Raw genomic sequence first — 144,179 nt, 5'->3', positions numbered from 1 at the left:
CCTTCATTTTGTCATTTTATATGAAGGACACCATTTTACTACACCATTATACTCATCCCTCCACATTTGCTGCTTTGACTTTTGTAGATTTGATTATTCATGGATTTTATTAATATAATAATAATTATTATTATTATTATTATTATTATTATTTTATTTATAGACCGCTATTCCGCAATGATCATAGCGGTGTACAGTAAAATTGCAACACAATACAAAAAACTGCAAGGCCTCTTGAGGGGGACCTCAAGATGGTGGTTGGAGGAGGGCTCTTTTTCTTCCAGGCCAGGCCTCTCTCCCCCTCAAGATGGTGGTTGGAGGAGGGCTCTTTGTCTTCCAGGCCAGGCCTCTCTCCCCTTCAAGATGGTGGATGGAGGAGGGCTCTTTGTCTTCCAGGCCAGGCCTCTCTCCCCCTCAAGATGGTGGTTGGAGGAGGGCTCTTTGTCTTCCAGGCCTGGCCTCTCTCCCCCTCAAGATGGTGGTTGGAGGAGGGCTTTATGGTCAACTTTAACCAAAGGTCACACTGAAGGACCTAGAAATTTCTAGAGAGAACACTCCACTAGGCATTTCTAGCTGCTCCAGTGCAATTCTGTGGTCAATGTCTGATAGATGTTGACCACAGAGTTGCACTGGAGGACCTAAAGATTCCTAGGGAAGTGTTTTCTCAGGAAAAACATAGTGTTTTTGTTATTTGCGTTTTTTTCCACATTCATGGTGGTCCTGGGTCCCTAACGCCAGTGAATGTGGAGGGAGGAATGTATATTTAATGGTACTTGAGCATCTTCAGATTTTGATATCCACAGGAGATCCTGGAACCAAACCACAGTGGATACCAAAGGCCTACTGTAATGATGACTTCTATTGTCTGGCAATGTTCTGATGAAAATAATTGGATTGTTGGATTAAAATACAACTATATTTTTTGTGAAGACTTGGAATTCCCTTGACAGGAACCTATAAATTCACTGCTCCTTGTAGTTGCCCATTACAGAAGCTGGAAGCTAATTTAGTGTGGAGAACCTATTTTAGCCTGAGGCCTTGCTGTAAACAAGAATGTCAAGACACTTATACCAGCTGTAGATGAAGCCACAGCCCAAAGTGGGCAAGGCCACCCCACTTCCGGCATGCAGCTCTCCATTTACATTTTCATCACACATATAAAGATAGAGATACACACAACACATATCTGCTCCCAACTAATCCTACTAACTAGAGCAAAAAGACTGTTGCTTTTTGTCAAATCCTTTGGGGTCAAAGGATGCAAATTTCTATTGGCACATGGTTTTAGAGAGCCAGCATGGTGTAATGGTTTGAATGTTGGGCTATGACTCTGGAGACCAGGATTCAAATTGCCACTTGACCATGGAAAATGAAACCCACTGGGTGACCTTGAGCAAGTGATACTTTCTCAGCCTCAGAGGAAAGAAAAGGCAAAATCCCCTGTGAATAAATCTTACCAACAAAACCCCATGATAGATTTGCATTTGGATCATCATAAATCAGAAATCACATGAAGAAATGCAGCAACAACAGGGTTTTAAACTATTCTAAATTGTTTTAAATTGTTTGGGGTGTTTTAAAACTGTTTTAAATTGTTTAAATTGCTCTTTACTTTTTAATATTATTCTAAAGTGATTGTACTGCACACATCTCTGTAATCTTATGATGCAGAGTAAGATGTTGATATTTAAATAAATAACCTTTCTGAGACGGCGGGCTAATCTGGATGATGGAGGAAGAGTCCCAGTCTTTTCATTGGTCACTAAATCCCACCTCATGTGACATCACAAGGGGTCATCCTAGGACTTAGGTTTTTACCCTGAAATTTCAGCACCTAGGACAATCCTGACCTGGAAGTCCTACTCCCAAGTGAGAAACCAAATATATCTATCACATTCCCTTTTTGCCATATTGGGCAGGGAACATGTGCTATCACACAGCTCCATGCCCAGATTGTTACCATCCCATCCTTGATTGGAATGCCTCCCATTGATGGAAAAGAAGCATTTTTAGCCAGGGGTGGGAGAAAGACAGGATGATAACGATCTGGGCATGGAGTTGTGCAATAAGACATGGTACCGGCCCGGTCTCAGCCTGTGCCCAGGATGGGAAAAGCCAGTAGATTGATAGTCTACTAAATCTGGAGTGGTTAGAGCATTGGACTATGATTCTGGAAACCAGGGCTTGAATCTTGGCTCAGCCATGTAACCCCACTGGGTGACTCTAGACAAGTAACACTCTCTAAGCCACAGAGGATGACAATGACAAAGACAAAATCCCTCAGAAGGAACATGCCAAGAAAATCCCATCATAGAGTTAATTTAGGGTTGCCATGGGTCAGAAATGATTTGAAGGCACACAACAACAAGCATAGTGGAGAGGAAATAAAGGGGAATAGAGAACAGGGCAGGGCAAAAGAGCAAGGGAGGGAGGGAGGGGAAAAAAAGCTTTCACACTACACAATTATAGCAGCTTAATTCCATTTTAACTGCTATAGCAATCTCCTATGGAACCCTGATATTTGCAGTTTAGGGAGGGCTATTCAGAATTTTCAGCCAAAGAGCTCTATTGTCTCTGGAAACTACAAACCAGCAATCCATAGGATGGCAGTTAAAATGTAATAATATAACTATAACTGTGAAACATGAAAGAGTCCAGGGGAGCAGGGATAGGGATGACCTGCTCAGGTTCTTGACAGCTCATAAGAAACATAGAGAAAGATTAGTGGAATACCTTTCCTGTCTCTGTAACTGCTCACCTTTATATAGCTAAAAATACTTAGAGAGAGAGATATGTGGTGGCTCAAGTGATTAAGACACTGATTCTGTTGATTGCAAGATCAGTTCAAGGCCCAGGCGCTGCATGATGGGTTGAGCGCCCATCACTAGTTCCAGTTTCTGCCAACCTAGCAGTTCAAAAGCATGCATATGCAAGTAGATAAATAGGTATCACTGTGGTGGGAAGATAAACAGCATTCTGTGCAATCATGCTGGTCACATGATCACAGAGTAGTCTCTGACAATGCTGGCTCTTTGGCTTAGTGATGGAGATGAGCGCCACCCTCTTTGGTCAGGCACGACTTGACAACCTTGTCAACAGAGAATACCTTTACGTTTACCTTAAAAAAGAAATCCAAGTCTTGTACTCTATTATGAGCAAAGGATGGGACAAAAATGCAGACAGAATTTGTAAAAAATGCAAATAAATGGTAACTGAGAGTTTCTTTGCATCTGTTTCTCATATCTCAGTGGACTGGAGAAGTATTCAGTGCCCTATTCGAAACTATATGAAAGAGCTTTCAGAAGCATAAGATGAGATTTACTATAATATTTTATTACAAGTCCCACTTGATGCGTTATAATATTGATTGCTCAGGGAATTAATAAACAGATGTTGCAAATGCACTCTCCAGTAGCTTGTAAATGGTAACAGCAACCATGTCCAGCAGATTGATGGAACGTGACTGTGATTCATACCTTCAGGATCAGCTATTGGGATTACTACAGGAACAAATATGTTTGAAACAGTTAGTCTGTGCCCAGGAGCTATTTTGTGGCATCAATTGTGTTTTGATAGGACTCGTCCTCATTAAATTACTAAATGAATGCAAAGCATCATAATCCATTATTACCAAATGAATGTATCACCAATTTGTTTTAATTAGCTCACCAAGGGTTTAGAATATTTTAGTTACAGTGTAATTATTAGAGCTGTGAATTTAGAGAGTGTTGTCGAGAGTTGGAGAACATTTGTGGAGGAGACCCAAAAGGAAATCTTTAAAGGTTTGAGCCCTTTCCTCTAATAGTTCAGGACAAGACAAAATGCTGTTAACTAAATACCCAGTTTTATCTCCCCCCTCCCCCAATTCTGGGCAACTAACCTTCATGAAGACAGATAGGAAGTTTAGAGGTCCAACAGAGAATGCCATACTAGTCAGAGTCAAAAACTTTAACTTTTCAGTTACTGATCCCTTCAGCTTTTACAATCACTGAAAAAGGTCATAAAAATGTAGAAAGAAGTGTGTCTTTTATATTGACCATTTGACAAGTGAAACTTGACAGTTGTGAGTTAAAACATTCTAGTGAGGAAGATCTTTGTGCGGTAATTTAAGTTTCCCAAAAGCTTCACCACTGCAACTTTCTTTGTGGTAACTACACCACACTGGCTCCAGTAGAGATACAGATTGAAAAACTGAGAGCATGTGTACAGAAGAAGCTATTAATATTACGAGATTTGAGACAGGGTAAATATCTATACTGATTAGGTTTGTCCTGTGTTTACAACCTCATTGTTTGATACCGCCCAGACCACTTAAGAGCCATTATCGGAACCTGAAGGGCACGTTCACCTCTGCCCTTTGCAAGTACACATGGGTGTTCTTTGTGTGTGTGTTTTTAAATAACATTAATGTCATGTTTTGCCCCACCCAGAGGTATTTCCTTCACTCTTAGGAAGACTTTAAATACTGAAACAGAGAGAGTCTTTCTCTTAGACCTGCTTCTCTCTCTATCTGAGGCCTGCTTCCCTGCTCTGGTCTCCAGTCATCTTTTTTGTGTCAGAGAGGGATAAAATCTATATATGTGTTTTACCCTGTAGTTCCTGAAGCTTTTAGTTAGAGCCGTTTTTATTTGGAGTCATTTTGGTTAATTATCCATTTTTAAAGTCTTCAGCTTGTAGGCTCCTGTAGAGAATTAGTACACTGAAGAGCTTTTGACCCAATACCAGCGAAGCCATTGTACTGCTCTTAACAGAGGGTCTCCCAGTTGTCATACACAACTTCATATAAGTGGTAGTAGGATGTTAATCTATTTCTAGAAGAATTTGCTGCTGAAAAGGGAATTCTAACATCAGCCCTAATGTAATGTGTCACACTCTCAAAAATGTACATTTTTTACTGAATAATTAAATATGGATAGCAAGAATTCTTTAGCTAGCAGAGTTACAGCGCCATTTCATTTTGCAACTTCATGAGCATTTGCACTAATAAGAAATTAGAATTCTGTAAACAGGCAGTTGGGTACTGCCAACAACTGCTTTTAATGGTGATGTATTTCACTGTATATCAGTTACTTCTGGAATCCATATACTTTTCCAATTTCCTCATACTATTACATTACATTTTTATATATGCATACCCTCTGTTCCTCTGACAAGAGGACTAATAGTTATAATAATCAACTTCTAATGAAATTGCAAAGCAGATTTTCATACAGAGACATTTGAATAACTTTTATAGCCATCTGTTCAGGAGTTATTTGACTTCACCAAGGCTTTATTTCACCATGCTGTTGCTTAAGGCGGCTCTACTGTAAATAATAGCTAACAATTACTGAAAGAAATGCTATATTGTATGCTCCCAGGGATAGTCAGGATGCTGGAGTGGTTTAAGCATTGGACTATGACACTGGAGTTCAGGATTCAGTACCCCACTCTTACTATTTACTATAGATACTGGCATGAGGAACATTCCCGGCCTCCCCAGGCCTGGGGACAGGGCCACAACACGTATTAACATACATATACCTGCCAAAGTCATGCAAAGAGCAAGAATAGTGCTGATTCTTAGGAGATAGGAGGAAAGTAACTACATTTCAATAAGATTTTGTAGAGTTTACTTCAATTTAAATTAGAAATCGCCATCCACATTGCCACTTGATCTTTACATATATCCATGACATGATCACAATTCCTGCTGAAATTCAGCAGCAACCACAACAATTTTTTCTGGCACTGGATAGTGCCAGAGAACCTTAATGCATCAGAGATGCCTGCAACTCTGCAGGACAGAGCATATCCTTCACTTCCACAATGTCATGGCCAGCCAAGAGCAGGACGAGGAGGATGAGGAGGAGGTTGTGGCTCCTCAAATGCAAGAGGAGATGGAGGCGATACCAGGTCCTAATCCTGCCCTGCCAGACCCCAGCCCTGATCTCCCAGCCCCAGGAGGTGAAGCTCAGCCAGGTCCTAGCACTGTTTCCTTGAACCCTTGAAGGCACACAACAGCTTTCTCCACCAGATGTTGTCATGACAGATAAAACAGAATCATCATTCTATAATAGTGTAGTCTGAAAGGGCTCCTGGTGGCAGAGCCAGCAAAAAAAGCACTTTGTGTTCTTCATATGAACTATGGCCTGCATAACTCACCACCACCCACAGTTAACATTATGGTTCCAAGATTGGTACTGTACCAAGTGGTGTCATCATGGTTGGTGTCATCCAGTGCAGGGGCCAAACTTCCCTGTCCTCCTCTCCTCCAGCTGCCCAGACCATTCCTGAGGGGGGGGGCTCTGCGGCCTCCAGAGCACCCCAGTTCAGGTGCTGCTCTCTCAGCAGCCACACTGGACACTGGGAAGGCAGCGTTGCCCCACCCCAGGGCCTTAACATTTTGGTGTAGCTGCTGGGAGAACAGCCATTCCCGACCCTGAAGCCACTCCACCCCCGCCACTCCATGAAAGCTATGCTGAACTCTGAAGGCACCACCCTTCAGAGAAGGGAAACCAAGGGGAAATCAGAAGCCAAAGTTAATCACAAACAAAGTTAATGTCAGTTGTGACTTCTCAATTTGGCACTTATGAACAATCTTTACAGGGATCTATCGCTCCTGGAGACCTTTTGGGGTGGATGGGTTTTTGTTTCATGGTTTTTTGTTTGCTTGCTTGTTTATTTTTGCAAAGAAGGGTTAGGGGTGTTCGTGGCACAAGGGACACTATTTCTTGATTCCTAGTTTAGACCAATTTTGTGCTTCCTGTCTAATCCTAGCCAAAAAATTGCATATATTTTTTTGCTTCTTTTTAATAATAATATTGTTATTCCAACGTTATAGTTTTACTAGCATTTGAAATTGGCACTGAAATGCCAACCTTTCTGAATTCACAAATCTCACTTGAGCATTTATTTGCTTGGACAAACACATTATTACTTTAGCTTAATTTCCTCAAGTAATATTACGCGAGAAAAATTGCACAGTTCAGAGATTCTAATAGTGGCTGAACTAATATATATGATATGATATGATATGATAAATGCTGGTGGTAGTGACCAATCCCTGTCAAATATTTCAAAGTTTGGAACCCTAAATAAGAGCACTACTTGAACTCCTGCATTTTATCATAACTCAGAAAAGTTGTTTAGAAGTAGAATTAGACGTGCTTCAAATAATCACAGTTTATTATGTGTGGCATGATAAAGGTTTGATCCTTGAAAAGTGTGTACTGTTTCAAGCCTGCAATGGCAAATCAATTTGTTTCTTTGCTTTTCACAACAGCAGATATAAAGAATTTATTTCCTGCTCTGCTCATAGAAAAATAATGGATGTTCAGATGGAGCAAACAGAGGGAACAGATTATTAACTCCTCAGCAGGTAAGACATTGTTATAATGAAAAGACTTCCAGGTTTCTTTCCTTTTCTGTTTCTTCCTAAGACATATGGCTTGCTTCCATTCTCTGTACCTCTTTGCCTATCTCCTTGATACAGTGAGGGCTGTTTGGTTTGGTTTAGCAATCCAAGAGCCTGTTCCCACTTGCGATTTACAACGCTTTAAAATACACCGCTATCAGTTAAATCGATTCAAAATAACCCTGGTCTTATCCCGCGTTCCGAATCGCTTTTTTTCTTCGTTCTCATTTACCAATTGATTCGCTTTAAGTGATCCGCTTTCATTCCTATTCAAATAAAACGGTGTATATATAAATCAGTTTTAGCCTTATTTTGTTCCCACTCACCATTTTGGGGCTGTCAATCAAAGCAACGTCATCATAACGTCACTTTTAAATTTCGCGGTTTGTTATAAAAGAACCAATGAGGAGGCGCTTAAAGTGCCTATGAGTCCTGCAATTATTCGTGGGGAAGGATGGTTGAGGGAGAGAAAACTGCCCAAAGCACTTTTGCTGCCTTGGAAGAAAGACCCCAGGCTGGGGGAGGCTTCTGGGAAAGCGAATTTGGGGAGCCCAAGCTGTTTCCAGAGAAACTATGGGGATGGGTTTTGCAGGACAGCATCCCCTCTTCATGTCTCCCAAGACAGCCAGGGAGAATCCCTTCAGAGAGCCCAGAGATCAATGAAGGAGGCTGATGGAAAAGCAGGGAGGGAGCACTCTTCCCAAAGATTCTCTTTCCAGGGTTGGAGGAGAAGGCAGATTCCGTTTGAAAACGAGAGGGAGAAAGGCTCTATTCCCCCCCCCCCATTGATCAGAGCCCTTCCCTGCCTGGGCGAGATCAGATGCCTCCTCACGAGGAGGCTTCCCTTCCCTGCCTGGGCGAGATCAGATGCCTCCTCGCGAGGAGGCTTCCCTTCCCTGCCTGGGCGAGATCAGTGCCCAAGCGGGCAGGGAATGCCTCTTCGAGAGGAGGCTTCCCTTCCTGCCTCTCCTCCATTAGAAATGGGCTCTCCCCACACAGAGGAGAGGTTGCAATCCACCGGGGGAAGCCTTGTAGTCCTTTGGCAGATGCAGGCACTTGAGCAGCCGGGACTTCAGGCGCTTAAAGCGCTGAAGAGATTAAGCGTCTGTAAACCATTAAAATAAAAAATTTTTAAAAATCCTTATCTCTTATTGAAAGACCACAGCGGACAAAGGGGTGAGGGAAGGAAAAATGGCGACAGCCACGACAGATGGGGACAGAAAGGGCAACTCCCCCAAGGCCAGCCCCATCGCACTCCGCTCCTCCCATCCAACTAACCTGATTTCAAAGGCTGTCGTTCCTATTTAAATGCTCCGATTCCTATCCCAATTCAAGGGGGAAATGTAGGTTCGACCCTTCTATTTTTTTAACCCGCGTTAAATGACGAAAACACGAATCAAATTTATAAACCGCTGTATGATTCGATTTCTAGTGGGGGCGATTGCGGGTTGCTCTAGAACTGTTCTAGATTTAATTCAGTTTCTAATAGGAACGATGTACCTTGGATTCGATTTGTAACACGGAGTATAAGCAAGTGAGAACACCCCCCAAAGGTATTAAGATTGTCTACTGAATATCCAAAAATACAGATGTTTATGTAAAAATATCAGATACACATTAAACAGATTTCCTTATATTTTATCCAGACCTCACCAGCTCTGGGAGGTGCATCTAATGGTATTCCAGTGTAGAAGCAAAAAGGGAAAGTTCCTCTTTTTTTACTACAAAACTCAGAATTCCCCAGACAGTATGGTTGGGGGACGTGTAGTTCAAAAGACTATCTTTTCCACGAACTGGGAATTTCACTGTTGAAAGCAAGATGCTTGATTAGGTGGACGGTTCTTACATGTTCAGATTTTATTTGCCAGAACAACAGCTGCTCCAAATTGATGCCTGAGTTGATAACAGGAGTTTATCACATGGATATTTAAATCAGTTTATCTCAGTCTGGTTTAATCCTTATTTCAGGTGGCATCCTGATATTATTGCAAGGTTGTTGGCTCCAATTTTGCTGCCCAAATACATCCTGGGCCCATCCCCACTTCCAGGAGGACTCCAGCAGCCATTTTTTCAAACTACTGGATCCCAAAAGAACCTCGAGGAGCAGCTCTGGAAGTGGGGTGCTCCCAAACTTTGGAATTCCCTCCTTAGAGGCCAGGATGGTCCCATCCCTGCTCTCCTTTCAGCAGCTGGTAAAAACATTTTTATGTCATCAAACTTTCTCAGACTGAAGGGTTGGGATTTTAAATGCTGTGCAATTCAGATTGTAATGTTTGTTTATGGTTTTTAAATACATTTTACTATTTTAATGTTTAATGTTTTTAACATTGTTTTTAAATGTCATATTTATATAATTTTAAATGTTATATTTAATGTTTTTTGTATTATTTGTAATTTGCATTGTTTTGAATTTGCTGTTAGCCACCTTGAGTCACTATATTGGAGAAAAGGTGGGATATAAATTAAATTAAATATACATATTCTCTACCAGAGTTCTTTGAACTGCTAAACAATGCTGTTCTTTTGACCACATGACTCAGGACCTTATCACACCATGACTCTATGGCATCATAGTGATGGATCAGTGCTGCTAGTGCCTCTGCCTCCCCACATGACATCATTGATGTCTTGTTATTGTCCTATCTGATACTACCTTGAAAGCATTTTTATTTGCTCCGAAATATTTGTTTATTACCACTTTTCACACAACTATCCTGTTTTTATTGCAGCGTGAAAATTAATTTCACTTCAATGACAATTTGGGAGGTATTGGATGCGTTGTGTGGGAGGAAATGTGGTTAGGGTGGAAGAGAAAAAGGCGGGTGGACAGTTCAGTTTGATTTCCTTTGTAATAGAAAGAAATTCTTTGCCAAATGTCACTTGTTAGAAGCTGAAACTTTACTCACTATGCCCCATGCCTCCTTCTCCAGTTCCATTTTGTTGCTAGAATGCTGGAATGCTATGGCACCCTCATCTCTGTCGCACATACACACAAACACACTATAAGCAAAAGTCAAAACAATCTTACAGTTTAATAAAAGAATTTATTTTCCTTTCTTCTCTTTGGCTGTCTCAGACATTTTACTTTGTCTCTGGCTGTTTCAGACATATTAATTGCTGCATGGGGATAGGTCAGATAGGTAGATCAGTAGCTGCTGACCTTCATCTACTATTGATTAATGAGATGTGATCTTCTGTTTGCGGGGGGAGGACACACACACAGAGAGAGAAGTGAGGAAGACCTTTTAAGGTAAGACTGCTTATGATTTATATTTCATGGGGCATATGTCAGTGGAATCAATAGGGTTGGTGTCACCCAGTGCTGTAACACATGGTGTCAACCCCACATTGACCTTCTGTCTACCACACCATACAGAATTCTTAGTAATGTTTTTTGTACTCATGTTATTCATAAAATCGTAGTTCCCATATATCACTGAATGCTGTGACATAAATAACTAGCAAGATTAAATAAATACTTTTAAATTACAATAGCATACACACAGAATAAATATATTTACATATACATAGTTTCATGTGCTTAAAGGGAAAAATTGATAAAATGTGATTTTTTTAAAAAAATATTTTTTAAAATATTTTTTCAAAAAGATAAAAAATATTTTTTGAAATTTGAAATTTTAATTATTAAAAAAAACCCTAAGGCCTCTCCTTTCTCCTCCCACTGAGCCTCACCCCATTCACACAATCTCTTCAGCATTTTAATGGGGCACAGGTGAATGCCACAGCCTGTTTCTGCCAAAAGGCTAATGTTTCAGGAGCAGTGGGTGTCACCTGGTGCCATCCACACACACCATATACCCTAGTGGTATATGAAAAGAAAAGAAAAGAAAAGAGCGGGATATAAATAAAATAAAATAAAACAGTGGTGCCACTGGGATCTATGTGTAAAGGGGCAGTACCTGGTGGACAGTACCAAATGCTGTGTGGAATTTTTTAGTATGAATGAAAACTAAAAAGCTGGGAGGATTCTGAATGTGTGATAGGGAAGAAGTAGCAGTCCCACTTGATATCAAAACAGTGCTATTTACCAGGAGAGGACCCCAGTGTGATAAAAGCATATGCAATAAACAAAAAAAAATGGTTCTGAAGAGAAGATGTCACATGAATGGCATATAATCATAGGCCCAGACACCATAGACCCATTAGCACACATATAGAAATTGGTGCATGTAGGGGATATTAATGTGCTGGATTAGTAGAGGAGGACCAGGACTGATTGAAGACATTTTACTGCCTAAGGAACAACAGCAAATGGTGGCACCCACACACCTCAGTCAAGGTACATTGCCCATAGCCAGGCAAAAAACTTTACAAGAACTTAACCTCACCCTGACAGTTAAAAAAAAAAATCAGCAGTTTGCTGTGCTTTCATTGCATCCTGTGTCTGCTGCCTGGAGCACCTCCCTCACTCTGACCAGTGTCAGAACTAGCCCTGAAGAGGACCTGTGATAAATATCAATGAACACACACCAGGTGATATTGTGGCATCAGAGCTCTGGGCCAAACAAATATCGCTTTATCAGCAACCCTCAGAAAAGCAAGAAGTACAATTGAGTTAAACTTATTTTAATGACCTTATCTTATTTATTTTTCAAGTGAGATGTGCATGCAAATATGTTTAGCAGAACACCTTCACTTCTTTCTTTCTTTCTCTGGCCTGTTACAGACTGCCAAAATAAAGCTGCTTCGGGTCTCTTTGGAGGTATGCTGATTAAATGATGCATGGGTCCTAAGAACCCAGAAGCTGCACCAAAGCTGCACTCCAGTGCTTAGGAATGGAGTGTGGCTTTGGCGCGACCTCCGGACTCTTAGGACCCATGCATCATTTAAATAGCATACCTCCAAAGAGACCTGAAGCAGCTTTATTTTGGCAGTCTGTAACAGGCCTCTCTTTCTTTCTTTCTTTCTCTCTTTCTTTGTGAAAAGCTAATCTAGGAAGAGCAGAAATTGTAAGGGAACCCCCCCCCCCTCCAGCAGTTCCTCTCTACCTCCGAGGCCTGGACCAAGGCAGATGGATTGGAGGGAGGGCTTGGCTTCATAATGGATGGTTAATCTTATTCCAGGGAAAATACATACTCTCAAGTAGGATAATACATATACAGTACATAGCAATACAGGAAATGGTTTGATAAACAGGCACCAAAAGAACATCAAATAATAAGCGACAATTATGCAATGCCTGGGAAGGCTTCTCTGAACAGGATGGTTTTCAACTCCATTTTGAAGCTGGTTAAAGAAGTGATGGCTCTTGCTTGTGGGGGAAGAAGGTTCCAGGAGTAAGGGGCAGCTAGTGAAAAGGGGCGAATCCGGGATGGGGCAGAGGAAATCCTGGGCTGAGACAGCAGACCTTGACTACCAAAACGGAGGGCCCTGGTGGGAAGGTGAGGAGAAAGAAGGTCTGATAAGTAAGGAGGGCCCAGTCCATGGAGGGCTTTAAACATGGACAGCAGGAGCTTATACTGAATGCGGAAAGGGAGGGGGAGCCAGTGAAGGGATGCCGACACAGGAGAGATGTGGTCAGAGCAGTGGGTGGAAGTGATAATGCGTGCAGCTGAATGCTGGACAGAGATTAAAAGACAGAGGTGAGAAAGAGGAAGCCCAGCCAGGAGGACGTTACAGTAATCAAGTCGTGAGATCATTAGGGCATGGACCAGGATTTTGGCAGCAGAGGCGGAGAGATATGAAGGAATACTAAGTATAGTACAGGTTGAGTCACTCTTACCTGAAATTCTTGGGAACAGAAGTGTTTCAGATTTTGGATTTGTTGAGATTTTGGAATATTTGCATAAACACAATGAGATATCTTCGAGATGGAATCCAAGTCTAAACATGAAATTCATTTATGTTTCATATACACCTTATACACATAGCCTGAAGGTAATTTTACACATATTATTTTTTAAATAATTTTGTGCATGAAACAAAAGTTGTGTACACTAAACCATCAGAAGGTTTTTGTGTGGAAAATTTTTGATTTTGGAGGATTTCAGAATTCAGAATTATAGGTAAAGGAGACTCAATCTGTAGTGTGGGTTCCATTGAAATTTTACCCCATATTGGAGTGTAGAAGTTAATTGTATGTTATACACTGTATTGCTGATCAAAAATCAGTTCAATATATCTACATTTGCACTATATATCCATCTATATCATAAATGTCTTCTGATGTAGCTGCAGTTTCTGGGAGCTGAAATCCAGACCAAAGGCTAAAATGTTCTACAATGACCGGGAGCAGCTTTCCACAAGCTAAAACAATTTCTTCATATCTGAAGATAGCAGGGACTGAATTCAGATACATTTTACATACATAGCATGTGTTATAATACTGACTTATGGCCCTTCCCCAGACTGGTAGATATTATAATTGCAAATCTATGTATCTGAAGTACCAGCCAAAACAATCTATGGCTTTGAGGAATGCATGCTGGTGGTCAGCCAAGGGAGGTTGATTGCTTACATTGAAATGGGTTTACCATTATTCTCCAGCTGCTAAAATGCACTTAAGAGGTCAGCTAAAATTACACTGGCTTCAGAATCATTATGACTATTCAATATCCTCCACTGATCTAATTATTTTGTGAGCACTGCCATTTCCCCTACCCCTGCTCTCTTTTAACTTTCAGAAAATATCTGTCATTTCAGGAATTTCTTGAAATCTTACCAATAGGAAATTTAGACAACAATGCTATACACATTTTTCTGAAAGTAAGTCAAATTGAGCTCAGTGAGAAGTATTTTTGAGTAGGCATGTGCAGAATTGCATATACTTTTTAATAGGTTGGACACAAGTGACGATAGCTGGTGAGATAGATACCTGTTCCAAGATGTGCCATTGCACTCCAAGTGGCATCCTGCTAGCCAGCTATAAAGTTTCAAGATAGACTTACACCTTTGTAACTATATCCTAGCCACATTTACAGTCATGGTACCATTCCATCTTAAAGGCCAATTGGCAATGTTCCTAGGAACATACACAGAGGCCTCTGTGGGAACCTGTTGCAGCTCTTCATTGCACTTAGTCACTGGTGGGTTTGTCTCATCACCCTTCAGCCTCCCACTTGTCACCTCTATCACTATTGTAGCTGTGCACCACTGCAGGATTTCAGCCTCCAGTTCATGCACTTTCATTTCTTTCCAACCTACACTACAAATGTGATCTCGCCTTGTGTTCCTGCATCCACTTGCCCAGAAAGTAAAAGCTTGAGGAAGCAGCCTAAATGGTATTGTGTGTGGTGAGAAATGGGAATTACTCAAGGCTATCAGATTCATCTATTTTCAATAACTTGCCTTCATGTATAGCCCCATTAAAAAGGAGCTACAGGACCTCCCACCCTTTTTTTCTGATATAGTTTATAGGAGTGCTGAAAACAGTAATTTTGTCACACAAGTGCTCCTCCTATGTGCAAGGCAAAGGGAGGGGAATTAAACTATAAGTGTAAAGTATGCATTCAGTGTGGTGTCGCATACTGAATAGTAAGTCAACTGCAGCTTTTTCTCTGTTCATGTGCCTTCACACCACTTCATTCTGACACATTATGCTGATATAGAAGTACTATCAGTGATTAGTGATCAATGATTTACACAATACAATGATTTACATTCAGATCACAGAGTGACAAACATGCATGGGTAAGCAACAAATTCAGGAGAAGGGGCTTATAATTTTTGCAGAAGGAAGCATTTTCTCCCCTGAAAGCCATGGGTCTGTGATGACATGACATGTTGTAGTATTTGGGCAGTGATAACTCAGCACAATACTCATATATTAAAGATACTTAAGAGCTTTCCTATAGTGCCTTTGAGACAGAAAAAGAAATTTCCTGCATAAGGTTTTAGGCATTCTAGACCAGCTCATCAGATGTGAACAGGAGTCCATGACAGCTTATCCTAGAAATGTGTTTTTCTGTCTCAAAGGTGCTACAAGATGCCTTTGTATTTTTTTTATGCTGAAAGAGAATAAAACACCCATAACTTAAAATACCACTAGAAATTTGGATGAAAGTAATACTCCAGGATGCCAAAAGCTGCAGAAATGATGCAATATGATTTGGGAAATACATTGCAATAGCATACAATGTTATAGCAGGCACTCATGAATAATATATAATTTGCATCAGAGCTGTAACATTTCAAGACATGGTCCTAGTGCTTAGCATGCTGCTGACCTGAATCAAATGCTAGACAGTAATTGTAGGGCCTATAGAAATATTAGAATGATTTATTGGTTGAGAAAGAAAAACAGTACTAGCAATTATTTATATATGACAACATTGTATCAATTTCAGGAATTGCTCGATGGTGCAAAACACACAGCTCATGCTGTTTCTGTTGCTGCTAGATGAGAGATTAGTGTTGTCTGTGGGGAGTGGCAATGCCCTCTGGTCCATCAAACTTTTAAAATTAATATTGTGCTAACATGCCTTTACAATGTGGAAGTTCACAAGGTGTGGTAGAGTGAGTAGTACACAGCAGCTGAAAATAAACCACAGGAAAACAAAGACATGTGACTGCATAATTTGCAAAAAAATGAGGATTGAATAAATTATAGCTTCTGAAAAATAGGGTCAGGCCTCCATGGAACAGAGAAGCATTTCCAGTAAAACAACAGCTTGTGGGTCTTGTGTCATTCCAGCCTCTGAATGAACAGTACAAAATAAAACCAAATTGTAATCCCTTTTTAAACTTTATACATAGCTTGTTGAGTGCCTTCAATTCATTTCTGATTTATGGTAACCCTAAGGTGAATTTATCGTGGAGGTTTCTTGGAAAGGTTTGTTCAGAGGAGGTTTACCATTGCTTTCCCCTGAGGCTGACTGTGACTTGCCCAAGGTCACCCAGTGGGTTTCATGGTTGAGTGGGGAATTGAGCCCTGGTCTCAAGCATTCTAGTCCAATACTGAAACTGCTATCCCACACTGGTTCAGCAGTGTAGTGGTACACCTAGCAGTAGGTGGTAATTCTGAACTGTGTGTGCTCATTATGACAGCCCCCTTAACCATACCTGTAAGCTGAATCTAAAAGTGCAGACATCTCTGTTGACCAATATCTACAAACCAGATCTAGCCATGTTCATCTTCACCAGGAGAACAGCTGTTTTTGTAAAGCTGATAGTCATAATTGCCAATTCAAGGCCAAGCACCCACCCTAAATACTTTTCAACGTGAAAGGAGTTGCTCCTAACAACATAATTTTGCTGCATGAATTCACTTCACCTACACACAACTAATGTGAGGATTGTGGCTCAGTTCAGTGAAAAACAGGGAAGCTGGTGTGTTTGTGTGTATATAAAATGGTGTAGTAATTTCTGCTAATCAGAAAGTCACATGTCTCTAATCCAATGAATCTTGGCACAACTACACTGCTCCTTAAGCCAGTGTGCTTGCTTTAAATCTGTTTTTAGAAATAAGATTCAAAAAGTATAGGGTCCAAGTAGCAAATATTAAAATATGGGGAATCTCAAAAGTAAAGGGAAAAGGTATGACACCTTCCACACACACTTCTTCCTCACTATACATCCTGCTCTCTGATGCCTGCATAATACATTTATTTAATAATAATAATAATAATAATTTGTTTTATTTATATACCGCTATTCCAAAGATCATAGCGGTGAACAGCAAGTAAGCTAATTAGCAAGTAAACTAATTTGCCCCCAACAGTCTGGGTACTAATTTTAGCGACCTCGGAAGGATGCAAGCCTGAGTCGAGCTTGGGCCCTTTTGCTGGTCTTGAGCTCGCAACCTTGTGGTTTCGAGTGAATGGCTACAGTACAGGCATTTAACCACTGCACCACTAGGGCTCCTGTTTGTTTCCTTTGATTTTCTACTTGAAACACACTATAGAAACTGGACAATAGGAAGTATATCCTGAGCTCCTAAAGAAATTAGCTTCCTTTAGGCATTCTTTCTGGCTTGACTACATTTCAAATTTATGGAGGTACACATCCTCCAGGGAGCAATTCAGAAAATCATATTTGTAAGAACAGGATTGTCTTGCAAAACTAGTGAGTGAGAAAACACAATTTGCATGCTCACAACAAACCAGTTGTTATCCAGTTTTATTTGAAGAACCTTCTACAACCTATCAGTCCTTTCTCCAGCATAACAGCTATGTATTTTTAATGAAGTGTTTAAAAATGTATTTATTTTTCCTACCTCTTGTCTAGTGTGACTAGAAAGCAAAACACAAATGCATCAGCAAAAGTTGTTGGAAAACATTTAAAAGTTAGAATCCCTTAAAGAATATAAATGTCATGTTATTTGGGTCTAGAACATTGCCTGTAATTTTACTGGGCTTTATTATTTTCACCACTGGAAAAGGCTTCCCATGTAAACATTCATATCTGATTATGGCTGTCATATACAGTTAAAGTAATGTGCATGTGATAAGCATTTCCATTGTGACCCATTATTAAGAATAACATTTAGAACTCATTGTAATACTGTAGCTCTAATCATAATAAACCTGCTTAGTATTCATGGGGCTGGAAAGCAAAGTTTGTTCCATTATAATTTAGCAACAGTTAATGGGCACATTTTTCCTTTCTGGATCTTTTTAAAAATGCAGTTTACAACAGTTTCACATCTGCCATGGAATGCTTGTTGAGAGAGCTTTGTGGAATACTTTTTAAATGACTTATTGGGTATGCTACTCTTTTACAGAAGTTCATGGGAGTCCACAATCCATGGTGATCACTTCCTGAAAGTTACTATTCTGAAAGTATCTGGTCCTGGTGACTGGGCCCACTAAAAGAAAGGTGCATAAATGAGTGACTAGCAAAATGTGTGTCTGAGGTCCCATCTTCATGGGTGATTTACCCCGAGTTCCCTCTTATACGATTACACAATTATATCACTATATTCTACTTTAACTGCCATGGCAACATCCTATGCGTGTGAAAGGGCCCCTCATGACAGCTGTATTCTGCTAACGGAGGTATTGAACTCTATTGTTTATGTAAAGGATGCAAATATTTTTAACAGTGATTTATGGTCAGAGCAGGGAAGCCATGTCCCTCCTTTCCCCTGCATTATAAGGTGACGTGCCCCCCTTGAGGTGAAGGATTCATTCCCTCAAGAGAAAGCACTACCCCAGAGGTAGTTGGCTGGGAGTAGTTGTGCCTGGTGGTTTTCATGTCAGTGGGTCAGTGAATCTGCACTTGATTTTAGACTGAAATGTTAAGTCATATTTCAAGTGTTCCTGTTGTTATTGTTGTTGTTATTATGTGTCTTCAAGTCTTTTTCAACTTATGGCAATCCTAAGGTGAACCTATCATGGGGTTTTCATGAGAAGATTTTTTTTTTCAGTGGGTTAACTGTTGAAGACAGAGTTATGTAGTGGTTTTGAGTGCTGGACTATAGCTCTGAAGACCAGGGTTTGAATCCCTACTCAGCCATGAAAGATAGTGAATAGAAAACCCTGTCCAATCTTGGCAATACTGGGACTTTGGATAGCTCCTTCAAAGTTCACTACCCTATTGACATGGAAGCCACCAGCCATTAATAGTCATCTATAAGGGAGCCAGAGCAGTCTGGAAACAGCAAAAGCCATAAATGGGCATAAATTATCTACCCTCCTCCTTTGTCCCTTTCTGCCTCACTGTACCATACAATTCCATTCCAAATCATGCCGCTGCACACCTCACCGTTCTCTCTCACATCTTTCCACCTACACAAATCTCTTTCTCATCCAGTCATTCATGTAAAAGACTGTCAAGACAGATCTCTTCCAACAGGCCTTCCCAGATTAACCAAGTTTGCCCATGATGTCCAGCTTCTGTTATGATGGTTTTAATGTTAATGATTTTAACTGTACTTATAGTTTTATTATAATTAACTGGTTTATTTTATGAATTGGGGTAATGGGATGTATTTTATTATGCTGTATGTCTGTTATTGTATGCCACCTCAACCCTTGGAAGAGGGGGACAAAAATAAAATATTATTATTATTATTATTATTATTATTATTATTATTATTATTCAGTGCAGGACAGCTGAGCACTAGGGAAAGGGAGGTGTGGAAGTGAAGTTCTGATGCAAAGAAGACCCCTCTTCTTTCCTCTTCGACTTTTCCTTCTGAATCAGCTGAGCAGCAGAGGGAAATTGGGGGAGAGGGCAATCTCATTGCCTGCAGTTTCCCTCCCTTGATTCAATGGCTCAGTGGGAAACAGTTGAATGGCAGGCAATAAATAATGTTTGTTATTTTTCCCCTCAAGTTCTTGAGTTGAAATCTGACTTTCAGAATGGGGTCACTTGTTGGCAATTGTGTTACTTCTCTGTATTTTTTTCCTGAACCATAAAAACTAGAGTGTACTTATGTCATGTTAAGTAACATCCCTGGAGCAAGTTTCAATTTGTACACTGCTCATGTTTAGATGGGACTTGGCAACTGGAACTAAAGAGAAGCCAGATGAATCGGCAAGTCTCCAAGGACAACAAGAAAATACTGCAGGGACCACCCACATCTCCAGGATCACAGATGGCAACTACTGGTCTATAACTAAGCAGATGGAGCACAGTACTGTCATGGATTTGCAGTGACTAGATGGAATACTTGTAGTGCAGATAGACATGAGCAACTACTTAGACATTTCAAAAAGTCAGTGACCTTGGGAAATCTGATTTGGATTACAAAAGTCCCCTTCTGGTAATAATTAATGCAGAACAGAAAAGGCACAAGATATAAATTATCCTCCTGATTCTTGTGTTATCTGGTAGATTGAGCCATGTGGATGCTGAGTCTCATGTTGCATAAACGTATTTCCCAGGAGTCAGGACACAATTGGCTGAATGTGAATGAGCGGTAAATGGAATTACAATTGCTTTGAATAATTGTAATACAAGGTTCCACACTACGGCCTGTCAACTCGGCAAATTAACAGTTTAGTTTGGGAATTCTTGTTAGATTATTTCCTCTTGGTGTATGAATTGATGCTTTTGCCAAGCGTTCATCTGCTCAGTCTGACACTGCAGCTGCTGGGATGGCTTTGTTTGTATAAGGGCATGATTACACAACTGCTTCCCAGTTTACTGGCTAAGTGTTAAAGTGTTAGATTTAAGGCAGGAATCAGGTATTAAAATAAAATGTTGGATTTGATTTTATTCTAGAGACCAAGGTTTGAATTCTTATTTGGCATTGGAAATCCACTAGTTGATCTGGACAAATTACATTCTCTCAGCCTCAGAGAAAGGCAAAACCAAACTCTCTCTGAACAAATCTTATGAAGAAAACCCCATGATAGGATCACCTTGGGGTCACCATAAACTGAAAATGACTTGAAGGCACACAACCATAATTAATACAGAGTACTAAATATCCTAATGGCACCAGATCCCATCTGATTTTGAAAACTAAACAGGGTCAAAATTAGAAATGAATACGAGATGCCCTAAGAAGTTATATTTTAGAGGAAGGAACTACAAAGCCACCTCTGGATGTTACTTGCCTAAGAAAATCCTATGAAATTCATGAGGTGACCATATGCTGACAGGCAGTTTGAAGGCGCATACATACACATATCATAAGGCCTGTACATACCATAATGGTCTTACAGTATTACCTATGTGCAATGGAAATGAGCATGACTAGTGTTAGAAAAATCACCTTTCTGCCTACTTCCTCCAAGAAAAGTGGACCTCTAATAAGTGCCATTCATTTCATTTTTCCTTCTCTTTCCCTTGTAGACTTATTCAAATATAAGAAGAGAAAAAGCAATGGCATAGAAATATTTTGTTTGTTTTCTTCCAAAATTTCCTTTCTTCTTCTGTTCAGCACTCAATCTTTTATTATGTAAGAATATCTTGTATTTATGCCAGCAAAGTGTAATATGCTAGCCAATATAACCTCATAGTAAAGACAGAAACAATTATAAACATATGTTTAATGTCTCAAAAAGGACTCACTAAATCTGGCTCCCATGCAAGGGGATGGGGTAGTACCCATAACTGGGGAATAAACTGAAGAGGAAGATCATAAGTTGGCCATGAGGCCAAAATGTGGTAGAAACATGCTAAAGCAGAAAGTACATTGAATCAAGGAAAGATTTTGAAGCTGCAGAAAAATTAAGCTCTTAGGAATCTCAAGGAGAAGCAGACTAAGCATTACCAAAACATTCTGACCCTACAATTGACTAACCTGCACTTTCTATTAAAAATAATCACTATCTGAAATGTTTTACTTGGTGTTTGTTTGGTAATTTTCCATTATGGCTTAATCTAGTTTCTGGATTGGCTAACATTTCTCCATATCATCCTATGATTTGTTATATGTTGTTCTATGCTGTTGTTGGACAGATTTCCAAAGCTGATATAAATTGTAAGGCACATATTGATTTCAGTGCCAAATTGTCCAGCTTGAATGTTGATACCTTGACTGCAACTGTATCAATAAGTAAACTGCTGTCTTCAATTCACTATGAAGCTTATTGTACAGCCCTTTGGGACACACCTGTTGTGGAACGAAAGGGGGCAGGATGGGAACAGAATGAGAGCTATCACCCATTTTATCACATGCTGAAATGCCACCAATGCCACCAGAAGTTCTCATTCCATTCCTGATCCGTCCCAGAGGAGGCAATTTTCAGGAACTGTTCAGAAGCATTCCTGAAAATTGCCTCTTCTGGGATGGATCAGGAATGGAATGGGAACCTCTGGTGGCATCGACAGTGTTCCGGCATGCGATAAAATGGGTGATAGCTCTCATTCTGTTCCCATCCCGCCCCCTTTCGTTTAGCACCGGGAGCATCCCAAGTGGCTATGTAATAAGCTTAAAAGTCTCCATTCTTAAACCAAAAACTGGACACACTTCCCCTTCAGGAGCCCACAAGCCCCACCACCACCTGCCCCTCCTCCTGAGACAAAGAGGATGTACCATCCTTAAAGGAACAAATGACCGAGACAGTAGCAAAAGGCCTAGGTACATAAATCTAAGAAAATATAAACCTCAGTGATATATTTGTTGCCTTTTTATTTCCACAATTTATGCTGTTGTCATTCCTGTCTCTCCTATACTAATAACAGTGAATTCCCATTATATTTGTAAACCATCAAATTGCACAAGGGGAATATTACATACAATAGGGAGATATAAATAAACTCAGGGGAAATCACAGTTTGCAGATGTACAAAGAGTATTGTGGGGGGGGGGTAACTGTGCCAGATAGGGTTGTGGTTGTTCTCTGTCTTCAAGACATTTCTGACTTATGGCAACCCCAAGGCTAACCTATAGTGGGGTTTTCTTGGAAAGATTTGTTCAGAGGAAGTTTGCCACTGCCTTCCTGTAAGATTGAATGTGACTCACTCAAGGTCACCTGGTGGGTATCATGGCCAAGCTGTAAATCTTACCAGGTCTCCGGAGTTATAGTCCAACACCAAACTACAGTTGAGCCTCGCCTTACATGGGGAATTCATTCCAGAACCCCCCACCCCCCCATGTAAGGCAAATTTCGCCTATGCTTGAGCCCCATTCAAATGAGTGGGGCTTGTGTGTGCAGCGGCCCAGCAGCACACGCGCACCATGGGCGCGTGCCCCATTCCTTCGAATGGGATGTGCCACTCCTTGCACCCCATGCGCTCCCTGCAGCTTACGCTCATATGCTCAAAGCCGCGTATAACGCAGGCACACTATACTACACCACACTAGCTACACACTGCCAGATAGACAGAACCTTAACAAGCTCCTCTCCCAAAAAATTATTGGGCTAACTTTACTGTGCTATGTAATTCAACCCTCTCTTTAATAGATAAACTACCCTTCCAGAGTAAGTGCCAGTATGTAATAGGCATAACATCCATTAAACACATTATATTATACAATATGAAAACCACAAAATAAGGGCATACAAATTGCAAATGCTATCATTTTTAGCAAGTACATTTCAGAATTCTGTCAAAACAATGCATTCATTTTTCACTAAAGTATCATCAGGAATGCCTTCTGGAACTGAGAAAGGAGGCCAGCCAAAATATAGTCATTTTCCTGGTCTGTGAGTTATAATAAAGTCATCAGGCTGCAATAAAGGCATAAATGAGTAATACAAACATTTGACTCTTTGTTTGTTGCATTAATTTAAATGTTTTATGAGCTTTTTAAAATGGCAACACATATACCATATATACTTGACTATAGGTCGACCTCATTTATATGTCGAGGGCAGGTTTGGGGGCCAAAATTATGGATTTTTCCATGAGCCATGGATAAATTGAGGGTAAAACTTGGAGGCTCCTTCAGTGTGTGTATGTGTGCATACAGCAAGAGAGACTCTAACTGAGGCTGTTTGTTTCAATTGTGGTTTCAGCCAACCAGTGCAGACTGGAGAGTAGGGATGTAAAGAATATTCTCCAAAATTCAAAAATTAGTAGAAATATGTCTAATTCGAAAATTTTGAAAGCATTTTATAGAGAAGAAATTCTGATCACTTCTCGATCATGAATAAGAATTTTGATTTTTAATCATTTCCAAATGAAGTGAAGAGACGAAACTTCCAACTGACAATTGGATGGTCAGGATTTGGGTATTTTGCGTAAGAAAAGCTACCATTCATCCTGGGTTTTACCAGAGGCTATTTCCTTTGTTAGGGTGATTCCCCCCCTAACTTTGCTCACTCACAGCTTTGCTTTGAAAAACAAAAGAGAACAAAAGGGGAGGCCTTCTGCCTTTATGCCATGCTCTGCCATTCAAATTCTCACAGAAGAGAAGAAGGGTGAAATCTTAGCATTGGATCATCTCATCCAACCCCATTTTTGGATACATCACATTCTCTTATTCATGGATATTTTGAACTCTCCTTGCCATATATATATATATATATATGAAAAATAAAAGTAGGTTTGCCTTAGCATCACCTTGGGAGAGCTGGAGATAGAGGTTTGTCATGCCCTGCCTCTGAGGGTGAGAGAATGTGCACTCTCCTTGCCAGTTATTATTATTATTATTGCATGACCTTAGCATCACCATGGGAGAGGTGCAGAGAGAGAGGGCAGGGAAATGTCTAACAATTTGTAATCTGCTCTGATAGGCTTTTGGCTGAAGAGCTGGGCAATTATTATTATTATTATTATTATTATTATTATTATTATTATTATTATTATTATAGTGCTAATCCCAGCTCAGCCACGGAAATCCCTGGGTAAGTCATATTGTCTCAGCCTCAGGGATATTCTTAACCATCCTTGCCCAAAAGCAAACCAATCATAGAATGAATAAATAAATAAATAAATAAATAAATTGTAACTTTATTATTTAAAGAGGCTTTCTTGAAATGAAACAAAACCAAAGGGCAGAACCATAAGCATTTACATGGCTGAGCTGGGATCAGGACTCTAGCCTCCCAGTTCACCATAGAAATTCACTGGCTGACCTTGGACAAGTCACATGCTCTCAGCTTCAACTCCAACTCCTAGGTATTCCTTCATGGTAGAAGAGGGGTGGTGGTTGGATGACCTCTTGGAATCCCTTCGAATGCTAGGTTTTATCCATCATGGCAGAATTACTGCCATTGCACCCCACCCTGCCCCTTCTTCTCTTTTGTGAGGGTCACACTCTCTCAGCCTCAGAGGCAGGGCATGACCAACTCTCTTTCTCTCTCTGCACCTCTCCCATGGTGATGCTAAGGTCATGCAATAATAATAATAATAATAATAATAATAATAATAATAATAATAATTGGCAAGGAAAGTGCAGAATATCCATGAATGAGAGAGTGTGACTTACCCAATGTCATCCTGTGGAGTTAGATGGCTTAGTTGGGATTACACTCTAGCTGCCCAGTTCACCATAGAAATTCACTGGCTGACCTTGGTCAAGTCACAGGCTCTCAGCTTCAACTCCAACTCCTAGGTATTCCTTCATGGTGGAAGGGGGGTTGGATGACCCCTGGAAATCCCTTTGAATGCTAGGTTTTATTCATGGCAGAATTCCTGCCATTGCACTCCACTCCGCTCCTTTTTGAGGATTCTTGCTTGGCAGAAGAGCATTGCCATTTGACACACCACCCTCCCCTTCTCATCTGTGAGGGTCACACTGTCTCAGCATCAGGGGCAGCCCATGGCACAACTCCTCTTTATGCCAAGAAAACCCTTGATTTGTCCCATCTTCCAGTGCCATCCTGATGTTGAACAGGGGTCAGACTACATGTCCTCTAAGATCCCATGTATTCCTATGTATTACTTCATAGCAGAAGGGGGTTGGACTGGATGGTCCTTGAGGGTCCCCTCAACTCTAGCATTTCTTGTTGGGGCTTCAATCACAGTTTATTTGTTGAGACTGGGCTTTTTTCCCCCTTTTGTGTGTGTGCCTTCAGGTTTTATTAAGCATAGGAATGTTCTTTAAACATCTGCCAAACTTCCTTTTGACATGGTAATTGAGTTTGAAATGCAAAGTAATTAGCGTAATTATTCGACTTGTCTTTTATTGTCATTCGAGAAATCTGTGAAAAATATTTCGCTAGCTTCTGAAAGGGAGAGAAGAAATCACCTTTTGAAAGGGGGACTCATGGAACGAATATTTTTTTAAAAAATTCTCCTCAAGTTCTCAATGAATGAGAAGAAAAACATGGGTTTCTCCAATCACTACTGGAGAGGGTCTCTGTTTATTTAAAAGCAGTTAATCATTTAGGACTCTTTCTGTTTGGTGCAAGAGAAAAACAATCTTGGCTCTCTGTTTGTTTGTCTAACAGCAATTAATCACTCAAGACTCTTTCTGCTTGGCTCAAGAGAAAAAGAAACTATCTTCCATCACATGGGGAAATCTGAAAGAGCTGCTATCACATTATCATACTGACCTGTAAATAAGTCTACCTGGGATTTTGGGTCAATTTTGGGGCATAAATTTTTAAACTTACAGATGAATATATATGGTAGCATTTTAAATTTTCTGTATCTGACTTGATAGTAAGAGAACAGCCCTTTTCAGATCCAAGGTCAGCTTTTCCATATGTAAAATGAGTACAGTCAGCCTCCATATCCATGGATTTTGCTTCCACAGATTCAATCATCCACAGTTTGATTTTTTTAAAAAAATACAAAAAAGCAAACCTTGATTTTGCCATTTTATATAAGGTTCACCATTTTACTATGCCATTGTACATAATGGGACTTCAGCATCCATAGATTTTGGTATCCACATGGGGTCCTAGAACCAAACCTTACCAGATACCAAGGGCCACTGTACAGCTGTGATAGAAAACAGCAGACTCCACCACCCCCCTTCCCTTGAGCTTCCATCCTCCATGCATTTAAAATCATGTCTGTCTTGTACCTCTTACATGTATATGTACAACCCTTCACATCAAGACCAGAATCAGCCAGTATGAATATCAGAATCCTATCTGGTATTTCTATGGATTGGACATCCTGCCTGCCTGCTCTCTTCAGCCCAATTTGTTACTATTCACTTATTTCAATTGCCACCTTGGTCCAAAGCAATGCTACATTGTCCTGACATTATGGAAAACATTAAATGGCATATAGTTTGTAGCTGCTACTCACTATGGTGCGTTACAGATGGGCCCATGAGGTACCGTCATTGCACCGTCATTACGCGCAAGGGGCGGTGCTTCCTGACGCGCCTTGCCCCTCATGCGTAATGACTACGTCAAAATGGCGGTGCTGCATACAGATGTTGATGTAGCGGGCACTCTGCATCCGCACGTCGCATGACGGAAGTGACGCCGTGAGTGAGTGACTAGCGCCTCAAGGCATCTCTTCCGGGGCCCAAGAAGGAGCGCGATTTTCACGCTCCTTCTTTGCTGCGTCCAGGAACTGCACAGTTTGGATGCTGCGGTTCCCGGATGCAGCAACCAGCAGTGGCGCAAGACTGCCCCTTCTGGGCTGTCTGTAACATGCCTATATTAACCACTGGTGAGAAGCCTGCATGGAAAGAGGTAGTAGGGGCAAGGGCGGAACCAGAAGGCACCACAGGGAACCTAATAGACAGCACTGAAGCAGTAGTCCTTGACTGATAGCATGGACCCTGTTCTGTGTCACTGGAAACCATGTCACAGAACTGTCTTCCATAAATGCATACTCAAGGCACATGTCAGGTATACAATTAAACACATTTGCACCTAGAACTTTGAGAAAACTACAATTCCCAGAATGCCCAAGCCATCCCCCATTGGTCATGCTGGCTGGGGGATTCTGGTAGTTGTATTCCTCCAAAAGTAACATTTCAAGCTCAACAAAACAATGGGAGGACTGGAGCCTGCCAAACTCTGCCATGCATGTTTGACTTTTTTAAATTGAGGACCCATTCTATTGTGTGAAAGGGCTATTTCCATCAATCACAGCATGTTTTGTGTAACCATGGAAAGGCTTTCCTGGCAAAGAACATGTGATTCTTCCCATTAAGTTATTGTAACCAACTGTCCCTCAACACATTACAGATGTGAAGTGAATCCTTTAGTAAATCAGGACAAAGTAAGATCAGGTTTTGACACAAAATATCAATATTCTCATCATTTTTAAAGAATTCTGGGAGAGATTAAGTTACTGTTGAAAAATCCAGTATAAAACTTTATCATTCTATACAGAGAGAGAAATCAAAAGGGGCAGTTCAATGTTTGGGGCATATTTAGATGGCCTTCTTAATCATCTCAAACTGGGCTTTTGTTAAACTCACTCCCAAACATATTCCAGGAGCCCTTTCAAACTACACAGTTATAATACTATGATTCTCCAGTTGCAGAAATGAAGTAGCAATATTCTATGGGATCCTGACATTTGAAGATAATGGAGGCACTAGATCTCTCCGGATAACTATTCTAAATGCCCCTCCCTAAACTGGAAATGTTGCTCCATATGCATTGGTTTAGGGACATGCTTTCAGCCAGGATGTCCAACAAGGATCTGTCATCCAACAGGGATGACAGATCTGAAAGTGTACCTGTGCCTCAGGCTCTCCTTTACTGAATGGATCAGTAAAAACATTATTATTTGGCCCAGTGTATGTTACTTGTGTAGTGCACTATATACTACTTTATAATCTAGGCAAGCTGTTAAAAAACCCTAACAGTTCTTCTTCACTAAGCCCATTAACCTTTGAAAAATTGCTAGACTGATATAAAGCCCAAACCGTAAACGGACAAAGACCAGATGGTGTCTGAAATACTGCATATTTGGATTCTGGTTTTAGAGGCGCATGCCAATACTCTTTGGTAAGGTCAAGCACAGCAACAGAAACAGTGTTACCAGCCTTTCAGTTAACATCCAAATAAGATGTAGAATACAGTAGTATGTTTCCTAACACCCAAGCATTTATGGATGCATTTAACATGTCTGGAATTTTTAAAAGCTAGAGTGGGGATCAACACAAAGCAAATGCAATGCTGGGGAGAGGGGGATAACATTTTCCCCCATGCCATGGTTCCAACAAAATCCCTATTTCCCATTTACACCAACAGTAGGTTCAAGAAGGAAGAGAAAGAGAAGAAAAATGTAATTCTCATCCCCATGTGCTGTGGGCATGATCCAGTATCTCAATGTCTGCTGAATTCATCCTTTTTTGAAATTGTCTTTGGTATTATTGCCATCTTCACTGTAATTATTAGTCATATGCAGAATAAACCACATGTCATAATGCATAATATATATGCATATATATTTAGCATCACAATAAAAAGCAGTATTTGAAATAAAATTCCATTTTTGTGCACATCTATATTGTCATATTGAATTTACATATCCACATTTTATATTCCAAATTTTGATATTCCAAATTTTAATAAGGAAGAAATTCACATTAGAAATATTGTAAATATCTATGCCTAATTTCCCTGAACTGTCCATCCTTCTGGTTGGATAAAAAACCAAGATCTGAACCAGTTCAGGGAAATTAGGCAGATACCTGATACCTGATATAGATACCTACATAGAAATCTAATTCAAATCAAAAGGAAAAATATTCCTCCTTGCCTGCCTATCAACCTGGTTTTAGAAGTTCTTCCGTGTTCTGACTGTATCATTCCTGTAGTCAACCAGATTGACTGTAATCCAGGACATACTAAAACAACAGAGCAATCTGCTTCTTAGTTTGTGTAAGGCTGCTTTTGTACTTTTCCTCCTGGATATCAGGCTTTGGAATTTGAAAGAAGAGCTAGAATTATCTCTGCTGCCAACTCACAAATGACTCACTTCATCTCATTTCAGTAATGTAATTGCCATTTTTTTTTTTGTATAGGTGAGTACATGCTGTGCTACAGCAGATCATAAGAATATGAAGTTTTCTCACTTGCCAAGAGTTAGACTCTCTCAAACTCCATTGAACCTGAAGAAATAATTGGTCCTTACATAGGTGTTGAAAAGGACCATCTGACCTTCAGTTGCCAGTGGCAAAGTTTCTTTTGCTTTCTTGCGGATTCACAGCCAGTATATCTAAGCTGATGAACACAATAAAATTTACCACACAATTATTAAGTAATCTATTTTAACTCTTCCAGTGCTCATTTCAGTGACAATTTGGGATTTTTCTGTTATCATTTATTTTCATGTTCTATTACCTGAGTGTCACCCTGAGAATATTAATCCCCTGGTATTTTCTTATGTGTATGAAAGAATTTTATATAAAGAGTATTTGGTGGTAAGTTCATCCTTACGATACAGCCTGTCTTCATCTTGTTATAAGTGCCAGGACAAGAAGTGTCAGAATGTCATATGGTGCAGTGACTAATGATGTTCATCATAGCAAAATATAACCTATAAGTTAAAAAATAAACCAGCCTCCTTGTCCGGGAAAGCAGCCAAGAATGCTGATAGCTGCACTAAACAAGAGAAACTGCTCATGGAGACTGGTGCAGTTTTAAGGCAAAGCAAAGTCCATTTCAAACAAAATAGGATTAAAGCAAAGTTCCATAGTATAAACTGAGAGTCCAGCCACAGAATAGTCAAGCAGTCCAAGGTTTAGGATTCCAAAGAGGCAGATTAACAAAGCAGTCCAAAGGCCAAGGGTTCCAGATAGTCAAGATGAGTAAGCAATCTGAGTGTCAAGGGTTCAGGCCAAAGAGACAAAGAGACAAAGAAAGAGTCAGAGGACTTTTTCACATGAGGAAAATTGGAAGCTTCGAGTGGCCCCAATGCAGGGTTATCCAGAGTATTAGGCACAATTTCACAGCTGCTTATCATATGATGCTGCATGCAAGCTGGACAGAATCCAGGCAGAATGTGAGGTGAGTCAAGAAATGAGCCAATTCGCAAAACTACCAGATTTACATGTCCATTTTGCTTGTGAATTCACTCCCTTCACATAATGCCAGCCATCTGAAAATGCAAGTCTCCAGATATCTTCATTTCCCAGGGTGCCTTGCTGTGCCAAAGAGGGAGAATGCTCTCTTCTTAAAGGGATACACACACACACTCCCCTCTTTACAAACAAGCTTCATTTATATACCGCTTCATACCGCCTAAGCAGTGTCTAAGCAGTTTACAACTGTAAGCTAATTTGCCCCCAATGATCTGGGTACTCATTTTAGCAACCTCAGAAGGATGCAAGCCTGAGTCAAGCTTGAGCCCTTTTGCTGGTCTTGAATTCGCAACCTTGTGGTTTTGAGTGAATGGCTGCAGTACAAGCATTTAACCACTGTGCCACCAGGGCTCCTTTAGCCTCACCTGGCTGCTTTTCCTCCTCTTTGCAGGCTCTAATCAGCTGTTGGGAGAAGACAGAAAGAGGACATTTTGGAAGTCCTCCTGGACAGGAAAGAAAAATGGAGGACATGCCCTGGAAAAGGAGGGAATCAGGGAGTATCAGCCCTCTGTGGAATCAGGCAGGCTTATAGACCCAGCCCCCTTTTTTCCTCTCTCTCTTTTATGTGTATATGTGTGTGTGTTTGTGTTTTTATGGAGTTTTCAAAGGGAAGCCTCATTCTGCCTGCCTCTGACACAGTTTCTGGGGCTTTGGGGGCAAAGAGGTTCCCCCGTCCCCAGTTTCCCCTCCCTCCTTAGGGCAGTGCTTCTCAATTATTTTCTGTCATGCCCCCCTAGGAAGAAGAAAACATTTCGCGCCCCCCGCGTGACTGTTGATAGGCATCGATCTAAGAAATGATAAGCATTGATCTACACCTTTTTAATATATCTAAATGATAATCTCTGACCTGCAATTTGATATCAAAAGTGCATCTTGACCTGAGTAGCCAAATGGCCCTAGCATGTGATCTCCCAGTGAAACAAGGGAAGCCATGAGTTTTTGATATGTAAACGAATTTCCTTTCCCAGCTTGGATGAGATTATGCAAGGAGCTGCTAAGTGCTATCAGGAAAGATGCTATCAAATGTCTTAAGGAAGTGTCTCTCTTTGTGATTGAGGGGGAACCATTTGAATCAAAGGAATGGCATTTGTAGCCATTCAGGTCCCTACTCTGGCAGAAACATTTGGGTTAGATCAAAACATTTGGTTAGGATGTGAAATACACTTCAAACAGTTTCCTTTGATTACCCTTTGTCTAGAGACCCTGTTAAACCCTTAAAAAGGTCTCCTAAATTTAGAGAGGTGCTGCGGCCAGCCACTAGCTGCTGCTACCAGCCACTCTGGGCTGCTACCAGTCACTCTCAGCTGCGGTCAGCCATCTACTGCAGCCAGTCATTCATTGCTGGTAGCCAACAGCTAAGTCAGTTTTAAAGTCAGTCTCTCTCTGACTGGCCTGCTTAACCAGAATTGCAGACCCACACACAAATTGGAAGACAGAACTTCTACATAAGGTGAGCATTTCCGTTAGAAAAGCCTAATATCTATTCCACATTTACCACGTTATTTCCTGAGTCTTGTATGAATGTGTGAGCGTATGTGCCTGTATGTTTGAATCCTTGTTTCCAATAAAAGAGACATGATTGTACTTAGAGCCTCTGCCTCATTTCTGGATTTCTAGTTCCTGGTATACAGATCGAAGGGGCGATCCCTGAGGTGTGGTAACAGGCCTCCTCTCGTGACCTTGAGCTAATTAAATTCCCCATTGATAATTTGGTCACTGTTCACTGTTACACTGTAAATAGTATCATTTGTCTATAAAATTGTTATAAGTACACCTCTGCATAACAGAGCTTCGTGCCCCCCTTTACGGAGCCTCTCGCCCCCCCTGGGGGGCCCGCCCCACTATTTGAGAAACACTGCCTTAGGGTATGTGGTAGGGCACTTGTGGAAATGACAATTTGGAGCATGTGCAGAAAAAATATTTCTAAGAGAGCAATGGGGGGTTTCTTCACCCATTTGATAGCCAAGTTCAATCTGATCCTAAGTAATGTGCCTTTAACTCCTTGTTGTGCTCTTGTGTATGATAACCATTAGCAAATGAGCTTGCTATTCTGGGATGCCACCACTTTAACCATTTTGGGGATGGACGCACATAGGTCCCCATGTGGAAAAGTCCAGAGACAACCATCCTTCTACCAGATAATCTCTGACAACTGACCTGGCGTCCTGTACCTGTTTATTTTACCAGCTTGCATGAGCTCAGCTGTTGTTGATGGCTCAGCGTTTTTCATAAAGCCTCCTCGAATGCTGGAAGCATACCCTTTCAGCTAATTGCTGGTTAAAGGTAGGTACGTACTCTTCATCCTGTTCCATGCCTGAAAGCTCTGCTGCTGGGAGGCTTGGTTTCTGAGCCTCCTGGGAAACCAAGACTGCTTGAGCCTCCTTGGAGGCCATAGACCCTGCTTAAGCTGGCAGGGCAGAGCTAGAGCCCGGCTCAGCTTGAGGCTCTATCTCAAACTGGGACTATAGCTCAGCCCGTCATCCTCTGAGTCCTCAGCCGCACTGGGCATGGTACACTCCTGTACCATGTCATCATGAGTATATTCAACATCATTCTCAGGCAGCATTTAAGTGGAGCACCAGATCAATTGTGAAATTGACTGAGGCCTATTCCAACTAGAGCTGATCCATTGAACCAATAGAATGGGGTTGGTTCATCATTCAACAATAGGTTAACTCTAACTGAGTTATTCAAGATCTGAGTCCTTTAGAAGAATGAGATTTGATGGCTGAAATTAGAGAACAACCTCTCCATCAACAGAAACCTGGTACTGTAGCTCAATACCTTCATAAGATCCACTGGTTCATTGGACCAGCCTTTGTCTTTTTTCTCCCATTCTCTTTCAAAAATTGAAATCGGGAAAGTTATCCCTAGGCCTTGTGCTATCAGTAATGCAATAATTTAGCTTTCCATGCTATATTTCAACTGAACATACAGTGCGCCTGTGCCATATGTGTGTGCACTATATGCGGCTTCCTGCTTAGGCAGAAGCCATGCAACAATATAAACAATGGTGCATGTGCCTGTGGCATGCGTGCCGCACCACCGCCACATGCACATGCTCGATTGTTTCCTATGGGGCGTGAGCATACATGGATTTTCCCTTACGCAGGGGGTCCAGAACAGATCCCCCGCATAAGGGGAGGGCCCACTGTACTTTCTTCTATTATATTATAAACCACAGCTGCCATCCAGTTTGGTATTTATCCTAAGGACTGGAGCGTGGCTTTGGTGCAGCTTCTGGTGTCTTAGGATGCATGCATCATTGAAACAGCATACCTCCAAAGTAACCTGAAGCAGCTTTATTTTGGCCTGTCTGTACGGGCCCTTAATTTCTTTTCTGAAAACATGTTGTCTGATAGATATCACTTAGTCTGCAATGTGATCCACTCCCAGTAGGAGTTGCACCTATACAGACTGGCTACAAATGGAAGCAGTGAGCAAAATCCAAGATGGCACTAGCATAACATTGGGACTTCCTTCTCCATTGCTGCGACCCTTCACAGTGCTTCTAACCTAGTTTGTGGGAGCTGTTCCATCCCCCTTCCTTTGACAGACACAGATTTAGCTAGTAGAAACACTTCACTGCATAGTGCCATGTCTACAAATACTCTGGGGCCCCAAATTTTGGGGGAGCAATCAAAATTGTTTTTTTTAAAAAAAGAAATGATGGGGGAGACTGCCAGGGCCTTTGGGGATCCCAAGGGCTGCATTGGTTCCCCTCAGGCTATATCTGGCCCATGGGCTGCACAATTCCAAAACCAGATAATATGGGTAAAGACTCAGTACTGCTTGCCAACAGTGCTTCACTGTGCCAACAGTGAAAAGTGCTTCTAGTGATGGATAACACTGATTGATTGACAGATATGCATCTATTTCGTAAATATGAATTTTAAATGACAAATATAATTTAATTCTTTTGTATGAATAATTATTCATTAGTATAGCATATCTCAAGTCAACACAGACCTTTCCATAAAGACCAGATTTTTTATTAGTTTTGTATGATTGTTAATTTGAGGATTTCCAAATGATAGTATTCGCTATTCAGTTTTCATCACTACCGATGCTATTTTTTTAAATTTCAGTTTGGCTTATTTATATTATTTATTTATTTCTTCCATTAATCAATCTGCTCCTTCATTTTTTATGTATGGTGCTGTAAAATCTTTGATCTGAATCAAGGAACTGGAAGAAATGGAGCAATAGTGTTAGATATAGCTGTAGCCAACAGATCATGAAATTCACTTTGGGTAGTACTGTACAGGTAATTATTCCAGCTGGCATTGTAATTCTTTTGCTAATGCTTATCAACAGAACTTCAAATTGTGGTCATTTCCCCGCAACCACACTCTTATCCTTAATTTTCTGCTAATCCTCTGGCTCCTGCATTATACAAAATAATCCATTTCATAGATCACATGGGTTTTAATCCTGTTTCTTTTCAAAATTACAGCTTTTAGTTTGTTTGTATATTCTCCACCATTCATTTTTAAAGGTTAAGTCTGTTCAGGTTTGAAATAATTAACATGTACCTGTGCTAACTATATTCTAACCATTAAAACTGAAATGTTGTTATACAATTTTACTGTCATGTCATTATTATTTGAAAACAGGATTTTATCCAGCTCCATGTTCTTAGCTTCTATGCCTTCCAGTTTTAGAGCCAACTTTGTTCTGTCATATAACTGTTGATGAGTAAATTACTGACAGCTAATTCTTTCCTTCAAAAATTCTTCCCTTCAACCTCTGTGTATTATTTTTTTCAAGTAAGATGTTTCTGTATAATGGCCATTTCTCTTGGCCCATCATATCACTCTTAATATATGCTTCATGGGGTGAAATCCATCCTGGAACTTTCCAGTAAACTTTCCAGTAAAATTTGTAAGTGTGCCAACCAAATCTCATATCTACACCTTCAAGTTGTAAGTCTTTTATTTTCTAATTTAATCCATTCTCTCACCCGTGTAATACAGCAAGCATATGTAAATGGATTACATCCCATTTGGACTACTGTAATGCATTCCATGTGGGGCTGCCCATGAAAATTGTTTGGAAACTTCAGCAGATCCAAAATGCTGTGGCCAAGCTATTGCCTGGGGCTGGCTCGAAGAATCGTGTGATTCTCCTGCTGAAACAGCTGCACTGGCTACCAGCTCATTTCTGGGCAGAATTCAAGGTGTTGGTTTTGACCTTTAAAACTCTAAACAGCTTGGATCCAGACTATATGAAGGACTGTATGTCCCTATACAAAACCACCTGAGTGCTAAGATTGGCAAGGGAGGGCTATGTCTCAGTCCCACCACCTTTGAAGGCACAGCCATTGAGGACTCAGGAGAGGGCCTACTCCTTGGCTGATCCCAAACTCCCTTCCAGGTCAGCCCCTCCTTCCTCTCTTTTCACCAGACATTTTTATTTAGGCAGGATTTTAGTGGGTGAATTTTATTTATGTAGTGTGGTTTGCTGTCTTAAGGTTTCAATAAATAATAAATTTTATTTAAATAATAAATAAAAATAAATAAATAAAACTGGTTTAACTGTGCTGTTTTTAATTCATGCTTTAATATTAGTATTATTTAATTATTTTTTAACTTTTATAATTAATGTTTTAATTCTATCTTTTAAAATTATTGTAAGCCACCTTGAATCCTTTTGGTATAATGGTAGATATAAGCCTGTTAAATAAATAAATAAATGCAGTGGGCCCTTGTTATCCACTGGGGCTTGGTTCCCTCCATGAATAACAAAATACATGGATGTTCAAGTCTCATTAATACAATGGCATATCAAAATGGTGTCCCTTATATAAAATGGGAAAATCAAGATTTGATACTTGGAATTTATACTTTTTTGGGATATTTTCAAATTGTGGAAGCTTGAATCCGTGTATAAACAATCTGTGGATAAGGAGAGCCACCTGTTGAGCAGTGGGATGGTTTGGACACCAACAGGATCCCCATTCTGTCCTGGTCACCAGTCTTTAAGTAGACACACTCATATCCAGCAGACTGTGGGACAGGGCATCTAGGGAGATGAGCCCTCAATAGACCACTGCAACTCCAAATCCCTACTCCCCCAGGTGGACAAAGCTGGGAAAGAGTACCCCCCCCCCCCCAGCTTCATATGAGCCAGGTCAGCATGCTCATAGAATCATAGAATCATAGAGTTGGAGGAGACCACAAGGGCCATCCAGTCCAACCCCCTGCCATGCAGGAAATGCAAATCAAAGCATCCCCAACAGATAGCCATCCAGCCTCTGTTTAAAGACTTCCAAGGAGGGAGATTCCACTGGACTCCGAGGGAGTGTGTTCCACTGTCGGACAGCTCTTACTGTCAGGGAGTTCCTCCTAATATTGAGGTGGAATCTCTTTTGCTGTAGCTTGCATCCATTGCTCTGGGTCCTAGTCTCTGGAACAGCAGGAAACAAGCTTGCTCCCTCCTCAATATGACATCCCTTCAAATATTTAAACAAGGCCACCTTTTCTTCTCCAGGCTGAACATCCCCAGCTCCCTAAGTCGTTCCTCATAGGGCATGGTTTCCAGACCCTTCACCATGTTAGTCGCTCTCCTTTGGACACGCTCCAGTTTCTCCACATCCTTTTTAAAATTGTGGATCAAGTCCTGAATCAAAAGCTTTAATGAGCTCACCACTCCTACAAATCAGTTCTTCTCAGCAAAGTCCCAGCAAATCTGAACTCAATCATCTATCGAGTTCTTTCAAACTCCTCTACCCCCTAGATCACCATCATCCTGACCAACAAAAACCAAATCAGCAGTGTGGCCTGCTACATGTGTAGGGTTGATATTGAGGCAGGTCCATGGTTGTATGGAAGCCATTGTGAGGTTGCCTCAAGATGTTAAAATCTTCCAATACAATAAGTAAGAAGAGGATTAACACCATCTGAGACCACCTCCTAGCAGTTCAGGAAGGGAAACGGTTGGGCAGTAGGTGTTTTATTGCCCTATTTCCAGGTGTATACATTCAAAACATTAGTGATTGTTGGGCAGGGTACCTCAATAGGAGAATGAGCTCATGATAGATCATACCGACAGCTCCTCACCCATCAGATCTTGCCTGCTGCTGCACTCAGAAACTTTGTGGACATAACTGGATCAAGTTGGGTATTTAGACCTGCCATCACACCTAATAAAGCAAAATTCAATATGTGCTTAATGATGTTTTATTTTTATTTTACCCTGCCCATACTAAGAGTATGGGTTTAATATAACTGTAAGATGAACAGAAATTTAGACTGGAATCATAGAGATGGGCCAAGGCCAAACCCATTCACCCTGTTCAATACAGGAAATTCAGCTACAGCATCCCCAGCAGGCAGCTGTCCAGACGAAGAGAAAGAGAACTTACCACCACTTAACACTTATCTGAGTAATAGATTCCATTGTTGAACAGCTCTTACCATCAAAAGGTTTTTTTCTAATGTACAGTCAAAATCCACCCTCCTGTAATTTAAAACCATTAGATCTGATCCTACCCTCTGTAGCAGCAGAGAACAAATCTGCTCTATTTCTCTGTGACAGCCCCTTAGATGTTTAAAAAATACAATCATGTCTCCTCAGTCTTCTCTTCACCAGGGTGAACATGTCCAACTCCCATAACCTTTCTTCATGTTTTGTTCTCCATCTCTTATCATCCTTGTTGCCCTTCTCTGAACTGGCTCCATCTTGTCTATGGCTGTTGTGTGCCTTCATGTAATTTCCAAATTATGGCAACCATAAGTCAAACCTATCACATGGTTCTCTTGGCAAAATTTGTTCAGAGAAGGGTTGCCTTTGCCCTCCTCGGAGGCTGAGAGTGTGTGACCTGCCCAAGGTCATATTGTTCCTGAAATGCCCAGAACTGAACACAGTACTCCAGATAAGGCCCAATCAGTGCAGAATATAATGAGCTATAACTTCATTTGCCTTGGAAAGGCATGATAACTTAAAGCATTGTTCATTTTTTTTCTCCTGATGCTTACTGTATTTAATTGCCTACCTATTCTTTTAAGCACACAGTGTAATTAATCTTAATGACAAACATTGTTTTATCAAAGAAAAGATACATGAAGTGGTTAGAGTGTTAGTTAACACTTTTTTTCCCCAGCAATCATTATTTTGCAAATGCAAGTACAAGACTAATTTTTCTGTGTAATTGCCTGCGTGAAATGGCAATAAAACATATTTCTTTACAGACAGAAGAAACATTATTTAAAAGATGCACGACTTACTAATGGTTGTGGTTTGGGCTAGTAGAAATAGAGACTGTTTCCTCCCATTTAATGATACCTGGAGTTCATGAAATACTCTTTTCTGCATGGTTTATATTACATCCATTCAATTTTATTGATAACATTTACATACATACAAAAGGATATTTTTTTAAATCATAAGACTTCATAATAAATTAGACACTGGATTTGTTAGTCAGGTAAATAGGTGTCACAAGGGTATTGTTGCAGAATCCTACCAATCTTTCCATACTTACATAAGTTTAAGGATTGTGTTTTTTTAATTACACAGTCCACTGCTGGTAAATTTGTAAGTTAAAAATTGACAGTGTTCAAAACCTGGTGGAGTCAGATCAGAAATTATTGGGAGGGCAAATTAAAGAAACCATATAACTGCTGAATATACAATATATAACGCTGAACTAGATAAAGACAAATCCAGACTTAGTATAAGCCATTTTCTCAACTCAATATGAAGACAGATATGAGTGTGCCCATGTGTGCATATACCTGTTTTACAGAACACTTGACACTGCTTGACGCCGTTTATTGGTCCATCTATACCAGTCCCACAAGAACACTTATTCACATGCTCCAATATCTCAGAGTAGTGGTTCTCCAATGTTTCAGGTGGGGGCCTTTCTGAACCTTGCCATCTTTGACCTGAATTGGAGACCTTCTCTGCCACTAAGCTATGGCTTGTCTCCTTGAAATGTGAACACTCATGCACTAACGCTTCCAAATATTATGAGCAGTGACCCAAGCATTGAGCCCTAGTATATCATTTCCAATCATGGTCTGGACTGGACTGACTAAACACTCTTTGCCCTTAAGAACAGGCTTGTTCTTAACATCTCCTGTAAGGGGTTGAGTGCCCTCTTGTGGGTAGACTGGTGCAAACAAGGCAGGTAGCAACTTATAATATGCAGTCAAAAGAATGCTCATGGCAGCTAAGACCAAAACACTGCAGGCTTTTCCATTTCATTTGTGTCCTCAAACTGTAGCTAGAAGGCAAAATGAGGAGGGCAAAGCTTCAAAATAGCACTAAGATGCAAGGCAGTTAAACACCAGGTATGAAATTCCCAGGGTTATGTTATATATACCTTTCCTTGGGAGAAAGGAATATAACTTGCTATACTTCAACTGAGCACACTGTCAACATGTCCTACTGAAATATAACACATTATGTGCTTTTGCCTCTAAGGAAAGTACATACCATACCAAATACATTGGGCTCTCCATAGTTGTTATTAAGATGTTTTAATTTTTAGCAGTGTGTCGGGTCTTTGCTGGGATGGGGCCTTCTAGTGTCCTGCCTTCCTTCTCTTTTTCCTCCTTAAATTATGGCTATGACACAATGGCCCAGTGAACCTGTTCCTTCTCTTTCTTTTGTTTTCAGCACAGATGTCTGTATCTTTGACATTCACTTCTTTTATCCTCAGGTTTGGAGCAGGCTTATCAACCATCTGTCTATTGTATCATGAACATGAATTCTAATACAGAATAAATGCCATCAGAAGCTGTGACTTGGGTCCTTTAGGGATATCCCTTTTCATATAAGGTCTGCATAGCAATTACACAGTCTCTGGCATGACTTTGTTATAATGTAAACTTTTGTTATAGTGTAAACTCATGAATTGGTTATAATGTAAACTTTTGTTATAATGTAAACTCAGACGCATGAAATGTTATAGTGTGTTATAGTAATGTTATAGGGGATGCAGTGGCTTAGTGGTTAAGACGCCAGTTCTGATGATCAGAAGTTTGGAAAGTTAGTAGTTTGAGGCCCGAGTGCTGCATGATGGGGTGAGCTCCTGTCATTAGCCCCAGCTTCTGCCAACCTAGCAGTTCGAAAGCATGCAAACGCAAGTAGATAGGTACCACTTCTCAGTGGGAAGGTAACAGCGTTCGGTGCAGTCATGATGGCCACATGACCACCAGAGCAGTCCTCAGACAATGCTTCAGTGTTCATATACCAGGTACGCATAATGACCGTTCACTATGGAAGTAGTCAGAGAACATCAACTGGCCCTACAAATAAATACAGCTTGGTTCTAGTATTCTAGGCTGTGAAACCAGTAGTAGGCAAGGCTAAACATTTCAGTGGAACACTGGTGACGGAGGGAAAGGACCAAACCTCAGTATTAAAATTCTAAGTTAAATTTCCAAAACCAGTATACTTTAAAAGCATTTGATCATTTTCTCTCTTCCTAAATACCTTATTAGACCCATAGTCACATTTTCAGGCACAGGTCCATCAACAGACACAAAAGGGGTCGTGTTTTTTATATATCCATTTGATTGCTTATTAAAATAGACACTCAGTGTATAAAATCATTGAGGAAGCTAGAATTTTGGACTTGAAGAATCTTGTAGAACAATGAAAATGTGTGCTTTAAAACATGAGCGATGAGTTCACTTGCCGTAGCTATCATGTTTATTGTGGATTAGAAATATTACAGAGACTCTCCTAACCAGTATTATTCTGCTTCTGTCTGACCACTGGGTTTATGTGCATCTCAGAAACACTCAAACTGAAGGCAGTCTCTGGTTCTTACATTTTTACATATATGGCATACATACATACATACATAGAAATAGATATAGATAAATATAGATATAGATATTGTGTGTGTGCTCTGAATAATAAGAAACGATATTCAATCTGTCCAGGAATCAGTTCACACCTCATACCTCTGAACCATTGATATTTGGGGATTTGCTTATTTCTCTGTTGATCAAAAAGTCCTTTTTTAAAAAAAAAAGTAGTGACTGTAGCTGTTTCTGAGATTTAATCAAAGCTGCTGGGTCTGTATGAATAACAAGAAAGCTTGTTTTGGAATGGCACAAAAATGATGCATGTTAAATTTGTTTATTAACAACTCCTTGCCAACAAACACTTCTGTCTTGGTGCGACTCACTCACTGCTGTTCTCTGCTCATCACGAACAACCATCTGGTTAATGTGTATTAAACTGAAAAGGGATAATCTGTGAAAGACGCTGGTTGAAAACAGGGAGCTGAACACCAAGACAGATCTCTTCTACCCTCCCGCTCCTTGGCACACTGTTAACTGTTAATTAACTCATCAGATTTTTCACTGGGAGCTAACAGCCATCCTGATGCTTTCCTGTTCAACAAGCCTCCAAGTCAAGCCTCCTCTTTTTTGTTCCTGCAGTTGGAAACTTTCATGCTTTTCCTGACATATTTCATAATTTGCAGCCAACTCACATAGGAAACTGGCCATTTACCTCCCTGGCACTTGGTCTTGAATTTGTTCCACATTTTGTCCCTGGTAAAAGTGGACAATTATGGCAACCCTATCCTTGGCAGAAGCAGGTTATGTTACACCTGCAGGGAATGGAAAGCCATTCAGACTCCAAAGAAAGAGACTAAACAGCCATGGATGCCTAGTCCATGCAAGAAGCATGCATGGACTTGTACAGGTAGCATTTTCATCCACAGTCTATTTCATGTTGTGATGCTAAACCAGAAATAGGGGTAAGGCTATTGCCAAAATAAATAAAAATTACAGGCAAAAGTACTGCATGCCCCCACCTAGTACAGGCAAATGTATTGCAGGCTAAGGCCTCCTACACATGTCTCATTTTTGCAGTTTGGACTAGCCGGGATCTGCAAAAGTGTCTGTCTAGTCCTGGGGGATGGACAGAATACAGATAATTTTTGTGGCCATTTTAGGCCCAGGTGAGACAGGTTTTTAAAACAACAAAACAGGAAAAGAACATGAATTGCAGCAGCCTTTCCTTGGTCTAGTCCCTTGGTACTGAGCATCAGGTGTGTAGAATTAATGCTCTGGCAGCTCAAAAATCCTCTGATCCGTTTTTTTAAAAATAAAAATGTATTTATGTTTTTCTGTTTCACAATGTAGGAAATACAGTGGCAAGCTTAAAAGTGGAGAGGGCTTCTGTGCTGTGTGTAAGCTGGTTGTGTGGCAAGCAACACCTGCTGAAATCCCAACCTCTACACAGCTGCTAGAGGTAAAGGAACCCTCTCCAGTTTTCACTCTGGAAACTCTCAGTAGTGACAGGGCTCCTTTCAGACCTTTCCTCTTCCAGGAAGAGAAATACCTATCCAGGCAAAAAGTGGATATTTTAAGCCCAAGATGGACAAAGTGTGGCCCTGGAGCCATAGTGCTCCCCAAACCAGGTTCTGAACCCCTTAACTTGTCCAGATTCCCTGAGCTGCTCTTTATTTTTCTAACCAAAACTGGGCAAATTACCTCTCCTGGAAACCTCCATGAGAAGAGTGACCAGATGTCCTCCTTTTCCAGGACATGTCCTACATTTCAACTTTCTGTCCAGCAAGAATTTCAAAATGTCTTCCATCTTGAGCATGACTGAGAAGCATGAATTTATATTTGTATTAGTGTTTTTAGCTTTTTAAAATTTTGTAATGTGCTACATTTTTTCTTGAATGCCCTACATTTTGCGGTGTCTTGTTCTCCTTTGTGGTTATGACATTGAATCACCCTGTCCACACGGGACAAAATTCCCATTTTAAACAAGTTGCAGGAATTCTTGCTCTGCTTTTGTTGTGTGTTGTCTGCCTTTAAGTCATTTCCAACTTATGACAACCCTAAGGAGATGCTGTCATGGGGCTTTCTTGGCCAGTTTCTTCAGAGAGGGTTTGTCATTGCCATCCTCTGCTTAACATTTTTAAATTTTTGTTCACCTAATTATTAACAGTTCATAAAGGTCCCAGAGGCAAATAAATAGCCTCCAGTAGCCCACTCCTCCTCACCTACCTGTGTCTCCTTATGCAGGTGGCATGAGCCAGTGCCCATTTTATAATCTATGTGCCTTGAGATTGAACCCACATTAGGGTATGGGCTTATGTGGAAGGGAAGAGGTCTATGTGATTCAGAGACTTTCTTGTTGGGCAAACCTATGAAAGCTTAAGATAAAGTTTTGCTTCCCACCCTTCCAAACAAGCTGGGATGTAAGGCATTATCAAATTCAACATCTTCCCAGTGATTGGGGTTCAGGATGACAGTGTACAGAAAGGAGATGATCTGTTCTCTGACATCTATTCAGTGGCATCATTAGGGCATCACCTAACTCATGGTGCCACCCCAGCCCACACTATACAAGCCTTAGGCTGCCTCCACACAGCAGACACCACATTAACCTCCATGGCTCAGTGCTATAGAATTCTAGAAATAGTAATTTGGGGGTGCATTTAGTCTTCTCTATCAGAGAACTCTGGTACCACAGCAAACCCAGTTCCCAGAATTCCATAACACTGAGCCATGGCAGTTAAAATGGGGTCAACCTGGATTATTTCTCCCACTTTAGTAATGTTTGTGAGAGGTGGCGGTATTAATGTTACTCACCAATCGTAATTCCTGTATATCGCTGAATAAGGTGGCATGACATATACAACTAGCAAAATTAAAATATCTTTACCATATACACTCGACTGTAAGTCAACCTCATATATAAATCGAGGGCAGGTTTTGGGGCCATAATTATGGATTTTGATATGACCCATGGATAAGTCAAAGGTAAAATTTAGGGGCATGTAATGAAGGATGTAAAGGAAAACAATGCCGAAGAATTTACAAAACCCCAGCAGGCATAACTGTTTGTGCTCCTACTAAAGGCTGGGTGGATGAGAGAGAACAGAAGGGGGTCAGTGCTTCCAGGGCAGATTAAATTCTTGCCTTTCACCATAGCACTGACCCCTTTCTATTCTCTCATCCATCCAGCCTTTAGTAGGAGCACAAATAGTTATGCCTGCTGGGATTTTGTAAGTACATACAGACATACATATATGACTTAAAATACAGTACTTGCATTGACCCCTGGATAAATCGACTCGGGTTTTTTGGGTCAATTTTTTAACCTAAATTTCCAGACTTACACATGAGTATAGACAGTAAATTCCAAACATGGCTACATATTGAAATTATAGTGTCACATGGACAGCCAGATTGGATTTACATGTGTGGTGCATAGTTTCATGTGGTTAAAGGGGAAATTGGATCAGATGGGATTTGGTAAAGAAAATTTAATGATTTTTAAAAAATTAAAATTTTCAAAAAAAATTTTTTTTAAAGGGCCTCTCCTTTCTCCTCCCACTGAGCCTTGCTCCACTCACCCCATCCCTTCAGCATTTTTAAGGGATACTGGTGTACATCCCGGACTCCTTTCTGCCCAAAGGCAGATGTTTGGGGAGCAGTGGTGTCACCCTTTCTTAGGGGGTCACCTGGTGTGGTCCACATTCCCCGCACCCTCCTATTGTAACCAGGCGGGATATCCTCTCCTTTCCAGTGACTTCACCACAATTCAAAAAGGATGTTGGCAAACTGGAGTGTATCCAAAGGAGGCCACCAAAATGGTGAAGGGCCTGGAAACCATACCTTATGAGGAAAGACGTAGGAACCTGGAAAAGTGAGGTTAAGGGGTGATATGATAGCCCTGTTTAAGTATTTGAAGAGGTGTCACATTGAGGATGGAACAAGCTTGTTTTCTGCTGCTTCAGAAACCAGAACACAGAACAATGGGTGCAAGCTACAGGGAAAGAAATTCCACCTCAACATTAGGAGGAACCTCCTGGCAGTAAGAGCTGTTGGACAGTGGAACACATTCCCTCTGAGTCTCCTTCTTTGGAGATCTTTAAACAAAGGTTGATGGCCATCTGTCAGGATGCTTTGATTGTGAGTTTCTGCATGGCAGCGGGTTGGACTGGCTGGCGCTTGGGGTCTCTTCCAGGTCTATGATTGTATGATTATATGAGAACATGGAAAGACACACACACATACACAAAATGCAGGCTGGCCAGATGTCTTCACCCCAGAAGAGGACCAAGCACTGCAAAAGGTAGGATGTTCAAAAAAATGTAGGGGTATAGAATCATAGAATTATAGATTTGGAAGAAACCCTAAGGGTCATCCAGTCCAACCCCCTGCCATGCAGGAACTCTCAATCAAAGCATCCCCAACAGATGGCCATCCAGTCTCTGTTTAAAGACCTCCAAGGAAGGAGACTGTACCACACTCTGAGCTTTTACTGTCAGGAAGTTCCTCCTAATGTTGAGGTAGAATCTCTTTTCCTGGAGCTTGTGTCCATTGCTCCAGGTCCTATCTCTGGAGGAGCAGAAAACAAGTCAGCTCCCTCCTGAATATGACATCCCTTCAAATACTGACACAGGGCTATCCTATCGCCTCTGAACTTTCTCTTCTCCAGGCTAGACAGCCCCAGCTCTCTGCCACATCCAGACTGGAAGCTAGAAATGCCCAACCCTGCTCACAAGGGAGGACCTTTGGACATCCCTCCTGGACCCAAGGCTGAAATGGAGGACAAAGATGGAAGCGTGCTTCCTTGGAAGGCAACATGCCAGATCTGAGAGAGGGAGGAGGAAGGGAGGGAGGAGGGGAGGAGTAGCACATCGACCCACACGCTCTCAGGGGAGCAACCCTGTCGTGGCCTCAGGCAGATGAGTCCAACCCCCCCCCCCAAAAAAACCTCCTCCTGCTGGATGTCGCAGGGGCTGCGTCACCGGGAGGCTGGACGCGATTGGGGAAGGCGCCGCGATCCTCGCTTTGGACTAGTTTATAAAGTCTGCCTCTGCCCCTCTGCTCTGGGTTCGGGTTGTGCGGGAGAACTGGGAGGACGACGCAGCAACTACGAGGCGCCTTCCCATCTTTGGTGAGTTTGATGAAGCCTTTGCACTTTGTAGGATTTCAAGATCTAAAAGTTTGGGGGGACGCAGGCTGCAAAGGGATCTTGGAGACACCTTTGAGATGAACTCTTTTCAGTTCGTCTCACAGGTGCTCCAAGATCCCTTTGCAGCCTGCGTCGCCTTTCGCCTATCTCTTCCCCGTGCTCATCCTCGCCTCTTCCTCTCTTCCCAGCGGAGCTCTTCAAGCGGCATCCGCTCGCTCAGCAAGCGCTAATCAGGCCCTCGCAGCGGAGGCTCCCCTTGGACTGCTCTTCACCTTAAGCTGACTCCCGAAGGAGAAGAAAGGTAAGTGCCCTCCATTAGCTACCCAGATCTTCTCTCTCCCAGAGGATCAGATGTCCTCCTCACCGCCAAGGAGGACTCAAGGCATCCCAAAACGGGTAGGGCTTGCAACACAAACGTGGGGCATGATCAAATAATAATAATAATAATAATAATAATAATAATACTCCTGTGATGGTAAATGCCTGCTTTTTTTGCAATGCTGAAATGGAGGACCAGTCCTGGGAAAAGGGGGAGCTCCCCAACGTTCCCTTTTCTTTTTTCCAAACTGATTTTTTTCCCATGTTCTTTTCTGACTTTTCTTTTTCTCTTTTCCGATCCGCACTGCAGTTTTAATGTGGTTGGATCCCACTTTAACTGCCATGGCTCAATGCTGTGGAATTCTTAGGGTTTGGTGAGCTATTAAGCCTTCTCGGTCAGAGCAGCCAGCAAACTGCAAATCCCAGGATTCCATAGGATGGAGCCATAGGTACTTCATGCGGTGTCACACCACATCATTTCTACAGTGCAGATGTATCCTGGGTTTACCTTCCTAGCTTTCTCTTTGTCCCTTTTTAAGGTCTCTTTTCCACTGGCTAAATCATGCTGTTTGACCTCGCTTTAACTGCCCCGGCTCCATGCTGAGTAGTTCTGGGATCTGTAGTTTTTGATCTGTGCTGGTGCCACAACAAAGGACGAGTCCTAAGATCCCACAGCATCTAGCTAGGGCAGTTAAAGCCATATCAAACGGCATTATTTCTGCAGTGCAGAGGCATTCTTCCTCAGAAGCCCGAGGGTATGTCTACATTGTAGGAATAATGCAGTTTGACACCACGTGAACTGCCAATGGCTCCATCCTACAGGATCCAGGGGTTTGTCATTTTGTGAAGCACCAGCACTCTTTGCAATGAAGGGTTCCATATGATGGAGCGGCAACACTTAAAATGGTGTCAGACTGCATTATTTGTACAGTGCAGATGGGAGTAAAGGTAGCCGGTAGTCGTTCTTCCAAAGTCCTCTGTCAGGCATCTCAGTTTGGATACCATTATCCTTCTTTCCATCCACTCCATCCTCCTTCAGTCCTAGTTTCATATTTTACAAAAAGTACATCTGCACTGCAGAAATACAGTAATCCAGTTTGGCCCCACTTTAACTGTCAGGGCTTATTGCCATGGAATTCTGGGAATGGCAGTTTGTTCTGGAACCAGAGCTCTTCTCTGAAACTCCAGAGGAAGACTTGAAAGTGGAAAACAGATACAGTATAACTCTTAGAGAAAGACTCTGGCTGCATCTGCACTGCAGAATTAATGCAGTTTGCCACCACTTTAACTGTCAAGGCACAATGCTATGGGATTCTAGGATTTACTAGCTATTTGGCCTTCTCTGCAACGTGGCAGCAGCCTTTGAGGAGTGGATGGAGGTGGGTCTTTCTTCAGGGTTCCTTTTGTCAAAGAAAAGTTACATTTCTCAGGGACTTTCCCTTTTACTTGCATTTGGCTTTTTGCAGCAAAAAAAAAGACAAATAAATAAAACTTGTATGAATTTCATGGTATCAACTAGCCAATCTTAATGGGGCAAAGAAGATGTTTCTTAAAAATCTTCCAGTGTGTATGAAAGAGAAGTGAAATGCAGACGATGGCAGATCATACAGAGGTAAAGAGAAGCCTCTCCATCCACTGTAGGGACTAGATATTGTTGTTGTGTTTTTAAAAGCATCATTCTAGTATTGGAGCAACAAAAAAAAGCTGTCTTCCTGGCAAAAGAATGGTTTGAGTAGTAACTCTTTTCACACCTATCTTCTTTACTAAAAGGTGAGAATATTAACACACACACACAATGTATGGCAGGTTTCTTCTTAAGTTATCCTTCATTTTGCTCATTCCCAAAGCCTGTTATTTCTATTGTTTATAAGTTTGTTATTTGATAAAACTTAATTTAAAAAATTTAAAAAATTAAATAAAGAACTAGTCTTTGATGGCAGTGGTTTTTGGCTGCTATGGAATTCTGGGAATTGTCCTTGGTTGTGCTCTGCTCTGGTGCCACAACAAACAACAGTTCTCCAAATTCGATAGCATTGAGCCATGGCAGTTATAGTGGGGTCAAATCGGATTATTTCTGCAGTGTAAATGCAACCTTTGTGTGCCATTCAAGTGCAGTCCTCCACCAGCAGTGAGGGGAAAAAAGTCCTAGCAGCATTTCCTGAGGGATAAGAAAGAAAATAATGAAGCTGGCCCTGGATGCCCTCAGACCAGTCCCTCTCTCTTAGACTGACCTTTGTCATAGGGTTGCTACCACATCTGTTTGGTTATTGTTTTAAAAGCTGTGAAGATTGTCCCACAGAATTTCCAGTGGGTTTCTTTTCTGCATTCTTGTGAATGCTGTTTTTATATACTTTTTGTCCTTGTCCTATCTGGTCTCTACAGACGAGTACTTTGCAAACAGTCCTATAGGGAATGTTGAATAGCCAGCTCTCAACCACTTTGCCCAGCAAAGACATTTCAGCTACAACTCAGCTGCAGACAGAAATCTGCTAGCAGTCATTTTCTCAGGATTTATTCAAAAGAATCTTGGAAACAGTAGTTTTGGAGAAAATTGGTTCTCATTTGCTGTTTTGTTGTTATTTGATATCTCTTGGGCTTCAACTCTAAGAGTGAGAGACATCCATGAGCCCTGGCCATCAGCAGCTCTGCTCAGCTTTTGCACCATGGCTTCAATGATTGAGTCTATGCATCTGTAATGTGGTCTTAGGGTCTTTAATTCCATCAAAGTCCAACTACCCAGATTCCTTGTTCGGGAGCCAGAAAGGTGCTGGGCAGACATATCATGTCAAGCTTTACGGTGCAACAGCAACAAAGCCTTATTGCACCTCATAGTATTAGTGTGGTGTAATGTTGCAATGATGTGGCTGACCTGTAAAATTATCTGCATGGCTTGAGATCAGTCTCTCTCCCTCTCTCCCTCTCCCCCCCCCCCCCCACTCTCTCTCTCTCTCTCTCAAGCTGATCAGTCTCACAGAGTTGTGGGCAGGATAAAGTGGGAAGGAAGAGAACCATGTGCACCATCTTATTCTCATAAAAGAGCTGTGAGATATAAATACAGCTGATAAATAATAGTTAAAAATCTGTAAGCCCATTTCACTTGTATTTCACATAAATAGGCAGCAAAGGAATGCAAGATTCCACAGCCCCAGTGAACAAAAAACTGAATGCTAATGTTCTGGTGTTTCAGAGCAACAAAAAACAATTCTAACTTTGTATTCTAACAATAGAGTACATGTGATTTTAAGCATATATCCTCAGAGACACATCATTTTCCTCAAATATGCTTAAGCATGCACTTTTCACCCTTTATCAGAAATCTTATTGTAGTTATATTGACTATATATTATTGATACTGGATATTTAATATTTAAATTGCCTAATTCTATGACTGATTAATAAACAAGTGTCACACAGATGTTAATGCTGTGACCCTCGTTGCCCTTCCTTGGAGGTCTGTGCCATTGTAATCAATGGGACCTGACTGTCAACAAATTTGTTCAAACTTATGTAAGGACTGTAGTCGCTGTATATATAGTTAGAGCTCTTTCAGACTAATGTTCTTTAGTACTGTATATGAATTTGTACCACAATATGTTTTTTGGAACACGAAATCAAATGACTGTGCCTGGATTAACCTCTCAGTACTTTGTTTTCCTTTTTCCCCCCATTCCAGACCATGACATTGCTTCTGCGATGTCATTTCTTCCTCTTGGCTTTTAGCACATGCCTCATCCTTACTGTTCGGGCAGAATGTAGCAAGGACTGTGCATCTTGTACTCACCAATTTGCATACCATGCAGATATCAACCCCCTGGTAAGCAGAATCAACTCTTTTGTTTTATGGAAATTTCAACTCTTACAAAACCAAGGTATACAAAAGCATCTATTAGTATAAAAAGCTTTGCTGAGATAAGACAATTACAAATCTCAAAATTGTGTAGATCACTAATGCTGATTAGCCATTTTAGTTATCCTTAAAGAGTGGTTGAATAATATTCCAATGGCATTGCCTACATATCTTGATGTGTAATATGTTGGTTCTAATTTGTGTCAGTGAAACTGAGTGTGGAAGAGGTAATTATTCTGGTTTAACAATACAAAGTACATGTGATTTTAAACATATGTCCTTAGAGACATGTCATTTTCCTCAAGTATGCTTAAGCATGCACCTTTCACCCTTTAGCAAAACTTTATTTTAGTTATATAGAATGTATATTATTGATATTGCCTAATATTTAAATTGCCTAATTCTATGATTGATTAATAAATATCCATATTCCTAAATATAAATATTCCTAAAATCTATTGTTTCAGGGAACACTATATCCCTCTACTTTTCCATAGACTGACCAATTAATTCAGCACCATGGAGAACTCCTACCTTTGTCATTGTTTAAATACTAGACCCTGCTTGACAAGTTATGCAATCTTTAGGTGACTCTTGGACACAGGGAATGAAGCAGAAGGGCTAAGAATTCTTTTTGTACTGGGTATGATGGAACATTTGCAACCTTAAATTGCATAAAGGCTATGGGTGTCATGACACCTGTGCCCAAGACTGGCAAGAACAATGAAAACTTCATTCTCATGGATCATTATTGTCTTCTGTGTTATATTCAACCCATTATAGTGGTAGAACAGAGATGTTTTTAGGGGTTTTGTAGAGAATTTTTGATCTAATGAAGGTTCTACTATGATGAAAGGACTGGGCAAGAGGATTCAGCAAGAGGAGTCAAGGGCCATTTAGTCATCTGGAGTGAGAAATGAGAAGGTGATCATGATTCAGAAAGGTTCAGCAGGCACAGCTAAAGGACCAATTGTCCCTTTTTAGTTTAAATATATTTAACATTATATAATGCCCATTTGAATCTGGTCTTTGGTTCTTCTGAGCAGGGTTATCCTTTCCTCTTGAACATGGCTTCGTTGAACAATTGGGAACTTCCTCTGTTGTCTGACTGAGATAATCTGTGATTTGGATTATATGGTTTAATCAAAAATATACATGGAAGTGTTGATCCTTTTGGCAGGGGATAAACTAAATTGGTGTTTGGTTGCTTAAAACAGTATGGCCCAGGACCATGTGTACACAAGACAATTAAATTTCTGTTGTTCATGCAGCAGTCCCCCTAGATAATACTAGGTCAAAACCCTAGGCTGGGTTTTGTCTTTAGTGGGTATTTTTTTATGGAATACACCTTATAGGTGTTTATTACACTGTATCTCACAACTCTTCCAAATACCTCAGTGGGATGTACATGATTTAAATTAAATTAGATTGAGAGAAGGGACATTGCCATACAGTGATGGCAGAATAAGTACTTGACTCGGATCTCCCCATTCCAGTCTGACACAAACTGAGATTGGTTTTTAAAGTACCTTCTAAATGTTATGGGAGGAAGAAAGCTCTATTGTTCAAAGAAGGAAAGTAACGAAATAGACTATGTAAAAATTCATGGGTTCCGTAAAATAATCACTTAGGCTTCCAACTGATAATTCAGCAAGCGATCTGAACGACAGCCACAGAGAAACACACCTTTGCCTGTGCACTGAGCCTTCACGCCTTGTGTAACATGAGAGAGAAAAAATCATTAGCTATTTGGAGTGCTTCCAGATGGCTGGTTTCTATCATTATCACAATCAAAAATCATTTTTATATATTCTACTATTAACTTATTTTGTGCTCGGAAAAAAGGAAGGGAGAAGCAATGGTACAGCACAGAAAGGCTGCAAATTCAATACACGGCCTGGCCTCCATAAAATGCTATGAATGTGGCAGTGCAAGTGCATCATAAATACATCATCTGGAAGCATCATTAATTATTATACTCACATTGCAGGAGCCAGGAACTGCCCATCCCAATTTTTGACTGAAGTTGCTAGAGAGTGTGATGTTGTAAACTTATATTTTTAAATAAATAATACAGTAAATGCAAAAGGCTATACTGTATTTTTAAAGAAGTACCATCTTTCTTCATTTCCATATACAATTTCAAACGGAAAATTGGTAGTTTTTATTTCTTTATAGCTTCAAGAACATTCCATTTATTTCACTTGAGCATTTTATGATCCCTATAGTTCAATTGTATTTATATAACTTACATTGTGAGTCACCTTGGGAGTCATACTGGAAGAATGGTCGAGATAAGTTAAATAAATAAATATTATTCTTCATTATTTTATTTGTAACTATACATTCTAGAAGGATATTATATAGCCAGGACTAATGTGACAAAACTGCAACAGTCACTGCAAAGAAGTGACAACACAGAAAATAAGCATGTAGCAAAGGCAAAAATTGGCTTTTTTTTTTTAATATTGAAAAGACAAGCTGGAAAGCATCACCATAGTGTTCTTGATACAGCCTAGAAGGTACTCATGCCAGTAAAAGCACCATTTAACGTTATATTGTTGTAAGCTGAAGGATAAGGAATTTCATTAATATCTAAATGAAGCAAAAAGTGTGCTCTAAATTGCCTTATTTGGGAGCAAACTTTGAGTAAAAATACATGAAATCATATCACAGAATCGAAGAATTGAAATGGTAAAGACCTATAAAAAGAGTCTGTTCAGACACTGTTGTTATTGTGTACCTTGAATACATTTCCAATGTATGGCTACCCTAATGTGAAGCTATCACAGAGTTTTCTTGGTAAGATTTGTTCAGAGAGGGTTTGACTTTGCCTTCCTCTGAGGATGAAAGAATGTGATTTGCCAAAGGTCACTCAGTGAGTTTCCATGGCAAGTAGGGATTCAAATCCTGGTCTCCAGATACATAGCTCAAACCACTCTACTATGCTACCTAGATCACCTTTTTAAAATACTTGTTAGCAAGCAATTTAAATAGTATTTGAGAATACAATATCTATAAATTAGCAAGATATAATTAAACACCAAAAATTAAACACTATGTTCTATATTACATTCCATTTTAAGGTATTCACAGATTACATGCTGGAACTTAAAATTTGGCTTGATGTTGGAACAGGCAATTCAAGCAGAATGAAATTGGTTTAAACATATATTCTACTGTTTTAAACCTGAATCCTGTTGGTAGTCCTGACTACAGTGAACCCATTGATTCAATAGGAGTTACATAAATGTTGATTCACCATTCAGTTATTTACTAAATGAGTCTACTTTAGTTGGGAATACTAATAGGATTCAGGCCATAATACTTGCTATAATCACCTTTATTCAGTATTCTAACATCTAGTCAGTTTCAAAATCTGAAGAATCTATATTTTTTGGATAATTTTAAAAGACTGTACATTCAGAATAGCATATTAACTCCGCACTCAGCTGTTTTATTATAATCAGTAAAATCACCCCACCCAAGTGGCCACTTACCACATTGTCCCTCTGCATCAGTTACACAGAGGACAATAAGCAAATAAGTCAATTCACATAATGCTATAAAAGATATCAGAGTTTAATATTCACAAGGTGTACCTTGAAATAATATCATAACAACCCAGCAAACAGTAACTAGCATAATCCAGTCTCACATTTGAACAACAAAGGCCTGTTACAGACTGCCAAAATAAAGCTGCTTCGAGTCTCTTTGGAGGTATGCTATTTAAATGATGCATGGGTCCAAAGAATCCAGAAGCTGCACCAAAGCTGCACTCCAGTGCTTAGGAATGGAGTGTGGCTTTGGCGCGACCTCCAGACTCTTAGGGCCCATGCATCATTTAAACAGCATACCTCCAAAGAGACTCGAAGCAGCTTTATTCTGGCAGTCTGTAACAGGCCAATGTACTGTATGTTCCCATTCAAAAAGTATTTCTCCAAAATCTCATCAGGGAAGGTGGAAACCCCTATGGAGAAGTCTCTTTGTTAGCATATACAGTAAAGATAAACTATACATGTTCAAAATTATCTTTTATCTTTATACCTCGAGTTATTTTAAATTATAAGTAAGCCTCCCAGCCAGAGCAATTGACCAGACTCTGTCCAGCCAAGAATGTATAGACATTGTTGAGCATCTTCCGGTGTTGGGCTATCTCCATACATGCTACCAAAAGCAAAAATGGCATTAGCTCCCTGTTGTGCAAATGTGTGTTTTCACTTTGGAAGATGGATAAGAGGAATAGGGCACAGCACCAAATAACATTCTGGTGGGTTATATTAATAATTAGCAACATGGCCTTGTTCAAAATGTGTTAACTTTAGGGCACTCAAGCCAGAAGTGTTTTAAGGTACTTCTGTTGCCACATCCCCTCCAACACAAAGGAAAGACATTAGGCATGATCTTTGTGAGCTTGTCTGCAGGGGCATCACTAGGAAGGTGCTGACCACACTAGGTGACACCATAAGGGTGGGGAGGTAGTACTGCTCCCTAAACATCTTCCTTTTGGCAGAAACAGGAGGTGGTGTTCACCTCATCCCTTTAAAATGCTGGAACTCAATGGAAGAGATGGTGTGAGTGGGGCGAGATTCATTGGGGGAAGAAATGAGAGGTTTCCAGGATATGTGTGTGTGTGTGTGTGTGTAATTTTCTTTTTAAAAATCACATCATACCAAATCTTCACTTTCACCAGATGAAACTATGTTCATGTAAATACATTTAGATTACCGTATATACTTGACTATAAGTCAACCTCGTGTATAAGAATTATGGATTTTAATATGACTTAGGGGCATGTAACAAAGGATGTAAAGGATGAAGAAAAGGAAAACAATGTCAAAGAACATACAAAATTCCAGCAGGCATAACTCTCCCTAAAAGTTGGATGGATGAGAAAGTAGAGGGGAAGTCAATGTGATGCTTGCTTTTAATAGGCGATGCTTGCTTTTTTTAAAGTAAGAGTTAAAGTACAGTACTTGCATTAACCTATGGATAAGTCGACTCAGGTTTTTTGGGTCAATTTTTTGACTAAAATTTCTAGACTTATACATGATTATATACATTATTTGTAGATTGTGTAATTTAAATTATAAATTTTGCTAGTTGTTTAAGTCACACCTATTGCCACACAGAACATTCAGTGATATGTAGGAATTATGATTTATGAGTAACATTAGCAGAAAAAAACATTACCAAGGATTCTGTATGGTCTGGTACGGGAGGAGGACAATGTGGGGGGTGGCACCATGGGTTACCATGCCAGATAAAACCAACCCTGGTGACACTACTGCTTGCCTGGAGTCTGATGCTAAGTATTTCAATACTTTGAAATATGTTGTGATGCTCTGAGCCTTATTCACATCTCTGCTGAGATTAACTGTAAATGGAACATGATTTATACTTACAACTATAAAACTTAATCATGCAAGATTTCTGAATTGCAGACATGGGAGATGTGCAGAGATGCAAATATTCTATAGTAAATTCCAGCTGCCCTTCTGTGGGAGCTGAGTTGTAGGCAGCTGCCAAACAGATGGAAGAAACAGGAATATAGTAAGAATGCAAAAGGAATTCTGATTTATTTCCAGAATCAGTTTGAATATCAGTTTGCACAAATTACTTACCTGGAAACACTATAAAAATGGGTTGGATTCTGACTTAGTCATGCTTAGAGCAAATGCATTCAGATCAATGAGACTTAAATGAATCCTGACTAGTGTGCTCCGTAAGTCTGAAGTGTAAGCATGACTAAGTTTGGATTTGACTCACTGGACTGGATTCAAAATAGCACTTAGAAGAATTCCATTTGCATTAGATGAAGCGGGTGGAGAAGCCATTTTTTTCAGTGGGGAGTTGGATGAACATTTACTTTCCTTTGATTTGATGCACTTTCCTTTGTGTTTCCAAGCAACATTACATATTATAGTGTTATCCCTAGCTCTATGCCTAACAGCACATGTAATATTTAAGAAATAAATATCTATATTTGCAAAGTGTGATGCATCTCCAATTGCAACTAAAATATTTACAGCTGTGCATTTGTCTAGCATTGTTTCAAATCCACTTGGGGCACTTTTTTAAAATGATATTAACATGGACCATGATGATTTTCCCTTTCCTATCACAAAATTTAATAGGGGGGCATAATGTATCATCAGTTACTATATATTCTGAAACATAGGCTTATGTATTTCCCTAGGTGTTTAATAAATAAGAAGGCATACCAAATATCTATTTCTTTATATTTTAACACGCATGTGTAAATCACAATATTTTTCAGGCATGTACACTAGAATGTGAAGGAAAGCTGCCTTCCGCCAAAGCCTGGGAAACCTGCAAAGAACTCCTTCAACTAACTAAACTGGATCTTTCCCAGGAAGGCAATGGTGCCATAGGGGACAACACAAAACAGGATGAAAGTCATTTGCTAGCCAAAAAATATGGCGGGTTCATGAAACGGTATGGTGGGTTCATGAAGAAGATGGATGAGCTCTACCATATAGAACCAGAGGAGGAGCATAATGGAGGAGAAATCCTTGCTAAAAGATATGGAGGGTTTATGAAGAAGGACTCAGATGACGATGCCTTGGCAAATTCCTCTGACCTGCTGAAGGAGCTTCTTGGAACAGGGGAAAATGCTGAAATAGGGCATTATCGGGACCTGAATGATAACGATGGTGAAATCATCAAAAGATATGGAGGCTTTATGAGAAGCATCAAGCGTAGTCCAGAATCAGAGGATGAAGCCAAAGAGCTGCAAAAGAGATATGGTGGCTTCATGAGAAGAGTAGGAAGGCCAGAGTGGTGGCTAGACTACCAGAAACGATATGGTGGATTTCTTAAACGCTTTGCTGATTCTTTTCTTCCTTCAGATGAAGATGGAGAAAGTTACTCCAAAGAGGTCCCAGAGATGGAGAAGCGATATGGTGGATTTATGAGATTTTAATACCCTCCCTTTTGTCCTTTTTGTCTCAAATCAAAGACTGCCTCACTGATCATAATTTATTGTAATGTGTTGCTTGTACTGTACAGTTTTTTACTGTCCTGGGTAATAATGTGATCTGTCTGTTATTTCAAGTTCTGTGATCTTTTAAGTTAACAAAAGTCTAGTTTGTGTATGTTGTACTATTCATGCTAAATCTGTTTTAGTTACCATACTCATTTCTTTAAAACAGTGCAATTGCTTAACTGTATATACAATAAATTGTTCATCTTAACTGCATAATATATTCTGACGTACTTTTTCTCCCTCAGCAATCACTGCATTATATAAAAAGAAGTTCTACAATGGAATATTTGTGCAAATGTGAAATATGTGCTATACGCATTTATTTATTTATTTATTTATTTATTTATTTATTTATTTATTTAAAATCCTGCCTTTCTCTCAAAGTGGGATTCAGTCTACCAAACAACAGTCTTTCTTTTTTTTATTTTTATTTTTCAGTTACTATATCAGTAATATTTATATTTCTTCCAACTCAATGAAACTTCTAAAATCAAAATGACTACACTATTTACTACAAATGTTTAATTCACAAATACAGAGAATACAACAATCAATGTGCTAACAGTCAACCTTGCTTTAATGCACATTGATGAGTAGATGATTTTTATTATCATTTGTACGATTTACATTTGAACCGACTAAACAGTACATTTCCCCAGACTTTATGGATTCCATTTTAAAAACACATTAAAAATTCAATTTGTAAAATCACCAGTAGATATTTCTTAAATTCATTGACACTATTGGCTTGTAATAAATTACCAACCTGCTCAAATCAATTATGTTGCAATATTTAAAATATATATTGATTTGCATTCCTCCATGTCTTGACATACTGTGCTTGAACAGTAATGGCTTTGTTGCAATAAAGTTCTGGGATGCTGAGCCCAACATGCAGTTTCTTTTGCTTACTGTATCCAAATCACAATCTTTGCCAGAATTAGAAGAATTCAATACATCTGAAGAACAATTCCAACATGCATTTTCTTACCTTGCATGAGTGACAGCATTAATCTTCTAAGCTTGCATAAGCTTTTCAAGATTTGCTTTTTTGGGGACAGGGACTATATTCCTTGGTTGGCATCCATATCCTCTTATTACTTTTCTCATTTATGTACCTCTGTGAGTTATGCTGACATGTTTGCTGTGTTTCAAACATTGGATATATCCCTTCAATGTGGATGTAAATCTTATCTAGGCATTCACTGGATGACTGTCACTGTTGCAACCATCAATTACTTTACAGAAGAGATGGGGCTGTCAAAAACTAGCAAAACATAGTTCTGGTTGCATAATTCTGTATAGATATAGTAATTCTTCTGTATCAGTATTGTCCATAGAGAATTGTCTGCTCAGGCATATGGTTACTTTAGAGTTGAATCCCCAAATAAGGAAGATGTTATAACCTTTAAAATATATACAGTACATCATAACCATGCCTAATTTATTTATTTTCTTTTATTCTTATCCAGGGTCAACTAAAAATATTTTAATTCCTGGAGCAAAGAATAAAATGTCACCAGTCTCCATTCTATATACAGAAGCCAGATATTTCAGCAATCACAGCATATAGTCAGAGGCATGTTGGAAAACTTAAGAAGTGTTTCCCACTATTTCCTCTGTGAATGAAAATGTAACAAGAACCTGAGTCAAACAAGATGTAAAGGAAATGGACATGTCCTATCATTTACACATTTTCCATCCTATAACACGATTTTCTCAAACATACATGCCTCAGCAAAGAGACTTGCAAATGAAACCCATGTTTACTTTCCAGTGACCAATCAAATGGTAAACACAAGTTACATAGATGAGGAAAATCATACGTTGGAAAACATCTTTCACCACTTGTGGGAAAATGAAGAAATAGAAATAGTAAAAAAGTTCTCAAACATTGATAGGAATGAGGATTGCAGCCAGGAAATCAGAAGACTATTAAGAATGGGGAGGAGGTAAAAAATGGAAAAGATCCTAAAATGCAAAGATATACAACTGAGCACAAATGTCAGAATTATGCAAGCCATTGTATACCCTGTTACCATTTATGGAAGTGAGAGCTGGACAGTTAAGAAAGAAGATAGGAGGAAAATCAATTCATTTGAGATGTGGTGCTGGAGAAGAGTGCTGAGGATTCCATGGACAGCCAAAAGGATAAACAAATGGGTCCTAGAGCAGATCAAGCCAGAAACCTCCCTGGAAGCCAAGATGACAAACTGAGGCTGTCGTAATTCAAACACATCACAAGAAGGCACAACTCACTCGAAAAAAAACAATAACGCTAGGAATGGTGGAGGGCAGTAGAAAGAGATGAAGGCTGCAGGCTAGATGGATGGACTCTGTTAAGGAGGTCATAGATATGATTTTGCAGGAAATAAGCAGAACAGTGGAGGAGACGTCTCATCCAAAGAGTCACCATAGGTCAAGATCAACACGAGGGCAGTTAACAACAACAAAGGGAAAACTCTAAAGACATATATGCACATAGTTTTGTTTGATTCCTCACAGTCATATATTCAAAGAGCAATCTGAGTAATAATCTTTATGTAGCCAAAAAAAAAACCTGTCCACATAGAAGAAGGAGGTAACACCAAACTAGCAGAAATCTCAAGTTTTCCAGGAGTTTACATAAAAACAAACCAACATATGAACTCCCCAGAAAACAGCAAATGGAGATGACATATATTCAGTGCACCAAAGTACTGACATCATTGGAGGAGAAAGAAGAAAACCAGAAAGGGGGTATACAATGCAATCTTGAATCCTGGGTAAGAGTACTTCACACAGCAAGAGGTCATACTTATACTGTATATCAAATACCAAAAACCTTTCTGTGTAATGTGTTTTATGAAGGTGTTTCATCTACATTCAGGGTTCAATATGCCAGGAAACACCAGCTTCGTAGGGCCTTGGTAGACAGATATCCAAGGAGAATGAGTAGGTTCTCTCTTATAGCAGTGGTGTTTCTGAATGCATCCCTTTGCCTTCTTGTGGTGATGTTCTTTCTTATGTGCTTCTCCCCATTTTTGAAGGCAGAGAAGAGCAACAGATTAAAATACAAAACATTGTGCACTTCTGTCCTTCACCAATAATGGCCTTGCCTACCTTTTTGCATATATCTATGATCACAGCACACCATTAACTCTGGAATTAGGTTGAGGGGAGCTGAGCCCCACCAAAATGATCTTGCAAAACTGGTTCACCAAAACTTCCATGTAGTTGAGCCTCCTAAGGAATAATTGATCAGATGCACAAAACAATCAAACACTAAGAAATATTAAGACAGCTGTTGTCATTGAGTCCTCTCAGGAATAATAAAGACTGCCTGCAATTTATCATGTGCACATTTACCCAGGAGTAAGCTACACTGTACACATGGAGGTCATGTCTAAGGGGTGAAATAGAAAGCTAGAAGCCACCCCTTCCAAAGCCAAATCTGCTTTGCAGCTGCCCAAAAGAGGAGTGGCAAAAATCTACTCCTTTTTTCCGACGGCAAAAAGCCAGAATCCAACTTCATGATGCTCCAGCCTTATGTGGCGTGTAAATGCCATATCACAGAGCATTATGAAGCTGCACTCGTGTAAATGGCCAGGTGGCTTCCAACCAGCTTCCAATCAGCTTGGGAGAATGCAGCATGTAAATGCCACGCTCTCAAGACACCTGGAGGACTGTGCAAAAGGGCTGTCTCTTTTGGCCTTTTGTAGGCATTGTGATTGTAAGAGTCTTCATATTTAAAGATTTTTCAGTGCTAATAGATGGGGGAAACTAATTTGCCCTGTTCCCTACAAGTAGTTGCAAATAGGTAAAATTAATGACAACTCGCCGACCAATGTTAATCCACACACAGACCTTAAAAACAATTCCTGGGTCCTTGCGGCACAGAAATTCAGAATATCATTCAGCTATCCTCATATACTACATCTGCCACTTTCTTCTACCCTCTACCTAGCATTATTGTTTTTTTCTAGTGATCTGTGCCTTCTTATTATGTGGCCAAAGTACAATGGTCTCAACTTGATCATCTTAGCTTTCAAGGAGAGTCCTGGTCTGATCTGTTCAAGAACTCATTTGTTTGTTTCCTTGGCTGTCCATGATATCCTAAGTACTCTTCTCTAGCACTACATTTCAAATGAGTTGATTTTCTTTCTGTCTACTTCCTCCACTGTCCAGCTCCGTACATGGTAATTGGGAATACAATGGCTTGAACGATTCTAACTTTAGTGCTCAGTTGTATGTCTTTGCTCTTCAGTATCTTTTCCAGTTCTTTCATAGCTGCCCTTTCCATTCCTGGTCTTGTTTTTTGACTGCAGTCTCCATTCTGGTCACTGTTTGATCCTAGATATGGGAATTCTTTAACTATTTCAATGTCCTCGTTATCTAGATTGATGCATTTCTTCTGTGGTCATTATTTTTGTTTTCTTACAGAAATTGTTAAAATAGGAACAGCAGAGGGCTCCCTATGATACAGCAACTAAGCACATGGTGTGAGTGACCAGTGTGACTTTGACAGTGGTTTTTCTATCACTTCCACAAGTGAAGCCCTACCAGCTTAGGGATTGACTCATTTAATGTAGATTTCAGTAGAATTCATAGTAATCTAGCACTACCCTTTGCTTACCATCTTGACTTCTCCCACAGTGGAAAACAGAAGAAGTGGAAGGCTGAGATGTTCATTCTTCAAGTTGCTTCAGAATTATGTATTTATTTTGTTCAATATCTAGTCACTAATCAGTAATTAGTGAGACAGATTTAATTATTCTGCCTACATCACAGAAAATGGGCTGTTGCATTTTGTATTGTTAAAATGGCACATAAAATGTTTAGAAGCATTTGACAAACATTTAATGGGTATGTCTACTATTTAAGCAGAAATTCTTTAACCAAACTGTGATGTAATCTTTTAAGGTTAGCAACCATTAAAACAAACCCTGTGTACCTGAAGAGGATGGTTTGTTAGTAAAATAGACTAATATACATTTGCTTGGATAACACAAACATCCTTATTTGCGCCAGACATTAGCTTATTGATCTAATATTCTTTTCATTTCACTGATCTTCTTGCTACTGATTACTCATAACATGTCAGAGCAAGCATCCAAATGAATCTGCTTTTTCCTGTATTATCTATCTAACATATTTTAATAACTAGTCTTAACCTGAATTCCATGTCAATCATCATGTTACTATAAAGGATAGTATTATTGGTTAATTCATGCTTTGTTACGGAAAATAAGATAACATTTCTAGGGCTCTAAATGCCTGCTAGCATTTTATGATTTATAAATGGTAATTATAATTTCAGTCAGAGATTCCAGTGCAGCTAATGGCTGCCATGACAGTGGAGAAGTGACTCCAATCTGGGTTTTAGTTTGAACCTTAAAGAAGATATCAAAGGTGCTGAACTTATTTAGGGGTAGATCCTCTAAAGTTCAGTCTAAGGCCAAGATCAGATTCATCATTCCATTGACCTCAAAGCCACCAGCTGCCACACCTAGATGCCTGAATGTCCCACTTTATTTTAATCAAGAAAGAGTCTCTCTATATGATGAACAATCCTTGTGATCTATCAGCATGTTATAATAAATATTCTGACAATGCTGACTGGGTTAGTGCATTATAATAAGAATCATTTCTAGCATGTAGAATTAGAACAGAAGCAGTAGCAGGAGGAGGAGAAAACTTTATTACTTTTATTCATAATCTTTTCCACAAGAAGAGGATTTAAGGCAACTTACAAGATGCAATGAATAGAAATCATTAAAATATACTAAAAGATTGGCATTAAAGTGTCATTAAACTATTGGAAATATGAACAAGAATTCAAAATATAGAATTAAAAATAATAAAGTTTTTATACAGTTAAAACCATTACAACACCCTATTAAAAACCCTTTCTTTAAAAGCATTCAGTTTCCATAACTTGTTGAAATAAAAACAGACTTGTGCCTACAGAAAGACAGTATGCAGGAGACCAGTCTAGCCTCCCTATAGTACAAAGGATATTTCCAAACCCAGCAGCTGCTGCCTGGCCAGTTGTGCTGAAGTGATTTATTATGCATGAATTCAGGTGTGGGAGAGGGAGAACCTTGTGAATCATCTCATTAGAACAAGTGATCACCATATTTAAGGTGAACAAAATTGTGGTTATATAGAGTCTGAGTTCTGCCTTTGCTCATAAAATGCATTCCACACAATTACCCCAGTGTACACCTCAGCATGGTATAATGATTTGAATATTGGACTAGGGCACTGGGAGATCAAGGTTTGAATTCCTGCTCAGGCACGGAAACACTCTGGGTGATCATGAGCAAGTCACACTCAGCCTCAGAGAAACACAAAGGCAAACAAATCTTGCCAAGGAAACCATGTGATGGGTTCACTTTAGGATCACCATAAGTTGGAAATGACTCGAAGGCACACAACCACAGCCTCAATGTAGACACATCAATCCATTTGTGATCCCAGGTTCATAAAATCAAATGCTTATCACATCAGACTGTGCCAGCACCTGGTGATTAATTCTTTTGCAACAGAAAAACGTGATATCCAGCACAAGAATCCATTATTGACTAATCCAGGGATGAGGAATGTGTAGCCCTCCAGATGGACAGCAATCCACATGATCCCTTACCATTGACAATGCTTACCATTGATAATCCTGATGGGACATATACTCCAACAACAACTGGTCATATATTTCCCCTCCCTCAATGAAAGAATAGATGGCTGGGAAGGGAAAACAACACTTCCTTACCCATTCCTCAAGTGACTTTCTCAAGTGATATAGGGCTATATAGCAGAGTGGAATAGATGCTAAAACTTTTGATGTATTTTTAAAATACTAATTCAGCTGTTTTCTGTGAAGATTTCTGTTGAAATCTTTGTGATTGCAAACATACTTCTGGCTTTCAAAATCTTTCTAGCCCATGCCAAATACCATTGTCCATTATCTGAAGTGAAATGCATTTCTAAGGCTTTGTATTCATAATTAACAGATTTTACAGGCATATCAGAACAGTTTGTTGCTTTTAAACAATTTACTCTTGCAAATCCAAATTCTTCCATGATTAGAATGATCCATTTAGGCTGCCATCTACATTTACTGCAGAATAATCCCACATGATAAGTGAATGCTTTAAACAACTGCTTATATAAAAGGTGAGTGAAGGAACAAGTGCATGATGATTTATGGAATGTGAATAAAGAAAAATAAATGTGACAATTCTTCCTACTCATCATCTCTTCTTTCCCCAGTTGCTAAAGTAATGACAGAACCCCAAATGATGTTAAAACTTGTGAGAGTACATAGTCTTTAGCATTTCTTTATATGGCATCCTTGACAGGCAAAAGTGTAAGGAACCTATGATGGAAAGCAAAAAATTCAGGTAATCCTCTTATACATGAGGTGTCATATTTAGGAAAATGCATCTTCACAGAGATATAATGATGAGCACTTGGTTTGGCATGCAATTGGATGTGTTGACAGACAATTAAGCATTTGTATGTACACTCAGTAATGCACACCACATAAATAAGGCTCATGTTTTTGCTGGCCATCCGGAATTAGTCATTTAAAAACTCCTCTGCAGTTATGAAGGAAAATAGACATGCTATAATCATTTCATTTTGAAGAGATACAAATTGAGCTTTTAATTGAAGGTGTGCTCATATATCTCTCTCTCTTCTGAACTAAATAATGCTGAACGTAGCCCTGTACTAATATTATACTAATCACTTTTGTTTCTGTTTTGTTTGGATACCAGTTTCTTTTATAACAAATTGCCTGACCTCAGGGATCCTAGGAAACATCCAAGCTCCAAGTTTCACTGAGCCGATGGTGGACTTATGGGTCAGTGAATAGGAGTAAGAGACAGGTGATCTTACAGTAGCCATTTTTACTTTTCTTGTTGGGGAAAAACATGAAAAAGGGGCTACATCATTGGACAGAGAGGCATCTTTGTGGGAATAGCATCCACAAAGTAGGTTCTTTTTCTGTATTTTGTTTGTACTGTACTGTACTGTACATACTCTACAGCTTGTTTCAACACTTTAAAGAAGGGGTCCATAACCCATGCAGTGACCAGGGCAATTTTGTACCATCCAGGGGCCCCCAAGAATAATAAAATTAATGCTCCCCAAATACCCTTTGGGGAATGGGAAACATTTTCCCCATGTTTGGCTCCACAAGGGCCATTTTAGACCTAAGAGAGGCATTTTATAAAATAAGAAGCAATTAATAAATGACTTCCTGTTGTTAAGATATCTTCTGGGCCTAAAATGCCACAAAGAGTCCTAAAAATGTGGCAGAAATCTCCCCCCCCCCCCCATGCTAAAGGTAATTTGAGGCATTGGCTCAGCATGACGTGCTCAGCATAAAGTGCCCTACTTTCGCCTTCCACAGTTGCCCATTCCTGCTTTAAGGCTTGGAGACATTGATGGTTCAACTTTGACTCATAGGCTCATGGAGCTGGAATGGGTCCCAAGTGCCATCTACTCCAAATTCCTGCCAGTGTAGGAATCCACAGATGAAGCATTTCTGAGAGGTGGCCATCCCACCTCTGATTAAAATTCTGCAATGAAGGAGAGCCCAGCACTTTCTAATGGAGTCATCTGAGTGACACTGATGTGCATTTTACAAGCAGAAAAAGATTGCATTGCAGATTAATTTCTTATGCCTAAGCACTCACTTTCTCCAAAACTAAAAAATCATTTTTAGTTATGTAATCATAGTGATAGTATGATCAATCTACACAGAAGCCGTTTTCAGCTTAGACAAATTGTAGTATGCCAAAGAGCATTAAATCATTAATCTTTGAGATGCCTCAAAAATCTTCCTCATTTTTTTTGTTGCAGGAAACTATACTGGAGGGATTTCCAGAAATGAATTTGTCTTGAATTACCTGTCTTCATGTACATTGGGATTGGAACTGGAAACTTTTTATCACTGTAATATTCTTCTAATAGAAATGTTATTTCAGACTGAAAAGCATTGTGACTCAATGTACAGCACTGTTTTTTTTTAAAAAAAAGTCCCTACACCTATTCAAATTGCTTTCTCTTATAAAATGTTAGATAATTTCAAATCTTATCTATGCAGCCTATTTCATAGAAAAAACTATCCCAGTGACTATAGTGACTATTACTTCCTAACAGTAGTGACACAGACAGAACTAGACCTTTGCATGTGATATGTTCAAAGGTTGAAGCAAGGCCTATAAAGCATGAATTAGCATCAATAGGTAATTGTGTATCAATGTGGAAATGATTGACAAGTGGTAATCTTAATGCCATTCTTCTCTTCAGATTGCAAGTCAAAAGTAAGTTATTTTTTTAAAAAATGTTCTTGCATCCTCAGATTTTGTTTCACTTAACCTCAGAGAGTGCAATGAATTATATATTTCCATGTTAAAGATCAGTCCACAATAAAGTATTAACTATAACTTTTAAGGAAAGTTTTCTTCTGATGCTGTTCAAATGCAAGCTGTTCTCTGGCCTTCAGCAGATTAGCCTGGACGCTTCATTCATTAATTCATCCATTCATCCATTCCAAATATTTCTATCCCACCCTGTTTCAAAAGATCTCAAGTCAGTGTATAGGTAATATCAATACAAACAGGTTAAAACCATTTTAAATAGTAAAAATAATTTAAATAGACTAAAAGCACCATAAACACTTTTGCATTTATTGCCTTGTTTAATTGTCGTTTGCCTCCCTGGATGAAGATTAACCATCCATTATGAAGCCAAGCCCTCCCTACAGTCCACCTGCCTTGGTCCAGGCCTTGAAGGTAGAGAGGAACTGCTGGACCTCATCCCCTTCCCCACCACCACTCCCTTCTCCTTTTGTGTGGTGTCTTTTTAGATTGTAAGCCTGAGGGCAGGGAACCGTCCAATTAAAAAGATTGTATGTACAGCGCTGTGTAAATTTACAGTGCTTTATAAATAAAGGTTAATAATAATAATAGCAAGTTAAAACAGGTTAAAAAGTTTAAAACAGTTTTAAATCAAAGGCTTTTAGAAACAGCCATATTTTTCCTTGATGCTTAAATAAAACCATAATTGTTGCCAATCTGGCTTCCAAGATGAGAACATTCCATAATTTGGGTGCCACCACTGTGAAGGCCCTCCTTCATGTCATAACACAATGTATTCACCACATTGTTGGGATGCAGAGAGGGCACCCAACAGATTTCAGGCTTTGAGAGAGATGGTCCCTCAAGTATCAAGGTCCCAAGCCATTTGAGTCTCCAGTCTGAAAAAAGTCATGCCACCCTTGGTGTAGAATGTGGTATGCATGTCTGTTGCAAAGCTATGGAAACAAGGGAGGTCCTGGAGAGGCCTTAAGAACAAATGGCTAATTTCACATTGTATTTTTCTGTGGGTTTTCTGGGCTATGTGGCTGTATTCTGGAGAGCACCGCCCTCCAAAAATACTAGCCACAGATGCAGGCAAAACATCAGGAATAAATTGTTCCAGAACATGGCTGCGTAGCCCAGAAAACCCACATAAAACTATGGATGCTGGCTATGAAAGCCTTCAACGTCACATAATTTCACATTGCTTTCTGAGAAGAAATAGGTGGGATTACTGCTATGCAAAACACTACTGAGATGGTACAGTCCACTTTTAAATGCAAACCTCAATCTTGGTCTCTCCCACCAACACCTCACTGCCAGACAGTCTAGCAAAGTACCCAAAGTCGCATCCAAGTTACAAGTCAGGAAGCAACAGTTGTTACTGAATGCAGGAACTGTGGATGGGTAGGGGTTCATCCTTGTCAATTTAATTTCTATATTCTCAAGTGCAGAGGAAAGATCTGGCTCAGCCTGAAGTGCCCTACTTTAGACTTATATTAAAAAGGAAGTTCTCCTGAAAGACTAACAAGTTTTACCAAGATAATAATTATAAATTACAGCCTTGATCCACTCCTTTATTTTAATTTTGTTGTGTACAAACAAAACTAACCACAAAAGAAAGATATGCACACTCCCTAACTATACAGAGTGCTTTATAATATAATAACCTCATAACAACCACAATAGTAGATGAGGTACAATGACTCTCATTATGAGGCTAAGAAAGAAGCATCTACCTCAAATATTGTAGAAATTTATTTATTTTTAATAAACATTTTTTTCCTGGAAAAAATTGCAAATTAGATTATTTTTGAGAAAATATGATCTATTATTATTTTTTTTAATTACGAAGATATCATCAACTGAATCATGTCTCCCGGAAACATCTTGGACAGCCTCAAATTTATCATTTTGCTTATTTATTACTGTTTTGAAGCCTTCATTTTGATGTTCTTTTCTGTGAGAAAGGATGTTACTGGACAAGTAGTGCTTGTTACAGGATCTGCAAATGGAATTGGAAGACAGATTGCATTAAATTTTGCACGTCTTGGTGCAATTCTAGTTCTCTGGGATATTGATGAAGAACACAACAAAGAAACTGCTGAGCTTGTCCTAGCCAGTGGGGCTCTAGCTGTTTATACCTACAAATGTGATTTGCGCATAAAGAAAGAAATCTATGCAGTGGCAGATCAGGTAAACACATGGATCCTCTTTCTTAATATTATTGTAAATTTCTTATATAATTTTAATTGTTTTAAACAAAAAAATATTTAGCAAATTGATGTATGAAAATTATCTAATAGTTGTATAAGATCAGGAAAATCTAAAGTAAGACATAAGTAGTTTACAAGTCAGATATAAGAGTGCACTTGGATTTAACTCAGTTTGAAGCTGTAGTAATAGGGATGGACTTTTGTTTTGAATATGGTTTCATTTGCTTCTCATTTTGTTATTCATATCTCTCAGATCAATATGGGAGCTGGAACAGCCAACACATTATTCCTCAGTATTTGATAAAATCTTGTGATGCAACACTCAAGCCAGAAAATGGTTTATCTGCATGTATATGTTAAGGGGAAATGTGCACAAAATATATACGTTAGAGCAAAAAGTACAAAAAGTGTTGCCAAACCACTCACAATAAATAATGATCTTAAGCAATCTTCAAAACAAAAAATGCATACATTAGGAAGACATGCACACAAAAATGCATACAAATCATTGAGCATAAACTGATGCAGATCCAAAACAGAAAAAATTTAAGAAGGAAAAAAAATTGAGAGGAGCTAACAGTGAACAGATTTATTTGTCCTTACTTGGAAATAGAACTATGTAGAGCAAAGTGGACAAATAAAAGTGGCAGCTATTGTTTCACTCCACTGCCTCCCATTCCTTCCAAATCTGTTCTAGGATTTGAGGATCCTAGAATGTAGACATCCTAAAGGATGTGAGGAAGTGCTTAGGGGAATGAAAGGCTCCAATCCTCCCCTTTTCCTTCAGATGCCTTTATCAGACTACAGTTGCCTGCACAAAGCAAAGGAGTCCTTTCGGAAGTAATTCTTCATTGGAAGTCTTTTCTCACTGATTTCACATAACATGCTTAGGTCTGATGTAGCTGGGAATAGAACCCAAATGTGGGACCAGGGACGTAGCCGGGGGGGGCCTTGGGGTCCAGACCCCCTCTATTAGATAAAATGAATGGTGTGTGCTGCCACGCCGCCGCACCCAAGCCCCATTATAATAGTGGCACTTAGTCTGGATCCCCCCCTTCCCAAAATCCTGGCTACATCCCTGGTGGGACTCACATTGGCTTAATAAACTTGGGTTCTCAGACTTCAGTATATGAAGGCAAAATAAACAAGAAGTTGATAAATATTCTCCAAAGCACAATTGCACCTGGGAAGATGTTGTCTGTGGTTTGTTTCCTCAGCACCACCCTAATTTCTGAACTTAAATTTGTCTAAGGCACAGTAAGCTGTTTTGGTGGAACATAGAAATATAGGAAGCTTCCTTATACTGAGTCAGACCTTTGATGTGTCTATACCCTAAATATAATTTTTATGGGCTGTAACAGCTCTCCGTAGTTTCAGGCAGAAAATGGTGAAAGGCAATTTCAGAAACTTTGCTTGAGACTAGATGTGACATATGATCAGTGGAAGGGGGAGGAGAAAAGACACAAAGGAGGGGGGAGTGAGGGAAACCCGAGACATTTCCAAGAAAGAATTTGGATGCAAACCATGAATATGGTGATAAAATAAAAAAAGAATTGGAATGTCTCAGTACATCCAGGGACCTTTTTGCTATCTTGATAAATCTGCTTAGTTTTATTCAAAGCTTAACACAGTTATTCTTTTGCATATTTTATATGACTTTATATTGTTCTTAGATGATGATAATTGCTTTAAATTTTATTGTAATTTTTAAAATGGTTTTTTATCTATGAGCCGCCTTGGGTCCTTTCTTGGAGAAAGGCGGCATATAAATGAAATAAATAAATAAATATTTAAATCTAGCTCCTGGACTCCCCCAGTCAGCATGACCAGTTGCAACACTGAGTGGAGGATTCAGAGAGGTATAGTTTTTCCGAACTCTGCCTTCACTGCATGTTTATATCTAGTGCAAGTAGACTAAAGTTGTTCACTCAAACAGTGAAAAGCAGGAATTTTGTTATCAAAGTACCACTGATCTTAATACGACAGTCATAAGGCTGGTATCCACTATGCCATGTATAGACTGGTTTTCACTGTTGTTTCCTCTTCCATACAACTACATCTGAACAACTGTCAGACTTTTTTTTTCCAAGAAAAAGAACAATTTTAGTAAGAATATTGCACAGAAACATGAATGTAGTTCCTGTCTAATGAAACAGAAAAAAATCTTGTCTGCTTTGATATACTTATACTAAGAGTACTGTATGATAACACAATCTAAGCTGCATTAATAAATGAGAGTGTGCATTCATCATGATATCTCAAGTTTTCCTTTTCACTGCAGGTTAAAAAAGAAGTAGGAGATGTAAATATTCTAATCAACAACGCAGGTATATTGTGTGGAAAGGATTTCATTGATCTTCCTGACTCTGATATGGAAGAAACACTAGAAGTCAACACTAAGGCACATTTCTGGGTAATAATGTTTTTCTGTATTGTATAAATGAAAAATGTTATGACTTAAAACTGGTACCGTGAGCCCCCAGTATCTGCAGGGGAATCCATTCCGGATACCCCCATGGATACCAATGTCCATGGATGCTCAAGTCCTATTCTCCTTAATGGTGGCACAGCCACAGGGCTACACTGCCATTGGGATAATGGGGCTTTGCTACTCTGGACCCTCATGGCTGCCTCCTCCTCCTTCTCTCCCCCCACCGCTCTGTTCCTTCATCTGCCCCCTCCCTTCCCAGATGGTAAAGGAAGGAAGGAAGAAGGAAGGAAGAGCTGGGATGGGGTGGTGCGGGTCCTCCTCCTCCTCTGGGGTTCCCACAGGACCCACATGGTGCCCCTGGCCCTGCCTACCCCCCCCCCACTCAGACCTGCAGGGTGCCCCCTTGGAGCCAACGCCCCAGGTAGAAAAGCGGGGAGGTAGGGGACCCAGAAGAATCCCCCCAAAGGAGGACAAAGGAGGAGGAGAGGGAGACTCCAGGCACACCTGCCCTGCTATTGCTCTCTTTTGCCTCTTCTTCCTCCTCTTCTTCCCCAGTGATCCCTAGCTATTCTGTTCACCCCCCTTCTTTCCTTCATTAATACCTCAACAAAAACAGATATGAGCTTAATTTCCCCAAAAGTTCTTAATTCTTCTAAGTATTCAGAAGGTAAATTAATATCAAGATTCTGAATAAATACTACTTATTATCATGATTTATCATGATTATCATGATTTATTATACCAGCATATTTACTTTCATTGCAATGTGCTGACTCACTATTTTGCAAAGGCAAATAGCAAAATGATATGAAACATGCTGAGCATTAATGATGGTTTACCCCCTTGCATTACAGACTTGCAAAGCCTTTCTTCCAGCCATGATTGCTTGCAACCGGGGACATTTGGTTACTATTGCAAGTATAGCAGCACTGTGTGGCTGCTACAAACTTACAGGTCAGTGAGCCATATGTATATTATCCTTGTATGATTCTAGCACAGACTCAGGATAACTGCATCTGAATCCTTGCATTTTAATTTGTAGGTCGCCTGTTTTGGGCCAGCATAAGCTAAATCCAACCCCTTCCCAGGCTAGAGGTCTTGGAAGCTATTTAAGATTACTCTTCCTTCGGCTTTCTTTTGTCCTGGCTTTATGTCTTTAGGAGATTTGGATCTTTGGTGCCCTTGACTCATGCTTCTCCACACCTTTGCCAGGGGAGAGGGGTGGGGGGGTCAAGAGCTTTTTTGCTATAGAGCCTAAGCAAATAAATATATTAACTTATACAGTCACCAGCTAGACTGTCTCCTGGTGTGGAGGGGTGGTGTGTATGCGTGTGTGAACACTGGTGCGCTTCCTCATCATCAGGGAATTGTCATCTCCCTCTAGTGTCACTGAATCGTTCAGGGAGACTGAATTTCCTCTTAATGCAAAGTTTCCATTCAGGGGAAATTCACTCTCCCTGAACGATTCAGTGACACTGGATGAAGACGACAATTCTCTGATAATGAGGAAACACACCAGGCTTTCATACACGCATGCTTCTTCAACAATCCACGGATGATAGAGAGATGGTAAGCCCTAGTGTGATAATCTTTTATAAGTCTATGATTCTATTATTCCTCCCCAGAGAGGGAGCCCAGTAACAGAGTAGTTGGGAAGGGTGCACTTTCACCCTTTCTGTACCAAAGGGGCTGGGCCCACATGGGTGTCACCCCCTCCTCTAGGGTGTCACCTGGTGTAGTCTGTACACCCCCTCCTCTGGGCTGTCACCTGTCACCCCCTGCAGATATATCAGGCCATACCCCCCTGCTACCAGTAATGCCACAGATTGTGGCATTGAAAGAGAATTTACATACAATGAGCCCTCCATATCCGCGGACTTGCCATCCACAGATTTAAGCATCCACAGAGAGAAAGGGGGGGGGGGGGGGAGAGGAGAAGGAGGAAGGAAGGATGGCTATGGCTGTGGCTGGGGGAAAAGAGGAAAAGGAGGAAGGAAGAGGAGGAGGTAGAAGGAAGAAGAGGAGGAGCAACAATGAATGGCCACAGTAGTGGCCAGGAGCAAAGAGGAGGAGGAGGAAGGAAGAATGGCCGGGCAGCAGCCAGGGTTAAAGAGGAGGAGGAAGAGGAGGGGGAAAAAGTGACGGCCACAACTATGTGGCGGCCATAGCAGTGGGAGGAGGAGGAGGAGGAGGAGACAGCCCCCTGCTATGGTGAGAGAGGCTTTGGGTGTCCGGGGGGAGGGGCAAAGTCCTATTGTCCCCAATAGTAGCATGTCTGTATGGCCGTGCCACCATTGAGTATTATGAAACTTGAGCATCCACGGATTTTTGTATCCGTGGGGGGGGGGCAGAACGGATCCTCTGCAGATACCCAGGGCCCACTGTATAATGGGCTAAGGGAATTTCTGTTGCGAGTAGAGACTTATTTGCCTTAATTAATTGGCATCCCAACGTTCTCCCAGTGTAAGACCCAACATCCTTCCTTGGAAGAGAATTCCACAGGGTGGGAGCAGCTCTCCTGAATCCTCATAAGATGGGCCTGTGAGGGTGGTGGGACTGAGTGTAAGCCCTCCCCCAGGATAGTAATAATAACCTAAGTTGTCTAATCCAAACTTCCTACATTTAACACATCTTTATATTAAGATTGCATGGATTAACCTTAATCCAATTATTTTTTCCCAATTAGAGTTGACACTTGGAATCAGTAAGAATTTGATATGTCAACAATTATGTCAGTGACATTGTTTCAGTGCAACTAATTGATTTGGGACAAGTAATTCGAATTTGACATTACTTATTGAGAAAATAAACTAGAGAAATATATCTATATAGGTGTGTTTGTGTGTTAGGAAACACCATGGGCCCTTCCCAAACACAGGCTTGTCATCTACAGGTTGGTGCATCCATGGATGTCTGTATTCCATTATTCCCAATGATGGTGTGTGTATGCTAACCTGTGTTGTACATGTGTTGCACCACCATTGGGTAGCATGGAACCTGAGGTCCCACTTTATTTATTATCTCAAGGGGGGGGGGGAGATACTAAGAGCTAATTGTAATTCCATTCACTTATTATTTATTTAGATTTTTAATTAACTGTTCTTCAGTAAACTGTATCTGAACAAAAAACAAGTAATATGCAACATCAGAAAAATAAACCTCAGTCATGACACAAAAGAAGGAGAGGTTACAAAAGAGACTTAACACCTCTAAATGCCCAAGCAAACAGAAAAGCCTTTCATCTGACACTGAAATGATTGCAGAGGTGACACCAGCGTAGTTTCTCATTCATATCTTCTCCCGAATGTGGTTTCATAACTGGAGGTGTAAAGGCTTGCAAGAAACCTGGGAGGAAATTTTGGTGGGAGGATTGTTTATCTTTTTTCCAGAAAAATTGGAAGGGGGTGGATTATGGAACACTTTCTTTTAGAATGATGAGCAAAATATTTAAGACACAACTTGAATCTTTCAGGTCTTTCTAATGTACAGTTCATTGCAGAAGTCCCATCACACTTACCTAGGAGTATTTTTACTGACAACCCAATTCACAACCCTTATTCATTCTGGACTAGCTCAACAGCAAGTGGTGAAGTCCGTCCTAGGCTGTACCATTTTTTATAGTAGTGTGGTTTTCCATGTTTAAATGTTATTCTCTATTTTAAAAAAAATAGCATGCACTTAAGAAAGCTAGAATATAATAATTTTCATTCAGCATATTTGAGGTACAGTTCAAAAAATGAAATATTTTAACCTGTGGAATTTAAAATGGGAGAAGAAATAAGATATATCTATCTTATATGTTAAACTAACAATGTATGAATAAGAAATGTTATATTTTGCCACGACCAAATTCAGTACATTTAACTGTAAGTACCCATTTATTTAATTGGTTTTATGGTTGGGTTTTGAGGCAGGTTTATAACAACAATATATTTGACATCAGATTCCCCCTCCCCTATTTTTCTCTAAATAGTTTATGCAGGAAGTAATATTTCAGTTCTTTTCGTTGGTTTATATTCCACTTTTTTGCTTCCTTTTACAGACTATTCTGCAAGCAAATCTGCAGCATTTGGCTTTTTAGAATCTATTGCTTTTGAACTGAGAAATACAGGAAACAAAGGCATTAAAACAACCATCGTTTGTCCTGGTTACGTGGATACAAAATTAATTACTAACGCAAAAACAGTGTAAGTGCCAAAGTTTTAATACTAATTCAGTTCAATAAAAATGGGACTTGGGCACATCTGGTGGGATTTGCCATGTGGGATGAGAACCACCTGGCCCAGCAATAGAAGACTAAGATCTTAAGGGTCACTAGAACTAGGAGCTTTTAGTCAGAACTTTTAATAATCATACATACAGGATGTTTTTTCCCCCTCCCGGATTTATAGAATCAACATTTTGTCTCTCTTTAGGAGGCCAATTCGACTTCCTGTCTTCAATGCAGAATATATAGGCAGGCAGATTGTGGATGGTATTCTGAAAGAGAAATTTTATGTGGTCTTGCCACCCTATGCACGACTTATTCTTCTTAAAATGTAAGCATGTAATTTTCCTTCCTGAGTTTTCTCTTTGGTCAAATATTCTTCAGTAACCAATGAAACAAAGGAAATTACTGGAAACTGTGGGATTTGAACAGGCGTGTTGCTATTAAAGTTTACCCAATTAATTTCAATTAATATCTGACACCCAATGCTCTAGTTTCTATTTTTCATTTCATTTTATTTCATAGTGATACATCCTTTAAGTGTTTTTCATGGGGAAGGTGGAAATAAAAATAGTCCCTTTTTTTTTTTTTTTTTGCTAAATACTTTTTGTAAATACTTTTGCCTTTGTAAATTCATTGAATCATAATGGTTTAATCATAACAAATTGCTGAGAAGAGTATTTCCTGGGTTTGAAATAAGTCTTTTTCCAGCAACTTAACTAATGTGGCTTTCTGTTACTGAGGCTCCATCCATACTGCAGAAATAATCCAGTTTGACTCCACTTTAACTGCCATGACTCAATGCTATGAAATTCTGGGAATTGTAGTTTTGAGAGACATTTATTGACAGCTCTCTATAAGAGAGCTCTGGTCTCACATTAAATGGCAATTTCCAGAATTCCACAGCACTGAGCCATGACAGTTAAAGTGGTGTCAAGCTGGATTATTTCTGCAGTGCGGATGCGGTCACTTAGTGGTTAAGATGCAAAAAAAGAAAAAGACACCAATTCTGACAATCAGAAGATCTGAAGGTTGGCAGTTCGAGGTCCAAATGCAGCATGAGCTCCTGTCACTAGTCCCAGCTTCTGCCAACCTAGCAGTTGGAAAACATGCAAATGTAAGTAGATAAATAAGTACCACTTAGGTGGGAAGGTAACAGTGTTCAGTGCATTCATGCTGGTCACATGACCACTGGAGTCATCTTCGGACAACACTGGCTCTTCAGCATAGTAACGCAGATGAGCATAGCCCCCTGCAGTCAGTTGCAACTAGACATTCATGTCAAGGGATTTTGTTGTTGTTGTTGTTGTTGTTGTTAACTGCCTTTGTGTCAATCTCAACCCATGGCAACCCTATGGATGAGACATCTCCAGGCCCCCCTGTCCTCTACTGCTCTGCCCAGCTCCTGCAACTCATATTCATGGTCTCTTTAATAAAGTCCATCCATCTAGCATGTAGCCTTCTTCTCTTTCTACTTCCCTCCACCTTTCCTAACATTATTGTTTTTTGCAACGATTCAGGCCTTCTCATGATGGGTCCAAAGTATGACAGTCTAGGGCGATTATTACATGGAGGCTTACCATGGCGACAACATGGCTAAATCATTCCTAAAGCACACAGGTGTGATAGCCAATCACACTTGCCTCCTGTAATTTAATCATCATTGAGGCATCCCACTCGTCATCAAAGCGTTTGTGGAGCAGCCATTTGTCCAAACACAGAAGTTCCCATTGTTGAAAAATGACTGCTCCGCAAACGCTTTGATGAAGGGAGAGGAACAGGATGCCTCAATGACAATTAAATCATGGGCGGCAAGCACGATTAGCTATCACACCCGTGCACTTTGGGAATGATTTAGTCATGTTTTAACCACGGTAAGCCTCTGTGTGATAATCGCCTAAGTCTTGTCATCTTGGCTTCTAGAGATATTTCTGGCTTGATCTGCTCCAGGACCCATTTGTTTGTCCTTTTGGCCTCTCCATGGAATCCTCAGCACTCTTCTCCAGCAGCACATTTCAAATGAGTTGGTTTTCCTCATATCTTCTTTCTTGACTGTCCAACTCTCACATCCATACATGGTAATAGGGAATACAATGGCTTGTATGATCCTTTGTGCTGAGTTGTATGTCTTTGCATTTTAGGATCTTTTCTAGTTCTTTCATAGCCACTCTCCCCATTCTTAATCCTCTTCTGATTTCCTGGCTGCAGTCCCCATTCCAGTCAATGACTGGAATCCTAGGTGATCCCAGAGAAGAGAACGCTTTTACTATTTCTATTTCCCCATTGTCTAGTTTGAATGTATGTAGGTGGTCATTATTTTTGTTTTCACATTAAGCCTGTCTTTGTACTTTCTTCTTTGATCTTCCTTAGTAGTTGTTCCAGGTCTGTGAGGTTCTCTTCTACTATTATAGTGTTGTCAGCATATTTCAGATTGTTGATATTTCTTTCTCCTATTTTAACTCCTCCCTTTTCCATGTCAAGCTTTTTGTTCATTGTGCAGATCAGATCAATTGGACATTGACCAAAATCCTCCCCTTAAACTTCACCTTTTAAGCAATGCAACTGCCCTCCCATCTTCATTTCTATGTCATTAGAGAGTGGGAAGCAGAGTCAGCAGAGATGCATCCAGCTTTTTTCCTTTAGCTCAATGCACTGCAAGGACATCATTTGTAGTGAGTTTCTGGGGACCTGTTGCAATGCGTCCAACTAGAGGACTATAGCTAGATGTGTTTCTGCTGAGTTCCCTTCCCACTCTTAATGACACAGAAATGGCCATGTTAGGGAGGGTGCATTGCATAAAAGGTGGATTTTGTGTGGAATGAGCAGCCTAAATACCCCAAAGGCACCAGACCCTGTCTGATCTTGGTTAGTACTTAGGTGGGAGATCACCGACAAATACCAGGTGTTGTAGGCTATATTTCAAGGGAGGGGACTTGCAAAACCACCTCTGAGTATTCCTTCCTTAAGAAAACACTATGAAATTCATGAGGTCACAATAAGTAAACAAGGGATTTGAAGGCACATACAGAGAGAGAGAATAAGAGAGAGATACCGGACATGTAGCTACAGAGATGTGGCTGCATGTCAGAAATCTATCTCGTAATGCAAGATTCCAGCCAACAGCCATAAAGTCCCTGCAACATAAGAATGAAGCAACATAAGAATTTCCAACCAGAATATCTGATTTGGGATTACAGTAGTGCCTCGGGTTACGAAATTAATTCGTTCCGCGGCACCGTTCGTAACCCGAAAAGCCTTCGTAAGCCGAATTGCCATAGGCGCTAATGGGGAAAAGCCGCGGTTCCTTTTAAAATAGCGCCGAAGTTTTTTCGTAACCCGAAAAAACATTCGTAACCCGGAACAATTATTTCCAATGGCATTTTTTCGTATCCCGAAAAATTCGTAACCTGGGTATTTCGTATCCCGAGGTACCACTGTAGTTGGTTGACTGACTGACTGACTGATTGATTGATTGATTGATTGATTTTATATTCCACCTTTCTCCCAAAATGTAAGATATCTACTTAAATAAAGCTTTATAATGCCATACAAATTATTATAGAACAATCCATAAATAAAGTCCTTGGTCCTGAATGTGATAGTAAGGGAAACGTTTACTTAAATTCCATGACAATTGAGATTTTCATCTGTTCGCAAGGGAATATTGAATGGATTTCTTATTATGAGAAGGCGCATCCACATGCAACATTAAACAAACAATAGAAAATATTTTCTGCCCAAGGGCCCAGTTTTTGTTTGCTGAGATTTTTAAAAACAGTATTTCATGATCAGGGAGGGACAAATATAGAGTGGAAAGAACCAATATGTGATTGTATGGCTGTCTATGCAGAAGTAAACCCACTGCAGATTGCAGTATCACCTAGCATGCCAGGAACAAATAACAGCAACCAGTCATATAAAGCACAGCACACTAGAAGACCCAAGATAAAAATAAAAATATAAGGATTCAAAGGACTTGCTTTATCTGTTGTAAGCCACACTGAATACAAATTCTTGCAAAGCACAGCAAAAATGTAAGCTGATAAAAGCACATGCATACAATTTAGCTTATTTCCATCTTTCCCTTATACATATCATAGGTTATTTGAATGCTTTCTCTGAGGTTTGAGGAACAGAAAGGGCATATTTGTGGTCTGCTACAGTCAGGGACGCAGCCGGGGGGGGGTTTGGGGGTCCGGAACCCCCCCTTCAGGTCCTGGGGGCGTTCAAGCTCCTTCCTCCCCCCTCCTTCCTTCCATCAAAACCACAGAGAACTCAGAGAGGGAAAAGGGGAAAGACAAAACAAAAGTTGCAAGCTCAGAGAGGGGGGGAAGAGAGAGGAGGGGGAGGGAGTGGGTCCCTGTGATTTCTTTCCCTTTCGTTTCCATCGGAGTCCAGCTTCCACTCCTCCTCCCCCTCCTCTCTTGTGCTTTTGCCAGAATAAAAGTCTCTTCCTGCGGAAGGAGAGTAGGAAGAAGAAGGGAAGGAAGGGAAAAAAGGAAGGAAGAATGATAGGGAGGGAGAACTGAAGAAAAGAAGGAAAAGAAAGGGAGGAAGAGGAAGGGGAGAAAGGAAGAAAGAAAAAGGAAGGAAGGAAGCTTCTAAAAGGAGATATAAAAGAAAGAAAAGGTGACTTCTAACTTTACTTTCAGCAGTAATATCCATATACAATATAGTAAAATAATAATAATAATAATAATAATAATAATAATAATATCCCTTACCCAAAATGCTGACGACTAGATGTATTTTGGATTTTGGAGTTTTTCAGAGTTTGGTATATTTATATACAGTATGTCTAATTGGATATAATGGGAGATGGGATCCATGTATGTTTCATATGCATCTCATAGACATAGACTGAAGGTAATTTAATACACAATATTTTTAAAATAATGTTGTGCTTCTGCACACTGAGCTTCAGCAAAACCCTGAGACCACTATTCCTTGTATAATTCAATAATTTAGTAATTGATCTAAACCTTCAGGATTCCCAAGTTTCCTTGAGTTGGGGTCAGACCAGATGCTCTCAGGGTCAGTTTTGGGTTTTGGAATAATTTAGGTTTCAGAAGTCCAGAGAAAGGAGACTCAGACTCTACTCTGGACATTTCTCCTGAGAATGGACTCATGTTTTCAAAAACAGTCATTTCTGGATTTTTGCAACAACAAAAAAGAGGAGGGTGATGCAAAAAAGCAAGAGGCTTCCTTCCAGCCTTGTTTTTTCTCTTTTTTAAAAGACAAATAGAATAAAATACAGTTAGCTGGCCCTTTTTCAGCATGTCAATGGGGATGCTTTGATGGAGAGTACCTGCATGGTAGAATGGGGTTGGACTGGATGGCCCTTCTTGGGGTCTCTTCCGACTCTATGATTTTATGATCAATTAATTAATATATGGAATCAATCTAAGATGATGAATCGGGGCTGTGGAGTCCTATGGCCCTGCTCCAGGCAATGCTAGACTGCAGGCCCCATCATCCAGCAGCACCACAGACTGCTGGGAAGTGCAGTCTAATAAGGCTGCACACTGCAGAAATAATCCAGTTTGACACTACTTTAATACTATGGAAAATCCTGGGATTTGTAGTTTGTTGTGCCACCAGAGCTCTCTGACAAAGAATGCTAAATGTCTCACAAAACTACAATACTCAGATATTGTTGTTGTTGTTGTTATTTTCTTATATCCCGCCTTTCTCCCAATATACGGACTCAAGATGGTGATTTTCCATAGCATTAATCTATAGTATATCTTTCTACAATGTAGATGGACACCTCCATTACATAATTTGTTGAGGATGCTTTGACTGGGAGTTCCTGCATGGCAGAATGGGGTTGGACTGGATGGCCCTTGGGGTCTCTTCCAACTCTATGATTCCATGATTCTATAGCACTCTGAGCCTACTGTGATTTTAATTGTTTTTAAATGTATAAAGGTATAAAGTCTTATAATGCAAGCCATGCACTGATGGACTATTGCACTATAATTTTTTATTGATTGATTTTATACCCTGCTGTCTCCCAAAATAGGATTCTCTTAAAGGGGTTTGTTTATTATAAAAAGGAACGTATAATGGCTTGGAATTAAAAATTATGGTAGATGGATGGATGGATGGATGGATGGATGGGTCTGGGAATTAAAAAGAGTGTGTGTGTGTGTCTTAAAATTAAAAATCCCTCTTGGAAGTCGGCATGAAATGTTGTGTGGACGCAGCCTGGGTTCTTAGCTCAGCTCAGAAGTTGGAATACAGTGTCTCAAAGCATGAGCAGAGTGTCTCTGAGCATGAACGGAGTGGCTGCCGCTCATTGCTCGAGCAGCTGCACTTTGCTTTATTGAGCTGAATTTATCTGATGTAAACACCTTCAGAGGAAGGACTCAGTTTGCATCTGCACTGAAAAAATAATCCAGTTTGATGCCACTTTAACTGCCTTTGGCTCCATGTTGTGAAATACTGGGATTTGTAGTTTGTTGTGGCACCTGACAGATGACTCAACAGGTCCTCAAAACTACAGGTCCCAAGATTCCATAGCACAAAGCCATAACGGAAGTTAAAGTGGTGCCATCGAGGTGTCGAGGGTAAACGCTCGACCCTCTTTTTGTGTCTTGGGGGGGCTCTTAGCCTCTCAAAATGGTGGCACTTAGTCTTGACCCCCCCATTCCCAAAATCCTGGCTACGTCCCTGCTACAATTCAGGGCATTTCTCTGCAGATTGGAGATAGATAATCTCTTTCAACTCCACAGTGCTGAAGGAAGCTGATTAATTGGATTCAGAATAGAAAGCTCCCAATGAATGTATCCAAATTGTGGTTCCAGACTTCAGGAGGAAGGAGATTGCAAAACCTTTCTGCACTCATCACTCCTGCTGTGCAATCAGTTTATACCGTGTCCTTTACAAGTGTCAGTTCTTTGCATTCCAAGAACACTTTTAGCATATATTTTTGAAAAGGAAAATGACATTTTATAAACATGTACCAACATTGTGTAGTGGCTTGCTTGTGGGACCAGGACTCCCAGAGATCAGGATTCAAATCTCTGCTTAGCCACAGAACACCCCCTGGGTGACCTTGCGGAAGTCACCCTTTGTCATCCTCAGACGAAGGCAATGTCATGCCTCTTTTGAAAAAATCTTGCCAGAAAAACCCTAGGATATGAGTTACATCATGATTCAGAATCAACTTGATAACAACATTTTAAAAATCTAAAAATCAGTGGGCTACATCCTCACCTTGCTACATCCATAGGTCAGAATCAACTTGACAACAACAAGTTGCCAAGGGAGAAAAGTAGGGGGGGTGTCTTTCCAGGCCAAATAGTAAAAAGGAATCAGAAGGAGAGGAAACCATAATCACTATACTGGAGGGGGGAAATGGCTACATTATAAGAATTTGTATATAACAACTGTTATATCCATGGTACAGCATAGGCATGGATTAGGCAACCGACCTACTGCTCAGTGAAGCCTCTCTCCCCAGTCCTTCTGCTGGGAAAAACAACTGAACAGCAGACAATTGGAAATCCGCTTAAGAGTAAGCTCTTCCTACTTAATAGGATGAACCATGTCAAACAGGCCCCAGGTTATCTTATCCCTGACTGGCTTTCCACCTGAAATCCTTTAAGGCAAAGGTGGGGAAAGTGCAGTCCATGGTTAATTGTGCATGTACCCCATTTCAAGACTTTTTTGACACCAGAAACATACCTGAATTTTCCCTCTGGCATGCAAAAAAACCCAACCCAAAATGTTTTTAGCTTCATAACTGAAACAATGAGGAGGCAGTCAGGGCCAATCCTAAAAATTACTATATTTTTTCCAGAGTTAACCAGAAATATTTTTTGTTACAGATTTCTTCCTGAAAAAGTGGTTTTGCATCTTGCAGAATATCTTGGAATCTAATTTAGATTACTTCAGAGGCTGGGTTGAAGAAGAAAGAAAACAGATGATTAATTGTCATACTATATGGTCTCTAAGAATTATTCTTCTTGGCCATTAGTATCCTTGATACTTGGTGATCTCTGGTTTTGTGTATTTTTAGCACTATATTTTCTAGGCTTGTCTTTAACACATGTATGTATAACATGCTGAAAATAAATCAATATACCTATTAAAGTTCTTCCAAATGTTTAACTGATACATCCTTTCTTACAATTTGCTTAAGGTTCTAATGTAAGTTCTAATGTAGCCTCTGAAACAATGGAAAACAAACGTGGTCTCTTCTCTACATGACAGCCCTTCAATTATTTAAAGATGGCTATCTGATCACCTTTCAGCCTTCTTTTCTGTAGGCTAAACATATATAGTTCCTTCAATCATCCCTCACAGTGTTACCCTAAAAGGCCAGTGTCTCTTTGAAATTCTGGAAATAGCTCAAAAGGAGGCCTGAGAGAGCATAGTAACTTTGGGGATCTTTTCATCTATGTATACCAGTACTAACTGCAGAGAGCATTCTCGTTTCAATGGAAGAAGGGTTTTATTTAGAAATATCCAAGGGTGCATGCAAACATACAAAAAGCAATGCAACTTTAATAATAACAATAACAATAATTCTAAGGCCTGCTGCGACCAATTTAACAACTTCGCGGATAAAACCTCTCGGATAAGCGAAGGTCTTAACACCGGCTTTAGGGCAGAATCCAGAGTAGAGGCGTCCAGAGCCTCCGTGCACTCCATTAAACTGGATCAGTTTGAGTCGGTTAGTACCGATGATGTGGACAAGATCCTTAGAAGCGTTCGGAAGACAGCCTGCTCTCTCGATCCCTGTCCCTCATGGCTAGCGGCTCAGGGGGGACAGGTGGTAACTTCACTGTTACACCGGATCATAAATACATCTTTGAGGGACGGGCAATTTCCATCCAGCTTAAAATTGGCCATAGTAAAACCGCTGCTTAAAAAGCCCTCCCTCGACCCCCTGATGCATAATAATTATCGGCCAGTATCGCTACTGCCATTTTTGGGGAAGGTGATCGAGAGGGCAGTTGCAATCCAGCTTCAATCGATCTTGGACGAAACAATTATCTGGACCCATTTCAAACCGGCTTTCGGGCGGGCTACGGGGTTGAGACGGCCATGGTCGCCTTGGTCAATGATCTCCGTCCGGGCATTGACAGGGGAAGCGTGTCCCTGTTGGTGCTCTTGGACATCTCAGCGGCTTTCGATACCATAGACCATGGTATCCTTCTGGAGCGCCTGGCAGAGGTGGGAATCGGGGGCACTGCACTCCAGTGATTCCGATCCTACCTCTCTGGGAGGTTCCAGATGGTGCAGCTGGGAGACGTGTGCCCGGGGATGGAGGTGGTTCCACCTGTCCTGAACGGGATCACACTTCCTGTGAAGGACTCGGTACGCAGTCTGGGGTGCTCCTTGATTCGTCGCTCCACCTTACATTTCAGGTGGATGCGACGATCAGGAACACCTGTTATCAGCTCCGGCTGATTTGCCAGCTGCATCCCTACCTGGACCGGAGGGACCTTGAAACGGTAGTACATGCTCTGGTAACCTCTTGTTTGGATTTCTGCAACACGCTCTACATGGGGCAACCCTTGTACCACACCCGGAAGCTACAACTAGTGCAGAACATGGCAGCCAGGCTGGTTACTGGCATACCCAGAACCAGCCATATAACACCAGTGCTTAAAATTCTGTACTGGCTGCCTGTTCGCTTCCGGGCGCAATACAAGGTGTTGGTCATTACCTATAAAGCCCTAAATGACTTGGACCCAGGATACCTTGAGGACCGCCTCTCCCCATACAATCTGCCCCGCACACTCAGAACATCTGGGCAGCAGCTATTGAGGGTCCCAGGGGCCAGACTAGCCTCCACGTCTAGGAGGACTTTCACCATCTAGGCCCCGACCCTCTGGAATTCCCTGCCCATAGAGCTCCGCTCAGCCACCTCCCTGGCCCAGTTTAAAAAGGGGCTGAAGACCTTCCTGTTTAAATCAGCATTCCCTGATACAGGCCCCAACTAGTCTCCCCCCCCCATGTCAGTAGTGGCAAGCTGGCTAGAATGTTATAATGTTTGAATGTATTTGCTTTTAATGTAATTGTTATTCCATGTTTTTATGATGTTGTACACCACCCTGGTTGCATAGAAGGGCGGTATATAAATAAAATTTTATTATTGTTGTTATTATTATTATAAAAAATTATTTATGTTTCCTCGCCTCTCCCATTGGATCGAAGCGAGGTTACAGACTATTAAAAGCATTACAAGAAATCTTATAAAAATACAAATAAATTCCAAAATACAAACTCTGTTAATACACAGTCACACAGCATACGTATCCAGGGTAAGGCAGAGAAGAACCATACAAGGCTATCAAAATAATGGTATTTGGACAGAGAGGAATCTGGAGTTAAAAGGGGCAGTAATTATCAATCTTGAAGGAAAATACATAGAAAACAGAGAGTGGCTCGGACAGAATCTTGGGGTTACACAGTGAGAATGAAACAGAACCCTGGCATGTGAACAATGTGGCTAGGGCTGGGACAGATATTTATATCCCATTCCATACCCTCAGGGGTGTTTGGTGTGCTATTCAATGTGGCAAAGATCTTAATGACTTTCCCAGTGAGTTGACAAAAGGGATCCAGAATGGCTGATGGCTTTAGCTCCAGAGTGACAGAACATTGATTAGACTTGTTGAGACAAACTGTGGATGGTCAAGCAGGAGCAGTGAACAGGAACACATCATAAAGTGAAGGCTATGGTTTCTGATTGCTTTGTTGTGAGACTTTTTTTTTGGGGGGGGGGGTCACCATTGCAAGAGGAAATGCAAATAGCCTGTGTGTGTGTGTGAGATGCTCAGCAAACCCATTTCCTTGTATCTAGGTCTCACACATATCCCCAGAACAGTGTGACTATTTACACATATAACTTCCTAGTGTCTGAAAGTCATTTTGACTTCTCAGGACATACCCAACACTAGATATTAGTTACGAAACCCCATATTCAGCAGGAGGGGTTTCTGCCTGTCACTCTTACACTCTTCGTTCAAGAGGGGAGATCAAACATAGCATTTAATGCCCTAATTTTGACATACAATATAACAGAAAATAAAACTGTGGGCCTGAGCAGACTGGCACGAAAGAACATCCCAAGTCCACTCCAGCTACAAGTGGGTCAGGCCCACAATGACAGCATGGCCCACTCCCGAAGTAGGCCATGGCCAAGGACCCAACCAGCACTGCCAGAAGCCAGATTTTTACTCTGGTCCAAAGGACTGGAGAATGGCTTCAGCACAGCTTTGGGACATTTTGGAGGTGTGCATCATTTGAAAGCCATGCCTCCAAAGCATCCAGAAGCCACTTCATTTGGCCCATCTGTTCTGTGCTGTGTGTTCTTTCCAGCATCAGGTTCTTTTACAGGTCCTAAGTGGAGGAGTTTAGTAAGGCAAACTCAGAAGGTCATCAAGGATGTAGTTAAAAAAGAAACCTCAAGCAACCATGTTAGTCATACACATGACTAAAATTAAAACTTCAAAAATTGCAACACATTAAAGACTAAGGCGTGTTATTTAAATGGGCAATTATATTCAATTATAACCTGAATCAACTTGTTTGTTTAATTTTTGTTTGCACGGAAAAGAATTCCAATTGAAAAGGATAGGAGAGAGAGAATGTGCAGACTGCATTAACCTAAAAAAAAGTTCATAACAATGACCTTGGAGGATTAGACGCAACTATTCTCATTACAAGACTGAGACAGAGGGAGCTGGCTGAAACATTCTCAAAAGGAATTTTTCAAACCTTTTGGGAGAAATTAACTACAGCTCACATTAATATTAGTAGAATATTTTCTACATTTTAAAATTAGGAAAAAATGCTTTTGAAAAGAACCCTGTCTGTAATAAGAAGCATCTTGGACACCTTTGAATTTATCATTTTGTTTATCTATTACTGTTTTGAGGCTTTTGTTTTGATGTTTTTTTGTGTTAAAAAAAATGTTGCTGGGAAAATAGTGCTTGTTACAGGATCTGCCAATGGAATTGGAAAAGAGATTGCTTTAAATTTTGCCCGTCTTCACACAATTCTGGTTCTTTGGGACATCGATGAAGAAGGTAACAAAAAAACAGCAGAGCTTGTCAAAGCCAATGGAGCTTTAGCCGTTTATACCTACAAATGTGATTTGCGCATAAAAGAAGAAATATATGCAGTGGCAGATCAGGTAAACAACTGGTGATGGGTTTTTACATTTTGGAAATGCCATATATATTTGCAGTTACTTAACCAGAAATATATTTGGAAAATTGAATTGTGAAAATTATGTGATTGTTGCATGGGTAAATGTAAAAATGGAAGGCCCAACCAGTTTACAGTCAGGCAAGACAGAATGTTTAAATCTGAGAAATTTTAAGGAGGAGCCATAAGGATTGGACTTAAGGGGTAGGGAGGAATTTATTGACTTGTCATTCTGAAATGAATATCTTTCAAGTCACTGTGGGAACTAGAACACACAACACAGCTATTCTTCAATATTTGTAATTTATAAAATTACAAATAATGCTTCTGAACACTTATACACTGGAGAAAAGCATGCACAGAAATATTTCCATTGATGAAAAAAGTGCAAAAAAACCTTGTCAAATCACTGGCAATAAGTAATTACCTTGAGCAAGCATGCAAGCAAAACTGCAGGGGAAAAAATACAAGCCAAAGTACTTCCAAATATTTGAACACAAAGTGATGCAGAAATAGGAGGGGAAATACAAACTGAAAGAAACAAAAATTATCATCTTTCTTCATCCCCAGTTGGAAACAGAGTTGCACAGAGCACAAGTGCACAAGGTGGACCAAAAATAATCAGTTAATCTTCTCTTCACTGCACCTCTAAAATCTGCTCTGGGATTCAGGGGCCGTGGAGGTGACCCATCCTCTTTCTTGTAGTTGAGATCCACTAATGGATTTTAGTTGCCTTCACAAAGGAGAGACCATTTGGAATTAATTTTTTATTGGTTTCCATATAACAGAAGCTTGGGTCTAATTTGTAGGCAACTAAAGGTGGTGGATATGGGTTTCCAGTCCCCAGTATCTCAAAACAAAATGAATATTTTTGAGGAAAAACTGCAGATGGAGAAATTTTATACATGGATTTCTCCTCCATGACACCCTATTTTTTTGGGTTGTATTCCACCAAGACACAACAGTCTGAGGTGACAGAACATGGTGGCACAGGAAGATGCATTGCCATAGGTCAGATCTTGACCCACTACAGTAAAGGCTGACTGGATGTGACTCTTCCAGATGTGACTCTTTCCATCTAGGCCTAGATCCACAGATTAACAACGGTCTTTTATCCAAGTGTTAAGAAGACTAAACTATGCTTAACTTCTGAAATCAGACAGAGTCCAGTACATTCAGGATAGTATAGGGGAGAATAAGTAGTTGAGGGGAGGATCTTCCTCCTCCTTCACACCTTTTTATACTACCTCTTCTACCTTTGTTTTTTATCATTGGGAAAGAAAAAAACAGGATATAAATCAAAGAAAAAAATAAGTATAATGAAATAAAGCTGAATTTGGGAATCCTGTATTCCTTCACATTAACAGCTTGTTCCACCTTAGTGTGTCTTCATAATGCCATCGATCTGTTTTGTTATTTGAAGTGCAAAAGTTACTTTCCAAGCCCCTCAGTCAACATGCTCAGTTTCAATTCTGTGTAGAGAGTTGCTGGGGGGGGGGTGTAGTCCAAGATTTTCCAAGATCTCATTTAGCTGCATGTTCATTTCCAATGCAAGAAGAAACTGAAGTTATAAATGCCAACATAGCAAGCATGGCAACTGAGAATTTTTCTGGGAGGTTTTTTCAATTGCAAATACTTTTTTCCCATTACCAGAATCAGAAAAATGTGTGGTGTCTACTACATCCATGTGTTCATGTGTTTGGGTTCTCCTCTTATAGAAAAATTAACAATTTTCAGTCTTGCTTCAATGGGATAACAGTTGCAGCAAGAATATCAAACAAAAAAGTGAATGGAGTAGATCTTGATTTATGAGACAGAAATTATCTTGTGTGTATACTTAATAGAACAAGGAGTCTGTGAGAACACAGTTTAGACTGCATTAATAAATAAGAATGTGCAATAGACATGATGTCTTAAAATGTTTTCCCCCACTCATAGGTTAAAAAAGAAGTAGGAAATGTAAATATTCTAATCAATAATGCAGGCATATTGAATAGGAAGAATTTCATTGATCTTCGTGATTCTGATATAGAAGAAACAATGGAAGTCAACATTAAAGCACATTTCTGGGTAATTATTTTCTTTTTGGGATAACTATGAAGCTACTGAATTTTCTTAGTAAAATGTTTAATTAATTAAAAACTGAAAAGGTTTGGATTTGGCTTCATTTGAGAAATCAAGAAATGGGTTATAATTATTTCCTTATTTTTTTCCTCCAGCAGTTCTCTCCTTTCTTCTTTCCCTCCTAAATCTTTTAATAAATAATAGATATTTACTTCAATGTATTAATACTGATGTCCCTTTTCTTCAAAGTACTTAAATGTTTCAGTCTAGATATTCAAAGGGTTAATTGATATAAAGCTCCTCAATAAGACTACTTCCCATTACACTTACTATAACGGCATATACTAATGTACTTTAATTGTCATGTTTTTATCTTTTACTGCAATGAAGCAAATATGGGTGTTACATGAAGCATGCCTAATATTAATGATGATTTACCAATTGTATTATAGACCTGCAAAGCTTTTCTGCCAACCATGATTACCCGCAATGAGGGACATTTGGTTAGTATTGCAAGTCTAGCATCACTATTTGGTGGCAAGAATATCACAGGTCAGTAAACAATAGACTCAAGGATAGTTGCATCAGATCCAATGTGTAAAACAAATCACCTTAATTTGTGAAACCCAATTATTATGTCCATTTAGAGAAAACACTTAATCTACAGAAGCTTGCTATGTCAACCAATATGAAAAATCTATTGCCTCGTTGGATCTGCTCTTCTCAGGACAAACATGACACCCTTCTTCTTTCTCATTTGTTTAGACTATGCCGCAAGTAAATTCGCAGCATTTGGCTTTTTGGAATCTGTTGCTTTTGAAATGAGGGCTGCAGGAAAGAAAGGCATTAAAACCACCATTGTCTGTCCTGGTTATGTGAATACAAGGTTAATTACTGGTTTAAAAACAGCGTAAGTGGCTTTTCATTAAAAAAAATAATTAACAGAAGTTTGTGGTTCAATAAAAATGGAGCAGGTGGGAGCTGCCCGCTAGCATGGGAAGATCCTAGTACAGTCACAAACATAAGGTTTTTTGAAAACAACAACAACAACAACAGTAGGCACATGAAACTAGGAGCTGTTTGTCAGAAGTGTCAACAATCCTATAATCCTTGAATGTAACTAAACAAATCTGGGGGAAATGGCAAAACATAATGGCAAATGGAAACTTTAAATGGTGTCCTATAGAAAGTCTGAATGCAAACAATAACGATGACCTAGGGAGAACACTAAAGAAAATAAAAAAATGAAGGTATTAGAGTTATAGGTGATATGCTTGATGAAGAGGGCAAACCATGTGGGATGGAGAGACTCACCAACTTAATTGGAAAGAAGTATTGGGTCCATGCAGCTGGAATTAATAAACTGTTCAAGGATACAGTTAAAAATATGAAGGGAAATAACGTAACATCATTGGAAAGGATCATCAAAAAGATTATAAATGAAGGCTAAGGTATTATTGGATTTATATAGAGAGTAATATTAGAGCATTAAAATCGTAGAAAGGAGTTTGGGAAAGAGATCCAAATTTAACAAGTGAAAATATACAATTGTGGATACAAGAGGTTAAGAGAAACAAGCACACTAGAATAAAAGAGCAACAGATGAAATTAATAGGGCGATGGTACAGGACCTTTTCCAAGAGGAAAGCTGGTTTTCTCTCTCCATGTGCTTTGGTGAGATCTGACCTTTTTAAACTTAGGATATTGTTGTAGATCTTGGGGGGAGTGGACAGAAGCCTCTTTAACTGCTGGGGAGGCATTCTAGCTCACCTTTTCCAAGAGGAAAGCTGGTTTTCTCTCTCCATGTGCTTTGGTGAGATCTGACCTTTTTAAACTTGGGATATTGTTGTGGATCTTAGGGGGAGTGGACAGAAGCCTAATTCTCTTTAACTGCTGGGAGAGGCGCGCGCCTAATGGCGCACGAATTGGTTATTTTTATTTTTAAAAATTGTTATATAGTCAAGGAGGGTTTGGAGTACACAGGAGAAGCTGGCCTGGGAACATTGTTAGAGGGGGCCCTCTAATTTTCCACATTTTCTTTTCCCTTTTCCTTAAGGGGCTTGTGGGTACTTCTGCTCAGAGGAAGTGAGTCAGAGACTTGCTCTGAAAGGAGCTAGTCTACATAACTATAAGGCCAGTGAATTGAACTCAAGGACAGAGTTTGGGGACAAAGGCTAAGCCATCAGGGGGTCTTTACACTTGTGTTTAGCAGGGGAAACCCACAGTTTTGATCAGAGTTTCCTTAAGACTTCTCAATATGGACACTGAAGGCCCTGCTGCAGTCACCTGCAACACCTGTGGGATGTTTGTCTTCTTGCCTAGGGATATGGGGAACTTTACCTGCCCCAAGTGCAAGTTGGTAGCCCTCTTAGAAGAGAAAGTACAGCAGCTGGAGGTCCAGGTCGCTACACTTCAGCATCATAGGGAGGAAAAGGTTTTCCTGACCAGAACGGACCAGATGGTCCTGGACAGGAAACACACAGAGGAAGTTGCTGGGGAAGAGGAGGTCACTTCACACACAACAGAAGTAGATAGTTGGAGGAAGGTCACACACAGAAGTAGGGAAACCAGGGAACATCCTGTAAGCTTACAGCTACAGAATCGATTTCAATCTCTCTCTACTATCAAGGATGATGAGGAACAACAGCAGGGACAGACTTCAGGGACAGAGCAGGGGACCCAGAGAGCTCCACCAAAGGGAACGGCCACTGCTAAGCCTCGGAGGAGACGTGTGGTGGTCATCAGGGACTCTTTGCTGAGAGGCACTGAACCAGTGGTTTGTGGGCCTGACAAGATGTCTCGGGAGGTGTGCTGTCTCCCTGGGGCAAAGATCCGTGATGTGACAGAGAGGCTGACAAGACTGGTCAAGCCTACTGACCATTACCCCTTTCTTTTGGTTCATGTGGGAACCAATGATACTGCAAGGCATAGCCTTCAGAATATCATAAGGGATTATGAGGCTTTGGGTAGGAAGTTGAAAGAGGTGGATGCACAGGTTGTCATCTCCTCTCTTCTCCCAGTCGAAGGGCATGGTCCAGGAAGGGAGAAGAAAATAGCGGATGTAAATAACTGGCTCCGTAGATGGTGCCGCCAAGAACGATTTGGATTCTTGGACCATGGGCTGCGGTTCCATGAGGAGGGACTTCTGGCAAGGGATGGGTTGCATCTCACGCCAGTTGGCAAAAACATTTTTGCCAATAGCCTCAAGAATTTGATCAGGAGGGCTTTAAACTGAGTTGTGTGGGGGAGGGAGACAGTATTCTGGAAGGCAAAAAGGCTGGAGAAGATAGTCAAACTGACAGAGAGGGAACAAGACAAACAGTGCAACGGCCCAACAGTGGGAGGAAAAAGAACTTGCACAGGCAGCAAGGAAAGGGAACACATGGTCTTAGATGCCTCTACACTAATGCACAGAGCATGGGAAATAAGCAAGATGAATTTCAACTCCGAGTACAACAAAGCAAATATGATATAATAGGCATCACTGAAACCTGGTGGGATGAGTCTCATGATTGGAATGTGGAAATAGGGGGGTATAACCTTTTCAAGAGAAACAGGCCAAACAGGAAAGGAGGAGGAATAGCCCTATATGTCAGGGACATTTACACCAGTGAAGAGATCCAGGACATCAATCCTGGAAGCCAGGTGGAAAGCATCTGGATAAAAATTAAAGGGCAGGGAAACAACAAGGATGTTATGGTGAGAGTCTACTACAGACCTCCAAGTCAGACAGAGGAATTGGATGATGCCTTCTAGAACAGATGACCACACACTCAGAAAGGAGAGATGTAGTAGTGATGGGTGACTTCAACTACCCTGATATTTGTTGGAAGTCAAACTCAGCCAGATCCCCAAGGTCTAGTAAATTCCTCACTTGCCTTGGAGACAATTTCATGGTCCAAAAGGTGGAAGAGGCAACAAGGGGATCAGCTATTTTAGATCTGATCCTAACCAACAAGGATGACTTGGTTAATGAAGTGCAAGTGGTGGGATTCTTAGGTGGAAGTGACCATGTTCTCCTGGAGTTTGTAATACAGTGGAAAGGAGAAGCCAGGCACAGTCAGACACGCATTCTAGACTTCAGGAGAGCGGATTTCAGTAAACTTAGAGAAATACTGGGGGCGATCCCATGGTCAGGAATACTAAAAGAGAAGGGAGTTCAAGATGGATGGGAGTTTCTCAAAAAGGAGATATTGAAGGCACAAATTAAAACAGTTCCAGTGAGAAAGAAAAATGGGAGGTGTTGCAAGAACCCAGGATGGATGACCAAGGAACTTTCAGCTCAGCTAAATTTTAAAAGGAACATGTATAAGAAATGGAAAAATGGGGAAATCACCAAAGAGGAATTCAAACAAATAGCTAGCATGTGTAGAGATAAGGTCAGAAAAGCTAAAGTGCAGAATGAACTCAGGCTTGCTAGAGAGGTTAAGAACAACAAAAAGGGCTTTTTTTGGATATGTCCGCAGCAAAAGGAAGAAGGAGGAAACAGTAGGGTCACTGCGTGCAGAAGATGGCAAAATGCTAACAGAAGACAGAGAAAAGGCAGAATTACTCAACACCTTCTTTGCCTCAGTCTTCTCAGAAAAGGCAAAGGGTGCTCAACCTGAGGATAATGGAGCAGAGGACAGAATAGGGGAATTCCAGCACAAAATAAGTAAAGAGATAGTACAGGAATACCTGTTTAACCTAAATGAATTTAAGTCTCCAGGACCAGATGAGCTACATCCAAGGGTATTAAAAGAACTGGCAAATGTAATATCGGAACCATTGGCAATAATCTTTGAAAACTCCTGGAGAACAGGAGAAGTCCCAGCAGATTGGAGGAGGGCAAACGTTGTCCCCATCTTCAAAAAGGGGAAGAAAGAGGATCCCAACAATTATCGTCCAGTTAGTCTGACATCAATACCAGGAAAGATTCTGGAGCAGATCATTAAACAGAGAATCTGTGAACATCTAGAAGGCAATGCCATAATCACAAAAAGTCAACATGGGATTCAGAGAAACAAGTCATGCCAGACAAATCTGATCTCTTTCTTTGATAAAATTACCAGCTTGGTAGATGAAGGGAATGCTGTGGATATAGTATGTCTTGATTTCAGTAAGGCCTTTGACAAAGTTCCCCATGACATTCTTGCAAACAAGCTTGTAAAATGTGGGCTAGACAAGGCAACTATTAAGTGGATTTTTAACTGGTTGACCGGATGAATCCAAAGGGTGCTCAACAATGGCTCCTTTTCATCCTGGAGATAAGTGACCAGTGGAGTCCCACAGGGCTCTGTCCTTGGCCCAGTACTGTTCAACATCTTTATCAATGACTTGGAGGAACAAATTGGGGGAATACTTATCAAATTTGCAGATGATACCAAATTAGGAGGAATTGCTAATACTCCAGAGGACAGGATCAAAATTCAAAATGACCTGAATAGACTAGAAAGCTGGGCCACAGCTAACAGAATGAACTTCAACAGGGAGAAATGTAAGGTACTGCACTTAGGGCGAAAAAATGAAATGCACAGATATAGGATGGGGAACACCTGGCTTAATGAGACAATATGTGACAGGGATCTAGGAGTCCAAGTAGACCACAAGTTGAACATGAGCCAACAGTGTGATGCGGCAGCTAACAAGGCCAATGCGATTTTAGGCTGCATCAATAGAAGTATAGTGTCTAGATCAAGGGAAGTAATAGTGCCACTATATTCTGCTCTGGTCAGGCCCCACCTGGAATATTGTGTCCAGTTCTGGGCACCACAATTCAAAAAGGACATTGAGAAACTGGAGCGTGTCCAAAGGAGGGCGACTAAAATGGTGAAAGGTCTGGAAACCATGCCCTATGAGCAACGCCTTAGGGAGCTGGGTATGTTTAGCCTGGAGAAAAGAAGGTTAAGAGGTGATATGATAGCCCTGTTCAAATATTTGAAGGAATGTCATATTGAGGAGGGAGCAAGCTTGTTTTCTGCTGCTCCAGAGACTAGGACCTGAAGGAATGGATGCAAACTGCAGGAAAAGAGATTCCACCTCAACATTAGGAGGAACTTCCTGACAGTAAGGGCTGTTCGACAGTGGAACAAACTCCCTCGGAGTGTAGTGGAGTCTCCTTCCTTGGAGGTCTTCAAGCAGAGGCTGGATGGCCATCTGTCGGGGATGCTTTGATTGTGATTTCCTGCATGGCAGGGGGTTGGACTGGATGGCCCCTGTGGTCTCTTCCAACTCTATGATTCTATGATTCTATGAGGACCCTTTCTCAATTAGCACTTTTCAATAAAAATCTATCAGTTAAATGTTGGCAATGCAGTGGGTCCAAGGGTTTTACATGCATATGTGGTGGGATTGTCCGTGTGTTCAGAAGTTTTGGGGTGAAGTGATAAGAGAGATTAATAAAATTATAGGCAAGGATGTTCATTTGAACAAAGAGAATTGTATAACTTTAAATTTGAAGAATAAGAGACTGAAGAACAATGAAGAGAAAGCAATAAACAATATATTAAAAACAACACAGGCTGTGATAGCATCAGGATGGAAAGAAAGTAAAAATTGGAACTTCACCAAGGTAGATAAATATTTGGCAGATTACCTGTTGTTTGATATTATTAGAGATAGAAGATTAAAATATACTGGAGAAAGGAAAGTAGAAGCTTGTAATTTGGGTTGGGAAATCCTGCTTGAGAAAGTTAAAGGGATTACAGAGTACAATGAAATCAATAATGTAATTAAATCCCACATATTGAATGTTAGGTATTAACTGTAAAAAGTGTATTGATTCTAAACTCTGTCAAGCCACACGAGGGGGGGGGGGAATAGGATATGGGGCATATGCAACATTGTATATATGTTAAAATAATTTAATAAAGACTTATTAAAACAAGGGTCTTTTTTCTCCAGGATTTATGGAATCAACTTTTTGTTTCCCTTTAGGAGGCCAATTCTCCTTCCTATCATGGATGTAGGCTACGTGGCCAGGAAAATTGTGGATGCTGTTCTGAAAGAGAAACTTTATGTAGTCTTGCCATGTTATCTAAGACTTATTGTCCTTAAAATGTAAGAAAATTACTCTTCTCCCATTCAATTGTCAACTTTAAAAAAATGAAAATTATTGAAAGACATAGAATTTGAATTAGGGTGTTGCTTTTAAAAATTGCTTAATTTCTGAGATTGGATTCATAAACACCAGTGGTGAGAGATAGGCTCCCCATTTCTGGACTAAACAAGTTTAGTATTAAACATGTTTCCATCAGCATTGTTTGTGTACTATCTTAATTCGTAACTTTTCCCTCCACTTACTTTGTCACAAGTTTGGCAGTATGCCATAGATCCAATGCAGTTTGGGGAAATTTGGGGGCTACATGCCCTGCATCCTCCCCATGGTCCCTTAAGGATTCCTGAGGTACAGACAAAAAGGCCAAGCCAAATTTTGGGCTGATAGTCTACTTCACTCTCATGCCCTTCAACATTTCACATTACAAAGGCTTGTCATGAAAGACATACTATATAGTGAAGACTACAACAAAAAGCTACATAAATCATGAGAAATCCAGCTAGGCAACTGCCTCTTGCTGGAGAAAATATAAATCTATGACTCAAAGTTATCTCATTTCTCCTTCTAAAATGCAAAAAGTACTTCCTTAGTTGCCCCAGACTGGGGATGGGGCTAAGAATGTGGGGAGGCCAGTTCTAAGAACAAACATATGTTCCCAGGCTAACCAGAAATACTGTGTTGTTTTCTCCACAGCTTTTTCCCTAAAAAAGCGGTTTTACTTACTGCAGAGTATCTCGGACTGTAACGGAGATCAGTTCAGAAGTCAGCTTAGAAGAAGAAAGAAAAAGGCCAACTAACAGATGCTGTGCTGTATACTCAACAAAATTCTTCTTCTTGACCATCGGTGTACTTTATTTTCCGTGATCTGTTTCATGTATTTTTGAGCACCAGACTTTCTAGATCTTTCATTAACATATATATACACATAGGATTCAACTAGTCAATATACCTATTAAAGCAAGTAAAACACAGTACTGATTATATCTGTCTTTATTTCCTTGTAATGTTACAGCAATATCATGGAGTTTCTCACAGCTTCTGAATCGGCAAGGAATAACTTTGTACACACTTTTACCTAACTCATTTATTCATGGTTTGGGACAGTATGTAAGATATTCTTCCTCACTCATGGCTGCAAACTGTACTCTGGCTCAGATTTTCCTCCTCCCCAGTTCAGGCAGGCTTTTAACAGTTTTAATCTTGTTGTTGTTGCTGCTGCTGCTGTTGCTGCTGTTGTTACTGTTGTTTTAAAAAAGTGTATGTCTCAGATCCTATATCACAGACGTAGTGGCAAATGCATAATTATCTTTTTCCTTAGCTGCAGAATGTTATGAAGGTCCAGAATGCTGCTGATCAGGACACAACAGAATGATGTTTCCCGCCCCATTCCACCAGTGGCCATTATAATTATTTTTATTCAATCTATATAAATATATACCAAACTCCTTCTGGAAACTTAGGCGGGTTACAGACCGCCGGTTTGGGGCAGGCTGCACTCACTCCTTTCCCTGGTGTATCGGGGCCTCAGCTGCCAGACCGGCAGCCTCCAAGGCCCCGATCCGCCGCTTTCCGGGCTGCGGGGAAGCGGCAAAAGGCTCCTTCCCCGCAGCCTGGAAAGGAGTGGCCTTGGGGCTTCAAGCCCCAAGGACACCCCATGGCGGTGGGGAGGAGGAGAAAGAGGCCTCTTGGCCCCTTTCTCCCTTGCTTCGCTGGGCGCAGCCGTCTGAAGGCTGTACCCAGCGACGCAAAGCAGCGACGCAAACCAGGAAGGAGCTCCGAAACGGAGCTCCTTCCTGGTCCGCGCAAAGGGCGCACTAAGCGCCCTGGCGCGGACCGACAACGTCACGTCCGCACCACCCCGTATAGAGGCGGCGCGGTCGTGACGTCGTCATGGCGGCCCCCATGTGGAAGTGGAGCCGCCATTTTGTACGGACTCAGTCCGTACTAGAGTTAGGGGGGTGCAGAAGCACCGCACCTTCCTAACTCTAGTACGGACTGACTCCGTACTTTCATGGCGGTTTGTAACCCGCCTTAGATCTTCGTAAGTGGTCTTACATCTGTGGGAATTAGAACTGGACAGCTCTGTAAAATTCACATCCAGTAAAGGGCTGCTGTTACATTATTACATAGGGGAAACAAAAAACTAAGCAATGATCATAGAAACTGGTGCAGAACAGGTCCAATGTCCATCATTCGCATTGTGGTTTGGTCCTACTGTGTAATGGGACACTGGCTGAGGAGTGCAGATGTGCATCAGGACGCTCTTGTTGGGGTCCCATTATGCATCTTCACAATTCACTAATGGGTTCTTAGCACCTCTGATACATAGCTAAGGATACATAAAGTTATGTAATGTATACACTGATAGAAGCTTCTGGTCGTGGTTAATAGTTTAATTATATGATCATTATATTGTAATCTTTTAATTAATTACATTAGGCCCTCTGTATCCGCGGACTTGCCATCTGTGGATTCCAGCATCCACAGACAGCAAACCCATGAGGGGGGCAACAGAGGAGGAGGAGCAGGAGGAGGAAAGAAGAGGCAGCGGCAGAGGGGAAGAGGACAGGAGGAAGAGGAGGACCAAGGAAAGAGGGGCAGCAGTGGAGATGCTGACTTGGGAGAGGAGGAGAAAAAGGATGGAGGCAGGTGAGGCCTTGGACAGAGGAAGGCAATGGCAACTCCCCCCTAAACAAACTTTGCCAAGAAAACCCTTGCATGAGTTCACTGCCTTAGGGTTGCCGTAAGTCAGGAAGTACTTGAAGGCACTCAGCAACAACAACAGCAAGAACAAAGGGTGATTTAGCATGCTGTGGTGGGCCTTTGGCTCCCAGGGCAAAAACTGGACATGAGCATGTTGTTATTATCAATATTATTATTTCATTTATACCTTCTTTTACCTCATATGCTGCTCTTGAAAAGTCTTCAGTAGCTGCAGATAGCACTAAATACAGCAGCCAAGCAGGTGTTAGTTTTGCATTTTAGAGACCATATAATACCAGTTCTGCAAGAACAACACTGGCTTCCTAGCTCAATTCAAGGTGCTGGTGTTGACCTACAAAGTCCTAAATGACTTAAGTCTGAAAGACCACCTCCACCCATTCAAGCCTGACAGAAATTTGAGATCTTTGGAGGAGGCCCTGTCCTGTGTCCCAAAACCTTGACTATCTCCGGAACAGCACTTTGGCTGTAGAACCTAAGACAGTTAGGTTGGCCCATCTCTTTTAGGCTTTCAGCTGTGCTGTTCCACATGCATTCAATTTTTGAAATTGCTATTTTAATTGTTTTAAAACTGGATTCTAAGATAGTAATGTGTCTTTAAAATGTTGGCTTTGTATTATTTTAATTGGTTTTTATTTGTTCATCACCTAGGGAGCCCTTATAGACTGCGAAACAATACAGAAATACGTGAAATACTTAAAACATACATAGTAAAAACCAAAGCATACAGCCTAATAGCATCTTCCCTCTTTTGGTTCTCCAGCAACTGCTATAGAGAAATGTAAAATATATTGGATATTCTATCATGGTGAAGCAATGACCAGGTTTATTTCTTAGTTGTATTTTTTTCAGTGTAGTACAGTAAAATGATTAACCATCCATTAAGAACCCAAGCCCTCCCTCCAGTCCATCTGCTTGGTCCAGGCCTTGGAGGTAGAGAGGAACTGCTGGACCTCTTACCCTTTCCCTCCACCACTCCCTTCTCCTTCTGTGTCATGTCTCTTTAGATTGTAAGCCCGAGGGCAGGGAACCGTCTAACTAAAAAGATCGTATGTACAGCGCTGTGTAAATTTACAGCGCTTCATAAATAAAGGTTATTAATAATAATAATAATATCAGTCTTGAAATCCAACCATGCAAACATAAATCAGCTGCAAAATTTCTAATAAAACACTTCTACCTTTTGACCACTAGGTGGTGCAAGATTAACATATTTTTCACTCCCCTTTTAGTGTGGATTCATAGCTCACCATCTATGTATACAGGCAATGAAAACACAAAAGAATTTTGAAAAAGAAAACAGAAATGAATTTCAACATATTCTGGAATGGATAACAGATATATTGGTCTTACATTACAGCTCCTTTTTGTTTATAAATGTAATATCTCCTTAGAGGATAGGTTTGCAAATATTCAATTATTTCATTCACTACAAGTTTTCTCCCTGCTATGAGAAAAATGAATGTTCTGTGTATTTTCCTCCACATTTGTACATTCCAATGTGTTCTGAGAAGTTATTCTGCCTAAAAATACATGTGAGATTTTTACACAAATATTGGTGGGTGCATATGTGCAAAAAAGACTATTTCCAGATAACTACATGGAACTGGGGGGGGGGTGCAAGATTACTGCATAAAATATAGCCTGGCTCAATGGTTAAGAAACTGACTCTGAAAACTGCAAGATCAAGGCCCAAGTGCCACATGACGGAGTGAGCTCCTATCACTAGTCCCAGCATTTGCCAACCTAGCAGTTTGAAAGCATATAAAAGTGCAGGTAGATAAATAAGTACCATTTCAGTGTGAAGGTAACAGCATTCTGTGCAGTCATGCTGGCCACATGATCACAGAGTCGTCTTTGACAATGCTGGTTCTTCAGCTTAGTAATGGAGATGAGCACCGCTCCCTACAGTTGGACATGACTTGGCAACCTTGTCAAAGGGGAAACCTTTACCTTTTTATAACCACTCTGGGAGGCATATTTCATACAAAAAATGTTGCAATCTTATGTTTAAAAGTGGTTATTTTTTGTGCAAGCTTTTGGCTTCTGCACACAAGGAAGCAATTTTTCACACATAAAAATAGCCACTGTTTTATGCAAGATTGTTGGGGGTTTGCACAAAAAAGCAGCGGCTGAGATTTTGGATTTCCATCATTGCTATAAACATGGAGCTCTGTCATCACAGTTAGAACTGACAATGCCCCCACCCCACCCCTAGCCTACTTTTACAGCCTAGAAGTGCCCTGACTGAAGCATTTCTAAGGCATTGGAGATAAGAGATCTGGAAAACATAATCCACAGTGACCTTCTGGTCGCATAGTGCCTTAAAAATGGTCAGCTTGGGATAGCCACAACTGCTTGTCTCAAGGTGGCCCACAACCAGGAAAACCCTGCAGAATTTGGCTGTAATCCTGTTAGTCCCAATTAGAGTAGACCTGTTGAATCAATTTTCAATGGTGGGTCAACCCACACATAAATCCCATTGATTCAACAGGTCTCCTCTAGCTGAGCCTAAGAATAAAATTAAGACCATAATTTCTCGGTGCTGTGATTCTCAGCACTTAGGGAATGCATCATTTAGGGTGCTTTCAGATGGCAAAGGTAGGTTTTTGGTTCACACTTGGTTGTTCATTATCATAAATATAAATACCCAGTAGTTAAGATATACTAAATACAATATTGTAACTGCTGAATAAGCTGCCAGCCAGCAATTTTGCACAAGAAAAACATCTTAAGACCTTGATCAGCAGAAGCTACAAAACTGGTCGGCTTAGAAGCCTTAATTTTCAACAACATTTCAGTTCCTCTTACTGACTGCTCAAAGCAATGTCATTTCTTTCTCTCAGCCCTGGGTCTGTTCCTGATTTTTGATGTGAACTACTGTTTATGACCAAGACTACTTCAATTACTGCCTCAGGCCGTGGATCTCCATATGATAAATGAATACCTGGTAACTGACCTTAGGCTACTCAACATACATTTTTTATTTATTTATTTATTTATTTATTTTTGCACCTCTCTGTTTCAGCATTTCAAGCCTCTGGTAACTGACACATCTCTCTTAGAACACCACATACTTCAATCTAGCTCTGGCCAACTGTCAGGGACCAACGACCAGGCTTCAGACACAGGACAAGAATGGTCCAAAAGGGGCCGGGAACAGAACAAGTGGGGGACACATTTTACTGCACACAAGAAGTCCCTCGCTCGTTCCATTCCTTTCCTTTCCATTCCCAATCCATCCCATAGGAGGCAATTTTTGAGAACTGAACTGTTCTCAAAAATGGTGTCCTCTGGGATGGATTGGGAAGGGAAGTGAATGGAACAGAACGGAACAAGTGAGAGACTTCCTGTGTGCAGTAAAATGTGTTCCCCACTCATTCCCAACTCGTTCCCAGACCCTTTCGTTCCATTGGAGTCCCTGTGGGGTAATGTCCTAAGAGGCTGTACAGACCGGCATCAAAGGCTAGCATGGGGGTGGCGTCTGCATTACCCACCCCCCAACTCTGCCCCCATGCTGGCATGACACCACGCACCCCAACCCACAGCGGGCAGTGTCACAGCACTCCTCTGGTGCTGTGTCCAGATGACATGGTACCAAAGGAGTACCAAAAAGCCATGGTGCCAGCAGCTATGACCATGGAAAGGCCAGATTAGGGCCGCAATGTGTAGTTGTCGTAACCTCGATCCAGCAAAGACAGAGGTGGCTGCAGGCCACCGCTTAGGGGCGGTCTGTCCAGTCCCTAGGTTTATGTCAGAGCAGGACACATAGCTATAAATGCACTTGATCTGATGTCACTCAGTATGCCTTCCACCTGGTAATTTCACCATGCATGATTTGGACTTACCTGTACTGTAATGCCACTTGCCACACAAGGTAATCCACTTCCAAAAGTGAACATATACTGAAAATGGTGAAGAAAAAACATAGATTTTCAGTAAGAGGTTTTAAAACTGTGTCTGAAGTAAACAATGCAATAAACAAGCTTTTGCTGGGGAACAGCAGGATTCTACTATCTCTGATTCCACTGTACCCTATGTTTTTACCCACGGCTGACAGGGCAAACAGCAGCTGCCTCCAACATCCCTTATTGAACATGAAAGGAACAGAAAAACAGCTAAAAAAGAGGAAAGCAGATAAACCTGCCTCAGCAGACACACAACAAAGTGTAGAACTATAAGTTTGGCCACTTATAGTGGAAATAATTACAAGATTGGGTCCTTTCCAAAGCTTTAGTCATCCCTGGTCTTTAGAAGGTTTAAGATATTTTTCTTTACTACAAGGCTTACCTGAACTGGTTTGTTTGATTTCACACATGCCTATTGTTAGTTTTGAATAAAATATGTGAAACTGCTCTCCTCCCCCCCCCTTTCTTTTCTTTTTACTTTTCTTTTTGCTTGTTTTTTATACTGTATAAGGCCTTATCTGTATTATTTCCTTGTTATTTCTGCTCCTAGTACCAAATTTTCTATTGAAGAAGTAATGCCCAAGAACAAAAAAAATCTTCATTAACTCTGATATACCTGTACAATATAAAAGGAGTTTCATCAGATAAAAAATGGTGTTTCTTCCAGCAGCAGTTTCCTTTTAAAGACTCAAAAGTACAAATATGATAAGGCACGGAGAAATTTCTGCTGAGGGCTTAACTAACAAAGTGTCTCTCATACTTTAAGAACTTTTGTCAGTCGCGTGCTTTACATGTAATTGTGTTAAATTATAGCTTTAGTCCATTCCTATGTTTTGATTCTTTTTCTATGAGCAACTGTAATTATAAGCAAGGAAAGAGGAAGAATGAGAATTATATACCACATCATTTAAAATGTTTATCTTTGTCACAACCACCATGTGAGTTTAGACAAAATTACTTTCATTATTAGGATAAGACAGAAGGACCCGCACCAAATATTTTTAAAGGGGGGATTATCAAACATTTCTGGAAAAATTAATTACAATTTACATTAATATTGTCTATTTTCTGAACTATGCAGATATCTTCAGCAGAATCGTGTTAGTAATAAGAAGCATCCTGTTGTTCTAGTACTGTTTTAAACCTTCATTTTCATTTTCTTTTGTGTTTGAAACAAGGCTGCTGACAAATAGTACTTATTACAGAAATGGTTTGTTACAGTACTATCAAATGGAACTCGAACAGGGACTGCATTAAATTTTGCCAATGTTGGTGCCACTATCCAATGGTTTAGCATTTAGAAAGATGTTTCAAATTATTTAGCAAGACATTTTGAATTTCCTTTTCTTCACTTGATCAAACAAAGGAGATTATCGCACTGGCTGTCTTTTCTGATCTGGGCACAAGCTAAACCCATATCTTATCACACAGCTCTTGGAGGCATTCCATACCAAACTTCTCGCATACTTAGCTAAAAACGGGACTTTCCCATTCTTAGCAAAGTAATGGGAGATGTCCTGATTGGGTATGAGATGCCTCCGATCTGGACACGGAGCTGTGCGACAACACACAGTCCCAGCTTGGTCTCAGCCCCTGCCCAGATTGAGAAAAAAGCAGTGTGATAATCTCCTAAAAGTGAGCTGTATCCAACATGGCAATTAAGAATGTAGATGATCAAGTGTTTTAAAGCAGAGGGTTAAGTATCATCTGCTATGTTGTGGTTGTGTGATGTGAAATTCTTAAGTATATGGACCTAGAATTTTTTCCTTTTTTCCAAAGTACTTGAAAGAGATGGGATGTAAATTCCAAGCAAGATTGCCAGATTGCAAACTGGAATGGCCTCCTATGCCTTTAAAAGTTATGTAGAAGGAATTTTAGTAGGTGTTGCTTATCATGCAACCAGGTAACAAGCAATACTTGCTGAAATTTCATCTCCTATGCAATTCTTAATGATACAGGAACCTTCTCTAGTTTTCATTCTGGAAATCCTAAAGTCAAATCAGCAAGGCAATGGGGTTTCAGAATTAAAATTTCTAAACTTCTGATTGCTCAAGCTTCCTGGTCAGGATTGCAGACTTGTCATTCCTAAAATGCATACACATCACTTTCTGGTCCTGCAATACCATTAATGTGATTAAGTTTCAATGTATAATTTAATTGTATATAAAAAAATAAAATAATAATAATAAAATTAATATTAAAAACAAAATGTTAATATAGGTTAAGTCTCCCTTATCTGGAATTCCAAAATCCAAAATACTCCAAAACCAAAACTTTTTTCATGGTTGTCTGACATAGTGACACCTTTGCTTTCTGATAGTTCGATGTATACAAACATTGCTTCATGCACAAAATTATTTAAAACATTGTATAAATATTAGTGCTGGAGCAGAGGTGGCCTTTGTACTAATCAGGAGGCAGATTTGGTGTTGTTGTTTTTTAAAAAAAACAAACTGGTATGTAGATGCCCATTCTAAACAAAATGTGGCATTTTTCCTCCTTTACTGGAAGCTAGCTAGGCTGTTCACTGGATCCAGTACTGGTTGGGACAAAAGGTAAGAGAAAAGCATTTTCTTCTCCATATTAAAAAAAAGGGAGAGGAGGTCCCTTCATCAGGGACAGGCACACTATGGATATGTAAAGAGCATTGAAAATATATGTCAAACATACTCAAGGTTCTTGTGTTTCTGATCAACTATTTGTATCATTCCAGCCATCAAAAATGGACAAGAAAGTATCAGCATCATTCTGGTGAGATGGAGAAGGTCCTGTATCTCTACATGCTACAAACTGCCTGTGGTGCAGTCACCGAAGGAAGTTGTCACTCATTGCACACATAGTGCTGCAACCTTTTCAGTTTTAGCCACAAACACACCTACTGTAGACACCGGTAGGGCTGCAATACGGGCTTCCTTTTACTTTTGTGTGTCACTATTGATTAAATAACTTCAAATTTGTGGAGGCCTCATGTAGAAAATGCATACTACAATATGTGGGGCCCACTTAATTAATGTGCTTCCAAAAGGAGGGCTTAACCCAGTGGAAATGGAGCAGATGGTTTAGCAGGGCAGGGCAAATGCAACACAGAATAGGTAAAGTGGTAGAAGAGGAATACCTAGCTACTCTAAATAAATTCAAGTCTCCAGGACCAGATGAACAGCATCCAAGAGTTTTAAAAGAACTGGCAGAACCAGTGTCAATATTCTTTGAGAATTCCTGGAGAACACAAAGTGGTTGACTGACCAAACTCAAAGGATTCTCAGCAATAGCTCCTCCTCATCCTGGAGAAAAATAACTAGCAGAGTGGCACATGATTCTGTCCTGGGCCCAGTGCTATTCAAAGTGTTTATCAATGGCTTGGATACTGGAACAAAGGGCATGCTTATCATATTTGCAGATCACACCAAATTAGCAGGCATAGTTAATACCCCAGATGGCAGGCTCAGAATTGTGCCATCCCTGCTCTAGGCTGTATCAATAACTCAGATAAATCAATCAACTGGCCACTGGCCATGACATCTCAAATTCTCCTTTTTATTTCATAGGGTAAAAAATAAGTAGGAGATGTAGACATTCTTACCAGTGATGCAGTTATAGTAAAAGGGAAAACCTTTCTCAATCTTGCTGATTTAGATATGCAAAAAACACTGGATGTCAACACTGAAGCACATTTCTGGGTAATAATTTTCTTCTTGTAACTATGGTGCGGGATAGACGGTCCCAAAGCGCCGTGCCACTGCCGATTCTAGGGTTAGGGACCGCGCACCAACCGCACCATCCCTAACCCTAGCATGGCCCAGCAGCGGCCAAATGGCGGCGTCCCATCTACACAGGTGCAGCCATCTTGGCGTAATGGACGCACAGCGTCCATACGTCACCGCACATTGTGTACATAAGCTGGGCGTCGTAAAAAGAACCCGGAAGAACTGGGCTCTTTTTACTACAGAGGGATGCCACACCATTTGGCTGCTGCAACATCCCTCTGGAGGAAAACAGACTTCCTGGGCCTATGAAATGATATTGAATTCCTGTTTTTAAAGAATGTGTTTTAAATTTGAGTATATTTGAGAAAGGGACTAAATACCATAAATATAGCAGATCCTGTCTTTATCTAAGCAGGGTCAGCCCTGACAAACATAAGGCAGTAAATCTTCAGTCCTTGAACTAATAAATGGGACTCACATTTGTTTCAATGAGACTCACATTTGTTTCAAAGGGAATCAGGTGGAAGGAAAATAACATTTATTTTTCTCTCTCAACTACCTAAAATCCTTCCCTGCTGTGCAATTATAGCAATAAATCATTAATAATTAAAGTCACCCTCAAGACATTTGAGTGTAAACTAAAGATGTAAAGAAATATTTAAAAACTTTCTCACCGTTCATAAGAAGGGTGTCTCAGTGAAAGATTAGCTGCAACAGGACAACAGCCAGAATGAAGCAGGATTAACTCACTCTGGTTCTTCCCTTCTTCCCATTCCATTTCCCAGCAGGGAAAAACTGTTTGCTTCAATCAGTTGCTTACTTGCTTGACTAACTGATTTCTAGGGTTTTGTTATCATGCCCTCATACATATATATAAACATACCTATAAATGAAGAGGCAAACCAAAAGTATACACTGGCAGTAAAAATCCAGCAGGTTGCCAAACTGTAGGCTGATAGAGGAGGGTGGAGTTACACTATCTGCTGGTGTCTTCTTAAATCTGAGACATTGCAGAGACATTGCAGAAATAAGGATTTTTTTCCCTTTGTTTCCTGTGTATGTCATTTGAATGTATTTCTCTGTATGACTGATTCTTAGAAAAACAAGGGTGATTCAATAGTTTGAATGGATATTTCTGATGATTTTCACTAGGATTGCTTGCTTCTAACAATTCCCCTATTTTCAAGGTGAATTTATGGAAGCCCGCTTGTTACAAATATGTAAAAAAAAAAACCATAGATACAGATTTAGGTTGCCGTCCTAGTTGCATTTTGCCTAGTTGCCATTGAACTTTAGTTTGCTTCCTTCTGATTACAGAATTGTGCTACAAGTTGGGTAAACAGTTGCATCAGACAGCTGTAAGGCAAAGTCAAGCCATCTGAAGCAGGTGCAGCATGACTGGAGTTAACTGGCATCCCTTCAAGGGTGGAGGAACTTCCAGATGGGTGAGACATGCCTCAGAGCCTGGGAATGTTACCCTTATCCATAGTCTCTTTTTCCCAAATCATAAACATCATGGCCAGGATCCAAGTGTGTAACATCCAATGATAAAAGTTCCAGGAGTTGATTTCACTCCCCACGCAGTTCCCCCCTCCAATACCCCCACCTTACATTCCACCAGAGATTCTGCTCTGACATGATATTGAGGGTGCAGTGGCGTTATGGTTGAAAGAATAATTTCTTCCTGGGTCTACTGACAGAACTTCTGTCAATGGATGGATCAAGGTTTTTTTCAGGGGATTGGGGTGTTGCCTCTTCAAATACAGATTCTGCCCCTGCCAGTGAAATTTTCCATCAGTCTCCAGATTTTCTAGCATTGTGGTAACTTAAAACTTAAGTTCAGCATTTAGAAAAACAGTTTAGACCTGTAAAGAAAATGTGCATGCAAAGTTACTAAGTGAATTTGAACCCAGCAAACAGAAGAGTTCTCAATGTGAACAATATTCATTGTTTCACTTCTGCAATGCTAGAAATTTGGAGATGGAAGGAAAAATTCTTTTTTAAAGGGGGACATGCCAGTAGTTTAGACAGACAGTGACACTTTAGCAGCCACAGCACAGAGAAATGGACTCAGCAATGCTAATCATAATGAAATGCAGACAAAAAAGGGAGGTTTTCAGATACTCAGAGCATTTATATAGGAAATGCTCACTAATCAGGAAATAGTTGCAAGAGGCTACCAAGCCATAAATAAAAACAGTAACTCCCTCAGGAGGTCATTGCGGACAACTGACCTTTCAGAAGTAAGCAACACTCTCATCTCTCCATTCCTGGCTCATATTTCTGAAGAACCTTGGACCTTTCATCATAAACTGACCACACAACCCAGCACTCCCTTGGACTGATGCCTTAGCTTTCTTACTGTATCCTTATGACTTGGACTGCCTGATCTCTGAGAACTGTGAACGGTTGGTAAGCTTCTGTACAGAACTAGGGCTGCTACTGTCTTTAACAGGCTTTGCTTAGTACTTTGCCCCTGGATAGCCTCCAAGACAGGACACAAAGGGAGATTGAGAAAGTAGAGCAGAGTCACAGCCACTCACACTACATGAGTGCCTGAGAAATGCAACTACAACAGAAGGGACCTATCACACAAAGGCAATATGGAACAGCAATAAGATTCAGAGCCTCTTGACAGGTTTTGCCCATCAATGAAAAGGTGCACTACAGTAACAAATGGAATGCCAGGCAACAGTAAGACGGATACAACATTGTGTCAAAAGTACCAGCCAAAGACACCTTTATCCTGTCAAAATTCTACTTTTTAGCCTTGTGTGATAAAACCCTAATTGTTAAATTGTCTAGTGCTGGGCAGGAATGATTCAGAGCTTAGACATGTTGCTTTTTGAACTGCAGTTCCCATTATCTTTTAGGAAGCATAACTAATCATGGTGGCCAAGCCAGAAACACTTCCAAGGTCTGGATGTATTAGATATAAATTAGAAATAGTTGTTCTCTATGTAGAAAGTTATGGTTATTTGCTGTATGAGTAAATAAAGTTTTGAAAGTGCAGACTGAAAAAAGTGCTTATCCACTGTCTTTGGGAGATGTTTGTAGAAGACCTTGCCTTCAGTAGGTCAGTTTTTTTTCCCCTAGGGCAGATATTTGTGTAACAAACCTAGTATTTTCAACAAACCTTAATGGAAAGATCTCAGATAAATCTTGGGAGACCATTTGGTCAACTTCTTTATATAGATCAATATGGATCAACACAGGTGACATTTTTACCCTGTTAAAATGAATGATATTAATAATGCTTTGTCTGATAGAAGTTAGAGAGGTTGGGGAGGAAGGGTCTCCAGAACATATGTGGATTCGCTATCCTAAGGTCTCCAGGTTTGGGAGTGAGATCCTTTCCTGGATTAATCAAATGATACGGCAAGCTATACAATTTTGAAATACTTCATTAATTCTGTTGATTTTTTTATGTGGGCAATACAGATTTATCACATTCCCCAGCACTAGTCCCAGAGCCACATCACATACCTTTTTCTCTGCATGGACATTGGGTAGATTGACTAAACTACCAACTGTCCCTGAGGGATTTTGCATCTACTGCTGCTTCTCCCACCACTAATACCAATGCCGCCACCACTGGCATCATTGCATTTCAAACCATTAATGTCTGGACCAGTTCCTGGCCCAAACAGTGAAGTTTTTCCCTTCTCCTCCCTTGGCAGTGCCAGCTCTGATGGCATGCCCATAACTTTGAGGCAAATAAGGTGCCCAGCAAGTAATCTGGATGCCTTGTCTGACCTTAAAAGCAAGTGGCTGAGAGCTGATAGTGGCGGTTCTGCCAAGGTAGGGCAGGAAAACCTCACTGTTCTGCCAGGAACTGGCCCAGATATTAAATATTAAAATGGTAGCACAAACTTTTAAAACCTCATGATAAGGCAAGATGCCCCAAATCTAGGGCTGATACAGCCATGCATTATATGGCTTTATTGCCCCAGTTTTTTTAGCAGCGTATACAAAATCTGGAGCAGGATGGACATTTATGGGTGTATTTACAAAACACACAGGGACATCAAGAATGATGCCCCTTAGACATGGTAGCACCCATCTAAACAAGTTGTTGGAATGATGGCCTGGAGCAAGTATTACTGTGAATATGCCAATCTTTTAAACAACAACAACATTTTAAAATAATTAAAGTATTAAGTGCCCACATACACACACATATTTTCAATTTCTTCAAAGTTCTTTTTCCAACAATTCTGTTAGACAGATGGGATTTAGCTTAGATGGTCAAGGTTTATATCTTAATCTTTTACAGATTTACAGTATATAAGAACAGTCCCTATAATCAACAGTCACTTTTGTTTTTAGAAACCTCAAGTCACTAGCAACAATTGATATAAATATTCCTGTCAGAATCACCTGAACTGGCATGATTTTATTATGAATTTTTGAAAAGTAACTTATGGGGTTCTGTTTTTATGAAATAGTTAATTCTGATTGGTTGCTTAAGCTTTCTACAATTGGTTGAAGTTGCCTTTTAGTTCTATTAGTTATAATGGATGAACAGAGTATCTGATTTTAAATACACCAAACTGCAACAAATTCTTCTGCAACAAAATGATGATGATGATGATGATGATGATAACACTATCCATTATCACTTTGTAAAATGCTCATTTTCTTCAGTTTTTATGTTGTTAACTTCATTTGAGAATTTATCTGATCCAGACTTCTACCTGAGCTTTATTGAGCCATTGAAGTTCTCTCTTTTGCCTTTCAAACAAACCATAATTGTGTTATGCTATAGGACTGGTAAATTAAAAACACACAGAGAGAGAGAGAAAGAGAGATTTGAAGATATCTATAGCTTATCCTCAGTACATCAGGAAACAGGTGACCTAGCATTATTGTACAGAACCATCTAGTAGTTTCATGAGTTTAGCAACTGTACTATATGAATATATATTTTAATTACCTTTCCCTGCAACAACACAGGCTAGTTAGAGGAAATATTCATTCTGGAGAGGGAGGGAGGGAGCATACACCTACCTATGTATCAGGAGAGCTCTAGTCCATCACCCAATGTTCTCTTTTTGACATAAAATAGAACATGTAATTCAGAAAATGACCTTGTATTTTTAATTTTTCAGAGTAGCTGGATCATCCCTTCGAAAGTACTTATGTGTAGGATGAGGCAAGACCGGCTGGACTTGAATAAGACAGTCAATCTCTCTCTCTCTCTCTCTCTCTCTCTCTCTCTCTCTCTCTCTCTCTGTCACATATCCATGCTGGTCATAACAGTAATTGTGCTAAATTATAGTCACAATCTCTTGTTTGAATATTATCTGTATAATCAAATCTACGTGTAAGTGGGAGGAGAGAGAAGAAGCACTCCTATATATATTCTCAATCATGCTTTGAAAGATTTATCCTCACATTGACTTAAACAACAGCATTTCCTATTGGCACACGGAGAAAGAAGGATCAACTCCAAAATTATAAAAAGAGATTAAACCAAACATTTTTAGAAACGTAAATACGTTTACACTGATGTTAGCAGACTATCTTATGCATACATTGAGAAATATCTTTAAAACAATGATGTTTCTAATAAGAAGCATCTTGGAGACCATTGAGTTTATCATTTTGTTTATCTATTACAGTTTGGAAGCATTCATTTTAATGTTCTTTTCTGTTCGAAAAAAAGTCGCTGGGAAAATAGTGCTTGTTACAGGAGCGGCAAATGGAATTGGTAGAGAGGTTGCATTGAATTTTGCACGTCTTGGTTCCATCCTCATTCTCTGGGATATTGACGAAGAAGGTAACAAAGAAACAGCAGAGCTGGTCAAAAACAACGGGGCTCTAGCCGTTTATACCTACAAGTGTGACTTGCGCAAAAAGGATGAAATCTATGCCGTGGCAGATAAGGTAAACATGTGGATCTTTATTTATAGTTCAAAACTGTAATATCTAATTGTTGCTCCTTTAAGCAAGAAAGTGTTTGGCAAATTAAACTGTGAAAATTATCTCACTGTTTCATAAGCCCAGGAAAGTCTACAGAAAGAAAGCAGTTTACAAGCCAGGTAAGAAGAATATTGGATATATATCACTTTAGGCTGTAATCATAATTGTTAAAGTTGGGGGAGGATTTCATTCATTTCACATTTTGATAATAATTTACAAAATGCATAGTAAATGAATTAAAATACAAGTGCCCTTCGCTATATGGACATTATAAAAGTTTGCAATGAAATTCTGAACAAAAAAAAAATGTTTGCAATAACGAATATGATAGAGCAAGGTTAATAAAAGGTTATTGGCCTGATGGCAAATACCATTCCCAAAGCAGGTTTCATTCTCTGTGCTCCCTCCCCATTAAAAAAAGTTTAAAACTCATTTTTGTTCAAACTTTAAAAAGAAATTCATGAATTTTGGAAAGCTCATTCATCCCTAGTTCATACTGTTCCTCCTGCAGGTAAGTTATAGGTCTGTCTTCTCTCTCTCTCTCTTGCTTGCTCTCTCTCCCTTTCTTAACCATTTATTGAAAGAGCAAATATAAAATACAATTTGTGAAACAAAGTCTGCAAGTTAACCAACACCACTACAAAAAGTTCATATCATGTACTATATATATTTATATAGCTGGGTATTTAAATGTTTTATTCAATATACAAACATGAAATCTGAAAGGAGTAAATGTAATGAGTCAGTCTCCATCTTGATGCGGCTTACAAATGACACAAAAAGTCTTCTCTGCTTAATACAATTAAGTTCTGATACCAATATAATTGAGTCTAGGAGCTGACAACTTCCAGGGATTGAGGAGGCCATATATACTCCCTCTATAGGATTCCAGATGAAAACCATAGAGGATCTAAAACTTATCTGCTAGGCCCTATGCTACACTTTGTCCACCCTTGCTGTAGGCTGTATTAATGTGTTTTAGACATAACATCTCAAGTTTCCCTTTTTGTTTCTGCAGGTTAAAAAAGAAGTGGGTGATGTAGAAATTCTAATCAACAATGCAGGTGTCTTAAAAGGAAAGGCGTTCATTGATCTTCCTGACTCTGATATGGCAGAAACTCTAGAAGTGAACACTAAAGCTCATTTCTGGGTAATCTTTTTTTTCTCCAAAAATGCTATATAGAATTATTTGACCAATAACTGCATGGCAGGAATTTAGGTATATTTGGGAAATTAAAGTTTCATTGCTGTGAGAAAATGTAAACATACAGGATCTCCACATTTAGTACTGATGCATTAATTAATTTATAATACTTTTCTTATTATTCTTTCTAGTGTGCATTTCTTTTCTTTTCTTTTTCATTCCTTACTAAATTCTTTAACACAAAGTTAAGCTAACTCAAACATACTGAAAGCAATGTGTTTTGAAAACTCTACATTTTCTTTAAATAACTTAATAAATTGTAACTTGTTATATTATACTGCTACAAACATCATTATAAATAATTTTGGTAGCACTTTGATTGCAACTTGTTGTCCTAGCCATTATTAATAGACCAACATCCATCTTCCATTCTCTGTAGAAAACTATAAATGCGACAGAGGGTTAAAAGTGACATAGTGGTGTTACTGATGGACTAGGACTCTGGGATACCAGGACATCGGGTGACACGCCATGTTCCTTGTTTATCAAGGTGTCAGGAGAAGTCCAATCTGAGGAACAAATTCTTGCCATGGAATAATTGTTTTTAGGGCACCACATCAGTCCTTTTTGAGCACAATAAAAAGAAACCTGTCACCTGTGATCTCACTACAATGGTCTCTCCTGCTGTTCCATTGCTCTTGCTTGATACCACCCAAGAGTGATGTGAAACAACAGCACATGACCATCCAGGCAGCCATATGACCAGCCATGTAATTCTTTCTATCACCTTCAGGAAACACCCCTGGAATGACAAAGATGGGGAAATCAATTATTGCCATTTCAGAGTAATTATTATTATTAGTTTTAAAAATTTGCCATTTTACTGCATTCTTTCAGATAAAATTGAAGTTCAACACCCATCAGTTGGTTAAACAATGAACTGCAAGTAATGTGTTACTTTTTTAAAATGTACTACTTCCTAGCTCTGGATAAACTGGCATTTAAAAATGACCAAGTTTGTCAACATATGTCCTTTGTAATGTTTTGTCCCATGATTCTGATGAAGTAAATATAGGCGTTACATGAAATGTGCCTAATATTAATTATGATTTACAAACTGTGTCACAGACTTGCAAAGCCTTTCTTCCAGCCATGATTGCCTGCAACCAAGGTCATTTGGTTACTACTTCTAGTGTAGCAGCACTAGCGGGAAGCAATAAACTAACAGGTCAGTAAGCTGTGAATCTATTCCTTATCCATCCTATCAAAACATAGACTCAAGAATAGCTGGCATGTTTGGAATCACATGAATGCAACTCAAAGCATCTTAATTTGGGAAATAATTAATTGAACATATAGCTAAGTCAATGAGAGCTAGCATGGTTTGAATGTTGGACTAGAACTCAGTAGAACTAGGTTCAAGTCCCCACTTGGCCTTGGAAATCTGCTGGGTGATCCTGGGCAAGTCATTCTCTCTCAGCCTCAGAGGGCAATGGCAATTGCAAACCCCCTCTGAACATATATTATTTATTTATTTATTTATTTATTTTTGCAGAAGCATTGTAATTGAAATATCTGGTCATCATCTACAGATGCCCTAAACAGAATACATTTTCATGTCATACTTGCTGAGGAGTAAACATCTTTGAAAATAATGTCATTATATCTAAATAACGAGTGAGATTCTTGTTTGTCTTGAGATTCTTGTAAAACAAGTAAACCTATAAAAAGAAGCAAACAATAATATAGACATGGGGAAACTGGCATGCTATGATTTTTGTCTAGTCGTTTCACAATTTGTTATTACAAAAATTGCTGCATGCAGTCAAAAGTATATTTGTTGAATTGTGTTTAAGTCTGGATTTTGAGACAACAGTTTAAAAAGGTATCTGACTCATTATTTTTCATATTTTTCTATAGATATTTTATTAAGAATATAGTATATTTCATCCTTTTGTTTCTTATTCCTGCATTTTCCAGATTATTCAGCAAGTAAATCTGCAGCATTTGGGTTTTTGGAATCTCTTGCTTTTGAAATGAGAGCTGCAGGGAAGGAAGGCATTAAAACCACCATTATCTGTCCTTACTATGTGGATACAGAATTAGTTACCGGGGTAAAAACAACGTAAGTAGTGGATTTCAAGTAAAAACAAGCTGGGGGAGGAGCCTTGCAATTCATTTTTGCCAGCTTTGGCTAAAAGGAAGCCAAAGTTGGATTTCAAGTAAGAATGCATTCATGGATGTTTATTCAGTGCCTAAGCACAGAGGCTGGGCACATGTCATGGGGTTTGGGGTTTATCAAGGACTGCTTTTGAAATCTTAGTTTTAAAATATTAGCCATGTGGCATGAGAAATAAAAGTCAACTTTTTGATGGGTGAACTGGGAGATCCTTGTCAAAACTGTGCATTTTTTGGAAATGGGGAATTTTTGTTTATTGAGTCACCTTTTCAAATATCTCCCTGCAGGAGGCCCTTACTACTTCCTATCTTGGATGTACGCTATGTTGGCAAGAAGATTGTGGATGGCATTCTGAAAGAGAAACTTTATATTGTCATACCACCATATATCGGGCTCATTGTTCTTAAACTGTAAGAATATATCTCTCTTATCACTTGCTAACTTTGTGTTCAAATATTTCTAAGGAACATAATAAAAGAAAGGAGATTTTTTTATAATGTGTAAAATTGAAATTGGGATGTAGCTTTTGACATTTGATAATTTAATCTTTGACCTCAAATGTTTGATTTTCTATTGTTAAAATTTTGTTTTCCTTCACAATGATAATTTGCTTCATACTTTTAAATGAGACAAGATAGAAATGTTAATAATGATGGCTTCACTAAGAGCTTTATTGCACTGTGTTCCTTCCGTTCCTTCCGTTCCATTCTGAGCATGGAACGGAAGGAGTAGGGACGAGTGGGGGATGTATTTTACTGCACGCACCCGTCCCTCATTCGTTCCGTTCCCCCTCTCTTCCGTTCTTAATCCGTTCCAGAGGGGGAAATTTTTGAGAACTGTTCTGAACAGTTCTCAAAAAGCGTTCCCTCTGGAACAGAATGGGCAGGGAAGAGAGGGGGAACGGAACGAGTGAGGGACGAGTGTGTGCGGTAAAATCCGTCCCCCACTCGTTTCCGTTTCCTGCCGGGCCGGGCCAAGAACCCGGTGCGATAAAGCTCTAAGTTTGTTTAGCTGAGCACATGGTCTTGAATGGACCAAACATATGCAAATTGAAAGGAAGGATATAATCCTGCTTTTTGAAATAGTCCATTTTCAATAACATGTACATAGGAAATTGGGTTATAAATATTTAGAAACAAAAGAAATGTGTGCTAGCTGATATTCAGATCACATTTTTGTGCAGGTTCTTTCCCTCCCCCATTAATGAAAGATATATTGTTTGTCATAGCATGTGCTTTTCCTTACCTGTGTTATTTTTCCATTTGTCATCCTTTGCTTTGTGATTCATCACTGCAATTAAAGAACACAGGCTTCATTTGCAAGCCTGATTGCTGAATCTTTTAAAGGGGGAAGGGAAAGCTATAGGAAATATGCATCCCCTTTGACACCAAATTTGATTATCAAATACACTCTTCAGAATTTTGAGATCATCTATTTTAAACAACAACAAAAAACTATGGATGCCAGCCATGAAAGCCTTTGATTCCCCATTTTATCCTCTTATCACCTTTGTCCATAGGCTATTTCAGTTGCTGCAAACTCCATTCAAAGTACAAAAGTAATTTGCTCTCAGTTTACTGGGGGCAGAGAAGAGGAGGGACAGAATCTTGCCCTTCCCAGTATGCTCAGACAAAAGTAAACAGCTGCAGTATCTCCTAGCCCACTTGGTCTTCTTCATTGTCATCTTTTGCCATCTACACCGTTGTCTCATGTTGCTTCAACACATGAGTCCTGGTTTTCATCTGTAAAATACTGGATGATTTGGGACTCGTATTTTATTTTGTAGGAACACAGTCAGAGATTTCTTTTTCTTTCAAAACTTAACTTCTTTAAGCAGTGTCTGACTGATAGTTTCCCACAGTGCCCTTGAATCTCTTGCATCAATAACTACCTCATCCCACAGTGCACCTGAGGTTGAAAGTCAGGTGTACTATGGCATGGAGGTGGCTCTGATATAAGAGAAAACCTGTTGTGATAAGAAAGTAGCAGGGAAATATTCTATATGAAACAAGAAAAAGTGAGACATGTTTAAAAAGGAACAATAAAATAAAATTTGTTTTAAAACACAAAGAAAGGTCTGCTAATAGCCATGGGCATATATGCAAAGTTCTGAGGTAATCCATGCCTTGTTTGGGCCCAGGAGAAGGACAGGTTGCTTACCTGTAACGGTATTTCTTCGAGTGGTCATCTGCAAATACATACAAATGGCAGTACTGTTCGGAAACTTCTAGAATCACTGGGCAAAGTACACTTTGCAACATATGACAACTTTTTGGCGGTAAGTCCGCCCACCTGTTATAAGGCCCCTGCGTTCCTGCTCTTTCCCCAGTTCTGGATTTTGTGCCGCGTAAGCGACATGAGAATGAGCCAATGAAGAGCAGGACACAGAGGGGAGGATGGGCAGGATTTGTATGTATTCGCAGATGACCACTCGAAGAAATACCATTACAGGTAAACAACCTGTCCTTCTTCATGATCTCTGCGAATCATACAAATGGGTTAGACTGACAAGCTAAGGTAGCGGCGGAGAGAGAGTCCTGAGCCCAAAGTTAGGTTCAAACAGTAGCCATGGGCATATATGCAAAGTTCTGAGGTAATCCATGCCTTGTTTGGGCCCAGGAGAAGAACAGGTTACTTATCTGTAACTGTAGTTCTTCTGACTTACATTATTGGTACTTTACTCCTATAAGGGTAAGTCCCTCACCATATGAAGTGATTTGAAATTCTCCAGCTTGTTTTCTGATATTCAAAAAAAAAAAAGACTTCCTTATAGCCTGAGATTGGGATGAGAAGGTGGGGAGGTTACTCGGCCCAAGAATTAAGTCATTTTTTTTCAGAGCTAATCCAAAGTACTATATTGTTTTCTCCCCAGATTTCTTCCTAAGAAAGTCGTTTTCCTTCTTGCGGAATATCTTGGACTCTTCGATAATTTAGATCATTTCAGAGGTGAGGTTAGAAGAGGACATAATGCAGAGGACTGAGAAATGCTGTTCTGTACCCTAACTGAAACTTTTCCCTACCTTACTATACTCCTATTTCATATATACTCCTTTAAGACTTTTCTTTGTCTATCACATATCCCACAGATACACAGCATTAAATATTTGTTCAAGCAAGCAGAAGGTGGCATTTGTCTTCATTTCCTTGTAAAAGCATAGCAGTCCCATCCTGGACTCTCTGTGGCTTGGATGAAATCAAAGGGCAAGGTCATGCCCATGTCCATGCTGTCAGCAAGCCCATGGATAAAACCTCTCCAGCCAGTGCGATGGTGGCAACCCAGATTCTCCATGTGTGATTTTTGGACACAGTGACAATGGCATCCCTAGGGCAGGGACGTAGCCAAGGGGGGGATCTTGGGGTCCGGACCCCCCCCTTCCATTAGAAAAATGAATGGTGTGTGCTGCCACACCCAAGCCCCATTATAATGGTGGCACTTCGTCTGCCCCCCTTCCTAAAATCCTGGCTACGTCCCTGCCTAGGGTTGGTATCACCCACTGTAGTAACTCATGGTGACACACACACCCCATTGGTGTCCTATTTCACACCATACAGAATCCTTAGTAATGCTTTTTTGCACCAATGTTACTTGTAAATCATAATTCCCATATACCACTGAATGTAATGCTAATAGTTGTGATGTAACTAGCAAAATTAAAATTATACCTTCAAATTACAATCTCATAAGCATAACTTAAATGTATTTACCAAATATTGTGAATATTTTGGTTAAAATGTAATGTTTTAAAAGAAAAATTAAAAGAATAAATATTTTTAAATTCAAAAAAATTAAAATTTCAAATTTTGAAATTTGAAATTTTCATTATTAAAAATTTTGGGGCCCATCCTTTCTTCTCTCAGTGAGCTTTGCCTCACTCCTACCATCTCTTAAAGCATTTTAAAGAGATATAGGCAAATGCCACAATGTTTCGGCCAAAATACAGCTGTTTGAGCTGCAGTGCTGTTACCCCCCCCCTTAGCCTCGCACCTCCCCAGTGACACCACTGCACAGTGATACCAGCTTCTCACTAAAGATGCCAGGACAGAGAGCAAGGCTTCCTCCAACACCCAGAGGTGTAGCTAAAGGGTGGGAACAAATGAAAGCAATGGCCATCCAAATAAGAATTCAGTCCCAGAATGAAGTTTACCTTTAGTTCCTAGATTTCTAGCATCATAGAAAGTTTGGCCCGGTACACACGGGCAGGAAGAGGCGTGGCAGGACCAATTCTAGCATTCTGGAGCACGCAGCAACCGCACCCTCCAGAATCCTAGTCTGTATGGACGCCGGCATCATGGCAGCCTCCCTTCCCCATGGGGCCCGCCATGATGACAATGCTACCGTACAGTGACCAGACATCGCTGGCAGGAAGTGGTGACATGACGAAAGCCCTTCCTGCTTGTGATGCCACAAAAAAGAAGCTGCTGTAGGTGGCTTCTTTTTTGCTGTGCATTGTTGCCCCGTGGTTTGCTTGCTGCAGCAATGCTGTGCAGCAAAGAGGGGCGTCGTTCTGCCACCAGTGTGTACCAGTCTGTATGTGTACAGGCTAAACTGACATTTTATGTCACTGCAATGCTAGAAATCTGGGGAATGAAAGAAATTTTCATTTAGGAAGTCAGCATTCTTATAGCAGATCAAAGTCTTTATTTGCCCCCCCCCCCAATCCAGTTAGCTACACCTCAATCAGGGGAAATTTACTCCTTTACTTTAAAATTAATTATTGGATGTAAAACACAGCATCAGTTTGTATGTCTGATTGTTAAAGCCTATATCTCTGGGAGGGAAAACAGGCCATAGTAGGGAATATATATCCCCTTGACATCTCAGTTGACATTTACCATAAGATGTTTACAGCCATACAAATGATTAACCTATAAATGAACTCATGCCTTATGTAATAAGTAACAGAGAAATTTTACTAAAATCTTTTTGTCACACAGCCTGAGATTTTTCTTCTTTTTGCAATGATTTTTACCTGAATGTTTTATTCACACATAAATGCTTTAAAAAGGCTTGCAAAAACTTCACCCTGAAAATGAAAAGCTTCTGGGGGGCAGCTTTGTTCTATTGGGCATCAACCTGAATGGGACAAGAGTGGATAGGAATGTGGAAGAAAAACATATTAACCATCATAAGATTTTTTGAGCTATTTGGCCCTTTCAAATTTTAGTTATAGCATTATGGTTCCACCTTAACTACTATGGTTCTATTATGCTTCTATCTCATGGAATCCTGGCATTTGTATTTTAAGGAACGGAACTTAAAAATTCTACTGCCTCACCAAATTACAAAGCCCAGGATGCCATAGGATGCAGATATGGCAATAAAAGTGGAATTGTATTGCTATAATTTTAAAGTGTGAAAGGAATATTTGGTCTTTGTCATTCATTTTCTTACAGCTTTGCAAAACTGTCCTTCCCACTCTTTTTCTACCATAGACCCATCTGCCAAATGTTGCATCTCATACATCTAAGAGTACAACTACAACCTAAGTTGTTTTTACATCCAAAGAATGGAGACAAAAGATGTTTATGACTGTCCCAAAGAGGAAAATCTTCAGGGCCAGTTTTAACAATCACTTTGAGACACCCCTAACATATACTGTATTTTAAATTACAGTATTATCATAATCATGGGATTATCAAAAGCATCAAAAGCATCTAGTTTCAGTTTAGAAGACAACATATAAATGTGTTTGTGTGGGTGTGGGTGTAGGGAAAAACATATTATACTTACACATTGCATATAACTGAACATAACTATCTGAAGAAAAAAATCTGCAGAAATTTCTAATCTGGCAAATCCTGGCACCTTTTGCTACTAACTGAAAATACATAAACAGAAGGCTCCCCCCCCCACACACACACACACATTTAGATAATGAAACAAGCCAACATTGTTCAAGGGCAGTGGTGACTGGACAGGGCTAGAAGAAAAGAATCTGAAAAATCTAGATTTCTCTATAAGTGGAAGAAAGTCCACTTCTTCATTAAGGCCTAAAGGGCTTTAATTTCTAACCAACATTCTTTAGTATTTTGAAACTATACAGTACTCCAAATTTGGAAAATAGGCTTCTCGTGGGTTTAAAATGGGCCAGGAACCATTCAAAACCTGGCAAATAAGGCACAATAGCCACTAGAGGCTGCAAGGCACTTTCTAAGTACAGTCACCCCCTCCGTTTTTGCACACTTTTGATCTACAATACATATACATATGCAAGCATGAAACAGAAGGTGAAACGATGGGGGTGTGCGTCCACAGCCGCCCACAGCCACCCACAATGGGCTTCAATATACAAATATTTCCATTTTCACCAGGGGCTCTGGAATGATTGGATCCCCCACGAAAATGGAGCGGTGACTATATATTTATTAATTAGAGGTTTAGGGGCACATGGGAACATAACAGCCTGTCCTTATCCAAGGGACACAGCCTGTGCCCAAGGGGGACACAACAGCCTGTCCTTATCCAAGCCTGTCCTTATCCAAGGCCTACAGATCTTGGAGAAGTTGTTTGCTTCTCCCTTAGATGTATGATGGAGAGAATGCACTTGACCTTAAATGAAAACAATAATTAGGGATGTTCCCAACATTTTCAGGTGACTTTTTTATATAAAATTTATTCAAAATATATCATACAAAATCTAACAATCATAAGACAATGGTATAAAGAATTTCAAATCATTGAAAATCCTTCCTTATTAAAATTAATAAGGTGTTCCTTATAAGGTTTTACACAATTCAAATTATTTAAAATAAGTCTGACCATAGAGAACAGTGGCTATATGGAGGAGAAACAGATATAAAATTTGTATTAATATAATCTATAAGGAGAGATCATTTTTCCTGAAAGGGTCTTTGATTTTGTTGTTTTGAGATATATTTCATATTTTCTGATAATTTTTCCAGAAGCCATTTATCCCAAACTCTTTTCTACCAGCTATCCAGGGATACAAAACCTGTTTTCCAATTATTAGCCACTTCTAATCAAGCAGCCGTCAACAAAAAAGAGATCAACTTTCTATTTTTAAGGATTTATTACTTCTTGTGTATTTTGAAAATAAAACGGCTGGGCAAAAGATTATTTTTTGTTTTGTAATTGAAGCAATTCAGTTGATCACATCATTAGCTTACTTACTAATTAGCTTACTTGCTGTTCACCGCTATGATCTTTGGAATAGCAGTATATAAATAAAACAAATTATTATTATTATTATTATTATTATTATTATTATTATTATGCCAGAAGTGGTTAATTTTAAAACAGTCTAACCACATATGGATATAAGTCCCTAAGACTGGACAACCTCCCCAACATAGGGGTCATATAGAATTTATCATCTGTGATTTTCTAATAGGAGTTAAATACTCCTTTAGAAAGTTCTCTCTGGTTAAAGCTGATCTTGACTTCAATACAGTAGATGACCAAATAGCATACCAATCTGAGTCTGAAATTGATATACTGTATTCGGTTCACTTTCTCACAATGTTTTAGTACATATGGTATGCTGATAGGAGTTTGTCAAGATAAGACGATATATGTGGTAGACTGAGCCTTTACTATTTCGACTAGAGTCATTGCACAAATTTTCAAAGGGAGTCATAGATCTCAAACTTTCCCCTTTCTTGAGCAAGCTAGAGGAGAAGGTTTTTATTTGCATAAATTGAAACCACGAAACCGATAATGGATCTAGAGATGATGCTAAGTGTTTAATTGATTTGAGTTGATTTGCTAAGCATATATCAAAGGTTTTGAACTTGCTCCCACATTCCAGACCAGGAGGTCTAAAATTTGGGGCCCTCTGGGTGTTTTGGTGGGAATCAATAATCCCTGACTTCAGAGGTACTGATTTCTGCCATCCTGATTTCTGCAAGACCTTGGGTGAAACTTCTCCAACCAGTGCCTGGATGGGAAACCAGATTCATTCCATGTGGATTTCCCCCAGCTGAGACAAAAGAAACAAGCACAAAATTTTATAAGGAGAATTACCAAATTATTTTTTGAAAAAAATAATCATACTATCTTTTATTTAAATAAAACATTTCTTTTTAATGTACTTTCATGTTTGAAAAAACGTCACTGGGAAAATAATGCTTGTTACAGGATCCAAATGAATTTGGAAGAGATATTGTGTTTATATTACTGTTTTAATTTATAAGACGTCCTGGTTGTCCCGGACAGAAAGGTGGGATATAAATTTTTTAAAATATTTATTTATTTATTAGGCTTGGATTTCATTTTTGCCAAGTGTACTGATTTTGGCTTTATCCTTCTATTTCTGTTTCTGTGTGGAGTCTCAGACCAACATTTTCAAATTTGTGGAAATTTTATTTTCATTTTCTTACCATCTATACAGGTCTTTATATTAAAAACAAAAGCAGCTCAGCTATTCTACTTCCTTGCCTGTAGAGGCTGCTGTTTTCTCAGGTCTGATATATATACCAGCAGGCTGAGTGAAATAGCCTTAAGGAATAGGTAATGCCAGCCTTAGACATTGATACCATTCTGTTTTAATTACACTTTTTCCAAGTGATAACAAATAAGTGATAACAAAAAAGGTCTGGAGAAAAGCTTCCACTCTTAACAGATGTGTTCTAATTCAGTGGTTATATTCAGTCTCTAGCAAGACCTTGTATTGCTCATAAAATTAAGAGGTGATGGGATTCAGATGGAAGGAAAGGAAAACTTAATTTTTTCCCCATCACCCTCCTGAAAACCTTCTCTGCCATGCTATTATAGCACTGAATAAAAAAGTTGGAACCTTTTTTATTCCAAGCTATTCCAAGCTGTTTGTACATTTGTCCCTCAAGCAGCACCTCTTGTAGGCTTGCCAATGGATACTGCAATCACATTTTGGCTTCACCCATTCTTCCTTTGGCCCTGCTCTCAAAAGTGGTATGCATCCTTTTAGATCTTTTATTGACATAGGGCCAAAATAGACAGCCCTAAAGGGGTGGCTTGATCCTGCCCCTTTGATCACTGGATCGGGGCAACAGCAACCACAGCCTTCATCTTGTGTTTTTACAGCCCAAAAAGAAGTGGCAAAATGCCACTCCTTTTTAGACTGGAAAAAAGTCGCTCTTGCCACCGCCACACCTTTTTGGGCACTTCTGCGGCATGTGGCATCTAAACATCACACTGCCAGAGTGCTGGAAAGCTGCCACTGTGTAAATGGCCAGGCGGCTTCATGGCAGCTTCCTGGCAGCTTGGGGCCATGCATCGTGCATACACCATGCCCCCAAGCCACCAGGAAGCTGGCTTTTTTTTTTCTGGTCTGTTCCAGCCCTTCGTTGCATGACCTTCTCTGAATGTGACAACTGCCTGTTGGCAAAGCATACTACAACCTGGTTATTGCACCTGACCCATATGCCTTTGTTTGGCAACTTGACCACTACTACAATTAGGAAGCTCTCTAAACATATCAGATTCCATAACATGCCTTTTCCTGCCCATTGAACAGGCCAATGCTGGGCACACCAGTGACCCTTAAAAAAATATTGAACCCACTATTCCCAGCAACATCTTACTGGACCTGTAAATCCATGCCAGCTTGACCATATGGAAAAAATATCCACCAGTAGTCCTTTCTTGGCCAAAAAATGGGTTTATGAGTAATCAGGAAATCCCAATCAGTAAGAAGAACACAATTGCAAGAGTTTAAATCCAGTAGTCACACATTTCAAGGTGTCCCAGAAAATTATTCTGTGTAGAAGAAATCTAATACATGTGTGGGTTTTGCATGAGAAGTGTGAGGTTTGGGACAAAAAACAGTGTTTCCAGGCTGTCACATGTAATTTTTTTTCTGCTAGACTGCTGTTTTCTTTGCAAAACCAGCAACCTTGCATGACAAAAAATATTCCACCAAAAAATCTTTTCCAAAAGAGAAATTTTGTACAAAAATCTTATACAACAAAAATCTTACCTCACAAAATTTTTGTGATCCCAAAAAAGCAATATTGTACAAAAACATGTTAATGGGTGTTTTTATGTGCATGTGCAAGATTGCTATTTTCTGAAGCAAAATCTTTCTTGTGAAAAATTTTCATAGTGCAAGATAGCTAGACGTTTTTTCAAAATACTCAATGTGCATTTCTGAACAGAATAATTTTCTTTCTCTAAATAAAGTTAGACCCTTGACTTATTAAATTCTGTCTTCTAATTTCTCCTGGAGTTACAGGGAAAGGAAAGTCTGTTTCAGTGGCTATTGGCTACCATGGCATGTGGAGTGGAGGAATAAATACATTCCAAGTTTAATTTAACTTAAACTTTAAATCCAGGGTATAAAGCCTAGCCTTAAAAACTAAGTGTCTTGGATAGCTCTATTAAAGTCACATGAGAACTCCCAGCCACCATTGCCTACAACTCAAGAGAAATAGTAATAATTCTTTTAGACATATATCTCAAAATCTTTCCTGGGCAGACTGATTACTGATGCCAAAAACAGATATTCAAGATATTTTGCTGGCTGAGGCAAACAACAACAACAAAATGAACAGCTTGCATTCCACATATAGAACCAAACTGGGCTAGTAATTGCACCTCCTTCAGCAGTGAGACAGTGTCTTCGGCTGCACCTAATGCCAGCAGGCCAGTTTAAGTGGGGCAGAATGTGACACGCATGTGACATATAGGCTCTGTCCTCCAATAGAGAGAAATGAAAGGAACCTTGGAAGGAATGGCCAGGGCCTGTTGTTGCTGCCCCTTAGCATGTGATCCCTCAGCCAGTTGCTTGCCTCATTCTGCCTAATGGTAAGGACAGCCCTGGTCAAAATAGAGTGGCTACTCCAAAAATATATAGTGAAGCAGTATCAGATCCTTATGTTTGGAGCCATCCCAAGGTTCTGTTTCAACAAACAATGGTCCCAAAAACACTGGGGGCCAGTCTTCACTAGAATCCTGTCCTCCTTGCAATGCTTGACTCATTAGAGACTGTCTTTTTGATTAAAGGAACAAAAGGTTGATTTTGTGTAGTCTTTGTGTAAGAAACAACAGCATCTGTTTCCCAGACTGAACTCTGAAAAGCCCTGAGATAGCAGGTTCATCTTACAACTGTTCTTCTCCCTCCTACAGCAATGGAAGTACCATTGTAAATTAGCATTCCAAAGTGATCAAACACTATGCATCAGCATGCAGGCACTGAACCAATACTGCATTGTATTCATTACTTTTTATTCAGCTGAGCAGCCATTATGGAGGGTTTTTGGAGGGGTGTGTGTGAAACAGCACAGTAATAAATGTAAAATGAATGAAGGTACCTACCTGGTTTTAGCTAGGGCAATCAATTTGTCTTTCTTAATAGTCACCATTTCTTTTCTACATTGGAAATGCTGCTTTGCAAATTTGAAAACATCAGGGGTCAATACAAAGAGAGCAGAATGTGGAAATGCTACTTTTTCCAGCCAAATGGCCAGGTTCGCTTGGGGATTTGTGGATATATAAACAAAAAAGTAGTGTCTCCAAGTTCTGGGTAAAGTAAAAACATAAATAAAAGCATGCATTTAAAAAATGATATATAGGAGCTTATCCCATGAACAAATAGGCCGTCTTGCCTATTCCAGCTTGAATTCAGGATCGGGGATGCCCCCAAATGTTATCATACTTAAATTGCTGCCTATTTATGCGGGATGCTGCCACCTGGATGTATCCTGGATTGAAACCTCACTCAGCTGGCCAGTTTTTGAAGTTGGAAGCTCCCCAACTTCGAAAAAGTGCAGGAAGTGATTTAGGTATGATAACATCCAGGGGCATCCCGGATCCTGAATTCAAGCTGGAAGAGGTAAGCTGGCTTATTTGTTCATGGGATAAGCTCCCTAGGTACTGGAGAGACCAACTAACCACTGAGTAGAACAGAGTTTGGTCAACTATTATTCTTGCACGTTTTTCGGGGGGGGGGCAGAACCTCTATTACCAGGATAGAAAACCTGCTGCCATTCAGAAATTATTGGACTTCAACTCCCATCAGTCCCAGATATCTATCACACTACACTCTTTAGCACTACATTCCATTTTAAGTGCCATGTCAACATCCTGTGGAATTCTGGGCTTTGTAGTTTAGTAATGCCCCAGACCTCAGACTGAGAATTCAATTGTCTCACCCTAAACTGCAAGTCCCAGTGCTATAACAGTGTCATAAGGATTCCAATCACTGTAGCTAAGGGTCAGGAATCATGGAAGCTGTAGTTATATAACTTCTGTAGGGCCACAGATTTCCCCATTTCTGCTCAGTTCAATAAGACATATATCAAAACAAATGCATATTAAGAGCATTAAAATGCCTGCTCTGTAGATCTTGTTTTTTAAGTAGGATTAGGCTACTTTTGCATTTTTTTTATTTTACAGCAAAGAGCTTTTTTGCAACTTTTTTTTATTTTACAAAAAAAGAGCTTTACAGAGACATGCTAAATCTGGTACTTTGTCTCCACCTGTTGAAAAACTGAAAAATCTTAAACTCAATAGTATGGAGCAAGTCTTTCAATGGTGTTTGCAAATATGTACCAGAAGTAAGTTTTTCCATTCATGTTCCCAGTCAAAATCATATTCAGGAACATTTAATTGCTCTCTTATTCAGAAAAATTGGAAGTAGAAGAAGTCAGGCATAAATTATTCCATCACTTATGGCCTATGTCTACAGCAAGTAAGCTATCTAGAGGACAAACTGGCTTCTAACACCCGTAATGGTAATCCAGTCAGTCAACCACATGAAATGTTTAAAATACGTTAAAAAATATTTACTGTTGCAAATGTCACAATTAATGAGACCAAGGTGCTTTACAGAGCGCCCCAAAAGGGCGCTCTGCCAGCGCCCATGATTGCTGCACCAGGGAACCGCAGTGGAAAACCACGTGATTCCCTGGCACAGCAAAAAGAAGCTGCAAAAAGCGGCTTCTTTCTGCAGCGCAATGTGCGGACGCTAAGCGTCTGCTATGTCAAAATGGCGGCACCCACGTAGAATGGGCGCCACCATTTTGTACGTGCTTGGCACATACTAGGGTTAGGTGCGTCCAGAAAAGACGCCCCTTCCTAACCCTAGTACGTGCCGAGCACGTACTTTTGGGCGGTGTAGAACCCGCCCAAGTTAAATGTAGGGGGTGGCAGTTCAGTTAGTACAAAGAGAAAAAAATAAATACCAAAGAAACATTTAGGATGTAATCCTAGAGCAGGTTTGGGCAAAATGCAGTCCATGAACCACATGGAGCCTAGGGATGGAAAGAATATTTTAAAATATTCATAAAATGAGAAACCATAATGAGAAAAATCCTGGACTGATAAGAATCTTCACAGTTCAGGGCTTGTTCTATGCAAAATTCACAACTGGTTCTTTTGTGTAGAAAACAAAATTTTCCGTGTGAAAAATAGTATTTTGATACAAAAGTATTAATTCCTTCACAGGAAATGTTGTTTTCTGCACTGAAAATTCTGTAATTGGCCATTTATTCTGTGTAAAATTCACACAGGGTTGATTTGCATAGGAAACAGCATTTTCTGCATATTCTCAGCATCACTGATAAGTGAGAGAATACATCCTGTTGTGCCAAACCCACAGAATGATCCCTGGCTTCCTATGTATCACATTTCTCCAAATGTCTACCTCCTGTGTCTGGGAACTGACCTCTCCCTCAGGGGCCATCTCTGTATGTTTCTCATTCAGGACAGTCTGCTCTGCTCTGTCTAAGAAAACCTCATGCTCCCTAATATGCTGCAAGTACAGATCTCAAGTTGCTGGACCTTCTCTTTTGTTAGTATGCCCTATACCAGTGATGGCAAAGCTATGTCATGTGTGCCGGAAGTGGCACTTTGGGCCATTTCCTCAGGCATGGGGCGAGGGAGAAGGTGGAAGAGGCACACGCATGCCCATTCCTCCCCCCACCCTGCCTTTTTCTGGCCTACAGCTGGATGCCAGAAAAGGGCACTCTGGAGAAGGAGCCAGAGGAGTGCGCCTCTGGCTCCTCCTCGCAGCCTTCTCCCAGCCTCCAGCTAGAGGCTGGGAAAAAGGCAGGGAAAGGAGGAGTGATCGGGGCATCCCAGTGGCTCCTCCCCAGGTACCTTTGCCGGCTTCCAACTGTCTCTGGAGAGACAGCTAGATGAAGGAAAAGGTCCGTGGGGAGGAAGGCAGGAGGGCTGCCCATCTCTCTTCCTCCCCACTTACCCTTTCTGCCCTCCATGTGTCCAAAACGGGGCACTTGGAGGGCAGGGAAAGGTCCGTGGGGAGGGAGGCAGGGGGCCTGCCCATCTCCCTTCCTCCCCACTTACCCTTCCCACCCCCCAAGTGTCCCAAACAGGGCACTTGAAGGGCAAGGAAAGGTCCGAGGGAAGGGAGGCAGGGGCCCCGCCCATTCCTTTTCTTCCCCTTTTGCCTTTCCTCGTCCCCAAAGAGCTCTAGAGAGCCCTTTGGGGCGAAGAAAGGTCCAGGAAGAGGAGGACTGGGACCATGCCCATGGCTCCATCCCCTCACAGGCCTTTCCTGACCCCCAGCTGTCTCTGACAGACAGCTGGGGGCCAGGAAAAAGGCAGGGGGGAAGCCCCGCCCAGAGGCCCCAGCATGCAGCCCCATCCTGAGGGGGCAGAAGCCCCGCCCCTGGCACACGAACTTAAAAAGGTTCGCCAACACTGCCCTATACTCCTTTCACTGGATACGAGGTTTCAAAATTAATATCTAGTTTTGGGAGGTCATGATGCCCTGTGGAGATTAAAAAGTTATATTTATAAGGAGTCATGCTGACCTAAGAATATGTGAGAGACATACATGGTACTAAAATAAATGCTAAATGGGTTTGATCTTTCTACACATACTCCAGCCTCTTTGCATTTCCTCTTACAATGGAGACAAAGTGAGTTCTAAAGCAAAAGCTGTCAAAGATGACACCACCTTCCACTTCACCTCATTCTGTGTTCCTGTTCACCCTTCCTGTCTGACTGTCCAGGGATTGGCTCAGATCCAATCAGTGTTTTATTACTCCAGAGTTGAAGCCCTCAACCATTCTGGATCCCTTTTATAAATTCCAAGAAAATCATCAAAGCCTTTTTTTACACCATGTGGTAACATCAAGCTCCCCTCATTTGTATGAAATAAAGTATAAATACCAGTCCCAGCCATAGCCATTTTTTCACAGCTCCCATATTCACAGGCCAGGGCTCTTTTCAACAGATGAGGGATCTCTCTGAGTAACTCTTAAATGCTGTCTGAGCCACTCACCATTTTCCATGAACTTCTCTTCAAACTGGTAATTATTGCCCTCTGTAACTCCTGGTTGTTTTCTAACCATTTTTCTACACTTTTTAAAAAGCTGTATTGGTTGTTGTATGTTTAAATGCAGCCTTGCACATTTCCAAATAAAACCTTTTGTATTCACTGAAACTGGAATGCTCGCTACAAAGGGCAGGATGGGATCTCTAGCCTTATGGCAACCATCCTAGGAGAAGGAAAACTCTAATCCCAAACCTGGGCATATGGTGCTCGTCTAACCCTGTAAGGTCAACCATCTAAGAGAAGGAAACTCTAACCAAACCTACGACCCGAAAACCTCGCTGCCACTGTCCATACTTGTCAAGGCCTCAGCAGTCGAACCTCTGGTTTAAACGGTGAGGCCAGTTCTGTGCATGCTGCGCTCCACCAGAAAAATCCATTGCACAGGCTCGAAGGATACATCCAACGTCATCAACGCGCTTCTAGAAAGCACGGATGAGTCCTTCCTGAATCTTCATTCGCAAAGTAAAGCCAAGAAGATTAGGATGTTAGAATTTAGAAGAACATGAATTGAGTGAGATTTGGGTGGCACACGCACTTGTGGTATGGGAAGGTGAGAGCAAATGTAAAAATCATATTATTAGAAGAGCATTGATAAGAATTAGGAACAAGGAGAGGTTTAGTATAAAGTTACCTAATTGGGCATCACCACAGGAAGCATTTTATAGGAGAAAATTAGGTATAGTACAAGATTGGCTGAGGTATCAGGATTTAATAGAATGGGAGCAGAGAGAGTGGAAAATTAAAGAATTACATTTAGAAAAAGGACACAAAATATCTCGGTTAATGTACTACCAATTAAGAGAAAGATTTAAATAAGACATGAATAGATTTAATTTTGAAAAGAAGAAATCAGAGTTTTATATCCTGATAGATGCAAGAGATACCCACTTAATTGCATTTTTTTAAATAAATTACTGTTAAACTTTGAAACTTCTGTTTCAAACAAATTAAAAAATGCATGGTGAAATGGGCAAGGAATTATATTTATCTGGACCAATGAGAGAATGTGTGGTTGTAAGGTTTAAAATTTACTTGTAATGATCTGAAGGAAAATGATGTATAGATGAATTGGCAAAAATATATAAATATATAAATATTAAGTGTTGGAAATGCAAACAGTCTATTGGTTCCTTTTATCACCAATGTGGAGTCGTAAAAAGGCAAAAAAATGGCAACAAATAAGGAAGCAGATGAATAAGATTTTACTGTCAGAAGTAGAAATTAAACCAGAATTATTTCTTTTAAATTTGGTGAACTTTAATAAGAAATTAGAGAACGACTCCATATATTATTTTGTTATATGATTACAGCAGGAAGAATATTTTTGGAGACAGAAGGATATCCTGAGTATTGAGGAGTAGATAGAAAAATTATGGGACCTGGCTACATCAGACAAGTTGACCAGTCCGTTGAAAGGATATCCAATACTGACTTATTTGAAAACATGGCAACCTTTTGTTAATTATTTGGGAAAAAGAACTGGAGATAATGTGATGGTAGGTTTTGATTATTAGATAGGAAAGCATTTCTAAATAGAAGAATGTTGATTATATAATTATTGTTAATTGTTGTTATTGTTAATAAAAGTTATAAAATGTAGAAAAGCTGCTTTGTAAAAAATGGATTAGCTATAGAGGCATAAATGGGTGTTATAGTTGGAGATCATAGACAGAGTAGTGCAGGAAGTCAATGGACTGGGGGAGAGGAAGAGGGAAGGGATAATGGGTTCACATATTCATGTATTTTCGTTATATTTGTAATCAAATTCATTTTGTTTATTTTATAAGTGTTTTGTTTGACTTTTTTGCAAACTGATTTATTAATAAAGTTTTTTTTTAAAAAAGCATCCTGAGTGTTGCAGGCTGGGCACTGATCTGAGATTTATATTTTGCAAAATTTAAGTCACTGAAGTTTGAATAGCTATGTGTTTTGTAAAGCATAAATATAAAGGTAGTAAGGTATAAACCAGGATGTGTAATACCTTGCGTGTGTAATACCAAGAACATAGGCAATTATTGATTATGGGTAGGAAGCCAATCTAACTATAAACAAAATAATAAAAGGAGAAATGGCTTCAAAGCCAACAAAAACATTGTATTGACTCATCATGATTCAACTACAAATGGTTACTAACTGATGCAATCTGATGGAAGGCAGCCAAGAACTACTGGTCACCGAGTGGTATGTCAAAAAGACCTATCCCTGATTGGATAAGGAAAATATTTATACAAACAAATTAACATTGTTAATGCAAAGATCTCTGAACTGATTGGAGTCGGATTGGAGTCTGGGAAAGAAATACAACTGGCTCAGGAGCGACAAAAGCCAGACTGGCCCAAGCATCAGTCTCTCCCATATGAAGAGAGCCATTTCTAACATTTATACTCTCCATAGCTGATAAGACCTAGACCAGGGGTAGGCAACCCTTTTGAGCCGGGGGCCGGGTTGCTGTCCCTCAGACAACTGGGGGGCCGAAGCCAAAAAATAAATAATTAAATTTTCAAAAAATTAAATAAATAAATAAACTGGGACAAATGTAGGACAAAATTTTCAAATGGAGGGCACTTTTAAAATAAAAAATGGCGGACACGTGAAAAAATTTGCTGATTTTTTTTAAAAAATGTTAAGATAAATGCATGTTTCTGAGGCTTCTATAGACCATTGCCCCACCATGCCCCTCGCGGCAATCGGTGGCAGGACCGGGCTGAGGCCAGTCCCAAGGCCTTTCCGGGCTGCAGGTTGCCTACCCCTGACCTAGACCATGCAGGTAAGCGAGAACCTTTGCCCTCAAATAGCTAGATTTAATTCTTATCTAATTTGATAAATACCCATTATGAATATGTCATGGGTATTTATATAGATGTAATGAATGCTGCAATAATCATGTTGCAGTGCCCATGAAAGATGGTTATCTTCCTTGAATGCCTGTGTGTTTTTCCCACAGATATAATGTTTAAGATGTTATCCTTCATCTGTGTTTTAAGTATAGAGATGCCTCCTAGGGAAAAGCAGAAGAGATAGGCGTTTAGGCTTTACGAAAGTGTAATACCCTATGACTATAATGTGCCTACACACTGAAAGGTCTATGTTTGTCCCTGAAGGGAGTGTATATTTGTACACTTGTCCCTCCATCTTCACTAGGGTTAGGGGCACAAGACCCTCGTGAATATGGAAAAACCGCAAATAACAAAAACACCATGTTTTTACCTGAGGGGACACTGCTCTAGGAATCTCTAGGTCCTCTAGTGCAACTCGGTAGTCAACGTCCAACAGACACTGACCATAGAACTGCACTGAAGGAGCTACAAATGCCTAGTAGAGTGTTCTCTCTAGGAATCTCTAGGTCTTTCAGTGCAACTTTTAGTTAAAGTTGACCATAGAGTTGCACTGGAGGACCCAGATATTCCTAGAGAAAACATATTAATCAAATCTGTGAATAATCTAATCTGCAAATATCAAAGCCACAAATATGGAGGATGAATGTATATCTGTTACTGTATATAATAAATAGCATAAAAGACTAACAAAGAACCTGTTTACCCTCCCATATTTATATCTTTCAATTCCAATAGTTAAAAACGCTTAACTGTAGTGCTGATACTGTTTCTGGCTGTTCAGAATATACATTGTTCATAAACTGGGAATCCAGGTAACCAGATAAACTGATACCAATTAACTGACAGGCAACAAAGAACCCTCAGTCCTCACCCTAAAGAGATAAGAGTGGGGAATAACACCTGTTTCACTGATGCCCTGTACACACCAGTCTGAAAGGCTGGCATGGGGACAGAGTTGGGGCATAGAGTCCTCATGACACAGGCCCAACTCTGCTCCCCCCCAGGGTACCCTTATGCCGTGCACTGCTTCACATGGCGCACGGCTTCATGGCGTGCCTCCAGTGCTGTATCCATATGACGCAGCACTGAAAGAGCACCATATAACCGCGGCAACACAGCAATGGCGCTCTTTTGAGGGCACAAAAAGGAGCTGCTTTTGAGTCCTCAAAAGACTGGATCATGGCCTTGGCGTGAGGTTGCTACAGCCCCGATCCAGCTATGAAAGGGGCAGTGTCCCGCCGTCCCTTCGGGGCTTTATGTACAGCTCCTTAGTTTCCAAAATAGTTTATCATACGACATGGAAAGCTGATGTTGAAGAAATGCACACCAAATACAAGAAATACAAGCCAGTCATCCAGCATCTTCTTGTTGTTGTTAATTGCATCAAGTCATCTTTGAATTATGGCAGCCATATGAATGACAGACCTCTAAGCCACCCTGTTATCAACCGGTCTGTTTAGATCTTTCAAAATCAGAGCCATGGCTACCTTGATTGAGTTTATACACCTGTAATGTGATCTTCCTCTTTTCCTACTGCCTTCTAACTTACCAAGCATTATTGTCTTTTATAAGGAGTCATGTGTTCTTATGATATGTTCAAAAGCCAACAGTCTCAGTTTAGTCATCTTGGCTTTTAGGGAGAATTCAGACTTGATTAGAATCATAGAATCATAGAATCATAGAGTTGAAAGAGACCACAAGGGCCATCCAGTCCAACCCCCTGCCATGCAGGAAGTCTCAGTTAAAGCATCCCCGACAGATGGCCATCCAGCACTTGGATCCATATATGTCTTTGTGGCAGTACACAGCATCTGTAGAACTCTCCTCCAAAATCACAATTTAAATGAGTTGATTCTCTTCCTAATACCTTTCTTCACTATCTAGCTTTCACAAGCATACATAGAAATCAGAAATATAATGACATGGATTGTTCTGACTTTGGTATTCAATTATATATCCTTACGCTTGAGAATCTTGTCTAGTTCCTTCATAGCTAACTTTTTATGTCCTAGCCTTCTTCTGATTCCTGACTGCAATCTCCATTCTGATTTATGATTAAGTCAAGGCATAGGAACTATTTCATTGTCTTCATTGTCTACTTTAATGTACATCAGCGGTTCCTAACCTTTGTTGGGCTGCGACCCCCATTCCAGGCGAAAGTCCTGCCCACGACCTCCCTCATTGGTTAGGAGGTGAGGAAAGGGCAGTACTTTCGACTGTCCACAAGCCCCAGCGGGCTTTACAGCCGGATGTCCCACCCCTTCCCAGCCTCCCCACCAATCAAGGAGGCCACCGAGGAAGAAGGGGCGGGACTTCCGGTCGCGAATGCTGCTGGGGCTTGCAGTCCCATCCGTTTCGCCTTCTCCTCCCGGGTGCCTTTGATGGCACATGCAAGGAGAAGGGAAGGGGAGGAGGCGACCCCGGCCCTTTCACCTTCTCCTCCCGGGTGCCTTCGATGGCACCCACGAGGAGAAAGGGAGGGGAGGAGGTGACCCCGGCCCTTTCGCCTTCTCCTCCCAGGTGCCTTCGATGGCACCCACAAGGAGAAGGGGAGGGGAGGAGGTGACCCCGGCCCTTCTCCTTGCGGTTGCCGGCGCTAGCGCCAGCACCTGCAAGGAAAAAGGGAGGCGGGTGAGGCAGGGGGGAATCCCAACCTGGCGACCCTCAAGAAGGGGTCGCGACCCCCAGGTTGGGAACCCCTGATGTACATCATCATTATTTTTGTTTTTCATAATGTTCAGCTGTAACCCTTCCTTTGCACCTTTGAATTTTCTCTTCCAAATCTTTGCTATTTTCTGCTAGAAGTATATTGTCATCTGTATATTTTAAGTGATTGATGTGCTTTCCTCCCATTTCACCCTGGATCTATCTGGAAGAAACACAAGCCAGTCACCTTACGTCTATGGAATGAGTTGCTTTGGCTCCAGCCACTGACTTCAGATCATCATCACAACATTTTTTTCCACAAAACTCTGCTTTTGAGATAATAAACAAGTAGAACCTAGATTGTTACAATCACCCATTTTAGTATTGTAAGATTCCAGGCAGTAACACATATCTAGTTTTGTTTTCTTTTAGAAATAGGTCACTAGAGGCTTATTGACATTTTGTAATATCTGAGTTTATTTACAAAAATACACTTTGAATACTTGTGGAAGCACAGATTAAACATTTCATCAGATAGCCAGTTTCTGAACTTTGTCTGGCTCAAAGTTCAGCAAAATTAGATGACAGCTCTCAAAAATCCCTTCCCACATGACCATGCTGGCTGTGTAGTTCTGATAGTTGTAGTCCGGGAAAAGTAATTCTCAATTCAAAGGGCTAGTTCTGACCTATAAATCCCTAAGCCTTTGGTACAAGTGATCTAACCTAGCATCTCTCCTCATCTAAATATGGATGGGTTTGTATTAGTAGAGTAGTCTTGGTACATGAATCTCAAAACTTTTCTGTGGCTAGAGTACACTGGAATATGAAAATTGGCTTCCTTTGGGCCAAGAAACCTCAGATAATATTTTGCCCTGAATGCTCACCAGAATAGTAAGTAGCATCTCCATCCAAAACTTGCATTTGCAGATGAAGCGGTTGGCTTTTATCAAATTAGAATGGCTCTTCAGTACCTGTTCTTTTTGGCACAAGAAATAGGTCTGAGTAAGTGCTAGAATACCTCTGATCCGGAGAGATGGTTCTATGGCCCTTGTCCTCATGGGGGGGGGGGGGGGGCTGATGGAAGACCTTTCTTTTTATCCTTTGTCTCTAGCTACACTTCATGTAACACATCCAGAAATAATTGTAGCAATGGTGGGTTTAGATTTGGTATCTGCATTCCACTTTTTAAACCACAGTTGCCTCCTAGTAGTTTCATCTGCTGCCATCATGAAAGAAACAAACTGGGCTGTATCAAGGCTGGCATCTATAGCCTCAGCTTCCCAGAACACAGCATCTGTTAGCCAAGAGGGCAAATTTGTGGGAGAAGACCCTCCCACCAGTGGTTTCCTACCCATTTTGGACTCCAGTATTGGAGGAGTCTTAAGGTAGGCCAGGAGTGCTGGCTCTTTCTATACTCTCAGCCATTTACAAATTACCCCTACAAATCACTACTAACTAAAGTCCCAGGGGTTATGCACACTGTGAAAATAATCCAGGCTGAATCTGAGTTAAATCTAGGTTATTCACACACACCCCAAAGCTTTTTGGGGGAGGGGCTGACAAAAACCCCACACTTAATCTGGGATAATCGATATTGGGGTTTTCCCTGAGTTCTTTAAAAAGATCTATCATCAATATTGTGAATAACTGATGCGAATAGACCTGAACAGACCCAAAATAAAAATTCAATACACAAAAAAGGGGTTCCAAATGCATTCACATTGTCGACTCCATCTTTATTCAAATGTTTGCACGTGTGAGTAACCGAACTTATGGAGATGTGCATCGATGTGGTTCCATAGTGTGAACAACAAAACTCGGAATGCATTAAATGATTTGCATTGTCATGCTAAAAAAAAAAAGACAACTGAATGACCCCCTCCTCCTAGTTAGAGTGGAAGGTTGGCTACAGAAGGCAATGAATGCTAAATGCTATGTAGTTCTTACTAGAATAGAGCTATAGCCTTCTCCTCGGTGCACCAGGAAAGATGGAACTGGTGGAAGGGACAAGCTCTCCCACTTAGAGTGAAGGGCTAGTTGGATTAAAGCCCTGGCTCTGGTGTGAATGTCCTGGCTCTGGAGGAGCAAAATCCAGCCAACAGTGCCCTCACCACATTTCAGGTATATAAACCGCTCTAAATCTCTCCCACATAGTCCCTCTCAGTGCTCACTTCTATTTATTTTATTTCTATCCTGCCTTTCTCCTAGTGCAGAAACTCTACAAATTACAGTTTTTGCTCCCTGTGGCACAATGCCACCCTGGTACAGAGTTTTAGTAAATCAAAAGGAAGGGGGAGGGAGGACAATAGGTAAAACTAAGGAGTTTTTCACACAGCAAAAACCCCCGGCTTACCTTTCCCAGTTAGAATCCTCTTCCAGGATGCAGTTGGGTGTTATCACACCAAAGGAACTCCAAATTCACTGCTGCTGCCGAGTGCAGCCTAGCTCCCAGGTGACCATCGGTGACCATTTTTCATAGCTGGAAAAAGTGCTGACTGGGACCCGGGCTGCAGCTGGGCTGCACTTAGTTGGTGGTATCAGTGGCAAATTCCTTTAGTGTGATAATACCCAGCTGCATCCCAGAAGAGGATTTGAACCGGGAAAGGTAAACTGCTTTGTTTTTTGGGAGTTTTTTGCTATGCTATAAGGTTCAAGACAGATCTCAAATACAAATAAAAATCAGAAACGAAGGTAGATGAGGGAAAATCAAAGCAGGAATTGAGGCGGGGGGGGGAGGGGGAGGGAATCTGTGTGCCTGTGAAAAAGAGAGCTTAGAGGTGCAGTTCCAGGACTGTGTACAGTAATTGAAAGGGGATCTTCTCAAGGAAATCTTGTAACTGGCAGGACTCTTCCTTTGCCTGCTTTTTACAATGTGAGTTTATTACTTTTGCTTACCACAAGAATTTGGAGTCACACAGCACAGCATATTCTGTTCCAAAACTAGGAGAGACTGCAGCCATTTGCTTTTGTGCAAGCCTACTGGGAAGTGCAAGTCTCCACACCCTTCTTCTTTCTTTTTGCTGAGTTAACTGAGTGCAAACTACTTTTGCATTTTGAACTCAGTTTCCAGCAACTGAAGAAAGAGGTTAAAACAACAAAAGGTTAAAAGTAAGTTAGGTTAAAAACAACAAAAACTTTCAAGCTTTGCTGGATGCTGATGTGACAGACTGTCAAAGAAATAGTGATTACCTCAGCTGCCTAAAACAGAGGGAAAGCAGAATGTAGATCCAGATCTACTGGTAAGATCAGTAAGTGCTGCTGACTCTCTGTTGATTTAACAACCACAACAACTCATTAAAGATTTAAAAAATGAAATTAAAAGAGCTTAAAGAAAATTAGGAGTGTTCTTGTTCATTCAGTCCTGATGAAGAAAACAAACACGTAGGCATGAGCTTAGAGATATGCAGTCTTTATTCTGAAGGTAGTGTGTTCCTCACCCACACTTACTGCTCCTATTATTTTGCACTTGGATCTGGTTGGTTAAGAGCCAGCATGGTGAAGTAGTTTGAACATTGGACTAGGACATGGGGAAACCAGGGTTTGAATCCCCATTCAGCCACAGAAACCCACTGGGTGACCTTTGTTACCCAAAAAGGCAGGGGGACCTGGGGACCCCACCAACAGTGATAACGTCTCTTTTGAGGGGAATTATTGGCTCAAAAGGAGGTCTACAAGAGATGGGTAATCTAAGGGAATCTCTTCACTTGGGTATACAAGTACTCACTGCAGAAAGACTCCAGTTTCAATGAATAAAAGGGTTTGTTTAGAAAATAGGTGCATGCAAACACAGAAATCCAAGGCGACTTTAAGAACCACACAAGATTAATAGAAAGAAAGGTGTGAGGTTGGATAGCAAAGAAGCAAGAATTAGAGGGGGTGATAATGGAAGACAGAGAGTGCCTCAGACAGAATCTGAGGGCTATACAGAGCTGCAGAACACAACCTCAGTCTGTAGCAGTGAATTGGCCATGTGAGCTGGGCACATATTTATATTATTTTATGCACCCTCAAGGAGTACTTGATGTTCCCACACGGTGTAACAAAGATTTGGTTTTCCCATAGAATTGACAAAAGGATTCCAGAATGGCTGATGGCTTTAACTTCAGAATGACAAAACAGTGATTGGAGTTGAGATAACCCCGAGATAGCTGAACATGACGGATAACTAGGAACACAGTGCCCAGGTCTTTAACTGCTTTGCGATTGGACTTGCTTAGTCTTCATTGTGAGAGGAACTGCAAAGAGCCTGGGGGAGGTTCTGCAGGCGTTGTAGTATTATCTAAGTCTTCCACATGTACTTGGGCCAGCATGCCTTTCCCACGTGAAACTTCCTCATATTCCAAAGGTCATCATGACCTCTGAAAAACATACCTGACACTAGATATCAAATATGAAAATATGAAACCCCATATTCAGTGAGAAGAGTGTAGGGTGTGCTAATACCTTGGACAAGCCACACTCTCTCTGTGTGCACCTATTGTAGAAATAATGCATTTTGACATCACATTAAGTGTTGTAGCTCCATTCTATCGAATCCTGGGATTTGTAGTTTTACAAGGTCTTTAATCTTCTATGTCAAAGAGTGCTGAATTCTCAGAAAATTAAAAATTCCAGGATTCTGCAGGATGGTGCCATGGTAGTTAAAGTGTTGTCAAACAGCATTATTTCTACAGTGTAGGTATATCCCCCAGCATCAGAGGATGGCAAAGGCAAAATGCCCTCTGAACAAATCTTGCTAACAAAAACCTAGAATAGATTTGCCTTTGGGTTGCCACAAGTCAGAAATGACTTAAAGGCACACAATAATAACTGGATGGTAGACCTCAGAGTATTAGTAAAATAAACAAACAAACAAAAAGCCCCACAGAACCATTTTGTTGTGTGCTTTTAAGTAATTTCCAACTTAGGGTGATCCTAAGGTGTGCCTATCATTGTGTTTTCTTAGCACGTTTGGTTCATAGGAAGTTTGCCTTTGCTTACCCCTGAGGCTGAGAGTATGTGACTTGCTCAGTGGATTTCCATGACTGAGTAGGAATTCAAACCGTTCTCCAGAGTCATAGTCCAATGTTCAGATTACTACACCATGCTAGCTCTGCTCAAATACAGCTCTCTGAATCTATATCTTTATATGTTTCTGTTTCAGAAACATGCTAAAAGGCAGGTGTGGCAAAGCTACTCTGCAGAAGAGAAAATGAAATCCTCAGGGCTGTTCAGTCATCATCTTGGAACCCTATCAGCCATTGACAAAGGGGGAAGTGTTGTAAAAAGTGCAAAGGTGATTAAAAATTGTATTTTCAATTCAGCTCTAGCCATGAGGAAAACATGAGATCCTAGTCTTGTTATTTCTCAGAAGACTAATGGAAGGTGGGGCACAAAAGAACAAACAGAAGAGGCTTGCAATATAACCCTTGCCCTAGATGCAGCATATCCCTGGAAAGCCACACGTCCTCAGTTTATTTTTAATCTTAGATCTCTTTCACACTATACAGATATAGCACTATACTTCTACTTTAACTGTCATGCTTCCAGCATATGGAATACTGGTGTTCGTAGTTTTGTGAGGTACTTAGAATTCTTTGCTCAAAGTGAGAGCTCTAGTGCCTCATGAAATAATAATCCCAAAGTTCTCTAGGATGCTTTCCTGGCAGGTAAAATAGTATCAGATTGCTACAATTGAGTAGTGTAAACGTTTCCTTCCTGGATGAGATCTAAAAGGAAAAGGAAACTCAGCTGTGAAGGAAACTGAATTGCATGGATATGAAAACAGAAAGAAACTGAAGTTCAAGGGAACGCAGCCTCAGGCAAAGCATTTTCAGTATTTTCATTTTCAGGAAGAATTAGCAGATAAATACTTACCATTTCTACAACAATCTATGCTCTTCAGACCTTTATAGTTTAGCCCTGGGGTGGGAATCGTGTGACTCTCCAGATACTGGACTGCATCTTCCAACACTCTTCAGCCTTAGCTATGTTGGATAGGGCTGCTGGGAATTTTACTTCAGCAACATGGGGGGTGGGAAGGGCACATATTTCCCACTCTGATTTGGGCCATGGTGAAAGAGGGAGGGAGAAGAGATCAGATAAGATACTTGACTTTCAGAAGTACATGGATTTTAACTGAGATTTTTCAAAGATGGCTACAGTCAGGAGGATCAATAAGGGATGTGGGGGTAGGGGCAGCACCTAGTGACACCCTAGGGGGTGATATCACTACTCATCAAATAGAACCATAGAGTTGGAAGAGACCCCAAGGGTCCCTGCCATGCAGGAACTCTCAATCAAAGCATCCCCAACAGATGGCCATCCAGCCTCTGCTTAAAGACCTCCAAAGGAGACTGCACTACACTCTGAGGGAGTGTGTTCCACTGTCGAACAGCCCTTACTGTCAGGAAGTTCCTCCTAATGTTTAGGTGGAATCTCTTTTCCTGTAGCATTGTTCCGGGTCCTAGTCTCTGGAGCAGCAGAAAACAAGCTTGCTCCATCCTCAATATGACATCCCTTCAAATATTTAAACAGGCTATCATATCACCTCTTAACTTTCACTTCTCCAGGCTAAGCACACCCAGCTCCCTAAGGCCCCATTCCCACTGGTGGTTTTGCTCCTGAAGGAACTGGGCAGATTCGGGGGGACCCCTCCCAAATCTCTCCATTAGTAAGTG

General features: G+C 40.2%; 4 protein-coding genes and 1 long non-coding RNA gene across 5 annotated transcripts; 4 read left to right on the top strand and 1 right to left on the bottom strand.

The window, feature by feature from the left end:
- The first annotated feature begins 46,412 nt into the window (after positions 1-46,412).
- PENK (proenkephalin) lies at positions 46,413-57,947 on the top strand. Its single transcript, XM_042464022.1, has 4 exons — positions 46,413-46,547; positions 46,754-46,866; positions 50,557-50,697; positions 57,011-57,947. Exons 3-4 carry the CDS (start codon positions 50,560-50,562, stop codon positions 57,674-57,676), a joined length of 804 nt encoding a protein of 267 aa, XP_042319956.1. The 5' UTR covers positions 46,413-46,547; positions 46,754-46,866; positions 50,557-50,559; the 3' UTR covers positions 57,677-57,947.
- A 10,962-nt stretch (positions 57,948-68,909) lies between these two features.
- Positions 68,910-83,853, top strand: LOC121927547 (epidermal retinol dehydrogenase 2-like). Its single transcript, XM_042461236.1, has 6 exons — positions 68,910-69,285; positions 71,587-71,718; positions 72,591-72,690; positions 75,779-75,923; positions 76,152-76,274; positions 83,779-83,853. The coding sequence occupies exons 1-6, from the start codon at positions 68,962-68,964 to the stop codon at positions 83,828-83,830; spliced, it is 876 nt and encodes a 291-aa protein (XP_042317170.1). The 5' UTR covers positions 68,910-68,961; the 3' UTR covers positions 83,831-83,853.
- A 3,902-nt stretch (positions 83,854-87,755) lies between these two features.
- Positions 87,756-97,972, top strand: LOC121929128 (epidermal retinol dehydrogenase 2-like). The gene is made up of 6 exons (XM_042464442.1): positions 87,756-88,100; positions 90,053-90,184; positions 90,631-90,730; positions 90,944-91,088; positions 97,094-97,216; positions 97,908-97,972. Exons 1-6 carry the CDS (start codon positions 87,756-87,758, stop codon positions 97,957-97,959), a joined length of 897 nt encoding a protein of 298 aa, XP_042320376.1. The 3' UTR covers positions 97,960-97,972.
- A 15,134-nt stretch (positions 97,973-113,106) lies between these two features.
- LOC121927548 (epidermal retinol dehydrogenase 2-like) lies at positions 113,107-119,839 on the top strand. Its single transcript, XM_042461237.1, has 6 exons — positions 113,107-113,436; positions 114,491-114,622; positions 115,745-115,844; positions 116,597-116,741; positions 117,083-117,205; positions 119,668-119,839. The coding sequence occupies exons 1-6, from the start codon at positions 113,107-113,109 to the stop codon at positions 119,774-119,776; spliced, it is 939 nt and encodes a 312-aa protein (XP_042317171.1). The 3' UTR covers positions 119,777-119,839.
- Positions 113,468-143,471, bottom strand: LOC121927550. Its single transcript, XR_006103268.1, has 3 exons — positions 143,377-143,471; positions 118,041-118,085; positions 113,468-115,418 (listed from the first exon to the last, which is right to left on the bottom strand). It is a non-coding gene; the product is annotated as an uncharacterized LOC121927550 (long non-coding RNA).
- Positions 143,472-144,179: the final 708 nt, after the last annotated feature.

Source organism: Sceloporus undulatus, chromosome 4 (assembly GCF_019175285.1).
Source record: "Sceloporus undulatus isolate JIND9_A2432 ecotype Alabama chromosome 4, SceUnd_v1.1, whole genome shotgun sequence".
Classification (NCBI taxonomy): domain Eukaryota; kingdom Metazoa; phylum Chordata; class Lepidosauria; order Squamata; family Phrynosomatidae; genus Sceloporus; species Sceloporus undulatus.
The sequence above is the reverse complement of the archived record's forward strand: the minus strand, read 5'-3'. Positions and strand labels throughout refer to the sequence as shown.

What these genes read in the sequence shown, in the direction of transcription:
- PENK (XM_042464022.1), top strand. Translation starts at nt 50,560, where the DNA reads ATGACATTGCTTCTGCGATGTCATTTCTTCCTCTTGGCTTTTAGCACA. An exon ending in ATGCAGATATCAACCCCCTG is followed by an intron (nt 50,698 to 57,010) that starts GTAAGCAGAATC and finishes AATATTTTTCAG; the next exon opens with GCATGTACACTAGAATGTGA.
- LOC121927548 (XM_042461237.1), top strand. Translation starts at nt 113,107, where the DNA reads ATGATGTTTCTAATAAGAAGCATCTTGGAGACCATTGAGTTTATCATT. An exon ending in ACACTAAAGCTCATTTCTGG is followed by an intron (nt 114,623 to 115,744) that starts GTAATCTTTTTT and finishes ACTGTGTCACAG; the next exon opens with ACTTGCAAAGCCTTTCTTCC. An exon ending in GGGCTCATTGTTCTTAAACT is followed by an intron (nt 117,206 to 119,667) that starts GTAAGAATATAT and finishes TTTTCTCCCCAG; the next exon opens with ATTTCTTCCTAAGAAAGTCG.
- LOC121929128 (XM_042464442.1), top strand. Translation starts at nt 87,756, where the DNA reads ATGCTTTTGAAAAGAACCCTGTCTGTAATAAGAAGCATCTTGGACACC. An exon ending in TATATGCAGTGGCAGATCAG is followed by an intron (nt 88,101 to 90,052) that starts GTAAACAACTGG and finishes CCCCACTCATAG; the next exon opens with GTTAAAAAAGAAGTAGGAAA. An exon ending in TGGTGGCAAGAATATCACAG is followed by an intron (nt 90,731 to 90,943) that starts GTCAGTAAACAA and finishes TCATTTGTTTAG; the next exon opens with ACTATGCCGCAAGTAAATTC.
- LOC121927547 (XM_042461236.1), top strand. Translation starts at nt 68,962, where the DNA reads ATGTCTCCCGGAAACATCTTGGACAGCCTCAAATTTATCATTTTGCTT. An exon ending in ACACTAAGGCACATTTCTGG is followed by an intron (nt 71,719 to 72,590) that starts GTAATAATGTTT and finishes CTTGCATTACAG; the next exon opens with ACTTGCAAAGCCTTTCTTCC. An exon ending in ATTACTAACGCAAAAACAGT is followed by an intron (nt 75,924 to 76,151) that starts GTAAGTGCCAAA and finishes GTCTCTCTTTAG; the next exon opens with GAGGCCAATTCGACTTCCTG.